This window comes from Ahaetulla prasina, chromosome 3 (genome assembly GCF_028640845.1).
Source record: "Ahaetulla prasina isolate Xishuangbanna chromosome 3, ASM2864084v1, whole genome shotgun sequence".
Classification (NCBI taxonomy): domain Eukaryota; kingdom Metazoa; phylum Chordata; class Lepidosauria; order Squamata; family Colubridae; genus Ahaetulla; species Ahaetulla prasina.
In genome coordinates this window covers 83,121,598-83,265,776 of record NC_080541.1, presented here as the reverse complement: position 1 = coordinate 83,265,776, position 144,179 = coordinate 83,121,598, and the positions used below count along the sequence as shown (strand labels likewise).

General features: G+C 39.5%; 4 protein-coding genes across 9 annotated transcripts; 2 read left to right on the top strand and 2 right to left on the bottom strand.

The window, feature by feature from the left end:
• The first annotated feature begins 35,193 nt into the window (after positions 1–35,193).
• PRPF4B (pre-mRNA processing factor 4B) lies at positions 35,194–61,375 on the top strand. Of its 4 annotated transcripts, XR_009154304.1 has the most exons (19): positions 35,194–35,316; positions 37,675–38,868; positions 45,899–46,069; positions 46,461–46,613; positions 47,843–47,924; positions 49,387–49,597; positions 51,284–51,357; positions 51,948–52,038; positions 52,241–52,388; positions 53,662–53,799; positions 54,610–54,763; positions 55,479–55,593; positions 56,248–56,399; positions 56,807–56,893; positions 57,594–57,689; positions 58,241–58,375; positions 58,925–59,559; positions 60,310–60,355; positions 61,195–61,375. XR_009154304.1 is itself a non-coding variant. In XM_058176194.1 (15 exons), exons 1-15 carry the CDS (start codon positions 35,213–35,215, stop codon positions 57,795–57,797), a joined length of 3,078 nt encoding a protein of 1,025 aa, XP_058032177.1. In that variant the 5' UTR covers positions 35,194–35,212; the 3' UTR covers positions 57,798–59,793. The 4 variants fall into 4 exon arrangements, 1 of the variants encoding a protein (XP_058032177.1); XR_009154303.1 differs by having other exon boundaries at positions 58,241–59,559; XR_009154302.1 differs by having other exon boundaries at positions 57,594–59,559.
• Positions 61,376–64,199: 2,824 nt separating this feature from the next.
• Positions 64,200–73,683, bottom strand: FAM217A (family with sequence similarity 217 member A). Its single transcript, XM_058176599.1, is given in 6 exon segments — positions 64,200–65,070; positions 67,781–67,860; positions 67,978–68,046; positions 70,681–70,706; positions 70,809–70,872; positions 73,678–73,683. Coding segments are annotated over 6 exon segments (1,116 nt in total).
• Positions 73,684–78,609: 4,926 nt separating this feature from the next.
• Positions 78,610–85,757, top strand: LOC131194969 (testis expressed protein 56-like). The gene is made up of 3 exons (XM_058176598.1): positions 78,610–78,880; positions 81,362–81,539; positions 85,517–85,757. Exons 1-3 carry the CDS (start codon positions 78,610–78,612, stop codon positions 85,755–85,757), a joined length of 690 nt encoding a protein of 229 aa, XP_058032581.1.
• On the bottom strand, positions 84,165–111,522 carry ECI2 (enoyl-CoA delta isomerase 2). Of its 3 annotated transcripts, XM_058177712.1 has the most exons (11): positions 111,355–111,522; positions 99,741–99,903; positions 99,322–99,420; positions 97,058–97,240; positions 94,879–94,948; positions 93,484–93,586; positions 92,469–92,589; positions 89,788–89,877; positions 89,193–89,336; positions 85,848–86,033; positions 84,165–85,203 (listed from the first exon to the last, which is right to left on the bottom strand). In XM_058177712.1, the coding sequence occupies exons 1-10, from the start codon at positions 111,426–111,428 to the stop codon at positions 85,878–85,880; spliced, it is 1,203 nt and encodes a 400-aa protein (XP_058033695.1). In that variant the 5' UTR covers positions 111,429–111,522; the 3' UTR covers positions 84,165–85,203; positions 85,848–85,877. The 3 variants fall into 3 exon arrangements, with proteins under 3 accessions (XP_058033695.1, XP_058033694.1, XP_058033696.1); XM_058177711.1 differs by lacking the exon at positions 84,165–85,203 and having other exon boundaries at positions 85,769–86,033; XM_058177713.1 differs by lacking the exons at positions 84,165–85,203; positions 111,355–111,522 and adding an exon at positions 100,377–100,528 and having other exon boundaries at positions 85,769–86,033.
• Positions 111,523–144,179: the final 32,657 nt, after the last annotated feature.

Here is a 144,179-nt window from a genome sequence, read left to right as displayed (position 1 = left end):
CAGAGTCAGGTAAAGTATTCCAAGCACTGATGATTCTGTTACAGAAGTCATATTTTCTGCATATTTTAACATATTTTAAAGATTAAGGTTCAATTGAAACCTTTTATATTTTAGACTAATGGGCAGAAAATTAGAAAAGGGTCGTGGAAATTTATTTTTATATAAGACAAGTGAAGCAAGACTATTATCTGCTAAAAAACAGAAAGCTTCAATATTATCTACAATGGAGGAATGGTTAGCAAAGATGATGGAACTTGAGATGAATAAATGAACTTCCTTGATTAGAAAAAAAGGTAATATTTACTGTCTCCCACTTGGTAATGCCATCTCTACACAATCAAGACACGGTTTAGGATAGTCTAATCTGTAGATAAAGGGAGGCCATAAGAAAGTAAGCAGCAGATGCACCATTAAGATCTGTGCACCATGTTGATCCTCAACCCATTTCATCATACCCTCCTGTTGTTTTGCTGAAGAATACAAGTCTGACTCTAGTGGTAGCCGAAAAGCTGTCATTTGTTTTATGGCGTGACTTAACCTGAGTCTTTGTGTTTTGCAAAGTCATGGCAAAAACCAATTGGGTTGAAGACGGATGTTCTTTATTCTGAGACAGATGCATCTTTCCTTTGTCTACTTTCTTTATAGCCCCCTGGCAGAACTGTGATGGCATCTTTTTCCCTGAGTAGCAGCAGTCTGACATCTGCTGGAGTTGGGAGTTGGGCCTCACCAAAGCTTTAAAGGGCCTCAGATAAGGGAGCGCCACAATCCTTCTGAACAAAATCCAAGAATCACTTGCAGGGTTTTTGTTTGCTGTGCTGGCTGATGTCTTTTTGCGTGTAATAAATCTGCTACTTGAGATAACTGGGGGGGGGGAGGGAGGGGAAGGGGGGGGGAGGGAGGGGAAGGGGGGGAGGAAGAACCCAAGTTATTCACAAACGTTGCAGTTTTGCTGGGAGACGCCCAGATTTAAATATTGCTATGGCTATATCAGAAGAGCTGGAGGGATTTTATTCACTCACGTGCTTTAACTATGTTCTTTAAGTAGGATAAATAGGATTACCTGAAATGTTAACCTTTTAAAAGTAACACATGAAAGTTTAAACAGCTCTTCACTCACGTAAGCATCCCAAATCCCATATGGTTTAAAATCCTATGGGTTCTTATTCCATTATCACTACCAAAAAGAGGTGAGGAAAGCCCTCCATCTCTTGGGTTTCCATAAAGGGATCGAACCTTTGCTCTGCAGCCTTGGTGGTGGTGGGGTTGCACAGGGGACCTTGCAAACATAGGATTGGTTAATCTCTTGACAGCCCCCCCCCATGTCATAATCCAACACTAAATGGCCATCTTAGGATCCCCCCTTTTGATATTTGTCATTATTCTAAATTTTAAAAAAATTAACCTTAATGTAACCACTCTTTGAGGGAGATGAGTTTACACACACACACACACACACACACACACACAAAACATCATCAATCTTTTGATGCACCCAAAAAGGGAAGAAATTGCACCTAAAATGGGAAATGTTTAATAGTGACATGTTTTAAATTAAGACATTCAAATAGAACATTCAAATGGAAGTTATTGAACTGAACTTTAAACTAGGATGACTTAAGTTTAGACATGTAAGTAGAATTCAGTTATAAACAGAATGGTCTCATTGGCACTCAGAAATCGGATTTTAATGGGCTTTTTGTAGGAGAGGGCATTCATTACTATCCAAAGTCCAGGAAATCAAGCAGTTTGTCATCCCATTGATGTGAATAATGCAAACGAAGCCTTTTATTATTATGAAGATGATGATGTACTTTGTGCCATTTACATCATTAGAAATATGAAATAAATTACAACAAAATGTGATCCATTGCTTGGGGAGCCATTATAATGAAGTTCTGAGAACTGAAGTTTCACTGTAGTGTCATCAGGTTATTACAGTTAGGGTTGGCTTACTTATTTCTATACGTGATGCTTCAGTAGAGAAATGAAATATAATCATCTGGTCTGCCCACTTAAGGAAACATTATAAGCAAATCAGATACAGAAGGGCACATTTTGATTTTAAAAAATTGGGACTCCAGAAGCAAATGAATGTTGGATAGAAACACACAATTCCAGAAACCTATGTAAAACAAATGAACAGAATCACAGACAAAATACAGATGTGCATTTTTAGGAGTACAATAATAACACTGGGTACACAAATGCAAATGAGAAAGCTCTAATTCTGGCCTTTTGAAAGAAAAAGTAGCTTCCCAAGGCTGTGGTTTTAAGCAGCAGATGACGAGTGGGATGGATGGTTTTACAAAATGCTCGAACATACTTCACCTCTTGCTCTTTGTGGCATTTGAGGTGCCCATTTACCTCTACAAACTTGTGCTGGGTTTATAATGGGAGGTGAGACCGTTCTGAGTAGAAGAAAAAAAAAACAAGACAGCAAAAAAGTAATTAACTTTCTCTGATCCTTTCTTCATTGCCTGCTGTTCTTCCACTTAAAATGTCAGGTCTTCATTTCATTTCGGTGTCTGATTTAATAGGAAAAATTTAAATATGAAATTGCAGCCGGAAAACTTGGCATGGGAGGATTCCACTGGTATTTTGGTCTATCACTTCATTTACCCCTGTAATAAATAACCTGTATAAACAGATTGTACAGAGAGAGTGGCTTCTCCCCTTGCGCGACAGTGTTCCACGTAGCTGATGAAAATTGGACAAATCCAATTGCTTAAGATCTCCAAGGTCTCCAATCCATTTGCACAATTCCTCCCATACGGATCTGTATGAAAAAAGTTGGAAAGTTTGCCATCTGTTGCTCCTTTTCCTGCACTTCAGTCCAAACCTATATATAGAGGTTGTAATGTTCCATGTTCTATATTGATAATCTGTATAGAAAAAGAAGAAGAAAATGCTAGGCTACTGATCAGGAAGAGATGACAAATGTCCAATGAAAGATAAGGAAGTGCAAATTGTTCCAGGTGAACTTCATCCTTAAACTCTGTCTTAGAGACTGACAACATGTTCCTAATATCTCACGCAATGAAGAATCTTTCTGTTTATTCTTTTAATTAGAGACATAGCAGAAACTGAAACTGCACCTTGTCATGTCCAACATGTGTTGCATCAATTTAGGGAGGTTGCATTAAGAGGTCGGGGATATCTTCACTACAGACAATTGGCATACTTAGTTCCCAGAATTTTTCTTTTAATTAAGTAGAGGTTGCTTTCAATAAATCAATGGGGCTGTAAATTGTTCCTTGCTGGCAAAAAACAGGCCAACTGCAGCAGACTGCAGTCAGAACTTGCTCGGATACTCACAAGTCTGGGGGGGTTTTTTTGCTGGCAAGCGGTAAGATGTGTTTGTGCAGTATCTGAACATGTCCTATGATGCAGACACATAAAGGAAGGGCTTGTGCAGTGGCAACACTATGGGACAGGACTTGCAATATCTTGTTCTACCTTGCTGCAAACGCCTTTAATACAATCCTGTGTATTAAATCCATGTATTATTATTATTATTATTATTATTATTATTATTATTATTATTATTATTATTATTATTATTATTATTATTATTATTATTTATTAGATTTATAGACCGCCCTTCTCCCGAAGGACTCAGGACGGTGTACAGCCAAGATAAAACATAAACCATGTACAATTAAAAATGAATTAAGAAACTTATTATACAGTTGGCCAAAAATTAAAATATTTAAAAATTTAAAACCCCCAGTTTAAAACATAAATAGAATTTAAAATTTTAAAAAATCTAAACAATTTAAAAGAAAAGCCTTAAGCCAGCCCCGCGCGAATGAACAGATGTGTTTTCAATTCGCGGCGAAAGGTCCGAAGGTCAGGTATTTGGCGTAAACCAGGGCGAAGCTCGTTCCAAAGAATAGGAGCCCCCACAGAGAAGGATCTTCCCCTGGGGGCCGCCAGCCGACATTCTTTGGCGGACAGCACCCTGAGAAGTCCCTCTCTGTGTGAGCGTACGGGTCGGTGGGAGGCGTGGGGTAACAGCAGGCGGTCCCGTAAGTATCCAGGCCCCAAGCCATGGAGCGCTTTGAAGGTGGTCACCAAAACCTTGAAATGCACCCGAAAGGCAACAGGTAGCCAGTGCAGTCTGCGCAGGAGAGGTGTTACATGGGAGCTACGTGGAACTCCCTCTATCACCCGCGCAGCTACGTTCTGGACCAACTGAAGCCTCCGAGTGCATCTCAAGGGGAGCCCCATGTAGAGAGCATTGCAATAATCCAGGCGAGAGGTAACGAGAGCATGAGTAACTGTGCATAAGGCATCCCGATCCATATTAAATAGAATGGGAAGAGATGTGTTTGAAACACTAAACAATTGGTTTAGCGACCTATGTATGAAAATGTAGGATAGAAATCAAAATAATACACAAACAAACAAGCAGCATTCTTTTTTTTTTTTTACATTAACATGGCTGGTTGTAATATGGTCACTTGTTCTTCCAGTTTCATAGTTATTGGAATTATACAGGGTAAATTTTGGTAGTTTAGAAATTGCATAGTGGACGTTTGTGAAAGTTCATGACTTCCCCTGAAGCAGGACATCCCTTTTCCCCACCATCACACAGTCTTGTATGACCCCTAAACCCCACCCCCGGGGCAGATTTGGGAAGTGCAGGAAGGAAGTGAGAATCAGTTTGGTTGACATATATTGTTTCTTCGGTAGAATGACTCCACCAGGTCTGATCCCTCATATGTGTTAGAGGAAATGTTGTGTGTGTATGTGTGTGTGTGTCATTTAATGGGTAAACAGATTCAGAAACTGGACAGAATGAATTTACAATTAAATATATGTACATCTGATCATAATTAAATAAAGACTGAACTGAAAATCCCTCAAGCTGAGTATATACCCTTATCTGACCCAAATATAGTGGGAGAGCAGGAATTTAGACATCACCTATTACTAAGGAATTGTATTCAATATTTGAAGTGCCAAAATATATCTGAAAGGTGTGTGTATGTGTGTGTGTGTACACAAAGAGAACAATAAATCATATTTCCAGGTTGTGGGTAGGGCAATTCTATAGTTGAAAATTCCTATGTAAGAGAGAAACAAAGAAAGGGGAAGGGAAAGGGTCTTGTGTGGAAGGGGAAATTCTATAAGTAGAAAGCTAGCCTTCTACTTATGGAATTTCCCCTTCCACAAGACCATTCCCACAGTTTATTTCCACCAGAAAACCTAGGATCATTTATCCGATGATCACATAAGTTACTTTAGTCCCAAATTCTGACTGATTTTTTTTCTTCTTCTACAGAACACAGAATCACAGGTAGGTGTTCCAATTGCTTTCTTGTCACTCAGCTTGGCAAGATGAGATAGACACACACACACACACACACACACATACAGTCCACACACCTACAGACACACGCAACTTTTGAACAAGAAGTGGGAAAGGAAACAAATAAGCTTCTGTCTTCATACTAGGTAAACAACCCATGGGAAATAAAGGCAGAACTGAAAGTAGATCTTTGTTCCATTGTGGACCGATTCAGGCAGGCATTCCAAAGCACAGCAGCTTTCAGTTATGTTACGTAGCCCAACTCCTAAATTAAAGCCCCAGCGTTCTTTGCTCTGTAGCTCGGTTGCCATATAACCTGGTAACTCAAGTGTTTCTTTTTGTTCTGATGCACCCTCTGCACTTTGACTCTACGATCCCAATGGAACATGTAAGTCCAGAGGAGGGAGATGCTGCACCATGTGCTATCAGCTAGGACAGGGATGGCTAACCTTTTCTGGACTGAGTGCCCAACGTGCATGTGCACGCCTGCGTAAGTGCGTGCGCCCCCTTGCACACGCCCCGCCCCCTGCGCATGCACGGCAGAAACCCAAAGACCAGCCGGATGGCAGGAGGCGCGCACGCATGCACAGCAGAGCTGAACTGGGCCGATGGTTCACGTGCCATCAGAGAGGGCGCTGCGTGCCACTTCAGGTACATGTGCCATAGGTTCGCCATCATGGAGCTAGGATGTAGGGCCTAATGAGATGAATGCATATGTTTAACTAGAAACAGTGTTGCAGCTTAGAGTTTTAGGATGGTGGACGTTTAATTCTTTCTCCTCAGTTCTGACTACCGACAATCCAGACAAATTCGCCTGTCTGGTCATATCATTTTCCTTTTTCGTAGAAAGCCTCTATTCGTGTGGATGGATTTCCCTTGAAATGCAAATAGCAGCTTCAGAGAAGCCACTTTTTTTTTTTACATGGTTATATGAAAGAGAGCTTCCAGGGTCACGAGGCAGCTCAGGCAACCCCACAACAGTTATTTTTAGAACAACAACAACAAAAACCTCCACATTATATTTATGCAATTAAGGATTCCTCTGGTTTAGCCATGGCAAGGCTTTGCAACCATCTGGATGCACACTGCCACCTAGTGTTATATTTTTAATGTGCAGCTTTTGAGCACCCCGGGATTGCTAGGAAAAGAGCATTTTTTAAATCTGCGCTGGAAATAACTTGTGAAGGTGTCAGTGGCTGCACATAAGCTGTTCTCTGTAGGTTGGCAGCAATGCAATAGGCAAGATTTGTTTTTATTTTGCAGTCATAAATAAACAAACGATGATATAGTCAAAGCTGTATTAAGAAGGCTTTGGCAATTAATGTACATTTTGTTTTTGTTTTTTTAAAGAATGCCTAAAGAAAGGCACACAATGAAGTGTTCAAACAGGACCTTTGAGTTCAAGTCCACCCTCAGCCAAGAGTATTCAATAAGAGACTTTGGATAAATCACCCTCTCTCAGTCCAGCCTACTTTACTGGGTTATTGTAGGAAGGAATTTGAAAAGGGATTCTTATATTTTGCTCTAAGAGGAAAGGTAGGATGAAAATCTAACATCCAAATATTAACTACATAAATTTAAAAATTATGTATTTTAGCACCATCAAATTGATAGTATTGACACTGAGATTTTAAATAAGGATTTCATTTACGATCATAATCTTTTTCTTATGGAATCAAAATCTATTGATTTATTTACTCAGGCTTATAGCACCGTGCCGCCCCCCCCCCCATCAAATAAAGGCCAAAAGCAACCTTAAGGAACTTCCCTAAAGTTTTTTTTTTTTCATTAAACATATAGGAGCCTGCTTCTGAGTAAGCTGCCTAGGGCTGAATGGAAAGACACAGGTAATAAGGCAATGCAAAGTTTTCAGTTCAGATTGGAAGAGGTGACTTGGAATGTATGGGATGGTGCACCTGGTATTATGAACTTCTGAGGACGGATCTAACAAGGTGCCAATCTCAGGAACTAAGAGGCAATCAACCATCTGAGGCTGACTCAGCAGGTGCAGGAGAAATCGGGTCACAAAGAACACAAAGATACTGGCAAAGTACCATGCCCCAGGACATGTTGGCAGGATCTGACAGCTGAGCAGAGATATCAGCAACCAGAACTGAGACACACTCGCATCTGGGCTAATTTAAGAAGAAGCCACCAGTGACAGGCCCTTTATTAGAAAGGACTCGCCAATCTCAAATCTGTGTCCCTGTATCCATGCTTCCTACTCTGCTCCTTGACTATTCTCCAAATAACCTCAAGGCAGGACAAGAGGCAATAGATGGAAACTAATTAAGGAGACAAGCCACCTAGAACTAAGAAGAAATTTCCTGACAGTGAGAACAATTAGCCAGTGGAACAGAAGTTGCCTTCAGAAGTTGTGGGTACTCCATCATTGGAGGTTTTCAAGAAGAGACTGGACAGCCATTTGTCCAGAATGGTATAGGGCTGTGATGGCAAACCTGTGGCACACAGAGCCATATCTCTGGGCATGTGAGTGTTGCCCTAGCTCAGCTCCAGTGTGCACGCATGTGCCAGTCAGCTGATTTTCGGGCCTTCCAGGCCCACCAGAAGTCAGGAAACGGGCAGTTTCTGGTCTCTGGAGGCCTCTGGGGGATGGGGAAGGCCATTTTTGCCCTCCCCAGGCTCCAGGAAAGTCTCTGGAGCCTGGGGAGAGTGAAAAAACTGGGCCTTCAGGGCCCACCGGAAGTCGGGAAATGGGCTGTTTCCGATCTCCAGAGGGCCTCTGGGGGGTGGGGAGGCAGTTTTCACCCTCCCCAGGCTCCAAGAAAGCCTCTGGAGCCTGGGGAGGGCAAAAACAGCCTTACTGGGCCCACTTGTAACCATTTTGCCGTCATGTGTCAAAACCAGGAGGCACTGAATTATGGGTGTGGTCACACATGCACATGACCCCCCGTGCAACCCCCACTTTTGGAACGCGACAGCAAAAAGGTTAGCCATCACTGGTATAGGGTATCCTGCTTGAGCAGGGGGTTGGACTAGAACAGGGGTCTCCAACCTTGGTCCCTTTAAGACTTGTGGACTTCAACTCCCAGAGTCCCTTAGCCAGCAAAGGTGGCTAAGGAACTCTAGGAGTTGAAGTCCACAAGTCTTAAAGGGACCAAGGTTGGGGACCCCTGGACTAGAAGACCTCTAAGGTCCCTCACAACTCTGTTATTCTGTTACTCTTCTGTTCTGATTCTCGACTCTTCCACATGGACCGACTAAGTAGTCTCTCTGGTATTTGACTCGTAGATTATCATGGACCTTGTTCCCTTTCTGCTGCTGCTGTGACCCATTTTGCTCAACCTGAGCTCTATTTGTATCTTACACCTAGACTCTGAAAGCAGAGTACAGCGGTAAAGTCAAGCTAACTCACCTTCAATGTCTTAAGCAGAGATATCACTCTTTTGTAATGACAGATCTAATCTAATTCTAATCTAGCAAATCCAATCTAGCAAATCCAAATTAAATTATTGCATGAGATTGGAACTCTCTTCCATGCTGCATTTTCCTTGCCCCAAAGCATGACACACAATGTTCTTATTTAAGGGGATTATTCCTGTCTTCAGTTTTTTTGTCTTGTTGGATCAAGTATAAAAATACAGTATATAAATACTGAAACAACCATAGTTGAGTACAGCAAGACATTTGTTTTAAGAATAAAACAATGCTTGTAAGAACTTAAAGTTTCAATATTTGTAATCACTGATACACTTAAAAGTACCATTTATAATAAAATCAGTTGTTTTTCTGCACATATCAGAAGCTTTTACTAGAACAAATTAAAAGGAGCAAGCCAAAACATGCTTGATAATAAATGATTCTGAGTTCATTAATCCTGCCATTTCTCATTACAGATAGGTATGTACATTCTGGAAAAGCCCAGCAGTACTTATGGCCAAATTAACATGACAGCAGACCAAATGCATCATACATATAATTGTCTAATATTTAAAGATTATTATAAGCCTCTCTCTAGGACTGCACAGATGGCTCCTAAAGTCCCACTATTTTCTTAGGAGCCGAAGATGGCTCCTAAAAATCCCACTGATTTCATCCAAATTTAAGCAGCCCAATCATATAAATAGAGTAGCGTAGCGTAGCATAGCATAGCACCCTTGAGATATCAGAACACTGCTATCATATCACTCCTAATCCTTCTTTTCATTAAATTAGACATATCCAATTCCAACAACCATTCCTTTTATGTTTTAGTCTCCAGTTCCCTAAACATCCTTGTTGCTCATTTCTGGAGTCTCAACAACTTTTTTACATTGTAGCAACCAAAACTGGATGCAGGATTCCAATTGTGGCCTCACCAGGGCATTATAAACTAGTATTAACACTTCATGTGATATTGATTCTATCCCCCTGTTAATGCAGCCTAGAACTGTGTTGGCTTTTTTGGCAGCTGTAGCACACTGCTGGCTCATATTTAAGTGATTGTCCACTAGGACTCCAAGATCCCTTTCACAGTTACTACTGTTGAACGAGGTTGTTATGTATCTTTAAATGTTTTGGCGGGAAACAAGCACGTTGCTGATTGGTTGAAGCCGCCGGTTGAACAGTATATAAGGAGAGGTTTTCCCCAGCCAGGCTGCTGGGTTCACCATATATTAAAGAGCTGTTGTCACTACCCTGGTCTCCAGCCTCGTTACTTCCCGACTTAACACTGGCGACGAAGGTGGGATTTCGAGGCTAAGGAGCACCAGAACCGAGCTGAAGCACGGAAGAACCGAACCCAGCAAACTCAGGGCAGAAACGCGGAGATGGCCAGTTACACTCCGCCCGCGCCGTTTGACCCAGCCAGAGAGAAATGGGGAACGTACATGACCCGTTTCGAAAGCTTTCTAGAAGCAAACGAACTGCAAGGAGTTCCAGACAACCGCAAAAGGGCATACTTCTTGAGCCACTGCGGTCCCGAGGTCATCGACATCGCGGAAGCCCTGGCAGAGCCAACGCCGGTACAATCAGTATCGTGGCAAACTCGGCAAACCCTACTAAAAAACCATTTCGCGCCAACGCCGTCCAAATACGTGCGGCGTTTTGAATTTGGAGAGCGCCGACAGCTAGAGGGAGAATCCATCGGCGACTACATGGCCGCCCTGCGGAAAGCCTCCAAAGATTGTGGGTACCGAGACCTGGACGAGGCGCTGCTGGAGCAACTCATCCGTGGGGTCAGAGACATGCGTTTGCGGAGGCGACTGCTATCGAAAAGCAATCTAACGCTGGCAAACGCTCTGGACGAAGCCAGAGCGCAATGAAATGTCCACCCAAGCGGCGGAGACCCTGCAACAGCCACTCACACCGAAGGCGAACACGAAATCAACCCCGGTACACCAAGAAGAGGTCCAAACCGAATCCGACGGTGAGGATGAGGAAGGGGTTTGTCGAACCGAGAAACGCGGAAAAGAAGACCGGGACGAATGCGGAAGTTGCGGAGGTCAACACCAGCGTCAACACTGCAAGTTCAAGGACGCTACATGTCGGCGGTGCGAGAAGAAGGGGCACCTAGCTCAAGTCTGTCGAGCTCCCCAACCTTCCCGCCGAAAATTCAAATCGGCCAATCAGAGCGCGGGATCGGCAAGGCGACCCGTGATTGGCTCAAACAAAAAGGGCGCGAACTCGAACCAAACGACGGTGATCATAGGCCGCGCCACAACCCGGGTGGAGAAGAAGATCTTCACCAAGCCCAAAATAGAAGGAGTACCGTGCCGACTAGAAGTGGACACCGGGTCAGCGATCACCATCATGTCCTGGGACACTTTGGCGAAAGCGTTGCCATCAGTCGCAAAGCGCCACCTGCAAACACAACGGCTACGAGTCCACGACTATCAAGGGAATCGCATCCCTGTTCGAGGGACCACCTCTGTCCGAGTCGAGTACGGACCACACAAGAAGACCCTGCCCATCACGATCGTCGAAGGGACCCTGCCTAGTTTGTTGGGACTAGACTGGTTCCGTGCATTGGGCATGGGAGTGACTGGCATCTACAGAAGTGACTGTAACCTAAAAGACATACTCATGAACGAGTTCGAAGATGTCTTCAAGGACTGCCTGGGCAAGTACAAGGGGACCCCTATTTCCTTCAACTTAGACCCCCAGGTAGCCCCCATTAGGTTAAAGGCAAGGAGAGTCCCTTTTGCCCTGAAACCTAAGATTGACAAGGAGATAGATAAGCTCATAAATCAGGGGATTCTGGTGCCAGTCGATCACGCAAAGTGGGAGACACCAATCGTCACCCCAGTCAAACCAGATGGGTCAGTTAGAATCTGCGCTGACTACAAGGCGACGTTAAACAAAGCCTTACAGAAAAGCGCTTACCCGGTTCCCGTGGTGCAACACTTGCTGCACTCGTTGGGGCAAGGGCAAGTCTTTGCAAAGTTAGACTTGGCTCAAGCCTATCAACAACTACCCATAGACGCCAACACAGCCGAAGCCCAAACGATTGTAACTCACAGAGGTGCTTTCAAGTGTACCAGATTACAATTTGGGGTGAGTGTGGCACCGGGGCTGTTCCAAAATTTAATGGAACGACTTCTGCAAGGGCTCCCAGGGGTAGTTCCCTACTTCGATGATGTATTGATATCAGCCGAAAATTTAGAGGAATTGGGGGAGCATTTGAGAAAAGTTCTGGGCATTTTCCGGTCAGCCGGACTAAAGGTTAAAGTGAACAAATGCCAGATAGGGGTAGAATCCGTCGAGTTCTTGGGCTATCGAATAGACAAGAAAGGAATTCACCCCACTGAGAGCAAGGTCAAGGCAATCAGAAAGGCTCCAGCGCCCAAAAACAAAACAGAGCTACAGGCATTCCTGGGGCTAGTGAATTTTTACGCGGTCTTTTTAAAAAACAAGGCGACCGTTGCTGAGCCGCTGCATAAGCTTCTGGGAAAAATACTGTTTGGTCTTGGGGAAAGTCGGAAGCTAGGGCTTTCAAGCAGTAAAAAACCTACTCTCGAGCGATAGCCTATTGATCCAGTATCATAGCTCATTGCCATTATTACTGGTTTGCGATGCCTCCCCTTACGGGGTGGGGGCTGTGCTCAGCCACAGACTTCCAAACGGCACAGAAGCCCCAATAGCCTTCTACTCCAGAACGATGTCCTCGACAGAGAGGAACTATAGCCAGTTGGATAAGGAAGCGCTAGCAATTGTGTCAGGGTAAAAAGTTTCACGAATCGTTTTGGTAGAGACTTTGAAATTGTTACTGACCATAGACCGCTGTTAGGGATACTGGCTGGCGACCAACGCCTGTGGCACTTTCGCCACGATTGACCCGATGGACTATCTTCTTAGCCGCTTATTCCTACAAGCTGCAGCATCGACCGGAAAAGAAGTGGGGCATGCGGATGCTAAGCAGATGCCCACTACCAGGGCGATCAAGACCCCACTCCGGGACGCCCATCCTGCTAATTGACTCTTTGGACTCTGGCCCAGTCACATCTAAGGAGGTGGCTCGGGCATCATACCGGGACATTATTTTGAGGACTGTACCGGTTGGGTACAAAGAGGGTGGCCGCTGCGCGGGCGGCGTTTAAGGAATTTGTAAAAAAACGTGGGGAAATGTCGGCTCAAGGGGGGTGCCTGCTATGGGGAGATCGAGTGGTGATCCCGGAGAAATTGAGGGAAAAGGTATTGGACCTTCTCCACGAGGGTCACCCAGGGATCGTAAGGATGAAGGGGCTAGCGAGAAGCTATGTGTGGTGGCCCTTAATGGACCCAGAAATTGCTGAAAGGGTAGGGAAATGCCAGGCTTGCCAAGAGTCCAGACCTCTACCCCCAACGGCCCCAGTCAGGGAATGGGAAAAACCCCAAGGGCCCTGGTCGAGAATCCACATTGATTTTGCTGGCCCTTTCCACGGCCAAACCTTCCTAGTGGTAGTCGACGCTTTCTCTAAATGGTTGGAAATCATTCTCATGAGATCCATGACAGCCGAGGCAGTAATCGCAGCACTGCGGCATCTATTTGCAACCCACGGGTTGCCCGACACGCTAGTATCCGATAATGGCCCGCAATTCACGGCAACCCAGTTTGAGGAATACTTGGCAGATGAGGGCATCCGACATGCCCTCTCTGCACCTTTCCACCCTGCGTCGAATGGCCTTGCAGAGCGTTCCGTCCGGAGCGCTAAGGAGGCATTGTCCAGACTCAAGCCAGGCGACTGGCAAACAAAGATAGATTTCTTTCTGGCCGTTCAGCATAGAACCCCCAGCACTGCTACAGGCAGAAGCCCAGCCGAATTATTGATGGGACGGAAGCTCCGGTGCCCACTCGACCGGTTAAATCCCCATTACACACCAGAGGGTTACAAGGGGGAACGGGAAAAAACGAGAGAAATGGGCATAGGCGACCGAGTGTGGGCCCGCAACTATGGAGACGGCCCAAGTTGGCTAGCAGGGCAAATCATAAAAGCAACCGGTCCAAAGTCATACTTGGTTGAGTTAAAAGACAACCGAGTATGGAGGCGCCACATAGATCAAATCAGAAAAAGAATAACCGGACAATCCGAACTCAATGAAACAGACCCTGACCACACATTATTTGACCCCACAGCTGATTTAAACCCGGGAGAGGCGCAAGACTTAGCTGAGTCCCCGGAGGTCCAGCGACGCCATCAGGTTCCCCTTGGAAACAGCAGGGACGACTCTGCAAGTAATCCAAGGCCGGATGGCCTAGAAAAAGAGCCTGCAAGTAATCCAGGGCCGGATGGCCTAGAGAAAGAGCTGGGAGGAGCAAACAGCCCCTCCGACCAGCTCAACCCACTCCCAAGGACTGAACCGCGCAGGTCCGAAAGAATCAGGAGACGCCCAGGTTATTTGCGTGACTACGTCGAAAAATAACATGTAAATAATATGTAAATAATAGGTAAAGTGTTTTCTGGGAGGGGAGGAGTGTTATGTATCTTTAAATGTTTTGGCGGGAAACAAGCACGTTGCTGATTGGTTGAAGCCGCCGGTTGAACAGTATATAAGGAGAGGTTTTCCCCAGCCAGGCTGCTGGGTTCACCATATATTAAAGAGCTGTTGTCACTACCCTGGTCTCCAGCCTCGTTACTTCCCGACTTAACAGAGGTGTCACCTATACTGTACCTGTTTATTTGGTTTTTCTTGCCTGAATGTTGAGCCTTACTTTTTTCACCATTGGATTTCATTTTGTTAGATAGCCCTCAATGTTCAAATCTGTCAAGATCCTTCTGTATCTTGTCTTTTTTTTTTTAAATAATTTTTATTTCCATTTTCCAACATCATATTTATGTACAAACTATTATCCATCATTAATCATTAATTTTTATTTATTACTGATTCAAGCCTGCCCGATTGCCACTTCCTTTCTTCACAACCTCCCTCTCTACCCTCTACTACTTTCACATCCTTCATCTCCTTCACTTTACTACTTCCTCTCCTCCTTCTCCACTCCTCCCTTCTTCCACCCTATCTAACCTTCTTATTCCCCTCCTCCTTCTCTACTCTTTCCTACCTACTTTTTCCCTCCTTCTACTCCTCTCTCCTTTTCTTTCTGAAATGGCAGTCGAGCATCCCCAATATCATTTTAAATTTTAATTTCATATCTTCAAAAATTACTGTACATTAATAATCAATCCATGTATCATTCCCCTTTCCCCTCCTCCCTCCCCTCTGGACTTCCCAGAGCAAATACCGGGTATTATGACCAACAAGCTAAAGTATACAAAATATACATAATCTCCCACCTTTAAAAATTTAAAACTTTAGATCCCCTCACAATAAAAATAAAGAGATAGGAAAGAATAATAAAAAGAAAAAAAGAAAAGAAGCAGTACCAACTTCACATATTACTTCTTCTTACAGTCCATTTTAAAAATTAGTCCATCTTCTAAAATTCAAATTTTTCCCCCCACTTGTATATCCCTTCAAATTTCATAAATCCATTTCTTAAATTACAGTCCATCTTCTTGAACTCAAATTTTCATCATTATATTTTCATTATATATTTCTTCAATTGCCATAACATTTAATGTCCGTTCTTCTTACAGTCCATTTTAAAAATTAGTCCATCTTCTAAAATTCAAATTTTTTCACCCACTTGTATATTCCTTCAAATTTCATAAGTCCATTTCTTAAATTACAATCCAACTTCTCAAATTCAAATTTTCATCACTTATATATTTCTTCAATTGTCATAACATTTAATGTCCAATCTTCCAATACTACTCCATCAATCAAATATCATTTCGAATAAAATCTCTCAAATACAATATTTCCAGCTTAACTTCATAACTTTTACTATCTATAAACATGTCAATTAAAACAAATAATCATTTAAACTACATCCACAATATAACAGTAAACAGTTAAAATCATTACATCCACATTATCTAAATTCATAAATTTTACTTTCCATCCTTCACAATTAAATAATATCATCCCATAGATTTATACCATACAAATAGCAAATAACGAAAATCCTATAATTTATATCCTAAACAAATCAATTCCAAAAATTAACCATAATCATCATATTCACATCTTAAACATTCCTCCCTCTCCATTCTATTTTCCATCATTTCCAAACCAATTAACTTAGCATCTAACAACAAAGGATTCCCACTCTTTAAAACATTAATATAAAATGTCTCGCTTTCATAACTGAATTAAGAAAATACTTTCTGCTTCTAAAATTCACTGACAAACCCATTGGAACTTCCCATCTAAAATATATCTGATGTTTCTTAAACTCATCCACTAAAAAGCAAATTCTCTTCTCTTTCTTAACATTTTAGGAGGAATTTCCTTCATCATTTTATATCTTGTCCCAATATTTGAAATTTATTTTTATAAAAGGCTTGCAAAATTTCATACCTAATCTTTTAGTTGTAAAATAAATAACCACATCCTCGGTACTCTATTTTGTCTTGCCCACCAAGAATTAACACGATAAATTCTTTCAATATTAATCTCAAAGTCTTCTGGCTCCACACCTTTATCTGAGCAAAGGCTTGCGTAAAAATCTCTTTTAAATTTTCCTTCCTACTTTGCTTCAACCCCCTCACCCTTATAGCATATTCCATTAATCTATATTGTAATATTACTCTTTCTTCATCTGCCCTATCTACCTTTGCCTGTATATCTTCCATCTTATTATCTAAGTTCCAATTGTTTTGATTTTTTTGTATTTCCTCTATTTTCCTTTGCAACTCTAAATTAGCTTTATTAATTTCTTCAAGATTATCTTCTATCTGAATACAAGAGCTTAATATTTGCAATTGCATCTTTTACCATTTTCATTTCCTCTTCTGCTCTTCCACCACTTCCTTAAAATCCAACATCTCTTTCTCTATTTCATCAAATTTTGATCTATTTCTAAAAATGATTCTCCAAAACTCCTGTAAAGAATTTCTTAATTCCTTTTGATTTCTTCTTTAATTTTGAATCTGAACTGAAGAAATTTCAAAGTTTTAATGACTTTTGGTACTATTTGCTTAAAAGCCATTTTTAAAAATATAACCTAATAACAGACCAAAAAAATTCAAAAGAAAAATTCAAAAACTTTTCTTCTAAATCACTATAATCCCAAAGAAGAAGAAAAATATAAATCATAAAATTCTCTTTCTTAACATTTTAGGAGGAATTTCCTTCATCATTTTATATCTTGTCCCAATATTTGAAATTTATTTTATAAAAGGCTTGCAAAATTTCATACCTAATCTTTTAGTTGTAAAATAAATAACCACATCCTCGGTACTCTATTTTGTCTTGCCCACCAAGAATTAACACGATAAATTCTTTCAATATTAATCTCAAAGTCTTCTGGCTCCACACCTTTATCTGAGCAAAGGCTTGCGTAAAAATCTCTTTTAAATTTTCCTTCCTACTTTGCTTCAACCCCTCACCCTTATAGCATATTCCATTAATCTATATTGTAATATTACTCTTTCTTCATCTGCCCTATCTACCTTTGCCTGTATATCTTCCATCTTATTATCTAAGTTCCAATTGTTTTGATTCTTTTGAATTTCCTCTATTTTCCTTTGCAACTCTAAATCAGCTTTATTAATTTCTTCAAGATTATCTTCCATCTGAATACAAGAGCTTAATATTTGTGCAATTGCATCCTTTACCATTTTCATTTCCCTCTTTTGCTCTTCCACCACTTCCTTAAAATCCAACATCTCTTTCTCTATTTCATCAAATTTTGATCTATTTCTAAAAATGATTCTCCAAAACTCCTGTAAAGAATTTCTTAATTCCTTTTGATTTCTTCTTTAATTTTGAATCTGAACTGAAGAAATTTCAAAGTTTTAATGACTTTTGGTACTATTTGCTTAAAAGCCATTTTTTAAAAATATAACCTAATAACGGACCCCCAAAAAAAATTCAAAAAGAAAAATTCAAAAAACTTTTCTTCTAAATCACTATAATCCCAAAGAAGAAGAAAAAATATAAATCATAAAATTCTCGTTTCTTCCATTTAGTCAGTATCTTCTTATATATCTTCTAATTCGACACTAGCTGTTAGTAAGCATTTCTTTAACTTTCGTTTCCAGTACACACATTCCACAAAACCGCCATTTGCTTTCTTCTCTCCTATCTTCGCAACAAATATATCCTCAGGGGCTTGCAGTCTTCTTACAAACAAATGCTAGAACTCCAGTTTCTGCTCCGTCCACGTTACAATCCATCATAAATCAATTCCTGCCGTGGAAATTGGATGCTACGTTTTGTCTGCCATAAAAGGCAGATGCCCTCCCCCAGTCTGGAGCTTTTCAGGCTATGGAAGGAGAGCTCCCCGCAAGCCTCAGAAGCTTTTTCTGTGGCTTTATTTGGGTGTCTCAACTTCAGCCTGAATGCTCATCTCTCCCTCTTTGCCCGAGGGAAGAGAATTCCAAGCTGTCGGACCAGATTTATGATGTCCTGACAGCTCTACAGACTAGGGAGTTAGCAGCCTAATCAAGGCTGCTTCTCAACGAAGCGGAGCCATACCGGAAGTCCTGTATCTTAAGTCTTTGTAAGCATCATACCAGTTGCATCTGAATCAATTCCAGACCTATGTAATCACATAATATTAGTTGGCTTTTTTATCTTATGCTAGTTTATTTACATGGCAGCCCAGCTAATGTTCTTTTTGCAATGTTATAACACTGCTAATTTTGTGAGAATTTCATTGTCTCATCAGCAAGAATTCAAGATGAAACCCGAGGATGGAACCTGTTGCCCTCCCACTGGGAATAAAAAACAATGAATACCAATTTCTTCCCCTTTTAAAAAACAATGCAAACTTACTTTTAAAGAATGGATGAAAACTCTTTGTGTATAGGAAAGGATCTGAAGCTTTGCCATCTGGGAAATTTCTCACTTTATGTGGAACTTATTTCTTTATTCCAAAGGAGGCACGGAAGTTATGTACAGTATGTATATTTGTGTACTGTATTTGTGTTTGTGTAGTGATGTGTGTTTATATAATGGAAGACAATCTCAAAGAAACTCTAGAACTAATTGATAGAAAGGCTAAAATATACATTTATTAAAAGTGAACAATTAGAAACAATTGAAATACATTATTTCAGCAGTTAGCTTAAAAATCATGCAGTTACTGTATACTGTATTGTTCCACACTTACATGACCTCAGATCAAATTCCCAGGCTACTTTGCTCCTCTCCATTGCAGTCATATCCCCTATGTCTGTCTGTCTGTCTGTCATCCTGCCTGCCTATCATCAACTATCCTCCCTCCCTTCCTCTCTCTACACTTTGTGAAGAAGCTGCTTGGATCAGTGGTGGGTTTCAAATTTTTTTATTACTGGTTCTGTGGGTGTGGCTTGGTGGGCGTGGCATGGCATGGCATGGCTTGGTGGACGTGGCAGGGGAAGGATACTGTAAAATCTCCATTCCCACCCCACTCCAAGGGAAGGATACTGTAAAATCTTCATTCCCTCTCCACTCCAGGGGAAGGATACTGTAAAATCCCCATTTCCTCCCAATCAGTTGGGACTCGGGAGGCAGAGAATAGATGGGAGCGGGGCCAGTCAGAGGTGGTATTTACCGGTTCTTCGAACTACTCAAAATTTCCACTACCGGTTCTCCAGAACTGGTCAGAACCTGCTGAAACCCACCTCTGGCTTGGACGGATGTGGGTTAAGAAGGAAGTATAAATATATTGTCTTATCCAGGGCTGTCTTTCCTCAAAAGCAGCTCTGCTTTCATCAACTGTGGGGCTGAGGCTTTGAAATACATACTTCAATTACCTGCTGAAACTTGCAAATCCAAGGATGGCTGGGGGGAAAAAAACACCCATTTTCTTAAAAATCTCCAACTTCACGTAAGGACTTGTGGCTCATAAAAAACCTGTTGACTCAAAGCTGGGGGAGCAAATGATGGAACCATCTCTTTTCGCACAACATTCTGCTTGATCTGTCTGAAAATCCAGATGAATTTTTTTAGCACTGAACCATAATGTTTTGGCAAATCATGAGAAAAACAAAACCACTATTATCCATTAAATAGACAGCCCTCCTCCGAGTAAATGGGTGTTGTATCCAAGTGCTTAAGTATGGTGATGGAATCAGCAGAAAGAGGATGGAGACTAATTCTCCATGACCATTTTTTCCCTTGCTGTGAGACTGCTCAGGAGTCTCCACTCTTAACTGCAATTTCAAGAGAATAATAAAATGTGCATTGAAATGTCATTCCCAAGGGTGCTTTTTCAAGAGGCAACTGGACTTTCTGGTTTTTCTTTGAAGACATTTCGCTTCTCATCCAAGAAGCTTCTTCAGCTCTGACTGGATGCTGGAGAATGGAAGGACTTATACTCCTTGCAGACAGCTGGTCAAGGGAACTGTCTACAAAGAGTATAAATGCTTGAACCAGCTGTCTGCAAGGAGTATAAATCCTTCCATTCCCCACCTTCCTGTCAGAGCTGAAGAAGCTTCTTGGATGAGAAATGAAACATCTTCAAAGAAAAACCACAAAGTCCAGTTGCCACTTGAAAAAACATGTTTGGGACAACCATGACCTGGATGACTGAGAATCTCCATAGACATTGAAGTGTCATGATGCAAACAGGACTTTCCACAGTCACATAAAACATTGCACAATGAATTTACAAAAAGGGTATTAGATAACAATGTTGCAATGCAAGTTTTGTCATTTGACCCTTTGTGCCAACAGTATAAGGGTATATATACCCAGAGGGTCAGGCTTTCCTTATCACAGAAAATCCAATTATGAAAAAGCATAGGCATAGAATATTGCTGAATATGGTAATTATGGAATATTTTATCAGAGCTTGCATTGCACTGAATAGAATGGGATGCTTTAGAAGCATTTGGGGGAATAGATACATAAAATTCCCTTCCTTCTATTATGCAACATCTATCTCTCAGGCAATTCTCTCAAATCCTTTGGAACATGATCCATTTTTTAAAAAGAATTATACCCTTTGAACTGAAAAGGAATGTCTGAAATTTTCAAGTAGAATTGTTGTCCAGATGAGAAACCTATTTTGATTTTTATTTTTTTTTGCATCTGTATTTTCAGAGAACATCCTGTGCTGTTGTCCATTCAAAGATGCCACACAACACAGGCTAAACCTTTTGTGGTTTTGCTCCACCTTTCGATGTTTGCTGTGAGTCTATCTTTGCTTACGATTCTCCTTCAGCTGAAGTTCCTGTGCCTCCTTTCCTATCGCAAAACTTCCTAAGCAAATAGCGAAATTTGCGTTTCTTCTTTCTGACATGAAGGGAGCTGATCAGGGAGGACTTTGTATGAACTACATTTTTAAACAAATACATTTGTTTGAGCACAGGAACAGTTACCTTTGGGGTTATTTACTTTATTTAAAAAAAACCTTTGGTGATACAGATTATTGAAGAAAGATTGTTTTAGCTGCATACAAAATATAGTTATTTCAATGGGGAGTTTGTGTGGTGTTACGTTAATTTACATTCTTAAGAAGGAAGTGGGGAGACTGAATATAAGCAAGATTAGACTGAAAACAGAAACATTGATTTAACAGTTCTCTAATTTTCACTATGTAATTTCTTTACCCCCATTCAGAAGGGATATCAGGACAGGAGAAGGAGGAAGGAACAAGAAGACAGTCATAACTGTTTGGTTGAGCCTTTGACCTTTTTGGAAACCTACTCCTCCCACCCTGCAGAATTCTATTTTTGGTACTGTAGGAAGTTAGCACCCAACTCTCTCCTAGAAGAATGAAATATTTTGAGAAATATTAAAAAGGCAGAATATATTTCCCTGGATGAGAAATGGAGAAACATGTTTTAAAGACAAAGCAACTCCCACCTTCCTGCCTCCCCCCCCCCCTTGTCAATGGACCATCATCTGCAACACAAAGAACCCATCTAGCAACAGAAACTCACCACATGACACCTGGGAAGATTACATCAGCCAGCAAGGCTAGCTATAACCTCTGACAGCAACCAATTGGGATACTTTCCCTGTGTCCCAGAAAGTTCAAAGCCAGAGAGAGTATAAAACCCAGGGACTCTCAGCATCTCAGCCCTTTTCCGCTCAGGAACTCAAACCATGTGATCCTGTCCAACATTAAACCACCTTTCCAAGCAGTCTCCATGTTTCCAGTGTCTTTTTCCCACTTGGAACTGAACCCAGAAGGATATTTCTTCCAACAATACAATCCAAAGAGGTTTGTACTTCACGATTGTATTGATTATATCAACTGTTAAATGCAGTGATCACTTTGGCTGTGAAGGAATAAAATGAGGCTTCCATGTAGAAAAGTAAACCACGATTTTACTTCAGAAAAGTAAACCACCATTTTACTTCAGAAAAATCTTGCAACTATTTTAAGAAAGACATGCTAAAAACAGCTCCCGTTACTTGTCCCAGCTTCTGCCAACTGAGCAGTTCTAATGCACGTAAAAAATTCAAGTAGAAAAATAGAGACCACCTTTGGTGGGAAGGTAACAGTGTTCCGTGCACCTTTGACATTTAGTTATGCTGGCCACATGACCACCAAGACGTCTTTGGACAGTGCTGGCTCTTTAGCTTTGAAACGGAGATTAGCACCACCGCCTAGAGTCAGGAACAACTAGCACATATGTGCGAGGGGAACCTTTACCTTTACCTTTTTAAGCATAGGGAAGAGTGAATTGTAGCATTTAGTACCTTGTCAATATGTATGTTAGGTAATCCTTTGCAGTTGTTAGGTTCTGGAAAATTCTGTTAACTTGCCATCTTTCTTCCATGGTATAATCAGACAAAACCCCTTTTTCTTATTTCTTTGTTATTGCTGGCATTATCTGAACTGTAAATAAAATACCGTGGAAAGTACCCTCCAAAAGGATAGTGCCAGGAACCACTAAAGCAGTGCCAAATAGCTAGAAGAGATAAGAATACCATCTTAAATGAACAGTGCAAAGAAATAGAAGAAAACAATAGAATGTGCGGACCGGAGATCTATGAAGGGTACGTTTCATGCAAAGATGGGCATGATAAAGAACCAAAATGGCAGGGACCTAACAGAGGCAGAAGAGATTAGGAAGAGGTGGCAAGAATACACAGAAGAACTACACAAGAATGAGCTTAACGTCCCTGATAACCATAATGGGGTAGTCACTGACCTCGAGCAAGACAGCCTAGAAAGTGAAGTCAATGGGCCTTAGGAAATCTGAGCAACAACAAAGCTAGCGGAGGTGACAGTATTCCAGCTGAACTATTCAAAATCTTAAAAGATGATGCAGTAAAAGTGCTACACTCAATTTGCCAGCAAATTTGGAAAACTCAACTGGCCACAGGATTGGAAAAGGTCAGTTTACATTCCAATTCCAAAGAAAGGTAATGCCAAAGAATGTTCAAACTATCGCACCATTGCACCCATTTCACATGCTAGTAAAGTTATGCTTAAAATCCTACAAGCTAGGCTCCAGCAGTATGTGGCTCAAGAACTACGGGAAGTACAAACAGGATTTCGAAGAGGCAAAGGAACTAGAGATCGAATTGCCAACATATGCTGGATCATGGAGAAAGCTAGGGAGTTCCAGAGAAACATCTAGTTCTGCTTTATTGACTATGCTATAAAGCCTTTGATTGTGTGGATCACAACAAATTGTGGCAAGTTCTTAAAGAGATGGGAGTTCCAGACCATCTTATTTGCCTCTTGAGAAACCTATATGTGGGTGAAGAAGCAACTGTGAGAACTGGACACGGAATCACTGATTGGTTCAAAATTGGGAAAGGAGTTCCGCAAGGCTGTATACTGTCACCCTGTCTATTTAACTTATATGCAGAGCACATTATGAGAAAGGCGGGGCTAAATGACTCAAAAATTGGAATTAAGATTGCCGGGAGAAATGTCAAAGAACTCAGATATGCAGATGATACCACTCTAATGGCACAAAGTGAAGAGGAACTAAAGAGCCTCTTAATGCGGGTAAAGAAGGAAAGTGCAAAAGTTGACTTGAAACTCAACATTAAGAAAACTAAGATCATGGCATCCGGCCTCCTCAATTCCTGGCAAAATAGATGGGGAAGAAATGGAGGTAGTGGCAGATTTTATTTTCCTGGGCTCCATGATCACCACAGATGGGGACTGCAGCCAAGAAATTAAAAGACGCTTGCTCCTGGGGAGGAAAGCTATGGCAAATCTAGATAGCGTACTAAAAAGCAGAGACATCACCCTGCCAACAAAAGTGCGTATAGTCAAGGCTACGGTTTTCCCAGCTGCAATATATGGCTGTGAAAGCTGGACCATGGCTGAGTGCCAAAGAATTGAGGCCTTTGAACTATGGTGCTGGAGAAGACTCCTGCAAGTCCCTTGGACTGCAAGATGATCAAACAGGTCAGTCCTAGAGGAATCAACCCTGACTGCTCTTTAGAAGGCCAAGTCCTGAAGATGAAACTCAAATGCTTTGGCCACCTAATGAGAAGGAAGGACCCACTGGCCTAATGCTGGGAAAGATTGAGGGCAAAAGAAGAATGGGATGACAGAGAACGAGGTGGCTGGATGGAGTCACTGAAGCAGTAGGCATGAGCTTAAATGGACTCCAGAGGATGGTAGAGGACAGGAAGGCCTGGAGGAACGTTGTCCATGGGGTTTATTTTATTTATTTTTATTTATTTATTTATTTTGTCACACAGTATATATAAGCATAAGCATGAAATAACTATACAATATATAAGCATATATATGAGTATGTAATAACTATATTAATTGGATATAACGAAAGGAAACAATAGGACAGGAATGGTAGGCACGTTTGTGCTCTTATGCACACCCCTTACAGACCTCTTAGAAATGGGGTGAGGTCAATAGTAGACAGCTTTTGGTTGAAGCTTTGCGGATTTTGGGAAGAGACCATAGTGTCAGATAGTTTATTCCAAGCATTAACAACTCTGTTACTGAAGTCATATTTTCTGCAATCAAGATTGGAGCGGTTAACATTAAATCTATTGTGTGCTCGTGTATTGTTGCAATTGAAGCTGAAGTAGTCTTCAACAGGAAGGACATTGTAATAGATGATTCTATGAGTTAAACTCAGGTCATGTCGAAGGCGGTGTAGTTCTAAATTTTCTAAACCCAGGATTTCAAGTCTGGTGGCATAAGGTATTTTGTTGTATTCAGAGGAGTGGAGAACTCCTCTTGTAAAATATTTCTGGACATGTTCAATTGTATTGATGTCAGAAATATGGTATGGGTTCCAGACAGTCAAGCTGTATTCAAGAATTGGTCTAGCAAATGTTTTATATGCTCTGGTTAGTAGTGTAGTGTTTTTGGAGAAGAAGCTACGCAAGATTAGGTTTACAACTCTTAAAGCCTTTTTTGCGATGTAGTTGCAGTGGGCTTTGGCACTTAGATCATTTGATATGAAAACTCCAAGGTCTTTGACAGGGTGGGGGTCATCCGTAAGGTAATGTCCATCAAGCTTGTACTTAGTGTTTAGGCTCTTTTTTCCAATATGTAAGACTGAGCAATTGCTGGTTGAGATTTGGAGTTGCCAAGTTTTAGACCATTCAGATACAAAGTCAAGGTCTTTTTGGAGGGTAGTTGTATTGTTGGTGGTGTTAAATAGTTTGACATTGTCAGCAAAGAGAACACAATTACTTGTAATATGGTCACAGAGATCATTAATGTATAACATGAAGAATGTTGGTCCTTGAACACTGCCTTGGGGAATGCCACTTTTGACAGGAACAGGATTTGATAGAGCATTGCCAATTTTGACCACTTGTTGTCTGTGTAGGAATTTAGCACCCACCCCCTCCTAGAAGAATGAAATATTTTAGAAAATATTTAAAAAGGCAAAATATATTTCCCTGGATGAGAAATGGAGAAACATGTTTTAAAGACAAAGCAGCTCCCTGCAACTTCCTGCCACCCCCCACCTTTGTCAATGGGTCAGAGGTAGAAACTCATTCCCCCCACCTTTGTTAATGGGCCATCATCTGCATCATAATAGAACCCATCTAGGAACTGAAACTCACCACATGGTACCTGGGAAGATTACATCAGCCAGCAAGGCTAGCTAAGACTCCCACCCCCTGAGAGTCTGACAACCAATCAGGGTACTCTTCCTGTGCCCCAGAAAGTTCAAAGCTCAGAAAAAGCATAAAACCAGGGAGCACACAGGATCTCAGCCCTTTTCTGTTCAGGAACTCAAGCCATGTGATCCTGACCACCATTAAACCATCATTCCAAGCAGCCTCCATGTTTCCAGTGTCTTTGTCCCCACTTGGAACTGAACCCAGATGGATATTTCTTCCAACAATTGGCACCCACAGATGGGACTCCAAGCTAACCTAACCAATGGACCTGGCCCAGGTAAGCCTCCCTTGCTAGCAGCAGACCCATTGAGTCTGTAGGTAAGTTTTCCTGGACCTTGGCCATTTGGAACCAGGTTTTAAAGGGATTTTGAGTGTTGAGCTCAAAGGCTGCTTGGAAAGAAGGTGAGTACCTCTAAATTTTAATCTTTAAGCATGGAAAAGTATGGGAAATATGTGTATGCCTGCATGTGTGTGAATGAGAAAGCCCTTCTCCCAATCACAGCTGGATTTTGCTTCCTCTGTGCATTTCCTAACCGCAGAAAGACCAAAAGTCTGGAGAGCATGGGGTTTTTGCCAGAGCACAGGACCTTCTGTTAGGGAAGGAGGAAGTGTGTGTTTGGGATTCCACCTGAGGAAACAGTCTGATTCCACCTCTTTGAGCAACCTCTAGCCGCACCTCTACCTACTGCTAGCTCCACCGAGCCGTGACCGGTAGGATAGAGAAAGCAAGGGGGGGAAGCCAAATGTGGAACTTTGTGTTTTCAAGGAACGGAAGCTGAGTGAAAGGAAAAGAAGTGTGAAGGGGGAAAAAGAAATATATAGGAACTATTGGTGTATCTAAAAAGGAAAGCAAAGCCTAAAGTGGTGCATGTGGAGTGAGAGGAGGTGCTCGTACCTGCTGTAGGGGCAGCAAGGTCCTCCGGGATCACTATTTTTTTTTATTGGTGATCTTCAAATAAGAGTTCCCTTAAGGAAGGGGCCCATACTTAGACAGAAGGGAGTCGGAGTCCTTCGCGGATACCTTTTTTTCCCGAAACTGCGGGAGTGCCCGGCTATGACAAAGTGAGCCTCACATTCCGAGGATCATGGGAAGCGTAAGCTCGAGGGTAGAGGGAAATCCCCTGAGAGACATGCTTGGGGCCTGGGACGCCAGGCAGGTGCCAGTGTTGACTGGCATGCGAGAAAAGAAATCGAAGAAATTGTGTAAAAAAATGGGCTTTCCTAAGAGATAACACCAGGAAGACAAATTTGGCTAAATAAAGGTACTTAAAAGAAAAGGGAAATATATAAATAGCAATGTTTGGGTTTTTGTTTTGTTTGTTTGTTTGTTTGTCTCTTTCTCTGTCTTCTATGGAACCACGTGGTCTGTCTGTTAAGATTTGTGCCTTCCCTAATTTAACTGAGATTTATGGCGGGAATGATCAGTGTGTGTGTAAATCTCAGAGTTTTGTTTTCCTCTCTTTGTCCTCCTTGTTTTTTATGTGTGTATGTCTGTCTTTGTGGGCCCTTGAGGTAATTGTAACTGTAAAATGTATCTGATCTCTAGAGACAAGAATTTTAAATTGTTAGGGAAAAACAAAAACAAAAGGTTGAAACAATGAAAATGGGGAAGAGAGAGAAAGAAAGAGCCTTTTTCCTGTCTTTGTCCGGCCAACAAAACAGTAAAAAGGACTTTTCATCCTATTTCTGTTTTTTTTTCTCCTTCTCTCTTTTTATCTTAAAGTAACAACTCAAGTTTATGAGGAAATGTTTTAAGTTCACTTACAAGAGAAAAAAAAATTCAGTCTTGCATTTACTGTGTATTTAAATGATTTTACCTGTACCTCTTCCTGAAGCATGTGAATCCAGTTTTTTTTCTTTCTCATCAGTTATGTCTCCATTTTGTTGAAACTGCATTATCTTTTAGTAACTGCAATATTGATGTGTTGTTTCTTTTCAAACTCTGCCTGCAAGATATCTACCCCCCCCCTTTAATCCTGTTACAATGCCTTTCCTGAGAAGATTACCCACAAAAGTGGGGAGGAGATCCTGTTCTAATGTCTTTCAGTCCTGGAAAGATGACTCTGCAACTGTGGAAGCAGAGCACATGGTTTCAGATGCTGCCCCCAGAGGAGACCTTCCATTTGTTGGAGCCAGGAATTGAGTTTGAATCCAGCCCCCACTGAAAGTCATCACAGCAACCAGAGTGGAGCAGACCTTTCCAAACCTGACTGACCACCAAGCATGCCACCCAAAAGATATGAAAGAAAGGACCCTGAGATGTATAAGTAAAGACCAAAAGACTCTTTTCAATTCCCAGAAGACAACTAGAAAGACTATGGGGGAGGTGGAAAATTCATTGTAAGGTTTTCTGTCTTGTCTCCTTTATATTGTAATCAGTCTAAAGTATTCATGTAAGGATTGTATTTGAGTGGCTACCACAGCAAGTTCTGAACACCTTAGATTTCTGTCTGGTGGGAGGGAAATATGTCCAAAATGTTTGTATTGCCTGTATTGTAAAAGTAGCTGCATACACAGGCACACACAGAGAGACACACCATTCAAAATTAGACTGAAACTATTCCCTTCACTTACCTCCACACAAGACTTCTAGGTTGATTTTTGCTCTGTGGCACTAAAAGCCCAAGGAGTCAGATCTCCCTGCTAATTCCATGGGGGAGGGGCATCCCCCTCAGGCAATTCCTCTCTTGAAGAGATAGCAGAAAAAGTGATATCCAAAACCCAAGCCCTGACTATGACTCACAAATGATGCTGCCCAGTTGCCCAGTAAAGCAAGATATGTTGCACTGGTGGTCTCATGAGTAGAAGTCCCAGGGCTCATTGTGTAATTTATTTTGTTAAGAAAGGAAAAAACCTGGATTGCACACTGATTAACCTCAATTTGGACCAAAAAAAAAAAAAAAGGATAGACTAAATTAAGAGCTAGGGCAGGTTCAGTAACCAACCCTTGGAAATGGGCAGCCTGTAATTTAAAGGAAAACCATGGCTGTGAAAATTTTGGGATGTGTGCTTGCTTGAAACCTGACTGGAAGCTCTCAGAAAGTGATATCTAACAGCTGAAATTAATTGGCATAGAAAATTGGATGCTGTAAAATTCTTACCAGAACTTTTGCCCTGGCTGCTAGACCTTCATGGTTGAAAGCTTTTGGGAGCCACTGAAGGAATCTTTTTTCTGTTGTCTCTATCAATGGCTTCCTTTTTATCAGAAAAATTAAAAGCACCCATCAAGTCTCCCTGATTTGATCAATTTTAATTTTTGCCAAAAGCATGTTTCAAAACTCACGTTTTGGGGAGAAAAAAAAAAGTAGGGATTGTAGGAATTTAGCACCCACCCCCCTCCTAGAAGAATGAAATATTTTAGAAAATATTTAAAAAGGCAGAATATATTTCCCTGGATGAGAAATGGAGAAACATGTTTTAAAGACAAAGCAGCTCCCTGCAACTTCCTGCCACCCCCCACCTTTGTCAATGGGTCAGAGGTAGAAACTCATTCCCCCCACCTTTGTTAATGGGCCATCATCTGCATCATAATAGAACCCATATAGGAACTGAAATTCACCACATGGCACCTGGGAAGATTACATCAGCCAGCAAGGCTAGCTAAGACTCCCACCCCCTGAGAGTCTGACAACCAATCGGGGTACTCTTCCTGTGCCCCAGAAAGTTCAAAGCTCAGAAAAAGCATAAAACCAGGGAGCACACAGGATCTCAGCCCTTTTCTGTTCAGGAACTCAAGCCATGTGATCCTGACCACCATTAAACCATCTTTCCAAGCAGCCTCCATGTTTCCAGTGTCTTTGTCCCCACTTGGAACTGAACCCAGATGGATATTTCTTCCAACATCTGTTTGACAGGAAAGCTGTTGTTGGAAGTAATATCCATCTGGGTTCTGTTCCAAGTGGGGATAAAGACACTGGAAACACGGAGACTGCTTGGAAAGATGGTTTAATGGTGGTCAGGATCACATGGCTTGAGTTCCCGAAAAGAAAAAGGGATGAGATCCTGTGCACTTCTGGTTTTATGCTCTCTCTAAGCTTTGAACTTCCCGGGGCACAGGAAGAGTGTCCTGATTGGTTGTCAGACTCCCAGGGGGTGGGGGTCTTAGCTAGCCTTGCTGGCTGATGCAATCTTCCCAGGTGTCATGTGGTGAGTTTCTGTTGCTAGATGGGTCTTATTGTGTTGCAGATGATGGCCCATTGACAAAGGTGGGGAGAGAGCAGGCAGCTGCTTTGTCTTTAAAACATGTTTCTCCATTTCTCATCCAGGGAAATATATTCTCCCTTTTTTAATATTTTCTAAAATATTTCATTCTTCCAGGAGGGGTGTTAGATTCGGGCAATAACTAGGCAGGAGACCAGATGAGTAACAACAGCTCTTTACTATATGGTGAACCCAGCAACCGCAAACGGTAAAAACCCCTCCTTATATACAGTTCAGCTGGAGGCTATCAGCCAATTAGCAACGTGCTATTTCCCGCTCTATTTTCCCTCCAAAACCCTTAAAGATACATTACACTCCTCCCCTCCCAGAAAACTTTTTACCCCTATTTACATAAAATGAATAATTATTTTTCAACGTAGTCACGTGAGTGCATGGGCGTCTCCTAACTCTTTCGGACCTGCGCAGTTCATTTTCTGGGAGTGAGTCGAGCTGGCCGGAGGGACTGTTCGTTCCTCTCAGCTCCTCCTCCAGGCCATCCGGCCTTGGATTACTTGCAGAGTCGTTCCTGCTTTCCTTCGGAGGGACCGGTTGGTGTCGCTGGAACTCAGATAAGTCCTGCGGTTTGCTCGGTGTTGTTTTGTACCCGTCTGGTGTAGTTCGGGTTTAACCGGTCTAACGGGCATCTAAGCTTTCTCCCCATCAGTAGCTCTGCTGGGCTACGGCCAGTCGCCACACAAGGGGTTCTGTGTTGTACCGCTAAGAAGGTGTCAATTTTTAATTGCCAATCCCCGGGTCTGATTCTGGACAATGCCTCTTTTGCGCTCCGGACGAAACGCTCTGCAAGGCCGTTCGTCGCAGGGTGGAAAGGCGCCGAGAGGACATGTCGGATGCCCTCCTCCGCCAAGTACCCCTCAAAAAGGGTCGCCGTGAACTGTGGCCCGTTGTCTGAAACGAGTGTGTCTGGTAACCCGTGTATTACAAAAAGGTGCCGCAGGACTGAAATTACAGCCTCTGCGGTCATGGATTTCATTAGAATGATTTCCAGCCATTTGGAAAATGCGTCTACCACCACTAAGAATGTTTGGCCGTGGAAGGGCGGCAAAATCGATATGGATTCGGGACCATGGGCCCTGGGGTTTCTCCCACTCTCGGATTGGGGCCGTTGGTGGTAGTGGTCTGGATTCCTGGCATGCTTGGCATTTCCCAACCCTATCGCTAATCTCCATGTCCATCAAGGGCCACCACACATAGCTCCTGGCTAAACCCTTCATTCTCACGATCCCAGGATGGCCTTCGTGCAGAAGTTCCAGAACTTTTTCCGCAATTTCTCTGGGACTACCACCCTATCCCCCCAGAGCAAACACCCTCCTTGCACCGACAATTCCCCGCACTTTTTTACAAATTCCCTAAAACGCTCACCCGGCGCAGCGGGCCATCCTCTTTGCACCCAACCCATTACAGTCCTTAATGTAATGTCCTTGTAAGAAGCCCGAGCCACCTCCTTGGAAGTGACCGGACCAGAGTCCAAAGAGTCAATTAACAAGACGGGTGTGCCCGGAGTGGGGTCTTCGATAGTCGCTGGTAAAGGGCATCTGCTCAAAGCGTCTGCATGCCCTAACTCCTTTCCTGGCCGATGTAGCAGTTTGTACGAATATGCAGCCAGAAAGATAGTCCATCGGGTCAATCTGGGCGAAAGTGCCACGGGCGTTGGGCGGTCGCCCGCCAGCAACCCTAGCAAGGGTCTATGGTCTGTGACGATTTCGAAGTCGCGACCGAAAACATATTCATGAAACTTCTTTACCCCGGAAACTATGGCCAAGGCTTCCCTATCCAACTGACTATAGTTCCTTTCAGCTGAGGACATTGTTCGGGAATAAAACGCTATAGGGGCTTCTGTGCCATTTGGCAGCCTGTGGCTGAGCACAGCCCCCACCCCGTAGGGGGATGCATCACAAACTAGCACCAATGGTAGTGTGCTATTGTATTGTATCAATAGGCTATCGCTAGATAGGAGGTTTTTTATTGCTTCGAATGCTCTAGCTTCCGCCTTTCCCCAAGACCATGCAGCATTTTTTCCCAGTAATTTGTGTAGCGGCTCGGCTATGGTAGCCTTGTTTTTTTAAAAAAACCGCGTAAAAATTTACCAGACCCAAAAACGCCTGCAACTCTGTTTTGTTTTGGGGTGCTGGGGCCTTCTGATTGCCTAACCTTGCTCTCAGTGGGGTGGATCCTCCTGTCTATCCAGTAGCCCAGGAATTCTCGGATCCTACCCCGATCTGGCACTTGTTTAATTTGACTTTTAAACCGGCGGACGGAAAATACTTAAAACTTTTCTCAGTCGCACCCAAGTTCTTCCATATTGTCGGCGGATACCAGTACGTCATCAAAATGCAGTACCACCCCGGGAGCCCCTGCAGAAGCCGCTCCATTAAATTTTGAAATAATCCTGGTGCCACACTGACCCCAAATTGTAACCTGGTGCATTTGAAAGCACCCTGTGCGTTACGATTGTTTGAGCTTGGCCGTGCTGCTATCTACGGGTAACTGCTGATAGGCTTGGGCCAAATCTAGTTTAGCAAAACCTGCCCTGCCCTAACGAGTGTAGCAAGTGTTGTACCACAGGGACGGGGTAAGCGCTTTTTTGCAAAGCTTTGTTAAGCGTCGCCTTGTAATCGGCGCAAATCCTGACTGACCCGTCTGGTTTCACTGGGGTGACTATTGGCGTCTCCCACTTCGCATGATCGACTGGCACTAGTATCCCCTGGCTTACTAGTTTGTCCAGTTCCCGGTCAATCTTGGGCTTCAGGGCGAAAGGAACCCTCCTAGCCTTTAAACGGATAGGGGCAACGAGGTCTAGATTGAAGGAGATAGGGGTCCCCTTGTACTTGCCCAGGCAGTCTTTGAAAACGTCCTCGAACTCCTTCATGAGTTCGTCCTTGAGGTCGACTTCATTTCGGAAGACTCCGGTCACTCCCATGCCCAATGCCCGGAACCAGTCTAGTCCCAACAAACTCGGCAGGGTCCCATCGACGATGGTTATGGGCAGAGTTTTTTCAAACTTTCCATACTTGACGTGGACGGTCGTTGCCCCTCGAACAGGGATCCTGTTCCCTTGATAGTCCTGCACTCGTAGCTTCTGTGGCCGCAGTTTGCGTTTCGCGATAGCCGGCAAGTTTTTTTCTAAGTTGCTCCAGGACATGATCGTAATTGAAGATCCAGTGTCCACTTCCATTCGGCACGGCACTCCTTCGATGAGTGTTTTAACAAAGATTTTTTTTTCTAGGCGTGTTGATGCCTGGCCCACTCTCACGGCTGTCTGATTCAACTTCGCGCCTTTTTTTCCTTGACCAATCCCGGGCCGTTTCACAGTTCCCGCGCTTTGATTGGTCGTTTTGAATTTTTGGCGGGAAGGTTGGGGCGCTCGGCAGGCTTTCGCGATGTGCCCTTTTTTTTCACAACGCCGACACGTGGCATCCCTAAATTTGCAATGTTGCCGTTGGTGTTGGCCCCCGCAACTTGCGCATTCGCCCCGGTCTTCCCTCTCCGGCCTCCCGGTGTGGAAGACTTCTTCCTCTTCCTCCTCTTCCGACTCGGCCTGGACTTCCTCGTTGTGGACCGGGGTTGTTTTCGCTGCCGCCCCTGGCGCGACCGGCTTTTGTAGTGTTTCTGCCGCTTGGGTAGACATCTCGTGAGCCCTTGCCTCGTCCAGGGCGATTGCGAGCGTTAGGTTGCTTCTGGACAGCAGCCGCCGTCGCAAACGGATGTCCCTGACCCCGCAAATTAGTTGGTCGAGCAACGCGTCTTCCAAGTCTCGGTACTCACAATGGTTCGCGGCTTTCCTCAGTGCTGCCATGTACACACTGATGGACTCGCCCTCTTGCTGCATGCGCTGCCTTAATTCGAACCGTTGAACGAACTTGGAAGGCGTTGGTGCATAGTGGGCTTTCAAAACGGTCTGCAGAGTTTGCCACGGTACCGCCTGTACCGGCGTTGGCTCAGAAAGCGATTCCGCGGTGTCGAAAACCTCGGGACCGCAGTGACTCAGGAAGTACGCCCGTTTCCTGTTGTCCGAGACTCCTTGGAGCTCGTTGGCTTCGAGGAAACACTCGAAGCGAGCCATGTATGACCCCCATTTTTCTTTGGCTGGGTCGAATGGCGCTGGCGGTGTATAGCTGGACATCGTTGCTAACCGCCCTTATTTTGCTGGGTTCGTTCCTGGTGCTCTTTTGCCTCGAGATCCCACCTTCGTCGCCAGTGTTAGATTCGGGCAATAACTAGGCAGGAGACCAGATGAGTAACAACAGCTCTTTACTATATGGTGAACCCAGCAACCGCAAACGGTAAAAACCCCTCCTTATATACAGTTCAGCTGGAGGCTATCAGCCAATTAGCAACGTGCTATTTCCCGCTCTATTTTCCCTCCAAAACCCTTAAAGATACATTACAAGGGGGATGGGTGCTAACTTCCTGCACTGTTATCCAATTGTGGAGGGGTCCTGAAATGCCATAGGATTTTAGTTTTAGAAGTTTATCACGTACTACTGAGTCAATCTATGTAGACTGCATCTATTGCTTTGCCCTGATCAAGATTTGTAGTCCATATGTTTTTACAGTGAAGAAGTTGTAAGTTAATTTTTTTCTGAAACCAAATTGTTTATTAGAGTAGGTTGTTTGTTTCTAGGTGGAGGGTAATGGATTGGTTGATGATAGATTCCATTACTTTGCAGGTGATGCAGCATAGAGAGATTGGTCTGTAATTTTCAACTAGGCTGGGGTCTCCTTTTTTGAAGACAGGGCGGACACGACTTCGCAACTAACAAGACGATGACGAGAGCCACTTTTCTGAAATGGTATAGGGTCTCCTACTTGAGCAAGGGGCTGGACTAGAAGACCTCTAAGGCTCCGTCCTGATTCCTACTCCTATTCCTTCCCATCCCTATTCTATTCTACCATATCTGGGGCAAGAACATTCATAATTATATGCGAAATAGAAAAATGCTCATTCTTCTCAAGGTATTTTGTTGCATCGGACATGCCGCGCTTTACTCAGCTCAACAAAGAGCCGGAAGGAGAATCACCCATCTACCCTTAGTCGTCCGAGGATCTCCGATTCCTCGGAAATTATCGTCCTTCTCCAGGCTCGCGATGTTTACCTCATTTCCGGTTTGCTGAAGCAACCAGCCAGTTTTTCCGCCTTCGCCTTGCTGTCGCCTAGGGCTTTTTTTGTGTCCCTTAGTGCGCATGCGCCACTCGCCGGCCCTCAGCAGTGGCGGCGGCGAAGAAGGAGTTTGGGAGTTCAAAATGGCTGCCCCGACGTTGGTGGAGTTGGCAATGCGGGGACACGGGTAAGGCTGGTTTTTTTATTTTATTAATTTAAAGATGATAATTATGCTTGGCCTTGTTAGCTGCGTTTCACTTAACGAGGAAATGGGAGGGAACGGAGGGGGGAGGGGAAAAAGCGAGCGGAGGGCCTAGAACGCGCCATCGACGAGCTGTTATAACGGTCGCTGGGAGGCCTTCGTCGGGCCTGACTCCGGAGTTCTGGCTGCTTCTTCCCCTTCCCCGAGCCGTCATATTTAGTCCTACGGTTCTGACCTTCCTGTCGCTTTATCGCTTTGCCGCTCAATTGGGAGAGGAAGACCTTAACAAATACTTGGAAGCTGGTCCGAGGGTTTGCCTTCGCCTAACGGCTGCTACCTTCTAATGCCCTCCGCACGATCCTCTGATGAAGAAGGGGTGGGGGAATGTTAGGGGGGGAAAAACCCCCGACTCTTTGAAAAGAAAGTCGTCTTTTGTCCTCATTAAATCGTGTGTGGAAGGATTGGTGCATGTGTGGTTTTCCTTTCTAAATATACTCCCAAATAACATGCACAGGAGGAATAATCTTACCAGTGATCGGACTTTTTTTTTATTATGGAGGAACGATATAACAAAATAAATCCAAGTGCAAATTAAGTGATCACGTGCACATTTATTTCAAAATGAATTTAAAAGGATTTTTTTGAGGTAAATGGGACTTGGTAAAATGGGAATGTGAGCCTCCATTTTGGGGGAGGGGTGTTGGCCACTGTTAAGGTTGATACATTGTATCTCTGTATTCTAGATCGTTAATGTTCACTTTTCACTGTTTATTCTAATGTGTTTCAGGTAACTGAGAGATATTGCTCCTTATGAAGGTTTGACACAAATTGTACTCCCCTATAAACTACAGTAACATTACATAGGGTTAGAAGAATTTGATCCTTCTCCTTGACTGATTTAACAACTTGCACTAAGACGCAAGTGTGTTAGAGACCAGTCTGCATTATCCCTCTGACCTTTGGCTATAATGTTGAAGACCAATGGAGGTGGGCTCCAACAGCATAATGAGTTGGCTAGTATTAGATTCTATGATGCTTTGTACACAATGTTATAGAAGAAAATTTGCCGAATTCACTGAAATTGGCTGAGTTTCAATAGCTATAAACAATTTTAGATATAAAAATGACATACTAAATAAATTTTTGACAGTGAGACAGTAAAGTACGGTGCCTGTTAAACTTCTTTAAAGTTCTATTCCATTTGATTAGTCAGTTGCTAAATATAGTGAAACAACTATAATGACTTCAAGCCCCAAATAAAAATGATCAGTTTCTGATCTGTCTGTACAGTTGTTCATTGTGCACATGCCTTGGTGTCTTTCCTTCTTTGCACATATTGCCATTCTTGTTCATTGTCCTTGAATCAATACCCATCTAATGTTTCAAGATGGAGGAGGAAGGGTAGAAGAGACCCTGAGCCAAGCAACATCTCTCTCTCCACCTCCTCAGTGATACAAAGGTGATCTCTTGCTCCTCACCACACTCCTTCAGTTTTTTTTTCCCATTTCTTTGTCTACTCCCCCAGTCCAGCCCATCCTATAGCACTCCATTTCGATTTTTAAAAAAAAATCAAGCTAGCCTGATTTTTGTATTAGACTTAGGCTTGAAAGCCAGCTTGTGACTTTGGGCCAGTCACTTTTTCTCAGCCCTCACAGGATTGTTGTCGTGAAAATAGGAGGAGGAAGGTATGTTAGATATATTCGCTGTCTTTAGTTGTTTATAAAAATAATAAAGGTGAGCTGTAAATTAAATACAAAAACTAAAAATTCTGATGTGGAGAAAAATGTTATAAGAATTTTGTAAACCATGTTTCAGAATCAACAGATTAATAAGCATCTAATAATATGCAGTTGCAAAGTATTTTAAATGTCAGGTTTTTTGGAACAATCACGTGTAAAGCAAGCACCATATATCTTAGTACCAGAGTTTTCTTTAATTGAACATATGGATCCCAGAAAATTTTCCTTTCACATTGGTTAAAGACAAGTCAAAGAGGGAATGTTTTATACTGTCACAAGATGGCAAATCTGATTCCCTGGCATTTCATTTACTCGTTTCTTTGTCATTTCTACTTCTTGTGTGAAATTCTAAATATTACATCTTTATAACTGGAATCAATTTCCACCCATTTTCTAGTTTACCACTTGAATTCTATCATGTGACATTTATTTAAACAGTAGAAGTAAACATATGTACACCCAGCAGATCATTTTGCTATCTCTCTGCCTAAAATGATTTAAATTATTTAAATATCTTAGAATTGTCTGATTGTAAGATATAGCATAAAGAATATTTTGTTGATTTATATTTATTTAGATTCTGCTTTTTGAAATATATTTACAGAATTGAAGAAGCTGATATATCTGAACGAAGTGCAAATGAAGAAAATGGAGATATTTCAGAAGGAGACCAACCACAAATTAAACATAGTCGACATAAAAAGAAGAAACACAAACATCGAGGCAAACATAAGAAACACAAACATTCTTCAGAAGAAGATAAGGACAAAAAGCATAAACATAGGCACAAACATAAGAAACATAAACGAAAGGAGATTGCTGATATCTCTGATAAAGAAGATGGCCCAGCAAAAAGAACTAAAATTGACTTCTTAGCTCCTCTAGAAGATTTAGAGAAACAAAGAGCATTATTAAAAGCTGAACTTGAAAATGAGCTAATGGAAGGAAAGGTTCAATCTGGGATGGGATTAATATTACAAGGATATGAGTCAGGTTCAGAAGAAGAAGGAGAAATCAATGATAAGGCGAGAAATGGAACTAGATCTGCAAATAAATCAAATGTTAAGGGAAAGCTTGAGATTGTAGACAATAAAAGTTCAAAGAAACGCAGTAAGAGCAGATCAAAAGAACGGACTCGACACAAGTCTGATAAAAAGAAAAGCAAGTCAGGAGTTGATGGCATAAAAGAGAAAGCTACTAGAAGTAAATCAAAAGAAAGAAAAAAATCTAAAAGCCCATCTAAAAGAATAAAGTCTCAAGATCAAATAGGAAAGTCAAAATCTCCAACCCTTAAAAGGCGCTCTCAAGAAAAAAATAGGAAGTCACGGTCTCCTCCTGAAGATAAAACTAAAGCAGAAGATAAGATCAAATCAAGAGATCGTAAAAAATCTCCGGTTATTAATGAAAATAAAATTAGAGATCGTAGCAAAAGATCCAAATCTCCAATAGAACAAAGAAGCAAATCCAAAGATAGACAATCAAGATCGAAAGATCGAAAATCCAGGAGATCTGAGACTGAAAAAGAAAAGAAGCTCATCAAATCACCTTCAAAAGATATGTCATCAGGTAAAGAAAACAGGTCTCCTAGTAAAAGACCTGGTCGTAGTCCTAAAGGAAGAAGTTTATCCCCAAAACCACGAGATAAACTAAGACGCAGCAGATCACCCCTGCTTAATGATCGCAGATCTAAACAGAGTAAATCACCATCTCGAAATCGGTCTCCTGGTAGGAGAGCAAAGAGCAGATCAGCAGATAGAAAAAGAAGAGAATCGGAAAGGAGACGTTTTTCTTCTCCCAGGTAATGCTGATGGAAAAAAATAATGATTTTGGTTTAGACATTATTCACAATTGTGAAAATGGGAGTGGGTGGAGGATAGTTTTTGCCAGTATTTGCCAATATCATTGCATGCTCCAAAAATCTGCCTTTGGGATGGTATGTATGATGATGATGATGATATGATATTCATGTCACTTCCTGGCTGTTAGTTATATTGCAAAGCTGTCCTGTTTTAGAAGATGAAGTCTGGGGGGACCTAAAGAATGTGCAATAAAAAATTAAATGTTTAGAGTGCGATAGAATGGGTGAGCATGTGATTTGTTTATTTTTGTAGTGCCAGTCTGTGACTTGTATTATTTATGAATTGACTCATTTTCATTGGTTTCCCCTACAGTGCTATTCTGTTATTTTCAGTAGAAACTACCTGCCTATTGACTACTACAGTACAAAAAATCAACAGACTAAAGATAGTTTTACATAAAAATACATTCTACAGTAATCAAACTCAAAGAGAAGCATATCTATGGCAAGAGTCAGTTTACCTTGAGGGGATTTAGAGCAATGTATATTATTTAACTGCCATCAAGTCTAGCCATGCTTTGGGGGTTTGTTTAAGATATCTCTGTTTTTGGACTCAGTGAATGCAAATGATTATAAAAGAGCCACTCTTTTTGATAATAAGGGCAAGTTGCAGAGGCAGTGCAATTCAGAGATTAATAAGAGAAGTATCAGGTGGAAGCACATGATCTGGTCCTAATTGGCAGATAAATTGCTGGGTTGTATGAGAATCTGAAGTGTGGTTGTATTGTTCAGAACAGAAAAACACATTGAATATAGTAATAAATATGTTTGTATTTTGAGAATTCTAATTTGACAGATCTTTTCTTAACGAAGACGTTAAGCTTGTCCTCTTTATTCTTCTGTACTTGTAGTTTATCAGCAAAACATAAACGGATTAAATAACTAATGTAAATTAAAATATTTTTAGTAAACAATCCTCAATTTCTTAGTATATTGGAATATAATTAGTGTTTGTGTTGTTATAGTTTTATTTTGGGAATCAGTTCAGTGATATCTGTCAATATGCTTAAATTAGTGTGCAGTCATTGAATATAAATATGTCTTGCATTTTAAAATGCAGCATATTTTAAAAGAATTTCAAATTCAGTGGAATTTATTTCTGTATATCTTTAACTGTTATAAGATGAAATTAAATTACATGAAAACTGAAAATCTGTTGAAGCAACACATTCTTAGATTTGACAGTGAATTTTGGTGATGTATGTTTTAGTTTCGTGTAGCTGGCATAGCTATAGAATCAAATCTAAAATACTGACACAAAACTTCCATATTTAACATAGAAACAATATCACTAATGTTTATAATTTAATGTAAGATTTTCATGAGTTTGAATGGATTATAAGTTACCCTAAGAAATGCATTTTTATCAATATTTATTATTTATTTTATTTATTATTCGAATTTATATACCGCCCTATCTCCCAAAGGACTCAGGGCGGTTTACAGGCATATAAAACATCAAAATCAATAAATTAAAATAATCCTTAAAAAACTTATTCTAGCGCCCGAATTATTAAAAATAGAAATATAAATATCAAATATAAATATTAAAATCAATTTAAAACCCCTCTAAATTTAAAAATCTAAGCCAGTCCTGCACAGATGAATAAATGTGTCTTGAGCTCGCGACGGAAGGTTCGAAGGTCAGGAAGTTGACGGAGTCCTGGGGGGAGTTCATTCCAGAGGGTGGGAGCCCCCACAGAGAAGGCCCTTCCCCTGGGCGTCGCCAACCGACACTGCCTAGCTGACGGCACCCTGAGGAGTCCCTCTCTGTGAGAGCGCACGGGTCGGTGAGAGGTATCTGGTCGCAGTAGGCGGTCCCGTAGATAACCCGGCCCTATGCCATGGAGCGCTTTAAAGGTGGTCACCAAAATCTTGAAGCGCACCCGGAAGGCCACAGGTAGCCAGTGCAGCCTGCGCAGGATGGGTGTTATGCGGGAGCCACGAGGGGCTCCCTCTATCACCCGCAGCCGCAGTCTGAACTAACTCCAGCCTCCGGGTGCTCTTCAAGGGAAGCCCCATGTAGAGAGCGTTGCAGTAATCCAGGCGAGACGTCACAAGGGCGTGAGTGACCGTGCAAAGGGCCTCCCGGTCCAGAAAGGGGCGCAACTGGCGCACCAGGCGAACCTGGTAGAACGCTCTCCTGGAGACGGCCGTCAAATGATCTTCTAGGGACAGCCGTTCATCCAGGAGGACGCCTAAGTTGCGCACCCTCTCCATCGGGGCCAATGACTCGCCACCGATGGTCAGCCGCGGATTTAGCTGACTGTACCGGGATGCCGGCATCCACAGCCACTCTGTCTTGGAGGGATTGAGCTTGAGCCTGTTTCTCCCCATCCAGACCCGTACGGCCTCCAGGCACCGGGACAGCACTTCGATAGCTTCGTTGGGGTGGTCCGGTGTGGAAAAGTACAGCTGGGTGTCATCCGCGTACAGCTGGTACCTCACACCGAACCCATTGATGATCTCACCCAGCGGCTTCATGTAGATGTTGAACAGAAGGGGCGAGAGGATCGATCCCTGCGGCACCCCACAAGTGAGGGGCCTCGGGGCCGACCTCTGCCCCCCTGTCAACACCGACTGCGACCGGTCGGAGAGATAGGAGGAGAACCACCGCAAACGGTGCCTCCCACTCCCAATCCTCCAACCGCGCAGCAGGATACCATGGTCGATGGTATCGAAAGCCGCTGAGAGGTCTAATAGGACCAGGGCAGAGGAACAACCCCTATCCCTGGCCCTCCAGAGATCATCCACCAACGCGACCAAAGCCGCCTGCTGTAACCGGGCCGGAAACCGGACTGGAACGGGTCTAGATAGACAGTTTCATCCAGGTGTAAGGAAACTGATATGCCACCATACTCTCAACAACCTTCGCCGCGGCGGGTTGGAGACCGGACGATAATTACCTAAAACAGCCGGGTCCAGGAAGGCTTCTTGAGGAGGGCCTCACCACCGCCTCTTTCAAGGCGGCCGGAAAGACACCTCCACCAAAGACGCGCTCGTAATCGCCTGGAGCCAGCCTCGGGTCACCTCCTGCGTGGCCAGCACCAACCAGGAGGGGCACGGGTCCAGTAAACATGTGGTGGCATTCAGCCTCCCCAACAACCTGTCCATGTCCTCGGAGCAACAGGGTCAAACTCATCCCATAAAATGTCACCAAGACCACCCTCAGCCGTCTCACCCGTATCACGCAATCTTGGTCCAAACCATCCCGAAGCTGAGCGATTTTATCGTATAGATAACCGTTAAACTCCTCAGCACGTCCTGCAGCGGGTCATCCCGCTCCCCTGGTGTAAGAGGGAGCGGGTCACCCAAACAGGGCGGCTGGGCGGTTATCTGCCGATGCAATGAGGAGGCGTAGCTACGCCTCGCTTCCCTCAATGCCACTAGGTAAGTCCTAGTATAGGACTTCACTAGTGTCCGATCAGCTTCCGAACGGCTAGACCTCCAGGAACTCTCTAGGCGTCTTCTCCGGCGCTTCATCCCTCTCAGCTCCTCGGAGAACCAAGGAGCCGGTTGGGACCTGCGCCGGGTCAGAGGCCGCAAAGGCACGACACGGTCTAAGGCCCCCGCCGCGGCCCGTTCCCAGGCCGCAACAAGTTCCTCAACCGAGCCGTGAGCCAGACCCTCAGGAAATGGCCCAAGCTCCGTCCGGAACCCATCCGGGTCCATCAGGCGCCTGGGACGGAACCAACGTATCGGCTCCGTCTCCCTGCGGTGGTGAATGGCGGTCAGAAAGTCCAGGCGAAGAAGAGAGTGATCTGACCATGACAAAGGTTCAATGACTATTTCCTTTAAGTCCAGATCTCTCAACCACTGACCAGAGACAAAAATCAGGTCCAGAGTGCCACCCCCAATGTGAGTAGGGCCATCAACTACTTGGGTCAGGTCCAAGGCCGTCATGGAAGCCATGAACTCCCGAGCTGCCGTCGATGACGAGCCGGAAGATGGCAAGTTAAAGTCCCCCATGACTAAAAGTCTGGGGGTCTCAACTGCCACCCCAGCCAGCACCTCCAGGAGCTCGGGCAGGGCGGCTGTCACGCAGCAAGGAGCCAGGTACGTGACCAGCAAGCCCATCTGACACCTATGACCCCACCTCACAAAGAGGGATTCACACCCGGCAATCTGAGGTACAGCTCAAATATGCTGTTTGTATACTTTTTCTGATAACTTTTAAATGTTATATTTTATTAATTTGTTATTAAATGAATCATTAAACTGGGAAAAACTGTTACGACACTTAAGAATTTACAGAAAGGAGATAAACGAGGGATATGATTGAGGTATACAGAATTATAGGTAGTATGAATAAAATACACAAGGAAAAGCTATTTTTTCTTTTCCAAAATTCTAGAATCAGAACCATGAAATTGAATACTGAAAGTATCAGCACAGAGAAAAGGATTTTTTTTAACCCAATGTATAATTAAACTTTGAAAATCATCAACGTGAGACTTTTACTAGCTGTCAGTTTGGCGAGCTTCAAAAAATAATAATAATAAGACCAATTCATTGAAGTTATAGGAAACAATGGCCTATTAACCTTGATGGCTGTGTGACTGCCTCTGAAGGCCATCTGTTGTGTGGGGTACTATTAAGCATCTTTGCTCAATTGGTTGGCTGCTGTAAGAAAAAACCGCTGGATTAGATGGGTCAATGTATGATTTAGTAGGGCATCTCTGTTCTTGTGTTGAAATCCATTTCACAACTACAAGAAGTCTAGATCCAATGCACCAAGTTTAACTTACTGTAGATCTAAGCTACATTAATGAAAAGAAAAACCTTTTTAGTGATGAGAAGATTTTGAAACTTGGGGAAAACAAAATTTTCAGGTTTTCCTTATGCAGATTTTATACAGTATGATTAAGCTTAAGTATATTGAATGTGAGAAAGCAAACTAATGTCTGTTGAATTAGTTGCATTATTGCTAGAGGCAATAAAATAGTTGAGGATTAAGTGTAGACAGTAGCTAATACTTTGCTGAAACCTAAAACTGCTGTAATATGTTGTATAATATGAAGAAAGTATTATCTGATCAGTAGGTTAATTTTGCTCATGATAATATGCTTTGGTTATTGCAAGAATCTTTTTACTAATTCTGTAAGTAAAGTCACATTATTACATTGTCTAGTGTACTGCTTTTTAAATATATATGCTACTTTGTCCCATTTATGTCTTGAAAAGTAGTGGGTAGAGTTAATACTTTTTTGTTTCTATAAATATGCTTATACTATATCTTCAGTTTTGTAGTCCAAATCATGTATATTGCTGAAATGCAAGGCAGTATATTTTTTTAAAAAAGAATAGAATTCTTTCTGAGGAAAGCAAAAAATGTGATAGTTAAGAAATGTTACTTTTTTGCCTCCCTCAGATGATAACACCCCCCCCTTTAAACTGTACATCGTGATTTATCCACAGCTGCTTCTTTCTTGAGTCATTTTTTCTAGATTAAGCATTTCAGATTTTATCTGCCACACTGTAATCATTTTAAAGCTATCATTACAGAGTCTGGCTTTACTTTCATAGCTTTTTAAAAAAAACCTTATCCTTAATATTTAAAAATATTTTTCTACAACAATTTGGATAACAGTGAAGCCTGTTGTGAATTTTCACTTTATTATTTTCCAGACTAGTTTTACAACTGTAATCTGCAATTAAGTAAACTAATCCCTTCTGTTGCCCATTTTTACCAATAGCCAGCAGGGTAGGAATACAATCACAATTGGACATTTAAAATATACTGTGAGTAGTGATGGAATTAAGCCACCACTTGAGATTTAAAATACATGTTAAATGAAACTTTCTAGTAGATCTTATGCAGCTTAATTACATATACTCGATAATTACATTTTTGCTTAATCTCTGGCTGGTAGAACGGTTTTTCTCTACCTGGATTGTCTCTGCAGGTAGATTCTAGTCCCTAATCTAGGTTTCTGGATTGTACATGCTCCATTTGAGGAGCTACTCTTAAAATAAAACTGCTGACATAGATCCAGCCTCTCCAGTCCATCTCAGGATCAGCCAACATTGCCAGGCTTTCTAGACCCATTTTAGATTGTTAGCCACAAGTGTCTTCTATCAGAGTCCTGTTTCTCTTTACGGAGTTTTGTTTTTTCTTTATCTGTTCAGCAGGCCCTGTTTGGTTTGGGAAGTAACTAACTTCTGTTTTCAGGTTCTACTTATCAGCTCACTAGAATAAAGTGATTGTTTAGTTGTCTTGGCTCTTCATGATAGATTCACAAAAAGACATACCTCCTCTAGGCTATCATGCACATTAATAATTTTAGTATGGTTGGCACCACTGCAAACTTCAAAGAAAAAATCTATACAGTAGTGATATTTATGCTTTATTGCATGTTTTTAAAATATGTCCCTAATAACTACATAAACACAAGTGCAGGAGGTTCAGATTAATGTATATGAAGATACAATTTAAACATTTCATGTAATTTAGATGCTGATAAATTATGTTTCTTTCTTTAGAAATAACACTGTCTTTAGTGTTACTTAAATTTCTGTTTTCTAGATTCTTGGTTTTAGAATGTAAACTAGGAAATAAGTCTTGTTATATTTCATTCCTTGTCAGCAACCTACCTCAAAGATTGTGAAAATCTTTCCAGCCTGATATCCTCTAAAGCAGGGGTGTCAAACTTGCAGCCCGCGGGCTGGATGCTTCATGTGCCCCGCCTGGTTTAGCAAAGGAGGAAAAAGTCCCGATACGTCACGTGACACCACTGAGTTTGACACCCCTGCTCTAAAGCTTCTGAACTACATAGCTCAGATTGCTAATCATCAGAGAAGATGAGATCCTAAGTTTGAGTTAGGTAACAAAACCATCCTTTTGTTTAACATTTTTCTTCTGTTTAAATTTATCTGTTAAATATTCTTTTCTAGTTTAATTTCGGATTGAACTTTTAAAGTGGCTTTCATCGAAGGTTATAATTCCTTTTTCTTTTTTACCTGCTTCAAGAACACGAACTAGAGATGACATCCTCTCAAGAAGGGAGCGATCAAAAGATGCCAGTCCACCTAGATGGTCTCCTTCAAGAAGAAGATCCAGGTCTCCACTTCGACGAAGATCTCGCTCTCCACTTCGACGTAGCCGGTCTCCAAGAAGGAGAAGTAGATCTCCTCGGAGGAGGTAAAAGCTGTATAGTTTGTAAGCAAAATGAACACTGTACAAGTGGCATTGTCCATTAGCATGAGGGGATTGATTTTCTCCATCTTTCCACCTGTCATCAAAATACATCAGTATCCTGAAATCTCTTGTCCCTCTGAAGCAGATTATGAGAATGTGTAATGCTCTGCAATAGGGAAGATTGTGCTATCTTTTGTTACATGATGCAGTGTAATCGTATCTTTATGCTAAAAAATAATGATTCTTTTCAAGGTGAGTTTACTTTTTCCAATTTCATAGCTGAAACTTCATGTCAGATTATATTCCTTTTTGCCAATAAATGTTTGAATAATAGTATCAAACAAAATGAATATGGTTGTTATAAAAGTACATATTTTGTTAAATCCATTTTCAGAGACAGGGGTAGACGTAGTAGATCTCGTTTGAGAAGGCGATCCAGATCACGAGGTGGCCGTAGACGACGGAGCAGGAGCAAAATAGAAGATAAATTTAAGGGAAGCCTTTCGGAAGGAATGAAGATTGAGCAAGAATCTTCATCTGATGAAAAGTAAGTGTTGTATTTCAGTATCTCATATAGTGAGATACCCTGGAATGATAAGAAACCTTAAATTGTGAGCTGAAGCTAGTGAGTAAAGTAAGTTGTAATGGATTTGCTTTTGTTGCATTAGTCATTATGTCGTTCAAGTGCTTTTTTCATTAAGATGGGATAGAAACATGGTAAGGAAAATGATTTTTTTTTCAGTTGTTTTAAAACTCTAGAAACTGGATTGGTATTGAAGTAGTTTAATAATATAACTGAATATTTAAATATTAACTATGAAAAGTCCTGGGAACAGGTGAAGTACTGGATGATTGTTGGATGCTAGATAATCTGTATCAATACTTTGGGAAATCTTTAGAGTAGATCATAAGGAGAATTCTTTGTAAGCACCTTAAAAGCAGTGCAGTGGCCAGCATGGATTTGCCAAGAACAATTCTTGCTAGACTAATCTTATTTTATATTGACCCCCCCCACTAGATTTTTAAAAAAATGATACAAACTAAATTATCTTGATTGTATCAAAAGTTTATCAAAATATTAATAACCACTTAGTTTGCTCAGTGACTGACCCACAAAAAAACCACATAAAATAGGGTTACTTGCTTAACAGCCACCACAATTTACTACTGTAGTTCCAGGGTAAATTACTGTCATAAGATGAAGACTACCTGTACAAGGGAGACTAGTCTTCCCTATACAATAACTGAAATAAACATAATTTGTGTAATACAATATTTATTGTAATTTTTAAAATCCCACCTTCATTATTTTTATAAATAACTTAGGGCAAACATATTCCTTCTTCCATTACCCCAATAACAATCCTATGAGATGAGTTGACTGAGAGTGTGACTACCCAAAGTCACCCAGGCAGCTTCATTTCATTATGAAAAGGGGGAAAGTGTTTCTAGTTCCCTGGAATTCTTTAAAATAAAACAATTCTTGTCCATAAAAGTGTAGAACTTCCTGATAGTGTTGGAGTTGAGAACTATAAAATGGACATGCATCACAACATGGGAGAAAATCCACTTTTCCCTCTAACCAGCTTGCTTCAGGAAGACTTTCTAATTAAGCTTTTAAGATACGGTAAAGAAAACTAGCTGCTGCCTAAGGACACAGATGAAATTTTCTGTGAATTTCAGGCCAAGAACGTTGAATGTTATTTTGGAAATATGTGTTCTTGTATCAGTACATACAGTACTAAGATGTCAAATGGTTAATTTATATAATACTAGCCTTGAAGACTTCGATGTTGAAGAAGAAGATGAGGAAGCTCTAATAGAGCAAAGAAGATTACAGAGGCAAGCAATTGTGCAGGTTTGTTATGTTGCTAATTCTATTCAGACTAGACTAAAATTTTAAGTAGACTGAATTATTGGACGAAATGTCATTTACTTGTAACATCTTGGAGCTGTCCAGAGTTTGCTTTAAAACCGCTAAATAAAAAGTTGTAAATTCCAGATGTCATGTACACAAGGTTGTAATTGTAATTGTCAGGTGTTAAAATAATCCTACTATTCAAAGTTGTAATGGCTCTGAATGACATTTGTTAAAACATTTATAATGTAGGGCCTTTTTTTTAAAGGGGACCTTTATGGGTTGCACAAAAGAAATCTTTGCAATTAATGAAAACTGAGGAATTCTTAAATTTATATAACAATTGTATGTAGAGCTAGATGTCTGCCCATTATGGATAGAAAAGAAGTATGCCTCCATGTTGAATCATTGTTTTGTTCAGTTTATCAAGGCATTAGCTCAAACAGCTGCTGTACATTATTATAACCAGTGGAGTGATATAGCGAGCTTCAAAACATAGTTCATATTCGCTAGTGTGTGTTCAGATATTAAAATGGCCTTGCAGTCCGAACATTTTCTGACATAATTGGTTGCTACTATGTATCTCCCCACATGTGGCAGCTGAAAGAGGAAAGTAGTTAAGAAGAAATAGATTGAAAAAAGGACTTGCATAGTAAATGACAGGCTATTGCAGTTTGGAATGTACAATATGAAATAGATTTCTCAGTCTAGAACTGCCTGAATGCATATTTATTTATTTATAAATCAAATTTAGAGACTGCTCATCTCACAGAGCAACTCTGGGAAGTGTACAATTAAAAACATAAAAATAGTATATTTCAATAAGAGGAGGTAGTTATAAGAAGAATAGAACAAAGTTAAAAGGTGAGGGGGTTGCCTTTAAGGTACTTCAAAATTTCAAGGTTGTGTGCTCTGAGTGAGTTGGCAGAGCCAGGTATTCAAACTCTTCCAGAAGAGTATCTGCCATGTAGACCTTTAAAGCACATAACCAACTCCTTGAATTGGACCTGGAAGCAAACTGGCACCCAGTGCAACTTAGCGTAACAAAACATTACATGCATCGCTCTTGGGGCATCAAAATTTGCTTTTGCAGCCACATTCTATACCAGCTGAAGTTTCCAGATAGTTTTCAAGGGTAAGCCCCATGTAAAGTGAATTGCAATAGTTCAAGTGAGAGATGACCAGGGCATGAGTTGCTGGGAGAAGTGCCTCCATATCCAAGAAGGAACATAACCTGTGCACAATAGGAAGTTGATTTGCTTTTATAGCAGAATCTTAATTCTTGGGAGGTTGCTCTTGGGCTTCAGGAATGCAGCAAAAACATAAGAGATATAAAATGCAGATATATAGTGCAGGAGGTGCAGTGAATAGATTCTTTCATAATGCTGGAGGAAGTATAGATAGCATTTTTATTTATCTCATTATCAAATCCAATATAAATTATGGCTTTTTTCCTTTTTAGAAATACAAGTACTTAACAGAGGATAGTAACATGTCAGTGCCATCTGAACCAAGCAGCCCTCAAAGCAGTACTCGCAGTCGTTCCAACTCACCAGAAGGCATTCTTGAACGGGTAGCAGCTGATGTTAAAGAGTATGAGCGAGAAAATGTGGATACTTTTGAAGCCTCAGTGAAGGCAAAACACAACCTCATGGCAGTTGAACAAAATAATGGTAACAATTACAGAGTTTTTAATACATTCTGAAAAAATAATTACCAAACAATCAACAGCAAGATATTTACATTAGGACAGCTAAGTAAAGCAATTTACGTTCTTAATTTATAACTGAATTTAAACAATATTTTTGTTACTTGTAGCTAAATAGCAAATTAGCCAAATTATGACTGAAGCCACTGATGGACTTGAGACACTGAAGATAAAAATATATTCTTGATAGACTTAATTTATAGACTTTAAAGATTACTGTTCAATCTTTAGCACAATAGGTGAAGTGTACTATATGCTGGGCAGACTTCTATTCCTGCAGTATGATTTTCTCCTTTCATTCCTCTCCCCTTCCTGCAACTTCCTTTTGTCCTCAAAAATGTTCTGCTGGGAACCCTCTGAAGTACATTTTCATGGCAAAAGTTAAGAGAAACTACTACTTGTTTCTCTTTGCAAACATCTTTATAGAACTGAATAAATGAATTTCACCTAGTTTAATGTCACTTAATACAATATATCAGACGGACACAGTGTACATATTTCTAAAAAACACCATGTATTAGCATTTCAAAGTTTATTTAATATGGTAATAAATATAGTATCATGTATTTAATATTAAGATTTCTTACAGTTAAAAGAAAAGTAGAAAATTGAATTAAATGTCCATTTCTCTTAGCTAGTATGAGTATTTCAGCTCACTCTCATCCTTATATTCTCAAAAGCAGAGAAACTGTTCCATATGCAATGATAAATTGATCTACATTACCTAGTTTTACAGTCAGCTATAAAACATCCTTCTAGTTTAAAAATTAAGGTGTACTAGAAAACCCATGCTCTGTTGGGTTTTTGTCATCATTTCAGATATATTTCCTAAGCAGAGAAACCAAATGACCAAAAGCACTGGGAGCAGGGGCAACTTCCAATTTTCTGCTGGCTTGCCCATTGAGTTTTCTTGTGGGAATCTGGCACAGAGTGTTGAAAACCTCCCCTCCCTTTTTCTTCCCAGCAAGCAAGGGAGTAAGTGACTGCTGCTAAGTGGGGGAGGGATTGTGAGACTGGCTGGGAAACTATCATGGAACATTGAAAATGATTATGTGACCACAGCAACAATGCAGCAGCAGTCAGAAACACTTGAAATTGTCACAGCTTTTCCAAGTTTCATTCCCTTAGGAGTCATTTATACTGGATTTTAGACATTCTGTAAGTTAGTCCATTTGAGGTATCTTGGTTCAAAAATTGTTAGCCTTTGATGCACCATTTCGCCCAGTTCAAGATCATGATGAGAGCTTTAGTAGTATATAGGTTGCAGGTTTTAATTTTGGAATCTTTAAAAGTTGAAATGAGTGTATTGTGTAGTTTAAACTAAGTGAAAGCTGTTTGGGAGATTAAGCTCTTAATTCCTATCTTCTCTTGAGTTGAGGTGGCACAGCTTTCTCCATTCAGAATTGTAAAATTAACCATCTTAACTTTAGTGCTAAATGAAAATCTTATTCTTCAGTCATTTCAAGCCCATAGATTTTAATTGACCATCTTGGTAGTGTTTATGGATTGTTGGTTTATTTATGGATTGTAATTGTGTATATGTCATCCAAGATGATGTCAGATTAATTGTACATTCTCTGTGTGTCTTTAAACTTGTTTATCATTTCATTTTCTTTTATTCTAAGTCTAATTATTTAAATATTTGTTTAAGGTTCATCTCAGAAGAAAATCACAGCTCCTGATATGTTTACAGAATCAGATGATATGTTTGCTGCATATTTTGATGTAGGTGCACTTATAGATACATTTTATCATGGTTGTTGAAATACAGCATTTAGTGAAACAAATATATAAAAACCTCTTAAAACTCACTAAATTATTTCAAGAAACAGTTTAAAATATGATTCTTCAACTGTTTTTACAATCTTTGGTTGATTGTGCAATTTCTCAGTGTGATGTAAATGGGTAAATATTAAAATACTTTTAACTTTAGTTAAATATGCACTGGTATCTTACTCTTAGGTTAGTAGATATTTCACGTATAGGTTGCTTAATATTACTTATCGCAGCAATGTATGAATGTATGCTTATGGTTTATATACCGCTTTATAGTGCTTTACAGCTCTCTCTAAGCGGTTTATAGAGTCAGCATATTGCCCCCAACAATCCTCATTTCATCGACCATGGAAGGCTGAGTCAGCCTTGAGCCTGGTGAGATTCAGTCTGTCAAACTGCTGGCAGCCAGTGATCAGCAGAAGTAGCCTGCAGTACTGCACCCTAACCACTGTGCCACCACGGCTCTCTCTCTCTCTCACACACACACACACAATTCAGATATTTAAAATGTGATGAAAAAGCTTAAGTCTTTATTTCAGAGTGCACGTCTTAGAGCCGCTGGCTTTGGAAAAGACTTCAAAGAAAATCCAAATCTCAGGGATAATTGGACTGATGCTGAAGGATATTACCGTGAGTATAGTCGCTAAATTTCTTTCGTGTTATCTGCTGAATAACATTGGTAAATTAATGTTTTTTATTATTAAGGTGTCTTCATTCTGCATAACTAATTTGTATGTAGCAATGCTCTCACTAGTTCTTGTGCTTTGTTTTGAATACCCAGGGCATCATATATGCTTTTCCCCCCCCCCCCATTCTCTCCTCCCTGTTCCAGGTGTTAACATAGGTGAAGTGCTAGATAAACGTTACAATGTGTACGGTTACACTGGCCAAGGAGTTTTCAGTAATGTGGTTAGAGCCAGAGATATGGCGAGAGCAAACCAAGAAGTGGCTGTGAAGATCATTAGAAACAATGAACTTATGTAAGTGAGAAAGTTCAAATGCTTTTGATTGTATTGAGCCATTCAATAATAATAGCAAATAACAAATATAAAAGAAATCCTGATGAGCAGAATTTTGTTATTTATTTAAAGTGTCACATTTATCAATCATATGTATAATTAACTGAAATTAAATTTCAATGGTTAGTTTTATTCACTAGAGAACAGGGTTTTTCATATGCCATATTGCTTAAATCATTAATATATTTAAATCAAATGTTTTACGTAATTTAACAAATAGCATGTGGGAAAATGCAAATTGTTTGGCCTTGTTTAAATATTTCTGGCATTTAACTTATTCATTAAATAGTGACTTAGCCACATGTTATAGAAAAAATTGAAATGTTGTCTATTTCCTTAACTTTAGTTGTTCTTTATAAATTTGTATGACATTTGAAGGGAACCTTTGGCAGCTCTCTTATCTCTCTTAGTATTTAAGCCAGAAACAAGTGATTTTAAAATGCAACAGAAGTAAGATGTTACTACAGGTGTGCACAGAACAAAAATTATATAATGTGCAAGTTTGGCAAATTGAAAATTTGTGGACTTTTAGGGTTATTTTTTCCAGAGCAAGTTGCAGTAGAATCCTAGCTTAACTGTGTACACAACTAGTACACTAGTACACATCTCCCATGCTACCCTCAGCAGCTTCTACCATGACGATCTCACTGATCTGCTTCCTTTACCATCCAGTGTCGTCTTTCTCTGCACTCCCATAGCTATTGCTACCCCTAGTGCTGTCCCCAGTTAAGAGCAGATTCTCAGCATGGCTTTCCTTAACTTTTGCCAATTCCTTCCCTTCTCTGTCTCCCCTCAATTGCAACCAGTGCTCTTAGACTTACTTTTCCCCTCCACTTAATTACATTGCCACCACTACCAGGAACAGCCTGTTCTCAATGACATCCAGAATAAAGCAGTCCTGTTCTGTTTTATGGACCCAAAAATGTGCACTGCATTTTTCCTCTCAAACCTTCCTAAGCTTGGAACACTGTATGCCTAAACAGTTTACATATACCCAGATTTTGCTACATTTAATAGGAAAGGGATACATAAGGAATTTCTCATAGTTCTTAAAAACCCAAGTGCCCAGAATTTGCATTTTTATTAATTGATCTGGTTTTGAATGGATATGTACTTCAAATTCGAACTTTTTGAAATGTTGATCAAAAACTATAACATTAAAAATTATATGATTGAATATAGACAGAAGAGGAGTTTGGTTTTTGGGTTCTGTAATAAAAGTATATTTTTTCAGGCAAAAAACTGGTTTAAAAGAACTGGAATTCTTGAAGAAGCTCAATGATGCAGACCCTGATGACAAATTTCATTGTCTACGTTTGTTTCGACATTTTTACCATAAGCAGCACCTTTGTCTAGTATTTGAACCTCTGAGGTATGTATCAAAAAGTAAATTTAAGCCCCTTTAAAAATAAGTTTTATCATACTGATTTATGAAGTTTTACATTGTTATAGTGCTTCAGAAATAGTTATTCCGCCAGTTTAATGATAATTTTCATATTTAATGAACATATTTGAGAATTAATATAAATCTGTTCATCTATTCACAGTTTAAGGGTACACATGCACTGGTCTCCACTTCCCTGTTCTAGTCAGCAAATTTAAGACTTCTTTCATATGTTAGTAGTTTTTATCTAATAGCTGTAACTGTAACGTATAATTCTTGATTGAATAATAAAATATTAAATTAGTGAATTCTGACAGAGAAGAAACAGTATAAAATCAATAAGTGGAAAACATAAATTTTTTAATGTGTATTTGAAGCACTTAACATAAAATCCTTTAATTTATGTGCAAATATTGAAGCAGTTTGTCATCTTGAAAAGATAATTTGTTTTCTTAGCATCAAATTTCTGTCAGTTTTATTTGAAGTAGACGTTGAAAAATAACACACTGCAGTTGCTAAGAAACATCCATACTATAATTAATGCAAATAAGTTTTCACAATTACCCATCTGTTGCTTAGCTGCTTGGTTTTCATACAAATCTAGTTAATGAACTTAGCACACCTGCTCTTTTCAATAGTCCTTTGCAAGTAATTTGAAGAATAAAAAATACTATGTAAACATTTTAAAAATATATTTATAATGAGTCATTTTTTAAATATTATTCTGCAGATTTTTGTAAAAATGAATTTTGTGTATTAAGTTTTGTTATAGTTTCATTGTATTGGTTCTCAATTTAGTATGAATTTACGAGAAGTTCTAAAGAAATATGGAAAAGATGTTGGTCTCCATATAAAGGCTGTGCGATCCTATAGTCAGCAGTTATTCCTGGCCTTGAAACTTCTGAAAAGATGCAACATTTTACATGCTGATATCAAACCAGATAACATTTTGGTAGGTAATCTCAGTTATAGTTCTATAGCAGTTTCTTTGAAAGAGACAAGAATATTCATCATCTGTAACATTATAGTTGAATTGCCATATCAGTTGCTCTCATTGCCATACTGTCATTACATTGTGTGTGTGTGTGTGTGTGTGTGTGTGTGTGTGTGTGTGTGTGTGGTCCCAACATAATCTAGGATTACCTGGCAGGTAAAGGGGGATTTCTATTGGAAGTGCAAAAACATTGTTCAGATGATATGTAGAAGTTTTTTGCCCATTTTATATCAAAGTGGAAAAATGTGAATGGCTTATGGTTTGGATTATTGTGACTTCATTTTTTTATTGAATTATCAAGTGCATAAATTCCAGTTTTCAACAATGTTGCTACAAACTCCTCTTTAATAGGAAATGTATCACCTTCACAAGTAAGATCAATACATTGCAACATAGTCAACTTCTCAATATTTTGATATTTTTGCTTAAAATGTTGAAAGTTACTATCTGGATTGTAGACTAAGGCATTATTGTGTCCACTATTCTGTTTCTTAATAGCCTTTAGCAGATCATTTAAGTGTAATGATTAGCATGTGTGTGTGCTGTGTGTATAATAAATTACAAAAAAAGGGATTTCTATTGAAAGTGTGTGTGTGTGCGCGCACACACACATGCACATATAGTAGTGGCACTCATTACTTTTATCCATAATTATTATTTTTGCTTCTTTTAGGTGAATGAATCAAAAACCATTTTAAAACTTTGTGACTTTGGATCAGCTTCACATGTTGCTGACAATGATATCACACCGTATCTTGTTAGTCGATTTTACCGTGCTCCTGAAATTAGTAAGTTAATCTACTCTGAATTTAAGTTAAAATTATTAGTAAACATTAATTTAACTAAGTCCTCATTTTTTTCCCTTGTTGAGAACTATGCCACCATTTTTGCCTTTTTCTAGGATCCTTAGTTTGTTCTTCCCAATCTTTTTTTCCTCTTGGTTGATTCTCTCCTCACAACTTGGTTCATCTATCCTTCTTGGTCCTTCCTTCTGTTCACTGGAGAAGCCTCTGCATCATCTGAGTATCTGCCTGACAAATGAAGAATTTAACATGGAATTTTGCACGTGTGTTAACTTATTCTTACTCATCCTGCTTTTTCCAATTGAATGGAACTCAAGAGATGCACATTTGAAACAGTATAATGCGACTCAGACTTTGCTACATCATGCAGTATTATTTTACCGAATCTCTCTTCATGTACCACTTAATATTTTACAGAAGACAGCTAGTATTTCCATCAGTTATTTGTAAATGACAAAATAAGGAAGAAACAAGAGGAAAATTACAGCTAGACACTTATCTGAGTTGGTGACATACAGAACTATTCTAGATGTTATAATTGATTCTCTTTTCTGCCAGGCTGATTTTAGAAAAAGTAATTATATTTATTGCAGTTTAATATGACCAAATAACCTGTAATCTAAAATTATTCTCCTTCAGTTATAGGCAAAATCTATGACTACGGTATAGATATGTGGTCTGTAGGCTGTACATTGTATGAACTTTACACTGGGAAAATATTATTTGCTGGGAAAACCAATAATCATATGTTGAAACTTGCTATGGACCTCAAAGGAAAGATGCCAAACAAGGTAAAGAAATGAAATCCTTATAAAAATTAGCAAAACAAGGTGTCCCCCCCCCCCTTGAAATATCCAATAGCCAGCCAACTGTGTCCTGTGGAAAAAGATATATAAATGTTGTTGGAAATTGCTTATAGATGTAATGCTAATTAATGTTAAATCACAAATAAACAGTATTTTAAGTAAAAAATAAAAATCCAATACTTTGTGGAAGGGTGGTGTACACTTGTTTCAGTTTTCTGGAGTTAAACTTATAGTGTATGACAGAATGATTGAAAGTTTTTTTTTTCATTTTAAGAAAACATACCAAAGTTCATTTTTGCATTCACCCGTCATTGAAATAAATGGGTTTACTGTTTTTAGGATAAACACTAAAAAGCTGCACTTTTAACATTTTTTAATGCTGTTCTTTTTAGATGATCCGAAAAGGAGTGTTCAAAGATCAGCACTTCGATCAAAACCTCAACTTTATGTACATAGAGGTAGATAAAGTAACAGAAAGGGTAAGTAATAGCATAAGCAAGATTGTTTTCTGTGGCATCCTTAATTAAAATTTTGCATGAAGGTGTTATATCTTCCACAAGATATTATTCCACATTTGTTTACAGGAAATTGTGAGATATAGTAAAGAATTCAAAACATACTAGGTGTGTGTATTAGGTATGTATATGTTATGAGGAGGGTAAACCTGAGCTGACCAAAAGACTTGTTTGGTTTGGTTGCATTTATTTATAAAAGATCCTTCTGTCCTCTTCATGCTATTATTCTTAAAGATCTAGGTTTTTTTAACCCAGACATTATGAGAAACAGGTAGCTATCACTCTAGACTACAAGAAACATACTTTATGTTAAATTACAGTTCCATTTCTTACGGTTCCAGTGCTTAGACTCTGAAAACAAAGAGCCAAGAAAAAAAAAGATACATTAAAGCCTTGTAATTTCGAATGGTCACTAAATGAACCGTTGTAAGTTGAGAACTACCTGTAGTTACAATACTGTGGAAGTTTTGTTTTCCCTTTCCTGTTCTTCCAATTGACAACACTAGGGCCATGGTACAGTTATTATTTGGGGAAAGTGTTTTGCTTTCAAAAGCCAAATTTCAATTGTATAATGTGTAATCTCTTAATTGGACTGGTGGTTTCATATTCTTGGTAATTTTACTGTTATCTTGAAAATAAATGCTGGATGCCCTTGTCTTGGTAGGAAAAAGTGACTGTGATGAGCACCATTAATCCAACAAAGGACCTGCTTGCAGATTTAATTGGGTGCCAACGCCTCCCCGAAGATCAGCGCAAAAAGGTTCACCAGTTGAAGGACTTGTTGGACCAGATCCTCATGTTAGACCCAGCTAAACGGATTAGTATCAACCAGGCCCTACAGCATGCCTTCATCCAGGAGAAAATTTAAATCCAGTGAAGATATTCAAAGGGTTTGAATAGTTAATATACAAAGACTGATGAAGTTTCACTGCAATTTATAAATGTACATATAACATATAAATAATTCCCCTGCAAAATTGAGGAAGAATGATATATTTCAATTAACACAAAGGTGGATTATTTCTTTTAGAAATGTTAGAGTAAATCTGTTTGTCTCATGTGAAGATTTTTTCACTGTAGAATTATTTTAATTGCCAAGACTGCACAGGAGTACAGTGCTAAAATATATGGTTGCAGTTCCTCTGAAATAATACATACACACATCCGCACATGGACTATATATATATAAAAAAATCTGTGATGAAATATCAGTAAGACTGGGTGGTTGATTTTGGTTTTTAGCAAATTTGGCTTCATTTTTGTCTCTGAAAAATGGCCAGCATAAATGCTGTTTATATTACATTTTCCTAGGTGTGTGCGTGCAGGCCACAGCAGCATGCCCTTGGTGTAGTCAGTGCCGAAAGGGGTCTGTTCCTTCTTGAGCCTGCCCACAGGGATGGTCTCCTCTTTTAAAGCAGGTTGCGTACAACTTTCAGTACACTGAAGGTAAGCTAAACCATCAACATCACTGGTGTTTAAGATGTTAATTGTACTGGATCAACTGACAAACGAGAATCGGTCACTCTGTAGCAGAATTCCCTGCATGTTTTATAAAGGAGATATACCTATATATAAATATATATATAAATATATATATTATTTTCTGGCATTACAACTGTGGCATAATTCCAGCTTGTGTTTGATCATCACATTCAAAGGAAAAAAGTGGAGGAATGTGCACTTGATGGAGAGAGCGCCTTCAGTGTACTGTTTATATTACTTTTTTAAAAATATCAACTTGCTACATAGACTTTATACCTTTTGTTAAATACAGTTCACGATGGCATAAAACCAGTACTTAAGTCATTTTCATTTACTAACAACAAATGCTAAGCTCTGGTTCCAAAAGTCCTTATCTCCTCTTGGCCAGATAGAAAGCACCACAATTTTTTTTAGCTATTTGTATGTCATTTGAAAATGTACTGCTTTATGCTAAAGGTGTTTTCATTTGTTCATTGTTTTCATTATTTGTGATCATGTTGTCTTTCAATACAGGCATAAACCTTCCACTCTTGAACAAAGCAGCTGCTTTTTAAAAGCGGTAATTGCTTCTTTACCTTTTATTTCTTTTGTAAATGAAACTTTAAGAAATGTGACTTTAAAGTGTTGTCTCTTGCATAAAATAGTTGACATTCACTTATTGTAAAGTGAAGATTGTTCTGCTGCATGTAAAGTGGACCATGCAGATTTCTGTATGTTTTCGGTATGCATCATTAGATAATAAAGTCTTTTGTGAACAAGGCATTGGTAGCCCTTTTTAAAAGATTTTTGTCTCCGGCGTTGCCGACTCAGGTAAACCATAAGAAGAACTTTCCTTTTTAATAGTCCTTTAATTAAAACAATTACTAAAAGATGTGATCCCCTGAAAGATTTTAGACTATTAATAATTGACAATTCAATGTAAATATTGTCCCAAGCCCCCTGCAGATATTGTCTGCTTTCATTGTTAAGAAATTTATTCCTGTAGGTTATTGAATTAGATGCAGGTTTTAACTAATGTTTGTGCTGTTTTTCTTACTTTTCCTTTTTGATGGTGCTGAGAGAGACAAAGGAAAGCAAGTCACAGGCCACTCAACGCCTACTCCAGGGGGTCTGGTTTGCTGAGACACCATCTTCACCTTCCTAACAAGGTTATTTCTGACAGCATGTGTAGATAAACATTTAGCAACAACTTTAAAAATAGTTTGTTCATCATGAAGATACCCAACTGAATCAATTGTTTGCCAGCCCAATCTTTTTTATTAAAAGCAGTTCATACAACAGATGATTCGTGTATGTTGCCTAGCTAAAACTTAGATGCTTTATAATATTCTGAAGTTTATAAGGATTTTTAAAATCCATAAAAGGCATGTACTTAAAACGAAGTCATATTTAGTGCAGCCAAACCAATTGTTTGCTATTGGGATGCTTCCTAGGAGCTGTTCCCTACTATAATGGAATAACAAACTACGACAGTAGTTGATAATATTGTCTATTTTGAATCTCTACGCTGTCTCTCTAATGTTACTTAAGAAGCAGTAAATGTGATTGTCAACTTATTTAAAATGTTTCTTGTTTGTGCAGGAAACAGAAAGCAACTTCACTGAAAGGAAGATATATATTACTTGATAGTCTTTTGCACACACAGTAAAGGGGCATGCTGTTTTGACAGTGCTATCAGCCGCCCTTGCACATCTAGTGGCAATATGACACATGTCATAAAATGTGATGGTCTTCACCATTTGTTCGTGTCCCTGCTTCCAAATAATAAAAGACAGTTGTCATGACAATTCCAGTAGCAGCTACAACCTTTCCCCCCCTCCCCCACTTATGGCTACAAAAATTTTAAATTTTCCTAAGAAAAAACAAAGTTGCTTGTTTACTTATTCTTTGTGTTATAGGTGCCGTTCAAATGAAGATGATGGCAACCAGAAGACATGAACAAAGGTTTCTGTTCTCTAAAAGATATGCAAAACATTCTTATGTCTTTTTTTTTTAAAGAAAAAAATTCTTTTGTTCACAGCTCACAGATATAGACTTCATTTACACTTTCTCATGCCAGCAGTTCTTAGCATAGTACTCTTGTGATGTTTTTTGGTTTTGGTTTTCTTTATAAAAATATTTGTTTCATTTCTGGATAAGATTTTTATTGTAGTAAAACCGAGATAGGCAACTGATTATATTTCAAATCCATTATAGAGCCTCCATGCACGCCTTCATGCTTTATCGGATTGCCAACATAGCTGCTTAAGACTTTATAATGGTATAGTTATAGATGTAATACACATTAAAGTATATTTGGGCTGCCAACTATTAATACTCTGTGACACTCTGTTAAAGTTACATAAATGATTCAGTCGTTTTGCATTGTTTTAAGCAACACAGTATGTGAATCTGGATGTCTGTATTAAAAAAACATCTGGATTCTGGTTTTGTTAAACTATAGAATCTAATCCAATCCATACTGTACTGGTAGTTTAGTTTTTGCCTTATCCAGCAATCCTATTAGATGTTATAAACAAGGTGGTTTCACATGGAGGCCAATCTAAGTTCAACAAAAGATCTTCAAAGGGAGGATATGAAGAAGCATAAGTGATGTTTAAAATTCCTAATTTCTGTAACAGTATTTCAGAGTTAGAAATATATTTTAAGTACTGTATGCTTTATTCTGTTCATTGGTGTCTTGTGCTACTGCGTAGATCGTTATAACAGAAAAAATGTTTAGGAACAATTTTGGTAAATTATATTGAATACTCTGCTAATAATATGTTTCCCTTCCTATATAGGGTAAGTGGAAAATTTGTGACAGGAATTTACATGGCTTGATGTGAAATCAAGAAGCTGAACCAGTCTGAAAATTCAGGATAATAATGTCTTTGCCACTGAAATTGACAAGTTGTAACACAAGAGTTTTGAATCAGCACAAAACAGAAATTTTCTTTAATAAAGCTTCATTTTCTATTTTAATATTGCCTCTGATAAAGCTTATTTTTCAGTTTCTTTGTTTATCCTATATTGTAATAGGTAATAGTTCAGTAACACTATGTGCCAGCAGCCTAGTAATACAAAACCAGTTTATTAATAGATGGTAAACAGAAACAGGTCACATTATTCATTTGTTTCTCTGGTGGTTGCTCCTCCACTTCCCAGGGAGAGAATTGAGATACTTTTTACAAGTTATGTTCCCCAGCTCACTATTTTTTAATCTGTGCTCCTCCAGTATTTATTATATTTGTATTGTATTTTTTAGTCATGAATGCAAGGTGGGGGGGGGGGCATAGGAAATATAGGATACTATACTGCATGGGTTTTCTGACCTATTGGTTGGGAAATTTGGGAGCTGAAATCCAAACACTGGGAAGACTCAAGGCTGTTGTTGTTTATGTAAGGTCTAATAAGTACCTGAAAAAAAATGTGCCTGAAGGCCAATCTTACTTTTAAAAATTACATTTTTATATAGATAGCAAACCTCAGTAGAAACAAAGATGTGACTGTGGTATTTAGTCAGCTCAAAATTTAAAAGAAGCTTGGGAAAGGATGCAAGCATTTTAAGAAGGTGACCTTGGTCTTTCCAAATATCTCTTCTGAATAAATTTTTAAAGCATTGCAGCACTATCTGGTACTGGGTTCTAGTTCATGAAACGTGAACATCACCACAACGTATTAAATGTGCTATAAGCCTCCTTATTTAACGTTTTTCTGATACTCAGTTTGAATAAAAAATATAGAAAAATATTTTACTGCTTATAAATATTTGGGAGGTGTTTTTGGAAGAAATTTGATGAAATGGCTCTTTAGAAATTTCTAAACCATTCTCCACATACCCTACCAATATGGCCAGCAGTTAAGAATGCTGATAGTTGCATCTTGGCAATATCAGAAGCATCAGATATTTTCTACTCCAGGTATAGCAGTGGAAAATGGGATAATCCAATTTCTATTTAATTAGGTTTAAAGGCACAGCACCTATCGTCACTTTCTGTTTTTCAGTCTATTTAAAATAAACTAAAAAGACAGCTCAATCATTTATTTTTCCTTGTGTAGAAATGATTACTGCCTTCCATGAAAACGGAAGTAGTGCAGAAAATTCTGCAGAATTCACACATGAACTGGTATAGCAACTGTTCAAAGTTAAGACAGCACCGAAAGAATGACATTTATGATAGGTTCTCAACCCAGTCACTGTAGCACCTCCACAATCGCGATTGTGATTTGGCAACTGGCTTGCAGTAAAATGGCTGCAGGGTCCTGGGCCGGAATCACCCGATCACCATTTGCAATCTTCCCTGCCAGCTTTCCACAAGCAAGAAGTCTAAAGTGGAAGCCAGCACAGAAGATTGCAAGTTGCTTTTGCCAACTTTTCTCCCAAGGGGACCTGCTATGGATTACAAGATCCCAGGGGTTTTGTGCTCCATAGCAGGGGTCTCCAACTTCGGCAACTTTAAGCCTGGAGGGGAAATCTGGGAATTGAAATCACCCAGGCTTCAAGTTGCCAAGGTTGGAGACTCCTGCAAAGCATTCTGCAACACTCACCGACACACCTGCTGTAGCCTGTCCACAGCCTTTAATCCGTCTGTGCCTCAGCACTAGGTCAAGGCACCCCCATAGCACCCATTCCATCTTCTCCTTACCCACCTGCCTGTGGCATCCCCTGTAGCATCTGCACCCCTCCAGCGCTTCTTGCCTGGAATTCCCACCTCTTCCTGCTTAACAAACAATGCAGTTCTGAGGTTATAACCGCAAACAGTACTGCTGCTGAGATTGCCACCCAAGCAATGCAGTCACGCAAGGTTGCCCTTCACAGCTACGTTGCAAGCAAAGGCGATTGTGGTCCTAGTTGAAATAGCCATATTGTATGGCTGCATGGAGTCCTCGACTTAAGATCACAATTGAGCCCAAAATTTCTGCTGCTAAGTGATACATTTGTTAAGTGAGTTTTGCCCCATTTTACGACCTTTCTTGCCACGGTTGTTAAGTGTTGTTAAGTGAATCATTGCAATTGATTAGTTAGTAACCTGGTTGTTAAGTGAATCTGGCTTCCCCATTGACTGCTTGTTAGGAGGTCACAAAAGGGGAACCACATGACCTTGGGACAAAGCAATGGTCATAAATATGAGCCAGTTGTTAAGTATCTGAATTTTGATCATGAGATCGTTGGGATGCTGCAAAGTTGTAACTGAAAAATGGTCATAAATCACTTCTTTCAGTGTTGTTGTAACTTCACTAAACGAACTGTCGTTGAGCATTTGCAAATGCTTTTTAAGCATTCCTGGGTTCTTTCTGCACTCAAAAGCAGATTTGGGGTCACTTAAGGGTCATACAGATATTAACGCTACTGAGACTCAATAATTTTAAGAGTTAATACACTGGTTGTAAAATGAATCTTAAAAAGGAATGACAATATTTTGTCAGTAAAGCAATAGCACTTTTCCTCAAATATAGCAATTTTCTACTCTTCAACTTAATGTTTATTCTCTTTGAAACAGGATGAGGCGATCACTAAACTGCAATATACACGTTTCAGATGGGTTATGATTCTAGATTCATAGAAGAGTCCAACACAGTAATGTCCATGAAAGCTTTGCCTCTAACAATGTCTATCATTTTATCTGTGCAAACAATTTAATGCCAATTTAAGTTCATCAAAGAACATAATCTTATGGAAGAAACAAGCAACTAAATCTTATTGCTACAAAAATGTTTCTGTTCCATATCCTAGACACCTCATTCCTACTCATCTACCATCATCCTGCGTTTGCTGCAAGTTCCCTTAAAAAGTTTTTTTATACCCTCAGAATCCTGATGCACTTAAAAAGTTATTACATGATGCTTACGAGGACTTTGAGGATGAACGTATAGAGGTTGCAGAATTTTTGTGACCATGACACTGTTGACAAGTGCATTTTATAACGTCTCTTTCTGGCCTAAACAGGCAACACAAGCAGTCAAGTGGCCTTGGCAGTTTTGATTGGTGTAACTCTTTTGTAGAAATCGAACGATTGCTAGCAGCCGAAACTGCAGAAACAGCCTCTCTCTTCTTTTCTCTTAAGATAGTTAAGTGCTGTAACCTTTCCATTTCTACAAGACGCGAGACAATTTTATCAAGTGAGTCATTAAGTGGTGGATTTATAGATGATTTCCAACTGTCAGATTTGGATAAGGACAATTTTTTTAAATCCAAATTATTATAGGGTGAAGGAAGAAAATCAGGGTATGGAAACTTATCATTTTCAAGCAAAGAGAGAGCATCTTCCTGGTCCAAGAAAGGGCCTGTCTGTATGTTAAGATTTAGATTTTTGAAATATTTCAGCAAAGCTATATTTCTTTTCTCACTCTCAGTCACTTCCTTTTCTTCTACTAAATACTTGTTTTCTGCATTAACATTTCTTTTTTTCCATTTCCATTTACTTGCTGAATGTATGTCATCACTGCTACTATCCGTAGCAAGGTAAGAATCTGAAGTGGTAACTTCATTGGTCTTTTTGAGAGAGTCTCCGTCATCTTTTCTGCAGTTTATTTCTAATGCAGTCTTCTTAGTTTCTGGGTAGGAAACAGGGTGATATTTCTTCGTGAAAGAATGTACCACTGGATTAGTAGTGGCCACATTTATAAGACCGTCACTGGAGCCAGATGGCAATTCTGCATCAAGTTTACTGAAGTCTCTGAAGAGAAAATGAAAAGAAGCTGAAACTGCGCTTACACACTGTCCTCTTTATGAAAAGGCATCACAAAATTGTATGAAAAACTACAGTTGCCCCTGAAGTGCCGCAGAGAACACTCTGAAATAAAGAGTTTACACTTATCTATTACTGTTTTTCAGTCACATGTATCAAGTATACATGTGACTGAAAATATATGGCACATTCATCTACTTCAGCGGTTCTCAACCTGTGGGTCGGGACCCCATTGGGGGTCGAATGACGATTTGCCAGGGGTCGCCTAAGACCATAGAAAATATGGGAAGTATACTTGCGAGTTGAAGAATCGCGCTCCAGTGATTGACTTCACAAGCCAGCTGCAGGCTCTTCAAATCGCTAGCCGAATTCGGCTTCAGGCGTGATCAATTAAAAAAGAGAGAAATCTTTGCTCTGATGTCTCCCTCTCAAGCCAGCTGCAATCACTCCCAATCGCTAGCCTAATCTGGCTTCAGGCGCGATAAACTTAATAGGGGAGGAGTCTCCGCTTTAATGCCTCCGTCCTCAAGGCAATCGCAAGCAGTTCAGATCGTTAGCAAATACGGCTTCAGGCGCGATAAATTCAAAACGAAAATAATTTTATGGTTGGGGATCGCCACATCATGGGGAATTGTATTAAAGGGATCGCCACATCATGGGGAATTATATTAAAGGGGTCGCAACACTATAAAGGTTGAGAACCACTGATCTACTTTATCACACTTCACAAATCAGAAGAACTCTCAGATGATAGGGTAGAATGTTGCTCCCAGTCACCACAACAGACCCCCAGCCATAAAAAATCATGACTTGGCAAATCTGAGTGATTCTTATCAGCAAAATGTTGTGCTCATCTGTAAGAACATCCAGGTCGGAGAGCAACTGATTCTTCATTTTTTTTAAAAAATAAGGTCATTGGCCTCTTTAAACAGCATTGCAGGATGACAACCTAACATCTTTTCTACTGCTTCAACTCTTGCATGTCACCAGGAATTGCTACAAGCTTGCCTAGAAATTTCTTAAGGGCCCACAAGAAACCAGCTAGGTACAGAAAGCACCTGGGCTCCATCATCTTAATCAGGCTATATGTACTGTGGAGATTTTGCGTAGCTAGTTTCATCTGGACTAGAAAGTGATCTGCCCTCCACGAATGATATATATAAATGCTCCTCATATTTGACTTACTACACACCTGCTCCAAAGCAAAAGTGATTATGTGAGCCTAAACTCCCAAATTCTGCTTAAACACCCTGAGAGCATGGCAATTTAAATTGCTCAACATATGGACTTTTAAGATTGCTATTAATTATTAACAATTGCTGTTAATAACGTGTTTCTCAGAAAATAAGACCCGGTGTTTTTTTGTTTTTGCTTCCAAATGAGGCATTAAGTCTTATTTGGGGGGGGGGATGTCTTTTCCACTGAGTGACCTCATGACAGCGGCACTGACAGCCCCGCCCAGAAGGAGCCGGTGTGGCTGCTGCTGGCCCACTTCTGCAGGCACTTGCCACTCGCACGTGGTACACCCCCTCCCGGGCATCTGTTTCACTGTCAGAGGCCTTTGGAAAGGCCTTTGCACCTGGTTGCATGAAGTGGGGTGAAGCGCACGGATAAAAATCAAGCTAGGGCGGGGATGTGGGAGGTGGAGCTGCCCTATATGCTCCGCACCTGCTTACTTTAGGACAGTTGCAGCCAGGCCTCCCACACCCCGACACCTGCCTCGCTAGCCCACTTTGGCCGCTTGCGCAGATCGCCTCTAGCCTTCGTTTCGCAATCAGAAGGCCTCAGGAAAGGCCTCTGCAGCTGAGAAATTGGCTCCAATTATTTTTTTTTATTTACATTTATATCCCGCCCTTCTCTGAAGACTCAGGGCGGCTTACAGTGTGTAAGGCAATTGTTGTGTCTTGCCCGCCCTCAGAGCAGCCGGGGCCTTCTTACCTGCTCCCGAACACTGAGGAATGTATGCCTCCCGGCCCAAGTCCTGGCTCCATGCCCACACAAACTGCAGAAGAAGGAGCATCTCCCTGCCCCAGCCCTGACTCCATGCCCAGGCAAACGGAGCAGCTAGACCCCTCCCCCTCCTCCATAGCAGGTGAGCCTGAGGAGGGTTTACTCCCAACAACAGCTGATTGGAGTAATCCTCGCATCAGAAGATTGGAGAGGCGGAGGCAACAGAAGGAAGGGAGGGGCAGGCCTTAATGAGTGCTGAGTCATGGAGCCACACCCCATGGCCTATATAAAGGATCTACTTTCTGGCAGTCTCTGAGTCAGGCAAAAGTCGAACTTATCTTGCTGAAGTCACTTACTGGTCTCCTGCCTTCTCTGAGGACTTTGCTAGGACTTTGGGCAGAGCTGCAGAGGCAAGCCTGATTCGGATTTCCCTGACCCAGCCGTCAGCGGAGGAGTGGGACACGACAGCAATAGTCTCATTCTATTTGTATATTTACAAAGTCAACTTATTGCCCCCCCAACAATCTGGGTCCTCATTTTACCTACCTTATAAAGGATGGAAGGCTGAGTCAACCTTGGGCCTGGTGGGATTCGAGCCTGCAGTAATTGCAGGCAGCTGTGTTTTAATAACAGGCTTCTTACAGCCTGAGCCACACCCTCAATTGACGCATGTGGTGCCCCCTGCCTCCGTTTCACCATCAGAGGCCTTTCCGAAACCTAGTCACCCGGACAATGTATTTTTTTTTACCTGCTGACAGAAGTATTGCCTTGATAAGGTAGATGGCTCCAGGAATGGAATTGCCCTTGTTTGTTGCTATTGGAATTCAGCTGAAAAATATAAAACGGTTTAAACAAAAATACGATTGGTATGCAACTTGGAAAAATTGTTGGAATTTAAGCATAAGTAATTTATATTATGGAAAGAGTTTTGCAAACATATACTACCTGTGTTGTCCTAGAATTTTTCGACGTGTTAAAAGTTGTCAACTGTTCAATTGCAGCTTTATAGTGGTCCTATAAAAGAACAGAGTCACTGTAATATTTATCAAACAAAACATGCATTATAAAATTCAGTGACTATTTTCAGCTACAGTATTGTTCATCCTGAAGATGAAACTTGAATACTTTAGCCACCTAATGTGAAAGAAGGACTCACTGGAGAAGAGCCTAATGCTGGGAAAGATTGAGGAAAAAAGAAGAACGGGACAACAGAGAATGAAGTGGATGGATGGAGTCACTGAAGCAGTAGGCATGAGCTTAAATGGACTCCAGAGGATGGTAGAGGACAGGAAGGCCTGGAGGAACGTTGTCCATGGGGTTGCGATGGGTCGGACATGACTTCGCAACTAACAACAACATGTGTTTCATCTCCAGCCTATACCCAATTCCACATGTTGGGCTGAGAAATTCCACAGATATGCAACTCCTACTTAAATATTGTACAATTACTTGAAAGAAAAATCAAGGCTTCCCAACATTATTTACCTTTAAAAACCAGAAGTCCAGTGAGAAGAAACTAACGATGTTTTTCTGTTTCATTTTCCCTTAGGATAATTTGAGATAATTCAAGCTATCAAGAGGCCGTGATAGCTCAGGCTGTTAGAAGCCTGTTATTAGAACACAGCAGCCTGCAATTACTGCAGGTTCAAGACAGGCCCGAGGTTGACTCAGCCTTCCATCCTTTATAAGGTAGGTAAAATGAGGACCCAGATTGTTGGGGGGGCAATAAGTTGACTTTGTAAATATACAAATAGAATGAGACTATTGCCTTATACACTGTAAGCCGCCCTGAGTCTTGGGAGAAGGGCGGGATATAAATGTAAATTAAAAAAAAATAGTTTTCCTTTTAAGAAAATACAGTATAGATTTTTTCAAATGATTTTATGTGATTCCAGAATTCAATAAAATAATCTGTCTGGAAAGACTTAAGGCAGATGATAGACAAATGGAGACATACATAAGAATCAAAGAGGAAGTATGAATGTCTAGAGATCTCATCCCACTTCCTCTCTAACAGTTTTTCAGAAGGGGATAAAGGCCTTCTGTTTAAGAGGACTTTTTTTTTAAAAAAAATCATTATTTTAAAATCATTATTTTAAGATTTTAGTTATTCAATTGCTTTTTCTCTGCTGTTTTATTGTATAATTATTTTATGATTTCATTTATTTTGTGGGTTGCTGGAAATCTCTAAAGAACGGGGTCAACCTTGACAGAGCCTGGTTTATATGCTGAATGGGTAAGAATCACGGTTGATATCACAGCAATGTTTATGTGCGGGAGACATGATATAAATAGAGGTGGGACAAAGATACTCCATCTGTTCTCCCAGTTTTGGGTGAAAGGTTTTCAGACATTCTTTAAAAAAAAAAAAAGCCACATTAAACCTATTTTTAAGGTTTATACTAGTTGTACTCTGTGTTTCTTGAGTCAGAATAGCATGAAACTGCCATTAATTTTCAACAGTGGTAGTCAGAAAAAGCTCCAGTGGCTACAAAATGGGCTTCGGCCTAGTATTAAGGTTTTAAGTTCCCCACCTCTCCTAGGCAGACAAGTTGGAGATACATATTTAAGGTAAAGATGAACAAATAAAATGTTCCTTATTTGTTTGTTTGATCAATCTGCGCAGCTGCCCATCTCAACAAGTGACTCAGGAGTTGAACAATATTACAATAGGTTAAAAACAATTCCAACTACGAATGCAAAAACTAAAATATACAGAAGCCAAGGAAGGTATCACAATCAACAAGGTTCCTTCACACAGCATAGGCCCAGAACCAGATCTTTTCAGCCTTATGAAAGCTCAGCAAGGTCACAGCCCTCCAAAAATTACAGTTATCAGTAAGTCTAAGAAAAATACTCAGTGAAAAGTCCTAAGTATTCTTTGGGTGGAATTCAGAGACCAGTTTAATGATGGTTAAAGCTGTGCTGTATTTCAATAAAAGAAAGCATAAATGAAGAAACAAGAAAATATTTGTGTGGGTTCAGCATAACAATTGTTGCTGAAATTGTTGGACTTACATGCAAACTACAATGATTACCTATTTTCTGTTGAAACAGCTTAACATAACCTTACTACCAATACTAAAAAAATTCTATCTCTAAAGCAGAAGGTTCCAACCACAGAATGTTTTAATTTATATGATTCCTTGCCAGCTGGCTAGAAATTATGACGAAAATAAGTTTGAGTCTTTAATCTTTACTTTGCTTTAAATTTCAAACAGGATTGGGGGGAGGGGCACAGAAAGGCTTAAATATATATTAAACTCTTAAGTGTCTACTGTCTGTCTCCATCCTCACCCTATCTCTTTGGAATTTTTCAGACTTTAAAAGAGTTGGGCTCAAAAACACAAAAGGAGCAATGAAATATTAGTTTCACTGAAAGGGAGAATTGACATATGGCTCTTGGGATCCAATAAGAGGAAGCAGCCTCAGAACAAACATGCACGGGACTACAATATTGTGGATAACTGAAAGTCTAATACGTTTTGTGGATGGACTGGAAAACCAAGATTTAAATGGTTCAGAGAATACGGAAGTCAACTCATACCTGAATAATGTATGCAATACTTCCTTTGAAATAAACATGCTGTCAATTTAGCATAGGTTGCTATAACATTATTAAAGAAGTTTAATAATTTTTGCCCGTACCTTGTAAAATGTGCTTGTAGGAGTACCTGCAAAAGAGCAAAAGTTACCTTTATTTATATAAATTGTTTTTTTAATTTCTTTACATAAAGAATATCTGCGCTTGAACGCACCTCCTGTGGCAAGCTTACCTTCTGGTGAATGAAATTTCTTTTCAGCAGAACAGTCAGTTTCCAGACCATAGACATATGATTCCTGTAATTAAACTCATGTTTAGTTTTGCTAACTGCATATAAATGAACCATACATTTTTACTTGTATTATTTTGGCAATAATTTTATTACCCTATGCCATCCAAAGTTATTCTTGAGTTTGTTACTCTTATAAATTAAACACTGCTACAATAGCTATGATGCAGTCTGAAAAGCATTAAACAGTCAATTTGAGACCGCATTTTAGGAAAGTAAAATAACTACATTATTTTAGAACGTGGAGCTAGCCCTACCTAATTATATCATCTCCCTCAAATTGAGTTTGACTCAATATGCAGACAAGTCCTTTGGGCAGGGGCAAGAATATGAAAATGGTTTGCCATGGCTCTATTCTGGATTTTCTTTTATTTTTTGATTTCACAGTCTAATTACATATAGATGATTCTCTAAATGGGAGTGATCAAGTATGTGATAATACAGGTGCATGTAATCGAAAGTCACATGAAATACAGCATGTAAATGAATTTGACTTATTCTTAGGAATTTGATTTATTCTTATGAATGTGACAAAATATTTTTTTCACTCTTCATTTTCATTTTACATATTTTTCTTATTTATAACTTCTTTTGCTATAAAATATTCAACATATGACACATGTACCTCTGAAAAAAGGTTTTCTTTAAAAACAATGCCCAAACCTTCAAAATTAAACCAATGTGCTTGGTTGTATTCAGCATAGTATTACAGTGTCTGCACTATAGAAAAGTATTGAGTTGTGACTGCTTTTGTTCAATTGTGATTGATATTAATACAGTAGTCCCCACCTTTTGCAGCTTGGTGGCCCGCCAGAAGGGGCGAGACGAGAACTGGTCTGGGTTAGTGGTCGGCCAGCGTGCACATGCATGCTTGCGACTTGCGCCCCCCCCCCCTTGTACGGTCTGGTTGTGAATAAGCCACGGCCCAGTAGTGGGCCGCTGCCCAGGGATTGGGGACCCCTGTATTAGTATGTATCAAAATAACAGGCTTCGTTGTTTATTCAATATTTGACTGGTCTTTCTTTGCATAATGTTCTGACTTGAGATGTGGGTATATTTTGCTTCTTCAAAAAGATAATGAAGTACATTTATAAGGCCATACACCACATTGAATTTGGCTTTAGGAAAGATGCTCCAGCAAATTTAGCAGTACAGATGTAGCACTTGCCTGCAAGTATTTAAAGCAGCCACATCTTTTCCTGGGATCGTATGGCAGTTCTGGTGGGTAGATGCATGGCCCAAAGAAAAGGTACAATCGCTTTGAGGGCTTGCAGATAGCAGGTGATATGTTCCTGCTCCCATGTGCTCTGAAACCTTTTTTTATAGCTCTAATTATATGACAAACCATCCATTTATTATTAAACAGCAGATATGGTATAGAATGGGTTCTGCATACAAGAATAGATTCATTTAATAAGAGATTGATGTACCTGGTGAGAGAAGTTGCTGATTGGCAGAGGTGTCCCATAAATACCAGGAATGGCTTCTTTTTTTTCCTTCAAATTGGCAGGTTTGTCAACCTGGCTTTTTTCACCCAGCCTGTATGTAGATGAGAATTAGGAAAGACACAGAAATATGCACATCAGGATGAACAAGTAATGAAAATAATAATAAATTGTTAATATAGGACAGTGCCAAATTATATTTTACAAGGTTCTGCTTGCAAAGTTAAATTTAAAAAGCCCTCTGGAGTAGTGAGAGGATGTAGAGAAATTATGGTCAGGAATGACAGGCTGCAAAGCAACACTAAGAGTGGTTGTTAAAATAAGATTAAAGAAAAGAAAAGGCAAAATTGAAGGTTTTGGGTTTTTCCTCCTAAAACAAAATATTCCTTATTTTAGCCCTCTGAGACATAAATCACATTTCTTCATGAAGCATACAAAACCTGGCAGGTTCTTGGGTTTCAGCACGGCAAAGGAGAGTCAAGTTTGAAGAAGTAAAAGGGCATTTCTAAAGGATTATCAACGTCTCGAAGTTATTTTGGAGAAAAAAAGAAGCATAGCTCTAAGTGTCTGTTCTTAAAGGCAATAGTGTATTTAGGTGGTGTGAGCACTCAGGCTGTAAGAAACTTAAATGAAGCAAATAAATCATAATCTTAAAAATGATTCCGAAATAGTAGAAGGATACATGCTGTCCAAAATGGAACATTTGATAATTGTTTTCCATATAATACAAATAGTCACATTGGACATTATGGTAAGAATTCAACGAACATTAAAAAGTATATTAAAGGATCGGGAAAATTGTAATGCTGCAACAAAATGACTTCTGCAAACATAGGCTTTCTCCTGAAACTGCTGAAAATAGATCGTATATTTGCTTAGGAACGAATTGGTAATAAAAGACAAGATATTGTATGTATGGTAGAAAAAAGAAGTAAATTAGATGTGATAAAAGTACAAACCCTACTTGACTTTCTTGGCTGCCTGAAAGGGTGAGAAAAAGATTACTGTATTTAGGAATGAATTAATTCAGAAAATTAGACTGCAGTGGTCATATTGACCGGCAGAGCTAGAAAAGAAAGGACAATATGGCATGATACTGTAAGTACCAGGATAATAAACCAGCAGCCCCAGATGTTTGGGATTATAATCCTTTAATATTTGCATGCTTGTTGGAAATGAGACTAGCTATATTTCTAAGTATGCAGAAAGCATTAGGTTACTTATCAGATGGAAAGTAAACCTTTAATTTTATAATATCTCTGTGACTATTTTTTAAAACACAAATTATGAAATAGCAGTAGATTAGGATTAAATATACTTTCTCACCAAAATACTTTTTACATTCTCATTTATGTTTGACTATATACCTGCATCTTAAACATTTTACATGCATGCCACATGTAAAAACCTGAAAGTGGGCAGTATAGTATGGAGGAGCTGAGAATAAACCTGTTCCTCCTTACACCTGTGGTTGACTGTGCAATGTTTGAAGCAAGTGGTCCTTAGACATATAACAATGAAATGTCAGTTGTGTCAAAGCAGTGGTTGAACTCTTCTTTCAATTATCAATTCCCACAGGTTGCCCTCTTCCAAGCCAGAGTTGCTAGCAGGGCTTCCTAAAAAAACCCAAGATTTCATGCTCAGATAAACCTGGATTCTACACATAAAAGACAATAAAGAAATCACTATATATTATAAACTAACTTATTTTTACCTATTTAATCATGCTCAAATAAACCTAGACACTGAACAAAAAAACTCAAGATAAGAAAAAAAACCCACATTTTTTTGTTACCTGGGTTTTTAATTACATTTTTACCTGTTTAATGAGCTTTCACACTCAAATAAACCCAGATTCGACAGAAAAAAACCTCCTAAATAATAAAAACACAACTCAGGTTTAAACTAACTAATAATATCGTACCACTATATTACTAATATTATACTACCTAATAATATCATGTGACGTATAGAAAAACATTAAATTTGAAAATGTAAAAAAATGAATAAATCTAGAGACCTAGGAAGAGGCAAGCGCCAAGCCAAGGGCGGCCCGACCTGGCCATGAGGCAGGCAGGAGCACCTCTCTTTGGGGAGCGCGGATCGCTCGAAGGGCACTTTTTGGGGGCGAGGTCGGGGATTCCCACCCGGCCTTCCGCCTGCGTTCCCTACCCTGGGAAGTTTGTGAAACTTCGCTGCGTTTCTTTCTTAGGAGGAGAAGCGGAGCGGCCGCTCGCTGGGTACATGCTGGGGCAGGACGCGGCGGAGCGGAATTTGGGCTTCGCGCCTTGCGCCTCCGTCTCGGCCTTCAGGGTGCGTGGCGGGCCGCTACTCGCCATAGAAATAGCCCAGTCCCCGCCGCACCCTTGCCAGGACCTTGGAGTTTCTCAAGGGCGAGGCGTCGGCCTCTTTCTTTCCCCCGGCGTCGCTTTCCCCGCGTCCCCTGGGATCCTTTCTGGCCGCTCGCTCCCTTCCTAATCCTGATGGGGCACATCCAGTTGGCCTCTCGGGAGGAAAGAGCAACGGGAAAAGGTAGACTCCTGGGTCGAGGCAGCCCTGCTCTAGTGGTGTGAGATGCTCCCTTCGCTTGGTTAGCTGGGTCATAATGAAGGCAAGTGTAGTGGTTGTCCCTGACGCGGTGTGGGGATTGTGCGGTGGAGGGATATAATGCATTGCGTGGTTTTTATAGGCGCCTTCAGCTCTGGGGAGCCTGTTTGCATTTGGCGGGGAAGACTTGACTCTACTTAAAATCTGTGCCATAATCTTTGGAGATTGTGGGACGACAATGTTTCCTTGTTTTTTCCTAGAACAGATTAGCTCATGCTAGTTTTTCTGAAGCTATGCGGCGTTTTTTTTTCTCCTGCCAACCCCTTCTTTTTAAAAACCAAAATGAAGAGTTTGCGGAACGTTTTATGAATCTGCGATTTAGCAGAGGTGACTTTTTGAAATTCTAACTTTTGTTACAGTAAGTCAGAGTTGGAAACGTATTAAGGCTTGTGTGCTTGATTCTGTTTGTAGATGCTTTGTGCTACTGCATAGATCGTTATAATGCGATAATGCAAGTTTGTTAAGTGATATCAAATACTACTACTAATATATTTCCCTTCTTATATAGGGCAAGTGGAAAATCTTGGGCAGAAATTTATAAGGCTTGATGTGAAGACTGAACCAGACAATGAAAATCCAAAATGATGTCTTTGCCACTGCAGTTGATAAGCTGTAACACAGAGCTGTGAATCAGTGTGAAAGAGAAATGTTCTTTAATAGTTTTTTTTATTTTTAATATTGTCTCTGATAAAGCTTACTTTTCAGTTTATGTATTTATTCTATATTCTAATAGTTAGTAGTTCAGTGACAGGATATGTGTCAGTAGCTTGTTTATAATGTTAATTTTTCTGTCTCAGGGATATAAGTGAGGAATGGGATAATCTATTTTAATTGGAAGCCACATCTATTATCACTTCCTGTTTTTCTGTCTACTTAAAATTAACTAAAAGGAACCCTGCTCAATCATTTTTTTCCAGGTGTAGAAATTATTATGATTGCCTTCCTGTGAAAATAATGTAGATGGGCTACTGAATTCATACAAGAACTTGCATGCAGGTTAAAAAAAGGTAAAGGTTCCCCTCGGACATACGTGCTAGTCGTTCCCGACTCTAGGAGGCGGTGCTCATCTCCGTTTCAAAGCCGCAGAGCCAGCGCTGTCCAAAGACGTCTCCGTGGTCATGTGGCTGGCATGTCTAAACGCCAAAGGCACATGGAATGCTGTTACCTTCCCACCAAAGGTGGTCCCTATTCTTCTACTTGCATTTTTACGTGCTTTCGAATTGCTAGGTTGGCAGAAGCTGGGACAAGTAACGGGAGCTCACTCCATTACGCGGCACTAGGGATTTGAACCGCTGAACAGCCGACCTTCTGATCAACAAGCTCAGCGTCTTAGCCATTGAGCCACCGCATCCACATTACATACATACATACATACATACATAATACATACATACATACATATGCATGTATATATACATTCACATACAGGTAGTAACTGTTTAAAGTTATAGTAGCACTGAATGAGTGACATTTATGCCGATCCTCAAAATTCCAAATGTTGCAGCACCCCCCACAGTCATGCGATCATAATTCTGCTGCTTGGCAACCACGTCACACTTAAGATGGTTGCAGTGGCTGTTTCACCTGCCTCTCCTATATAGGGACATGTTTTCTTGGTCACTCCTGCCCATTTAATTGTATAGCCTTTAGCAATTTTTAATGGGTTTTTTTCCTCTTAAATTCAACATATATTGTTATGGATAGACAAATGTAAAGGCAAAGATACAGTTACAGGAGTTTTTGTGGACCTGAATATGGGAAAAAAATTTAAAAAAATGTCACTAGCCTGGACTCTCCCTTTACCAAGTCAGCTAAATGAACAATGATAGAAGAACACTTTGCACAAAAAGGATTTGTAGGTAAAATAAATGCTCCTTTTATTTCAAACAAATTTGATGTGTTAGAATTGGGCCTTCAAAGAGAATTAGAAAAAACAACTGCTGTCAGTTTGTCAGTTTAGTTATTAGTTAGGGCAGGATTGTCAAACTCCTGGCCCATGGGCCAGATGCGTCACACACTGGCCACACCCGGTTTAGCGAAGGGGGAAAAAGTCCTGATATGTCACGTGACACCACTGTGGCAACATGAGTTTGACACCCCTGAGTTAGGGAAAAACTAAATAGGAGTCATTATACCTTCATTTGGGTATCTTTATTACAACTAATTAGTCCATCTATCAGCCTCTGGGGAATTAAAAACAAGCTTAAAGGCAAAACCAAAATCGGAAGGAGAGGCTTCTCTGGAAATACTCAACAGACCATTTATTTACTTTTTATTTATTTGTTTTTGTATTAAATTTATATGCTACCGTTCTCACTGTTGAGCAACTCTGGGGAGCTTGCATTGACAAAACAATGCCAGTTTACAGGATTAATATATCATCAATCACCAGGATTTTATGACTCGAACTACAAAATGTAGATGCAGTCTGAGCAAAGCAAAGTGAAATTAGCAATTTTTGTGACTTGAAAACTATGTTGTTATTACTGTATGTTTATCAATTATACTCAATTTTAACTACATGGTAATATTTAGATAGTAATATTTAGTGCTGTAAAACACCAATCATTGCATTATTAAGAAAATACATGCTAATTTTGTGACTTTATTTCACTAACAAGAAACTCAAATAATTCCTTAAATAAGACTGTTTCTTTCAGCCAAAAAGAAATAAAATCCTTCCCCTCATGGAAACGATGTCATCTAACAACAGGAAAACAAAATTTCTGCATGGAGTTCCATCTATGAAGTAAGAACTCTATAGATCCTGGATGTTGATCATGGCCATATTTATTTTTATTTCAACAACTTTTACATGTTCTTCAATTTTGCCAAAATAAGCACCAAATGGAGGCAGGGTGTGTGTGGGGGGTTAAAGCATTTGCCAGGAATTGGAGTGAGGAAGCAGCCCCCTCTCCTTCATTCCTCTTGACTACATGATCAAGATGCAAACCTACCTCGGTACACAAAATTGGAAACTTGCTGCAGTACTTAGACCAATCCTGCGCTCCCTCAGGCCTCAGATTTGAGGAGATGAATCACCTTTCACCTATATCTTGCATCTTTTATGAGCACTCTTGGTACCTATTGCCGTGGTTGAGAAATTGTGCATTTAAACCCAATTTTTAGAAGTCTTTTTGCAAAGGGAACTACTAAAATATTTTAAAAGAACCAGCATAAATCGATTTTCTGGAAAACCAGCTAGAAAAACATTTCAGTATTGTGAAACTGCATAAAAGCTTCTTCCAAAAATTATTCATCTGCTTTTTGTTGTTAGGCATGAGCTTAAATGGACTACAGAGATGGTAGAGGACAGGAAGGCCTGGAGGAACGTTTTCCATGGGGGTCTGGGGGTAAAGCTTATCCTCTCCGAATTAATAGGCTTATTCATTTGATCTGACTTACTCATTGAAACGTCATGCTAATTCTTGGAAATCCAATTAATCATATCAAGTCAGCAGTGCCATTAAATATATTTTGATAGTATAGTTTCTGTCTTGTCATTATTGCCTGTGACATCACATTGCTGTTAATGACACTTGGGTTACATAATGGTAGGGGGCAGAGAAAATGGCTTTTCACCACCAATATACAGAGTTCGATAGGTAGAGAAAGTCAGAAGGCCATTGTGTTCTGTATTGATAACAACTCCTTTCCTTAAAAAACTTCAAAAAAAACCAGTACTTTTCAGAATGTTTTTTGGGAAAAGATCATGTCTTCACTTCCCACGACCAGCCACAAATCAGCAAACAGTAAAGAAAGGAAATTTGCTTTCAAGGATCAGGCCTGTGACAAAATCTAGTCTGAACTTACCATCTCTGGTCAAGTCTCAGAAGCTGAAATGCTGTGATAAAATGGATGAGATAAATGAAGTATTCCTAAAACTCTCTATGCTTTACAACAATTTGCCTGATCCACTGAGAGATATATTGCTTCAATGTGCATGTGAAGATCAACAAAAGTGTAAGTTGTTATCACATATATAGCCATCTTAGAGAATATTTCTACATGAAAATATGGTTGCCGATATTTTTACAGATTGCAATTTCTCAATTTTAATGAAACTGACCATCTGTGAACATACTTGCTTCTTGGAATGGGGAATGGGTGAGGTAGAAAATCTAGCAGGTACAAAGTTTATTTTTTTAAATTTTATTTAATGGAATCTAAAACCTGCTCCAAACCTGGAGGACTCTGTGTGATGCAACAGCAGTGAATAAAAACAGAAAACATCACAAAACAGAAAAAACACAAAATCAAAGTTAAACTGAAGATAAGCATGCCACAACCAATCAAATGGATCCAAATTCTCCTTAAAACTGCTTTGTTTCCAAAATATCTGCAAAGTGGTAGCTCAGCCTCAGCTCAAGATTAACTCAGCCTTCCATCCTTCCGAGGTGGGTAAAATGAGGACCCAGATTGTTGGGGGCAATAGGCTGATTCTGTAAACCTCTTAGAAAGGGCTGTAAAGCACTGTGAAGCAGTATGTAAGTCTATCGCTATTTATATATTGGAGGGGTAGGATGGAAATGTAATTCAATGGAATGGAAAATACCATAAGGGAACTATCTCTCCCATATTCCCGTGTGCCTTGAATGTGAAGCAATAGGGAGAGTTTCAAAAGGATTTCTCTGGATGACTGGACTAGACTGGACCAACTAGCTCTGGTGTAAATATTGCCTGATATACCCTCCCAATACTGAACCACTTATGACTAAAGATACAGCAGGATTTTCAGTTGGGTTCAGAAGCCTATTATGTCCCAATGCAACAGTTTTAATAGAGGCACAATTCTACACTGGCATCTCCAGGAATATGTGTACTCCTTATGTGTTGCAGTTTCAGAAGCAATTCAAAATTCTGCTCTAAGAAACTCTGGACCTCGCTTGACTGGTTGTGAGATGCCTATCTTGAGGTAACTTTTGCCTTTAGTTGATGTTGGTTATGATGTGACTTGTAGCTTAGCTTCTGGATCATCTCCAAAGGCAGCACCATGTAAAGTACATTGTAGTAGCCTAATTGGACATTCATAGAGGTGTGAGATAATGGAACATGAAGATTGGTACTATTGCATTAATTTGGGATAAGGCAGATGCAGTTGTTAGTATGGAGTTCATACCTACTGTAATTGGCTTAAAGCAGGGCTCTCCAACCTTGGCAACTTTAAGACTTGTGGACTTCAATTCCCAGAATTCCTCAGCCAGTTTCAACTCTGGGAGTTGAAGTCTACAAGTCTTAAAGTTGCCAAGGTTGGAGATCCTTGACTTAAAACAAAACAATACTATTTCAAAATTGCATTGGAGCTTTTATTTGGCTGACCTGGATTCTGATAGTGACTGCCTTGAGTTTATTTGACTCCTAACTTCTTAATAACTGCAATCTGAAAAGTTGTACCTATATTTAAAAAGCTAATGTGCAGAAGAAAAATAATGTCTGAAGTGGGATAAAGAAAGGATTATATTTCAGTAAAATTAATCTTCTCTTGCAAGGAGAGCTTTTAATAGTGCCCAACTGGAAAATCCAATTCAGTGCTTTGGAAGAAAAGATCATTAAGAGATTTTTTTTTAAAAAAAAGATTTAATAGCAGAATAAGAAAGAAACTTTGAAATTAGACTGAAAAAGGAAATGGGAAAACCAACAGCAAAAAACATTGAGTTATTTATTTTTTATTGAAGAATCCACATTACAACAATCCTTTCCTGGTTTTGAATATGATTTATACATTATAAATTTAAGTTTGTTAATTGCAGGTTAAAATATGGATCTGTTTCCCGTTCATCCTTAGTAGTATAATACTGTTTAGTATAATAAAAAGCTATCATACAATTAAATGTAAGGGCACATTCCTTCCTCCCTTCCTTTCTGCCACCTACTCCGAGCAGTCAATACCATATCAGCCAATTAACATTCAATACAATAAAAATCCTGTTCTTTTAAAGAGTCAAAACACCCGTTTTCAGTTTGAGCCAAAGGCACAATGGCACAATTTTTAAAAAAATAAACTTATTTTCAAAAGACTAGAAATGTAGGTGCTATACTTCTAGAGGGTGATAATTCCATAAATTAGGGGGCTATTGTTGGGAGGACTTGCTCTCTTGCTCACACCTGATGCACCTCCAAAGTAGAGTCGTGCTTTAAATTGAACTTGGAAGCTGACTGTTAAGCAATACAGCAATTTCAGAATAGAAATTATCCTGTGTTGGTGGGGTTGATCTGCCAGCACTTTAGTCAGCTAAACTTCCTGGGTTGTGCCAGCAGTAGCTTTCGGATTGCTTCCAAGGGCAGCTCCATGTAGAACATGTTACCGTATCCAGCCAAATGGTGACCCAGCTGTTCTGGACATGACCAACAAAGGCATAGTTTCAAGGCCAGTAATAAGCAGGGGAAACCCTACCAAACCACCAATACATTTTAAATTGCAGACAATTCTCCCCTTCTCTTCAGGTTATAAGGTTTCCTACTTCGGCAATTTCTCGAATTTGATACCTAAAGAGGCATATTGTTCACCACCACCAAGTCATATGCCTCTAACAAAAAGAAGGGTTTCTAACTACATTGCCAATCAGCCTAGACCTTTAGGAGTCTATAGACAAGATATGCCACTAGCAACTATCATTGCAAGGTGAGATACAGATAATTCTTTTTAATCATTAAATCTCCTACATTCCATTCAGTCTCTATGGTTCTTTTTCTCTAAGTTTCATTTGTCACCGGTTGCTCCCAAATCTCTATTATTTTGCTATGTAGACAATTCCTTTTCTAATACCAAGCAATATTAGAGAAACAGAATTTACTAACCTCTACAAAATATAGAGTGAAAAAAGTACAGAATATTGATGTATAGCTGTGTTGAACTGTGTTTGTGGTATTTCTCTGAGTTTCACTGTTTTCATGCAGCCTTTCGTTATCAGCTAAATAACACTACCAGTTCATAAAATAGTAGTTTGCTGCTTGTTTACATGTAGTGGCTTGCCCTGCCAGCCATGGCTGGAGTCAGGGGTGAAATGCTCCCGGTTCAGAACGGATCGTGCGATCCGGTAGCGATGGGAGCCGATAGTTCGGAGAACCGGTAGCAAAAATCCCTGCCCTCCCCACTGCCCACGCCTCGCTGTTCCTCTTCTGTCCCTGAAGCGCTCGGTGGTGATATAGTTGCAACCGGCCTTAAATGACTGCCGCGGCACTTCAAAGCTGATCAGCGCTGTAGGCAGCTAGTAGACCGGTTCCTCTATTTTTAAAGAAGGTAGACCGGTGCCTGCTAAAAAAAGGCACATGGTAGACCGGTGCCTCTCAGTAAAAGGCAATTGGTAGACTGGGGCCTCTATTTTTAAAGAAGGTAGACCGGTGCCTTCCAAGTTTTGTATACTTTATTATTTTTATTATTTATTATTGACCATGCCCATTCAGTCACCTGACCACCAAGCCACACCCACCAATTAAGCCACACCCACAGAACCAGTAGGGAAAATTTTTAGATTTCACCCCTGGTTGGAGTATAGATTCTTCCTTGAAATTTCCTTGATTAGAGCATTGTTTCTAGTTTTATTGTTTATCTGGGATATTTTTTGTTTAATTGGGTACTGGTTGTTAAGGACAATGGACTTTTTAAAAAATTTTGGTTTTATCTTTTAAATTGTGTTTATGTCATATTTAGCTTTATTTGTCTGTTGATAATTGATTTATCAGAATGCCTAAGTCCCAAGAATTCCTAACATTTTTGGATTTGACTGGATCTAAATGTCAAGTTTCCCAGTTGAAATTGTGGTTGAATTCATTCATTCATTCATTCATCCAATTTCTATAAATGCCCATTAACATTTGTCACTTTGGGCAACTCATAGTTTAAAACAATTCAGTAACACAACTAATAAACAAAACATGGGAAAACAGCAAAAACAGAATAACTCCTTAAAACCACATGAAAAATTAGAAGCAAAATGAAAACCCCAAAAAATACAAAAGCAGGCAATGCAAGTTATGGATAAATTTAGCTAACTTGAGTTTTAAAGCTGTTGCTCTTAGCTGTAATGTCTCAGATGTTGGATTCAGAGGTAGTAGCTCTAAGGCATAGAATTAAACTTCATTTTTTAAAAAAACTATGAAAAAGTGTGGAAAGAACTTAGCAATAAATAAATAAATAAATAAATAAATAAATAAATAAATAAATAAATAAATAAATAAATAAATAAATAAATAAATAAATAAATAAATAAATAGGCACTATTAATTCTAGCATAGGCTGTGTGCTGATTCATAGGGTCAAATATAACTAGCAGAGTATATACTCTGCTTGTATACCTAAGACCGTGTCTGATGTTATTGATGACAAAATGAAAAAGAAATTGGCAGAGAGCCCGTAATGTGAAGGATAGAAACACTGATGTTGGATTCCTTTGAGTCTTGACGAATATTCACAGGCTGATGATGTAATAAAAGTTTTGAACATGATCCAATATCCTGTCAACCTTTTTACTGAATAATTGATTTTCTATGGGAGATCTATGGAAGAGGCAAGCCATGGTAATGAAGGCCATCAGAACCTGACACTGTTTCTGCAGCAGGATCCTCGGAGTAAAGTCTGCTTATTTAATGCTCTGCAATTCAGCTAGCTTCAGCATGGAAAATGACAGGTAGTCCTCGACTTACAGCCATGATTGAGACTGGAACTTTCATTGCTAAGCAATGTGGTCATTAAACAAGTTATGTCCAATTTTATATCCTTTTTGCTATATTCATTAAGTGAATCTGCCTTCCACCTTGACTTTGCTTGTTGGAAGCCTGCTGAGAAGGTTGCAAATGGTGATCTTATGACCCCAGGATGCTGCGACAATTGTGTATGAATCAGTTGTAAGTCATTTTTTAAAGCACCATCATAATTTCAAGTTACTAAATGAATGGTTGTTAAGTCAAGGACTACTTGTAATGATGAGTTGCTTGTCATCATCTTGGATGGAGACTATTGTTTCCCCCCCTCCCAATTCTGATATTTGGCATGATAAGTTTAGCATTAGTTTCTGAGCAAAAGAGCACCACATCTAACAAGGAAACACAACCATCTTCCTACATATGGTACGGATTTTCAGGTGTTTGGTAGGTTGGTAGACAATTGTGGAATGAGAATACAGGGATCCTTATCCATATTTAGTTATGTTAGTATTCCTAGAAACTTGAGTTTTGCAATAATTTAAAAACTGTGTACCAAGCCATATGTTTTGACTCACCCCGAAGATCAAGAGATTGCATTACTATATTAGCTCAATATAGAATTTAATGTCCTCAGAATAGTTTGCTCTCCAACGTTTGCATTCAGAGTACATAAAAACATGTGAATCTATGAATTAACAGTTGTACATATGTAAGAGAACTACAACCACATTAACAGTTTTAAAACCATATGGACCAAATGAGTGATATAGATGTTTCAAATCCTTCCTAAGTTCACAGTTAATATAGTAGTATAGTGACTGATGGTATCTTGAGAAGATATGCCTATATTAACATCAAGGTCTAATCTAAGAAAGATGAACAAGTGGTTAATGGATAAAACTAAAAAAATAATTTCATTTCTTTGCAGGATGAATAGGTTGGGGAATTGGTATGATGACAATAGTAGTAGGAATGTGGAATGGATGAATATTTTGGATAATAACATTACTAAAACAAACAGGTCAAAAACAAAAACAGTCACATACCATTGTTTATTTTAATGGGCCATTTTAATAAAAGACTCTTATTAAATATATAATCATTCCCCTCCCCAAGTAGTTAGTATAACAGATTTGTATGTCAGAACTTTGCAATTATGCTAGCTATTAAAAAAGGAAGTTGTCCAATAGTCTCCATCCTTCCCACAGAACCAATCTGTCTTGGAATCTCAAAGACTCAGCTCTCCAAGTCATTTCCTGCGGCTCATAACAATACTTTGTAGGTTTTGGGGGAAGAAAGGCTGTGCACTCCAGGAAGAAACATGCCTGGTAGTCGTCCCTTTAATGCTTACCTTACTACTAACTTGGTGGGTCTATCAGCAATAATATGGCCTGTTAGGTTGAGCTGCCTCTTGTTCCAAGCAGCACTATCTTCCAGAAACTTGAGTTAAGGCATTAATATGAGTAAGGCAAACAATAACAGGATAAGTGAGATTTTTCACCAGGAAAATACTGCATATAGAAAGAGTCCTTCCTTCCTTCTTTTCTGCATGTGATCTCAGTCTTGATCATGCATCCATACTTGTTCTTAGCCAATCACAACCTTGTTCACACCTTTTCTTCTTACATCATCTTCAGCTTTTACTGTTGAAGAGACCACCGAGGAAAAACCCCTTCAGGATTCTCTGAACATTTTAGGGGAGACATTTTCCTGACTCTGAATGCCATTATGTGTCAGTGATAGTTTTTTAAACACTGTTTAAAAACAATGTCTTTTAAACATTTACTCAAAATGGCATATTTACAGTCGCTAAAAACTGTGCAAAATACATCAGAGAATAATGAAGTGGTAAAGTATTCATCCTTATCATTGGAATTTGAAAACATATATTCGATCATCCTTTTCTAATACAGGTAGTGCCATTATTTTGTTTGTTTTTTCCTTTCTCCACAATAGATGGATACCAAAGACCATGTCATTGCAATATGACCAGCAATCAGCTATTCAAGAACTTGCAAATTTTGGTGACATTGAATCCCTCATCCCTTGTGGAAGACAAACAATAATTGTCACATTCAAAGAAATTCGCTCTGCATGCAAAGCAGTGAGTGCTTTCCCGCCTAATGGCCCCAACAGGCATCTCCAGTGCTATTGGCATCATAAATTCATGTCACAATACAACATTCTAAAAGACTAGACTAGCCAGAATGAAGGGACCATCTGGATATGTATCCAAGGTATTCCATTTAATGACAGTTTTTGTAGTAAGGGAACAGAAACAACTTACAGCAATTTATTTTGCATGATTGGCTAGAGACTAGAGCTTTGATTTCTTCTGCATGAAGCTCATTATGGCATTCATGCATTCCTCAGATAGCCATCTTTCCATGAGACATTCACATTCCTGAGAATTAACTTCGTATAGCTTTTCTTTTTCCATGTTTCGTATTAGCTGCTTGGAGACTGCCAAAGTCTGGAGAGGTAAAAGAAATAAGCAACATCTGGTTAATATGGACCACAGCAAGTCCATCTGCCTGGTATTGTTAACCAAGGCTCAAGGAGAGAATTTATGTAGAGCACAAAATCAGGGCCTTCCCTCTGCTTAATCATTTTCCCTTCAGCTGACTTCTAAACCCAAAACAATCCCAGGGGAATAATTAGATTCTTATCTCCCAAATGTCTATGCTATATTATTTCTTGGGCAAGAATAGGACTAGATCACAAATTTACTCAAAATTATATGCGCTATACAACAACAAAAAACCTGGGTGTTGTTTCATAAATGAAGTGGATTACATAACAGATTTCATTTTGATGTTACTGAAGAACTTATAATGGAAATTGTTTTTCTGTTTATAGACGGTCAACAGCTATCCCTCTACATCACAAGTGAAAAGCAGGAAGAAGGTAATTAGGACAAATAAAATTGGTAGTTCCATATCTTTCTGTCTCTAATACTCATTTCTCTCAGTATATGTTAAAATCATCCACAATACAAAAAAAGAGTATCAATTTGAATTAGTTTACTGCATTTGTTTAATGTCAAAAACTGCCGTAAAAGCCTTTTTTATGAGATCTATATTCTTTAACATAAAGAGTCAGGCAGATATAACTATGATTTGAATTCAACAGATTTTTAATTGCAATTCTCTTCATCTCCACATACATGCAGTCTTTCTCTATAAATATGTATTCAGAAATAAGTTGTAATTGGTTGTAACAGATTTAAAACCAGATAGGGATATGTAGAACTATGGCATGGATATAATCCATGGTTTCGTTGTTTCCAGGGTAAGATAGATAAGCCATGATTACGTCTGAAAAAATGTTGACAGACATAGAGACTTGTTAAATGGATAGTTTCAAGCTGTCACTATTATCTATATTATAGAGTTCCACAACAGAGAGAACACAAGTAGGATTTGAAACAAAATAAATGTGTAATATTTTTATTATATTTCTTTGTTGTCCTTCCACAACCATTTTTCAATATTCTATGGGTACCAAGCTAGTTCAGATTCACTGAGATATTTTGAAATAACCCTTACATTCCTCTCCTTTTTTCTTTTCTTTTTCTAGTTCATTTGTTGTCTTGCAACCACCTTCTGGGCTTCCTTATACTTTCCCTCCTGTGAATTGATGATGGCATTAGGAACGTACAAAATATTGCAGTCTTACAACACTCCAAAGGAAACACATATAGCTCCAAGAACAAACATTTGCTTCAAGTGGTGTCATTTCAAGTACACAATTTGTTCTGAAGTTCTTACAGGTAGTCCTTGACGTACAAGCATAATTAAGTCTGGAATTACAGCCATAGTTTGTTGCAGTTGTAAGTTGAGGCATCTTGTTACTGGATTTGAAGTTACAACTGTTTTTTACAATGGTCATTAAATGGAGGCCACACTTGATAAACAAATCTATCCCCCTCAATGGGCATCTTGTGTCAGAAAGCAGAAGTAATAGCCAGAAACCAGCAAAAAACACTGCAAATTGTGATTGTGGGCCACTGCAAATGGCCATAAAAGTGAGCCAATTGTCAAGTGTCTAAAATGCAATTGTGACCATGGGGGGATTGTTTCCATCACAGCTATGAAAACAGGTCATAGGTAGCTCTGGAGAAGTTCGTTGTAACTCTGAACATTTTTAAGTGTCTGGTTGTAAGTTGAGGACTACTTGTAATTTGCCCTTTTGTGATTGGAGACTTTTACTCTTTCCAGTTCAGCCAGTACTGTAACAGGGACTTGTCTTGTTCTTGCTGCTTTTGGTTTACCTTGAATGGAATGATATGGGATTGGAACACTAAGAGAAAAATAGACCTTCAGCATAAAAAAGTTTGCTTGCAGCTCCATCCAGGTGTGCCTGGTTAAGGTTATAGCTGTTGATATTTTATAAACTATTTGCTCTGGGAAGCTAGGGTTGTGTAGATAGGTAGGTTGCAATTAAGAGTAAGCTTTGTATATATATTTTGAGTTGTGCCTTATTTTGCAAGCAAATACCGCAAAGTACCATCTTTAAAGCGCTCCATGGCATAGGGCCGGGCTATTTACGGGACCGCCTACTGCTACCGAATACCTCTCACCGACCCGTGCGCTCTCACAGAGAGGGACTCCTCAGGGTGCCGTCAGCTAGGCAGTGCCGTCTGGCGACACCCAGGGGAAGGGCCTTCTCTGTGGGGGCTCCCACCCTTTGGAACGAACTCCCCCCAGGACTTCGTCAACTTCCGGACCTCCGAACCTTCCGTCGCGAGCTCAAAACACATTTATTCATCTGCGCAGGACTGGATTAGATTTTAAATTTATATGGGATTTTAATGGGTTTTATTATTTATTATTTATATTGCTTTTTAATAATCTGGCTATGTAGAATAAGTTTTTTAATTGTTATTTTAATCTGTATTTATATGTATTTTTACTTGCCTGTGAACCGCCCTGAGTCCCTAGGGAGATAGGGCGGTATATAAATGTGATAAAATAAATAAATAAATAAATAAATAAGTTCTGTAGCTGCGTACAGTGCTGTGACCAATACTCATAGAAATAGCAGTTAGACTTATATACAGCCTGATATTGAGTTACAGCACTCTCTGTGCATTTACAACATAAACATATTGCCCCCCCCACCCCCGCCAACAATCTGGATTCTCATTTTACTGATCTCGGTAGAATGGAAAGCTGAGTCAATGTTGAGCCCTGTCAGGACTGAACTCCAGGTTGTGGGCAGAATTTGCCTGCAATACTGTATTCTAACCACTGTGCCACCAGGGCGCCTACTGATAAGGCTAAATAGAAGTAGAAACTAATAAAATTTTGGTTGATTACTTTTTAGCTTTGGTATGCAGATGCACTTTGTGCAAGCTCATACTCTCGCTACTCTTCCTTTTAATTTCTAGAATGCATTTAAAAATTAAAAAATGGTTTGGGATTGTTATTAACCTCTTGTCCTCTCTTGGTGAGGTTCTCTTCTGTTAAAGTGTTACCCACTTGGGCTGCGTAGGTATTTATGTTCTTGCCCTATTATTATTTACTACTATTTTAAAATACATTCTGCTGGTTTCTTGCAAATCGTATTTTTAACTTATGCTTTAAATTTTAATTCAATTTATTAGGTAAGCAATTTTGCTAACACTAACCTTTTTAGGAAGATTGGCATAAGCCTTCAGCCTTGCCCACACTTCTTTTTGGAATGTGCTGTCAGGAAAAACCTCAGTCACAAGCCCCTGCGAACAGGCTTCTGCGGCAGTTAGCTTCTTGTTGAAAAGCAGCATTTCAGTGGCCTGATTAAATGAGAAAAGAAACAACGTCTCATTTTGAGTTTCCACCAATTCTAGTGTATTTGTTATATATATAATGGATAGAAGAACACTTCAGTGTATCATTCATAAACTATCTTAAGGTTCAGTCATTGATATCTACCCACGACTTTGATAGGCAGTGTAGGAGTAGGTCATTTGAACAGGACTGATCAAGAAGCAATTTTGACATGTGACAAGGCAGTTCCCTATGATATTATTACAGCAATAGTATATTTTGGCCAGCTAACTGCTCTAAATATTAAAATGTTATTAAAATATAGACCTGACCATACCCCATATGGCACATAAGTGCCCATAATTACATAAATTGGCCCTGTTCTTCATTTCTAACATGTATTCCTTCTTGAACAAAATCTAAAAGCATATTTTTTTCCAAATCAACCATCAAGCAGATAAAATGTTCACGTGCTACCTTAGTTAACCCCATAATTTTGGGAAATGTGTATGAAGAACATCCTTCTGGACTTTGACCCAGGTTGCTAAAAGGAGTATGAAAGGTAGCCTGTGGGGGAAAGAAATATTGTCAACACAGAGACTCTATTTTTCCTTAGAAGAAAGAATATAGCCATGTCATTTTCAAATGATATGATTAAAAACACTTGTCATACTAATAGCTCGAACTATGAACTTCTCTGATCCAGTTACAGTAGAATTGTTATCTACAGCAAGAGTAACTTTAACATGCACTGGATAGTCCTGTATTTACAGGGTTTTTTTTTTGTACAAGTGGCAAGACTCTGATGCTGAGATGTGTAAAATTCAGTGATTCATGGATGGAATATTCTATGTCAAATCTCCTCTGAGCCATGCTATCCCAGATGGAAACTGGCAGTTTTTCAAAGAAAATTCCCTAAATCTGGTTTAAACCAGATTCCCTAAATCTGGTTCATATTTACACTATGAAGTAAATAGGGTATTTACTCCAGTAGGGTATTGGAGTAAATACCCTACTCAGATGTAATTATAGTATGTTCTTTAAACCAGAATTATCCACAATATTGATGTTTTTTTTTATTGAAAAAGTTTCACAACAATTAAATTTTTTCCCCTCCCCCCTCCCTCCAAAACGCCCCTCCACCCCCGACTTCCCGGAGCAAACACAAGGTATAGTTCAATAAACAAACAATCATACATTAAATTTTTAAAATCTAACACAATTATAATCCTTCTCTCTCACATAACCTGACTTCTTCCATTAAAATCAAAAACAACATCCTTCATTCAAAAGCAATCCGAAATTTCTTAATCTGATATCTATTTTGAATATAATCAATTCAGTTCTTCCATTCATTTAAATATTTTTCTTGAGTACTGTCTTTCAAGAAGGCTGAGATTTTAGCCATCTCAGCCAAATTGGAAACTTTCAATATCCATTCTTCTATTGTGGCTAATTCTTTTTTCTTCCAATATTGTCCAATCAACAGTCTTGCTGCTGTTATTAAGTTCAAAATCAACTTAGTCTCAATCACTGTACAGTCCGTTGTTACTCCCAAAAGGAAAAATTGTGGTAGGAACTTTATCTTCTTCTTCAGAACATTTTGCATAATCCACCAAATTCTTATCCAGAAAGACTTAATTTTCTTACAAGTCCACCATACATGAAAATATGTAGCATCATCACAATTACATCTCCAACATTTCGCTTGCATATCTGGATAAATACATGATAATTTCTTAGGATCTAAATGCCATCTATAAAACATCTTATAAAAATTTTCCATTAAATTCTGCGCTTGCGTAAATTTAACATTTCTAACCCAATTTTTTTTCCCATGTTTCCAACATTATTGGTTCTTGAATATTCTGTGCCCATTTTATCATACAATCCTTTATTAAATCTCTTTCAGAATCTATTTCTATCAACACAGTATACAATCTCTTTATATGCCCCTGGATTTGATTTCTAATTTGTTTAACCAAATTTTCTTCATTTTGAATAATACCAATTTTCTGATCTTCTTTCCATCTAGCCTTTAACTGTCCATATTTATGCAGTCTCATAAAACATCAATATTGCAGAATTATCCACAATATTGATGTTTTATGAGACTGCTTAAATGAAAAAGGAATAGTGTGATGGTCATTACGTCTCTGTTCGTATTTGATGGTGATGCTCCCTCGTGTTATATGTCATATGTTTCATAAACATATGAAAACTGGAATTTTCTTTGTATGAGTGTAGCCTTCCATATTAAAGAATCTTATTTCTGAGAGAGCTGATGCTGGAGGCAAAGAAATTGACATATAGGTGGGGTGGGGGGTGGGGAGAATCCCTAAATACTCTGCAAGCTGGCAATGTAAGAGATGAGGTACATAAGACAAGGAGTAAGAAAACCAAAAACAGTGTTGCATGGAGATGGGAGGAGGGAAGGTCTTTCAGGTTCTGCCAGAGATGCTGCCCGGGAGAGAGGCAACTGGATGAGCAGGAAGTTTAGACAATCCACAACTGATCAGCAGGAAGGATCAGAGGACCTCTGCAACAGACGAAGAAGAACTAAAACAGTACTGAAAAGGCACCCTTGGAAAAATAGCAATGCAGTGCAAGACCCAGGAGGTTCAGATGCAGGAGTTAAGAGTTTGAGTAAAAGGGACTCTTATCCCTTTACATTCATTTTTTTGGAGGAACCAGAGTAACCAAGTTACTGAAGGAAAGTGATTCGTATCCCAAGGCAAACATTTACGTAAGCAGTGGGGGAAGGTGGAAGAGGTTATCTTTTATTTTACAAGCTAAGAATTATTAAGGTTTTCTTTAGGACTTTATTTTTGCACTTAAATTTACATTTTTTTGGTATTTTTGGAGTTATAAATGAATGAGCCAGCTTACAGGTGCTTCTAGACATTTTTCTTTTTTAATTCTATGCCTATATGCTTATATCTCTACATTCCAGTATGAGAATTTTCAGTAAAAAATATAATTCAATTTTAGGAAGAAAATTCCAGTTCTCATACGTAGCATCTCACTCTGCCATACCTTGATTCTCACAGTAGGAAAAAAGGAACTTTATATCTTGAAAAAATAAACATTATTCCAACAAAAGTCTATGTCCACGATAATCTAATGGTAGTGACAGGAATCAAAGAGAGAAAACTTACCTGGTCCGTAGCATATACGATGTCAAACAGCCCAAGCAGAGTTACAGAGATCCCAACAGCTGGCCCATTTACCACAGCAATTAATGGCTTTGGAAAATCAATAAAATGTTGAACAAACTTTCTGCAAATAGAAAGGAACAGGAATCGATTTACAAATAAGATAATATTTTGGAGTGTCACAACACGAGAACATTTCTTCTGTTAGGGAAAAAAAACCCCTAACAATTTATTACATATTCCTGCAGCTGAATTTCCCTGAGAATTTACATCTTTCTGGAGTTTTAAATATACAATATATACCTTGAAATCGTTCTGTGAGGCATAAAGTGCCTTTTGTTTTCCTACTATATTATTCCAGTACTGAATTGGTGAAAAATGCATCAGAAGATTTTGTTTAAAACAATTTTTTTTAGTAATGATTTATTTCTCGATTGAGATGCACAAAGAATTTGACAGATCTTTCTGCACTATGCAAAAAAAAGGAACTAAGATGTACATTTTGAATAGTGGAAACTGGCTTCTTTAAAACCTATTATTTAATTAATTGTTTGTAGAGTTATTTAAAAATAATTTGAGATAACATCTTTTCTTCCAAATCTTCCAAATCTTCTTGGGCAGAAATATTTCTTAATTATTATTTATTAAATTTGTTTGCCACCCATCTTGCCACAAGGCAGCTTACAACATCAAAAAACCACACCCACACCCACCTTAATACAATAAAAATAAAAGTATAACTAAAGGATGGTGAGGAAGGGAGCAGGATGTAACTGACAATAGGGAAAAATGGGGGAAAAATACAAGACAGGAATTTATTGAAGCAGAGGCTTCTGGTGAAAACTCAACAAAAGAGGAAATGCTTTCCAGTTTTGATTCCCATGCTACACTCTGTGCAGTAATTTTTCTATATTAACTTTACGTGCTTCTGTTATAGAACTGCATAGGACCTTTTTCTGCTTATCATCCATTGTGCATATTCATTATACATTTTAACAAAAATAAAAACAAGTCATACTTGAGCATCTCTGCACTATTCCTTGCAGACTCTTCCATTCCACCAGGTGAAACCTGGGTAAAGTTGTTCAGGTCATTTCCACTACAGTAATAGTCCCCATTGCCTATATAGAAGCAAATTTTTAAAAAGAATGAAATAAATACAAGTAGTCCTAACTTAATGACTACAATTTGAATCAGCAACAATCAGACCACACCCAACTCATCTAAGTTCCTCTGTGGTCATTAAGCAAATCACTCATGAGTGTTAAACAAAAAGTCATATGACTACAACTTGAGACATACAGATAGTCTCAACCAAGACAGATTTACAACCAAAATTGAATCCAAAATATCCATTGCAATAGCTGCAATAGCTATAAATTCTAGGATTGCTCATAAATCTGCTTTTTCAGTCTCTTTGTAAATTCAAACAGTTGCTGAACAAAGAGGTTACTAACAGAGCATCTGTATTAGTATTAGATTCAAAAAGAGCACTCTAGGCAGAACTAATCAATTTATTTTGAACAGGGTTCAACATTAGTTGAAGATTATTACAGCACATTGATTTTGATGGATTATTAATCTTATTTATTTTTAATCCCATCTTTATTACTTTATAAATAACTCAATGTGACAAATATACATGATGCCATTTCCTTGTCCTATTTGCTCCACAACAACCCCGGTGGAGGTGTGTTGACTGAGACAGGGACTAGCCCAAAGTCACCCAGCTGGCTTTCATGCTTAGTTCTTTCCAGAAATCAGTAGCTAAATGGGAGCAATAATTTTGGCAGCAGTATGAAAACTAGCATTCTGAAGAATCCTAGATGCTGTTACTGCATGTGAATGCAACTACTACATCTAGAAACCATATTCTTCTCCGGGCTAACTCAAACTTGATTGAACAAGATAGCCTTTTTAGTTGCTTTTAGCTCCTCCAAAGACATCCCAGCAATATCCCTGCCATCCAGCCACCCATCCATCATTTCTGCTTTCTCCAGCCTTGTCAAGCAGAGTCAGATTCGTTGTCCAACACCCACTTGCATCACATGCCCAAAATATATGTTTCTGATTCCTAATGCTTGTTTTAATGGTACAGTCAGTTTTTGTATATTCTCAAACCACCTTAGCTCTTCCTGCTGACTTGCTTTCACTCTTCTGATATTTGTTATCACTGAAATACCTCCACTCATGATTTTACCTGTTTCTTATAGCCCCCTTTTTAGTATTCTCCTTGATTTTTCAGCATGCTGCCCATCTGAAATCAGTTTTTAACCAACTATCCAACACCTTCACTTCTTTATTGTCAACTGTAAATTCACTATGCACACAGGTTGACACCATCTTGTGTGTTGCTGTTTTGTTAATATTTAACATTAGCACAGATTTTCACTTTCATAGTAAAAGCTAATACCTGTAAGAACTGTTATAGCAGAATCATCTTTTGTGGCTTCCTCAAGCGCTTTCATAATTTCATTGTACATCTGCACAAGAGAATTACAAATGAAAATAAATTCCCATTCTATAATTCAGAAAGTTAGATAAAAAACATTGGTAGAACCGCTGAATCCTTACATTATTAATATCATCCAAAGAATGGCAACCCTTTTTTAAAGAACTACTACACAGAATGTTTCCAACAAATAAAATTGAGAATAATGAAACATACAGAATATTAATTCCTTTGTGTTTCAGAATATGTAAGTAACTTTTTTCTTATATGACAGAAATGGAAAGGCAAAACATTATGATCTTTGTAATGAACATATGCAGTCTTTAGACTATAACATGATGCAAGCTTCTGGTATTTAGATGACCACAGAAGTGAAGCACTCACAACTTCCCCAAATGTCCCTAAATTTTATTCCCTTAAGACTGATGAATCACGGCATTCTGTAAGTTATCCCATTTGTGGTACCTTGGTTGAAAAAAAAATACCCTATGATGCACGGTTTCACCCAGTTAAAGAGTACAGATACAAAAAGTTTAGTAGTATGTAAATATTATTAGCTGCCTAGAGCCATGATGGTGAACCTATGGTACACATGCCAAAGGTGGCATGAAGCACCCTCTCTGTGGGCACGTGAGCCATTGCCTCAGCTATGTTGCACATGTGCATGCGCTTCCCGCCAGCCAGCTGGTCTTTGGGTCTCTTCTGTGCATGCGCAGGGGTGGGACACATGCAGGGGTGCGTGCACATATGCGGGGTGGGGCACATGTGGGCCCCCCATGTGCATATGCAGGGAGCATGCATGGGGCCACACTCGGATGCCCGGAGCACAAGGTGGGAGCATACAGGGGGCTCTGCATGCATCAGTGGGGGTGGGGCGCATGCATGGGGGCTGTGCATGCATTGCATTTTGGGGTTCGGGCGCATGCATGTGCATTTGCACACACACGAACGTGCTTTGGGCACTCGGTCCGGAAAGGTTAGCCATTACTAGCCTAGAGCTTACAGGAATGAGCAACATAAGCAAAAGAAAAACAAACAAGCCCAATTATTTTGAGCATTTTGAGTTCTAAGAACATTTGAGTGGTTGTGTTAAATGGCTGCTGAGAGAATACTTGACAATAATATAGGTGACTGATTATATCAATCTATGATTTCAATAACCGATCCCCCAGAATACTGCTTGCTACTCCTGTTAGCTTCTTCTACCTGAAAAATATTGCCTAGCGCACATACAAATATTTTTTCTTGTTACTGACAGAAAGATACACTTCCAAACAAAGCACTGGACTGGGTCTGTTCATTGTTTTTTGTTTTCTAAAAAAAAAGCTTCTGGACTTATTTGGATCTTCAGACCTCTTTGCGGTTGGCAGTTTTCCATTTTTAAAATTAAAATAATCGTTTAAATGTAAAAAAAAAAAAAGAGGGATAAGTACAGGGGTGAAATGTTCCTGGTTCGGACCAGATCGCCCGATCTGGTAGCGATGGCGGCGGGTGGTTTGGAGAACTGGTAGCAAAATCTGTCCCACTCCATGCCCAGCTGAGCCGAGTGATCATCAGAGGGTTTGGTTTTTTTTTTTAAAAAAGCATTTTTTCTTCAGCTGAAGAAATAATAATATTTTTTCTACAACCTCTTCGGCTGAAGAGGTTGTAGAAAAAATGTTTTTAAAAGGCTCCTCTGGCGATCCCAGCTGAATTGCCTGATCATCAGAGGCTTTTAAGAGCATTTTTTACAACCTCTTCGGCCAAAGAGGTTGTAGAAAAAATGCTTTTAAAAGTAAAAAAAAAGTTAGCTACACCCACCCAGACTCATTACCCCCCCCACCAAGCCACGCCCACAGAACCGGTAGTAACAAATTTTACATTTTACCTCTGGATAAGCTGTATCGTAATGAATATGTGTAGCATTCCTGGTGAAATTTTGTGGATGCCAGGGTGACTACAAAGCAAATCCATGTGTACCTATGTTTGAAAAATGGCAAGGAGGAAAACAACAAACCCAAAACAGATGAGGAAAAGAGAAGACAGGGAAGAACCCCTAACAGTGCACTGGGACAACTTTTCCTCAGATGTCTGTGTTTTGAAAAAGTGCTTCCTTCTCTTCTTTTATTTGCTCCCAAACTACAAAATCTACAAGCTTTACCTTGATACTGATAGCATTTTTCCTCTTTGGCCGGTTTAACATGATCTTTGTGATGTTGTCTTTAGTAGTAACCTCAAGTGACTCATAGATGGATTTGCTACCAGGGGGAATTTCATTAACTGGAGAAGTTTCTGCAGGAACCAAACTCGATACTAGTTCAATGTAGCTCTGTCTGGCATTGTCCTGTAATGAGAAGTCAGTATTAAAATAGAATATATAGAATATATAAATGATATCAAGATAGAAAATGTAAATCTATAACTTGGCTTTGCTATCAGTTGATTACTCATCACGACTGCTGTTTACACTTATTTATTTTGTGGATGTTTTTATTCTTTTCATGTTCTTTAAGTTGTTTAAACTGTTTTATAATTTTTGAATTGTAAGCCATCAGAGTCACTTGAGTGACACGGTTATAAAAAGTGAAGGATTCAAAATTAGAAATACTGTATTTTATCTTCAACATTTTAAATGACAATAGGACAAATCTACTTGCTATGTTTTTAATTTTTTTATTAATTTGTATCTTTGGAAAATCCTTTATTGGTATACGTTAAATGCTATTATTTCTATGGCTTTCTCAGACGTAGAATACAAATAGTTTGAACTATTTTAAAATGTTTGCAATTTTCTTATTAAAAATACAATTTGCCCTGCAGATCATAATGAAACAACCAAAACAGGCATTTGACATGGTATAGCAAAATTAAACATTTTGACATCACATTAATTCCAGTGGCACATTTCTACATTATTTCTTCTCTATAATATTATAAATTCCTAGTAGTTGTGACGCTACTAAATGGAATTATTTACTCTCAATATGTGCCAGGGGATTGAGCTTTTATTTATTATTTATTACTTTTTTAATTTGACCCTGAGATGAGTACTTTTTTACTATTAGTTCTGCACAGTAGTATATATTCCTGAAGAAAGGGCATATTACTCATAGATGTTGCAGTGGAAAGTGGGGGAGACTATTCTGATGGCATATGAAGACATAAAGTTTCTTGCTACCTCTTTGCAGCATAATTATAACACAGTCTTAGGATACATCAAAGTACCATGTACTAGTACTTGAGACAGCAGAAAAATACGCTGGCAATGCCTGGCATAGAATTTGCTGCCTTGTTTGTCATTATTTATTTACTTGACATTTATCCTGACTGTTTTACTTCATAAGTAATTCAAAGTAGTGAAGATATCTAATATTCCTTCTTCCTCCTATTTTCTCCACAACAACCCTGTGAGGTAAGTTGGGTTGAGAGAGAGTGACTGGCTCAAAGTCATCCAACCAGGTCTCACGCCCAAGGTGGAACTAGAACTCATGGTCTCCTGCTTTCTAGGTCAGCATCTTAACCCTATTTTATCACATCAATGACTTCTCAAGTGTTGCTCTCCTTATATTTTTAATATTGGAAAAGTTAAATTGGTGGATTCCTCTTATTTTGTTGTCTCTGCCATCAAATATCATCTATAGTAGAAAAAACAATCAACAAATGTTCCTGAAGTGGAGAGCACTTGCACCTCATGAGTGCACTACTCTAATGTACTCTATACTGAATTCCCCTTGAAGACCACTTGGAAATTACCAAAAAACTGAACACTGTCTTTTGATGTGCAATACAGAATCCTTCATCAAGAAGCACTCTAAATTAATTTTGTTTCTAATTTAATAAAACGCATTCATTTTAGATCAGTTAGGAATCTCCCGTTACTTATTAAAGGTTTTACAATGCAGCCTTATGTAAAACAAGAAGATCCTTTTCCCCCCTCTGGTGGTGACAACTTTATTAAAGTCGCCATAGAAATTAACGTTTTCCTTTTGTTTTCTGTGATTTTGCATATTTTGATAAGAATCAAAATGTGTGTTCCACGGTCATTTTCATATAAAATAAATGAAATAATGTAGATGGTACTATTTATATTATTTTACATTTTCAAAGATTAAACAAAATATTTAAAATGGGATCTCTCCACAACTTTTAATATCAAGTAAAAAAACTTGTACTAGAGAAAGTTATTTTAAAATTTAAGACTAAAATCCTGAAGCCACATACATAACAATTCATCATTTGCATAATTAAGTAACTAATGTAGCTATATCATCTGCATCTATTTATACTATTTGCAATGATGTAGATTACATAACTCAAATTAGGTAAATTACATTATTATATTAATATGGATATAATGGATATTTTGTTTTAAAGGACTCTGTCCACCCAAAATATTAAACCTAAGGTTTTTGAGAGTATACTTACCTGTGTCATACTTCCAAGTGAGTTCCAAGCATCCCATTTGGCTTTGTTGACAAAATCCAACATACTTGGTTTTGGAATATTACATGAGCCCACAGTAGCCTGTGTTAAATCAAATTAAGTTTAAACTAATTAGATAATGATCAAATGAAACTAAAACTGCTACTAGATTGCAAAGTGTAAATTAATCATTTAAATTCAAATTATGTCTATTCCAAAAGTATAGGAGCAATTATGAAAAGTATAAAAACGTGTGTGTGTAAAGTCTTTTTTCCAGTGAGACTAGTCTATCAGGGCAAACTGGTCTACCCAATTATGGGATGGAGCTTCCATGTGTGTGGGGGTCTAGGTGAGAGAGAGAGAGATTCCAAAGATATTTTTCAAAAATATTACATATTTAAGAAGGTAAATGGTTGGAATACCTGTTTATACAATGCATAAAGCTTCAACTTGATGTCATCGCTTGGCTCATCCTGCAAAAGGTTCACTTTTTCTTTGGCCTTCTCAAAATCTTCCTGACTGAATTGCATGGTAGAATTAGTTGTGTGTAATTGCAGCACAGGGAAATGAACACTATGCACTTTACTGTGAAAAGAAAAAGGAGAAAAATAAGACCAAATAAAATAAAATAAAATAAAAAACTCAGATGAACTTGTCATGTGCTCAATATCATTCACAAGTCCCAAAGATCAATTTTCTACAAAGAAGAGCTAGTGCTGTTTGTAGTATAATTAACCTTTGCATAAAATGGTTCTTATTCTCATTCTTCTGTTAAACATTATGTTGTGAACTTCTTTCCGATGCTGCCAAAAAGGCATCTGGATGGTGTAAAGGTTTAACAATCAACCACAAACAGAACACAACTTGGCTGGCTTTAGAAAGCAAAAGGCAAGACAATTCCTTCTCCTATTTAATGATACATAAATATGCCTATCAACGCATACCTACCTATTGCTAGTTATTCACATACACATGCATACACACACACTTCTCTCTCTCTCTCTCTCTCTATATATATATATATATATATATGCTCACATATGAATACTGTGTATTACCTGAAGGTGAGATTCTTTCTCCAAGTTGGAAAGGCTTATTAGAGCAAGGCCTGTGCTACAAAAATGAAGAACCGTTTTTAATTTTTGGTGCATGAGGCCTCAAAAATATGGCTGCGGAGCCATAGGGTAACAGACTAAGGTGCTGGCAATGGCATCTCTCTGTGTCATTACAGCATTCCCAGATCCCACACCCCATCCCTGGGCAAAGTTTAACCCAGGAACCTCAAACTTAAATAGTCACGAGTGTTGCATAATCACTAGTTATACAGAAGGCAGCAATGCTTAACCCTTTCCACACATTGGCAGAAAAGTCTCTAGAGTCAAAAATAATGTAAGAGTATCATAAGTTTGTCATTAAACAACTATGTTTGATAATTTAATAAACAACAAAGAAACAGTGGAGCAAAACAATGTTAGCTGAGAAACAGAATGATTTTGGCTGCTTAGGTAGCAGTGTTTCTCATTAACCAGAATACCAGTATTTAGTTATATTGCTGTACTAAGCTGTAATGTTTCTTTAAGGTCATATCTAGGATAATGTACTCTAAGAAATCATTCCAAAGCTACCTCAGGCCTACTTTCTTTTTCTTTTCTGATGAGCAGAAATTTTACTTTTATTCAGTCCAGAGCAGTTGACTGGACAGAATGATGAATGCATACAGCTAGTCCTTGATTTATGATCACAATTGAGCCCAAAATTTCTGTTGCTAAGCAAGATAGTTTCTGAGTGAGTTTTGCCCATTTTACGTCCTTTCTTTTCACACTTGTTAAGTGAATCACTGAAGTTGTTAAGTTAGTGACATGGTTATTAAGTGAATTTGGCTTCCCCATTGACTTTGCTTGTCAGAAGATTGAAAAAAATGATTACAGGACCTCAAGACTCTGCAACCATGATAAATACATGCCAGTTGCCAAGCATCCAATTTTGATCATGTGATCATGGCAATGCTGCAACAGTCCTAAATGTGAAAAATGGCCATAAGTCACTTTTTCAGTGCCTTTATAACTTCAAACAGTCATTAAATGAATGGCTGTAAGTCAAGGACTACCTGTGTACAAAAGGGGAAAGGAAAAAGAGGTTTACAACACAAACTTGTGTCGATAACTGCTATACAATTGTCATTACCTTGACGTTGCCAGTCAGTGTCCCAAATGCTTACACATTCAGGCATTATAAAATGGGTTGAAATTATTAAGGCAAAGAAGAGAGTTGAGCCTTGCCTCTAAGTCAGCCCTGCCTCAGGTCATCAGTGATGCTCAGCTGATGAATTTTTACTCTTGAAATACATTTTTGTCATGCACACATGCATAGGATTTCTCTCCTTTGCTTTCAGCCATAGTTGGGTTACCTTTTCCCTTCACTTCATGTTCTTCCAGTTTTCTCTCCTTTCTTTACCCGAACTATTTCTACCCCAGACGCCATCTACAAACCACTTCCTCCACTTTTTCTTCTACTAGTTTTGCTGGGCGATGCAAATGAAAATGCAAAACTACAGTGTGACCTGCATCTTTCTTTGGTTAGTGCTCAGACATGTGCAATCTGTTGTGACCCAGGTTCCTGGACCCGGACTCCTGGACTCGGATGATTCAGAAAGTGAGGGAGAAGATCTGGCAAGGCATGCTTCTCTTGGGCCCTCTCCCTCCCTGGCACCCACTCAAAGGGAGGAGGAGGGGCCGGCAAGGCCTGATTCCCCCGAGCCTTCTTCTGATTTGGCAACGCCCCAAGAACAGTTTTGGAGTGATGCAAGACTGCGCAGACGTGACCGGCGCGCGCAGCAGAGGAAGCATTGGGACAAAGCCAAGGAATGATGGTCACGCAGTGACATCTGCAGAGACTATAAATAGGAGGTGGGACTTCCTGGTTTTTTGTCTTGGACAAAGCAATGAATTTGCGCGGGCAAACTGTATCAATGGAGGGAAGAATATATTTGTGAGTAATTCTGGCCTTATCTATAATTTCCTCGTTATCTCCAGAGACTTGGCAGGCTCGTGGGTAGACGTGGCCAGGACATTTATCTATGTAAATAAAGTAGAAGAGAAGGCCTTTGACTGACTCTTTGTTGGGAGTATTGGGGGAGGGAAACAGAACAAACTGTTTAAATTGCCAGAAACATAAAGGGGCAAAGGTTAACCGCTCAGAGGATTCCACCAACAACCACTATGAAATATTTTATAAATATACAAATGAACTTTCCCCAGATGCTATACTGGACATGTTTTCTAAATGGATTGAAACATAGTCATAGGAAAGTTAATGTTACTACTATAGTAAAAAACCTATTGAGAGATTTGCTTTATGTCTTTCGTACACCATTGTCTATAAATTCTATATAAAGCTGCTTGTATAGGACAAAATAGTAAACCTTAAAAGAAAGTATTGGAAAGACACCAATATAAATGACTAACAAATACAATTCATCCTTTTTTTAAATAAAGCCATGGATTATTTTAGATTTATGGAAACTATGCTTTAGATCAGTGGTTCTCAACCTTTATAGTGTTGCGACCCCTTTAATACAATTCCCCATGATGTGGCGACCCCTTTAATACAATTCCCCACGATGTGGCGACCCCAACCATAAAATTATTTTTGTTTTGAATTTATTGCACCTGAAGCTGTATTGGCTAGCGATCTGAACTACTTGCGATTGCCTTGAGGACTGAGGCATTAAAGCGGAGACTCCTCCCCTATTAAGTTTATAGCGCCTGAAGCCAGATTAGGCTAGTGATTGGGAGTGATTGCAGCTTGAGAGGGAGACATCAGAGCAAAGATTTCTCTCTTTTTTAATTCATCGCGCCCGAAGCCGAATTCAGCTAGCGATTTGAAGAGCCTGCAGCTGGCTTGTGGAGTCAACCATTGGAGCGCGATTCTTCGACTCGCAAGTATACTTCTCATATTTCCGATGGTCTTAGGCGACCCCTGGCAAATCGTCATTCGACCCCCAACGGGGTCCCGATGGGGTCCCACAGGTTGAGAACCACTGCTTTAGATGTTTATTTTATTTTTGATTGTTTTCAGATTGTTTTGGAGTTTTTAACTGTTGTTGTATGCTGCAAAGGGTCACGTTGTGAGATGAAAGGGAATAAATCAATCCTACTTACGTGGACAGGGACTGGCATAAGCAATTTATTACTAAACTATCCTTTCACAATGATTCCCAATCTGCTATCAGAACTGGAAGAAGTGTAAAAAAAGAATTCTACTATTAAACAAAATGGCAGGTTTCCATCGTTTACATGAGTCTTCCTCCTATGGAGGAGAATGGCAGAATTTGAAAAAAAAATGCAAATCCTATTGTGACTATTGAGGATACCTTCAATTTATGCAGTTCAAAGTCACCGCATCATTAACAATATGCATGAAATTTCTAAGCAATTCTAAATCTTCCACCAGGTTGGAAACATAGAAGACAGGAATTTAAAGGAGGGAGGGGGCCATTTTCCTGATTGGGATCTTCAGCAAAACACGTTTATGCATTTAGACTGGTTTTACAGTACAAATTAAAATTGTCTTTTCCTTGATAATTGCTTCTCAGAGAATGTTAAGTTTTACAAACTAATAATAAATATATAACCTACAGAGATTAAAGCAATGATAGCTGAAGCAGATTTTGCTTGAACAGCAGCATGCATGACCAACTGGCTGCAAGAATACATGAAATGCATGTCCACTTTCTATGCAGGCAGCTGCTGGTATGATGACATACCAGCAGCTGCCTGCATGGCTGGAGGACTATTAAGTACTTGGCTTGTTGACTCATTATATACTGTTAAATTCCACAATTCCTCTGAGTGGGTCATTTGACCCCAAGGTTCTGCACCAACCCTGCCGGTTTTATCTGGAGGACTCTTTTAAAATGTAAGTCTGGTATCTTTGGGGGGAGCTGGCACAGAGGGTGTAGGAAGAAGACACTGAAATTGGCTCTCAGTTTTTCCTTGTTAGAAAAATTAGAGTCAGATAAAGAGATGCTGATAGATCCACCATCCTCCCAAACCTTGAGGCTCATCCTTCGGGATGCCAAGGAATTAACCCAGACTGTGATACCGATGGTCACTATTAGTCCCAGCTTATCAGAAGCTTTATTGGAAACATTGGTACCAAGGGCTGCACCAGAAGTAGGGGTACCAGGGCCTCTCTCGCAGTCACTGGCACCTGCAATCCAGGTGGCTCCTCAGATTTCTTTGGCCTCTATTTATTTATTTATTTATTTATTTATTTATTTGATTTTTATACCGCCCTTCTCCCGAAGGACTCAGGGTGGTGTACAGGCAAAAGTAAAAAACAGACAATACAATATACAATTTAAAATGCAAGTTAAAAAACTTTTGCTGTTGCTTGCTTGAGTATTCCTATGATCCTATGCCATAGGGGGTTTTAGTATTGGAACCACCTTCACTACAACTACTATTACTTCTATCTCCACTACTTCTACCTCTACTCCTATTGTTAACCTGTCAATAGCACCTACAATAGAAAGAGATTCTGGCACTACCAATTCTAATTAACCATCCTCAACTGCACTTTTACATTTTGTGTGTGTGTGTGCGCGTGCGTGCGTGTGTGCATCTGAAGGGGATCCAAAATCTTGCAGTCAGTGGAAACTACATGTTTAACTGTGAGCCAAGCTGTATTATAAGATTGCAGAGAGTGACAATAGCACTATTGAAGAAATTGGCTAAAATTGTTTGGACTTACACAATACTGAAGTTCCATGCAAGTTCCTACTCTGTTTTAACATCCAATTTGAAATTTATAATGTGACAGTCAGAACCATGTTACAGCTGTTTTCATTTACATGAGATTGTCAAAAGCAAAATGAGTTAAAACAAAAGAAGGCAAGAGCTCTTTAAAAAAATTGCAAAGCAGATAAAAATTGCTATTGCTGAAAAATTGCTGAAAATCCATTTTTTAAAATGAGATGATTATTTCCTTAACAACTGCATTGCATGTAAAGTATAATTGCATATAAATTAAGAAACACACATATAAAGCAATTCAGGAACTAGCTACAACCAAGTAAGCTACAATCCTTGGCAAATGGTGTTTCCAGTTGCTTGTAGCCAAAGCATGCAGGTTTCTCCTTGTTCATCATTGTGCAAAGAATCAACCCTTTTAGGAACAATCTTCAAATCTATAATTCAAAAGTGCAGCTTTTTCACTTACACCTTATTATTGTAAATATAACTACTTTAACTTAAGCTTTGTTTGCACTAAAATGTTATTCTTCATTATTTTGCCTGTCCTAGTCTTCTTCCCTCGGATTAATCACTTCCAGTATACTATTGATATAATCAATGAATCCTTTGTCTCTGAAAATAAAAGTATCTATTCTAACGTCTTCACTTCTTATTGACTGAGTTTATTAAAAATGTTAATTTATATTAGCTTTGACTTCACTTTCCATTTTTATTTTCCTAGTGAATTCTTTTCTGTATTCTCTACTTTCCGCTAACAGAATTGTATAATTGGTCTGTATTTAAATTGGTCTGTATTTCAACCTCCAGTTTTGATTCTAGCTATCAATGCTTCTAAACTTTCATTCTTACATTTAACTTAACAAATTGTGCTTCTTAAAATGATGTTCCTTTTAGATGGATTGCTACACTCCAAATGTATATGGAAGTCATTACAGTAGTTCAATCTCCCATTTGTTTATTTATTCTCCAAGGATTTCAATATTACAAAATAACTATTGCCCTTACAGGAAAAACCTGCAGTTAGCTCGGTCAGTGAAAGTATATATTCATGATGAGATCAATGGTTTCATGCCTCTTGATGCTTAGATTCTAGATATTTGATAGGGGATTATAAAATACCTTTTAAAACATTGTTATAATTAGATGAATGAAATAGTTACTTGTAAAAGGAAATTTCTCCGAGAGTACATTTGAACTGAACAGTCTTGAATCAATTTTAGAATTTAGAGCCAAATTATATATTACCTGTAAATCCATACAGTGGTAATCTGATTTTCCTATTATTGGAAAAGGTACTTAAAGAAGGGATTATTTCAATTTCACAACTGACTATTTCAGTCGATTGCAAACCGACAGAATTTATACAGGATAGTGTTCTACTTAGTCTCTGTAATAAACTATGTATGAAGGCTGTTGTTTAGAAACAACCTCCTTTTTTTTTGGCAGGAAAGTGAGATTGAACTAAAGACCCCTTTCCTTTGTGTTAAACATTAAAAAATAAATTATATGTTAAATCCTGGTTTTTTCACTGTGATTTGGAATACACATCCTACAATTACTTGTTTTCTAAAATATCTGTAGTCTTTTTGCCATAATTATGCTCTGAACTGTTTGCTTAAAATAATCTTGGAATTAGTCAAAAGATTACAGTATTACTTTGTTTTTAAAAGACAGTACTAAATCAGAGTGCTAGTACAATTGTCACAGGATTACAAAAATGCATACAAACTTAATGTACTCCAAAATGCACTATTCTTATTAGAGATTTCACCCTTTTTATATCAGATATATATAATTATAGTTACTTATGGTTATGGTTATAGTTATAGTTACTTATTTAGCCACAACACCAGAGAAATTGACTTTCTCCACTATGTCCAAGAAGTTGTGATGGAAAGTGAACTACATTCCCTAACCATATATGCTTGTGCAACGAATATTTCAGTTCCATATTTCTCATGAAACTGCCAATTTATTTAATGGTTGAGTTGCCGCGGTAGGTGGGCCTCACCATTACTGCATGAAGACATCACCTCTGTGACCACATATAAGCCATTATTAGGAACACCAAGACTCCATTTTCTCTTTGCCTCACAATGTACACATGTATAAACTGAGGCAAAGAAAAAAATGGAGTCTTCTATTTTTATTTCTGATATTTCTATGCCACTCTATTCTAAAACAAGTTTGATCAGTGTACAACTGCATTATATAATCAGCAGAAGTTGGTCACAAATAAAAACATAACATTCCCCAAATGCTGTTTTCAAGAATTAAAATGTCATTTATTTTTGTAACTTAGTAAAGAGGAGATCTGGTTCTTGTATGTGTGGGTAAGCTATGTTATAAGAGAAGTACCATATTTGAGAAAACCCTGCTACAGAGTCCCTGTATATGGAACTCCTTTGGAGATGGGATCCTCCACAAAATTCCCCTTTCTGCAGCCCCATGCAGAATATCGTGCAGTAGACCAGTTGAGAATTATAAAAAGCCTGAGTGACTATCCATAATACCTCCTGGCCCAGGAAAGGTTGCAATTGGTATATGCAAGTTAATTATGCAAAGGATATTCAGGCTATGATCTCTACTTGCTCTTCAAGCAGGAGCTATGAGTTCTAAAGAACTGCCAAATTATGAGTCTATTCACCCCAAGGGAACATGAACCCCCTCAGAACTAAAGAAGCTATATCTCTGGTCAAAAGGTATCTATTCACAGCCATTCTGTCTTGTTAGGATTTCCTGTTCCTCCTCATCCAAACCCTAACAGCCTCTGGGCACCAAGTCAGGTATCTCAATTATAAGATATCTTGAACCTGAGTGAAGAGATTTTAGGTGCACATTGATACGGTATTTACCTAGCAACTCCATGTAGACACTGAAAAGTAGGGGTAGAAAGGATTGAACCCTGTTGTAGTCATAAAAGAGCGAAGTGGACTTGTTTTCTCTTCACCCAATATCTCAGACTGTTATCAGCTGCTTAGGAAGGGGGTAAACCAGTGATACATGATGATCCCTACTCCAAATCTTTGTATACAGAAGGTTATCACGGTCAGCATAACTGAAGATCAGGACAATGACTCTTCCATCCTAGTTTTGCCAAAGATCACCTGAGTTCCCTGCCATACTGTTGAATGTGGTAAGTTTCTCTTATATTAAATTACTTTTATTTACCTGTTTTTGCTAGCTTTTTGCTTGTGCCACATCTGTAAAATTTTTGTATAAGCTGCACATCTTTTGACACTGTGCCAAAGCTATGGCAGGGGGAAGAATTCAGGCTGAGAAAAATGCTGTTCAGTGAAAGCCAGGAGTAGCAATTCTGAATTGCAAAAAAATCTGAACCATTTTAAGAAGGCAGCCAATTTTGCAGCCCAAGAGGCTCATTCTGAGTTCCCCTTATTGTCACAACACCAGAAATGGTTAGGTTTTGTTTCAACAAAACAATAAAAGGGCAAATGTTTTTTATTTTGTCAAGCTGCAGCCAATTAAACTGAACTTTCGGGATGCATTTTTTTTTCATTGCAAAACAAAACAGATACCCAATTTGTAGCCCTCAGATTCATATCCATCAGGAAATTCTGGTTACAGCTGTCTTGGCTGACTGTTCATGGGAACAGTATGAAAAGAACACATCATACTATATATGTTTATGCCTTCATCAGAGTGAATATAAAATTATGTATATGTATATACCTATACCTCATTGCACAAGAACCAATTTACATCTAGTGCATAGCTTGCACAAGAACTTAGTACAGTATTACATGGCTGCATAGGAACTGGCTCAGGAACCAGTTCACATATATGTTCTATAAAATCTATGCTAGCTGCAATCTGTATATTAATATAGATTCTATGCAGACATGCATCATTCAATGATTGAATGGACAGCCCTATCCTGTTTCCCGCAAAATAAGACATCCCCTGATAATCTCAATTGGGCTTTTGAACGCATGGCAATAAGGCCAAGCTCTTATTTCAGGGTTCAAAAAAATATAAGACAGGGTCTTATTTTGGGGGAAACTTAGTACATATGTCTAGGTCAGTATACTCCAAGTTTATGAGACTTCAAGCACTTACAATTATACACAGCATAACCAGTCCATAGTCCAACAATAGTGTAAAACTTGAAACACTGTCCCTGGAATATACACTATGCATAGATGGAACAAAGATAAGAAATTACTTCATGCTTCACATTTAGCATAGTACTCCCACCAGCAACATAATTCTAACAAAATGGCCATCTAAAGTACGTTGTGTTGTTATTGTTGACGTGCATTTCCTTTCTTACTGTTTCATAGCAAGATGAAATTTATTTATCTGGCTACATACTGTCTAGAAAGCGACATTACTGTGTGCTGTTTCTAGTGATAGATGCAGAGACAATAGGGCACCTCAGCCTAAAGTGGACAAATATAGCTATATGGGCTAAGAATCAGGCTCTGAGCGACTTAAATAATTAGGAGCATAGCTAAGATCAAATTTTGAAATATGTACTGTGAAATATGTAAGAGAGATAATATTTGATCCCAGGATGTATTTGTAGATTCATCACAATCTACATCAGCCAAAAACTAATGGGAGAAAAAAAGGACATTTTAAAGTAAAGAATGAACATATTCCCACGGCTCATCTTCCTAATTATTACCTCTATTGCTTCGACAGAGCTAAACTGGCCTAGGGTAACAATATTATCAAATGTATTTATTTACTGCATAAAAATAAGCTGTTTTAAAACCAGGATTCCCCCAAAAATGTGGATTATTAAAGGGATCTTCCTTATATCTATTATTCAACTGTTCCACTATACAAGAGGGAGGGAGATACACAAACACATACAGAAATACATAAACCATTGTTTTGAGCATAGTTTTGAAACCCATCACAAATAATAATTTCAATACCATACAAAGTTATCATACAAAGTTTTAGCGTGATGAAATACTAACAGTTGAGTAGAGTCCAAGAGGATCTGGATTCTACAATTCCTGAATCTAAAACACATATTTAGTACATATATGTAGGAAAGTTTTTCCAGCAGGCAACCACATTTTAAAACAGTGAAAATCACAAAATTTCACGTTATATCTTTGGAATATGCAGAAGCCCTGCAACTGTCAGCACTGTTTCTGCTTTCCTTACTTCCCAATACAAACTTAAGAAACTCGATCGTGTTAGTTACTCTTAAAAACACCCTTCTAGCATCCAGCAAATACTTCTTTTCCCTTTATTCCATGTTGGGGGGGGGGGAGACAGCGTCTGCTTTAACCCCGGGCATCTCTGCAAAGAGAAATCCTTATTTTCAGGCAGTGCTGAAATCTAACATTTTTTAAAATAGACGGGACTACCATCTGTCAGAAATGGTGTAGGGTCTCCTGCTTGGGTGGGTGGCTGGGGTTGGACTAGATGACCTACAAGGTCCCTTCCAACTCTGTTAATCTGTATCTCAGGGTGCCGTCGGCCAGGCAGTGCCGACTGGCGACGCCCAGGGGAAGGGCCTTTTCTGTGGGGGCTCCCACCCTCTGGAACGAGCTTCCCCCAGGACTTCGTCAACTTCCTGACCTTCGGACCTTCCGCCGCGAGCTTAAGACACATCTATTTATCTGCGCAGGACTGGACTAGATTTTTAAATTTTAAATGTCTAAATTTTAGATTTGGTTTTAAATCGGGTTTTATTATTTATATGGCTATTTTAAACATTTGGCCTATTTAATAAGTTTTTTAGATTAATGTTTTACTTTGTATATTTATGTGTTTTTTATATGGCTGTACACCGCCCTGAGTCCCTAGGGAGATAGGACGGTATAAAAGTATGAATAAATAAATAAATAAATAAAATCTGCTGAAAATCAACCCAGCATTGTAAATCCGATATATTTAGAAAGCACCGATTCGGGGAAATCGGTTGGCCATGCAAGGCACCAGAATCGTAACAGGGAAAGAAGCAACGGCGCTTTAGCCCAGAGGTCTCCAACCTGGGCAACTTTCAGCCTGGCGAACTTCAACTCCCAGAATCCCCCAGCCAGCTTTGCTGGCTGGGGAATTCTGGGAGTTGAAGTCCGCCAGGCTGAAAGTTGCCCAGGTTGGAGACCTCTGCTTTAGCCGGCAGGTGCGGAAAAAGCTCTCTCTCTCTCTCTCTCTCGGGAAGAAAATAGAAATCCTCGGGCTGGAAATTCTTCTGCCGGGTCCAACTTCTCCGCATGAGACCCCTTTCTCCCTCCTCCCTCTTCCCCATTTAAGGAGAGCTCTTCTGCTCCCCACCCCAGACAGCCGCTCTCACCTGATCCCCCAAAGCGGGCTGCAAAAACGCAGCGGCTTCGGCCTCAGGAACTTCAGGAGGGTAGCGGAGAACATGCCCCCAGAAAGTCAGCCAAAGAGACTCCGCCTCCGCTCGCCCCAGAAAGCCAAGCTGAGGCTCGCGTGTTTTAAGAGAAGCGGCGGAGGCCGCGAGGGGGCGTCGTCGTCGCTCCTCCCACCGCTTGGGGTGGGGGTGGAGCTGGGGGAAGAGAAGGGCGGGGCCTCTTCCGGGGAGTCCATGGCGGTTCTCTCGGATTAACGCGGGACAATTGCGCGAGCGCCCTCTTGAGGGGAAACGGCGCGGAACAAGGGGCGGGAAACGGCGGCGGCAGGGAAATGAGCGCGTGGCTCTATGTTAATCTGGACACATGTGACGTGGTTCGCTTCTTCCTAAAGGTTTCGTGTTTATTTATTTCGTGTTCGGATGTCCTGACTTCATCTACTCCTGTCCACGCGTAACATTCATCTGCCCGCTTGAGAGAAGCGTGCATAAGTGAACCTGCGTGCCTACCATCTGCCCTAATATTCCTTTTTACTTACTCTTTTCGTGTATCCAAATTACGTTTATACTTCGATTTGTTATTTTATATATGATTGACAAATAATTTTTTTTAAAAAGCGCTCCAGAAATGTGGAGTCCTTGCTGCTCTCTAAAGCTTGGTTGTTGCTGGAACGCGTTTCATTATCCAACTAGGTAAAGGTCATCAATACTAGCTGGGTAAATGAAACGTCTGTAAATAAACAGCCAGGTGCAAGGGAGCACCAAGGACTCTGCTGCTCAGTCCAGAGTTACACATATTCTCTTCCATGGACTCCTTAGAAGAAGTCTTGAGGAATTGCATATCCTTTTTGGAAAAGCTTTTGGGGAAAAAGGCGTTTTTGAAAAAGCTTCTTTTCCAAAAACACTACACTACTAACCAGAGCATATAAAACATTTGCTAGGCCAATCCTAGCAATACAGCTCGCCTGTCTGGAACCCATACCACATTTCTGACATCAATACAATTGAACCTGTCCAGAAATATTTTACAAGAAGAGTTCTCCACTCCTCTGAAAACAACAAAATACCTTATCCCACCAGACTTGAAATCCTAAATTTAGAAAACTTAGAACTCCGTTGCCTTCGACAAGACCTAAGTTTAACTCATAGAATCATCTATTGTAATGTCCTTCCTGTTAAAGACTACTTCAGCTTCAATTACAATAATACAAGAGCAACCAATAGATTTAAACTTAATGTTAACCGCTTCAATCTAGATTGCAGAAAATACGACTTCTGTAACAGAGTTATCAGTGCTTGGAACAGTTATCAGTGCTTGGAACCTGACTGTGGTCTCTTCTCATAATCCCAAAAGCTTTAACCAAAAACGTTCTACTATTGACCTCACCCCATTCCTAAAAGGACTATAAGGGGCATGCATAAGAGCACAAACGTGCTTACCGTTCCTGTCCTATTGTTTTTTATTCTTATACATATATGCTTATACTTCCTCATATTTCCTCATATATAAGTTTATATACTATATAACCATTTTGTGTGATGCTTATGTATATTGTGACAAAAATAAATAAATAAAAATAAAAAAATCCTCACAGACTACAGATAGTCCTTGATTGTGTTTGCTTAGTATAGAATGACAGTTTGCTTAGTATAGAATAACAAAGGTGGAAGGGACCTTAAAGGTCTTCTAGCAGGGGTGAAATCCAGCAGGGGTGAAATCCAGCAGGTTCTGACAGGTTCTGGAGAACTGGTAGTGGAAATTTTGACCAGTTCAGAGAACTGGTAGTGGAAATTTTGAGTAGTTCGGAGAACCTGCAAACACCACCTCTGGCTGGCCCCAGAGTGGGGTGGGAATGGAGATTTTGCAATATCCTCCCCCCACGAGTGGGCAGGGAATGGGGATTTTGCAGTAACCTTCCCTGGAGTGAGGTGGGAATGGAGATTTTGCAGTATCCTTCCCCTGCAATGCCCACCAAGAACCAGTAGTAAAAAAATTTGGATTTCACCACTGTCTTCTAGTTCAACCCCTTGCTTAGGCAGGAAACCCTACACCACTTCAGACTAAAACTAAAAAATTGGGCAGGAACTGATTTTAGCTACAGAGCTCAATGTCTTTGTGTCCATCCCATTAGAAAAAATCAAGTGCTATTTTTAATGTCATAGCTTTTTCAAAAGGATTTCAATTTTAATCATAAATAAATAAAATAACAAGACTAGCCTTAGTTGAGGGAGATTCTATGCTTCTTTGGCTATCCATTTCTCAAACTCTTTGGCCATCGAGGTTCCAAACTCTGAAGGTCAGAACCAGCATTTTGAATTGTTTTCTTTTCACTATACTTCTAAGTGGGTCAATGGGTTTATGTGTTGTGGGAACACCAAATAGGGTTCAATTAACCCAATCAAGCCATCTCTGGGAGGTTAAATGTAATGCCAAAGCTATTCGATTGAACTGATTCCACATAGCATGCTGTGATATGGGATCACCTAGTCTGAGTTTTCATAATAAGTTTTCAGACAAAGGAGCTAGAAAGAAACACCAGCCGAAAAGAAAAACCAGTTCAATTATAGAACTTATTTCCAAGATTTAATAGCACTGGATACAGTTTCCAACATAATTGACTGTTGTAGCTAAACCTCATTTTGTCCTGCTTGTCTGGAACAGGCAAGAGATATCAGCAAACTTTGTCAATATAGCTGCAGGAGCTCATGCAGTTCTAAGCATTTTGCAGAGAAAATTGGGGGAGGTGTCAGTCTGTATTGTCAAAATGGTGGGTTTTGAACAGGAGTGAAATGCTCCCTGTTTGGACCAGATCACCCAATCCAGTAGCGATGGTGGCGGGTGGTTCGGAGAACCAGTAGTAAAAATCCCTGCCCCCGCCCACCCCAGCTGAGCCATGTGATCATCAGAGGTTTTTTTTTTAACTTTTAAAAACATTTTTTTCTTCAGCCGAAAAAATGCTTTTAAAAGTAAAAAAAAAAAAGCTCTGATCGCGCAGCTCAGCTGGGATCGTCTTTTAAAAGCATTTTTTCTACAACCTCTTCGGCCAAAGAGGTTGTAAAAAAATGCTTTTAAAAGGCTCTGGTGATCCCAGCTGAGTTGCCTGATCATCAGAGACTTTTTTTTTCTTTTAAAGGCAAAAAAAATGCTTTTAAAAGAAAAGAAAAGCCTCTGATGATTAGGCAACTCAGCTGGGATCATCAGAGCCTTTTAAAAGCATTTTTTAAAAATAACCTCTTTTTTACAACCTCTTTGGCCGAAGAGGTTGTAGAAAAAAATGCTTTTAAAAGTAAAAAAAAAAGTTGGCACACCCACCCAGTCACATTGCCCACCACCACCAAGCCACGTTCACAGAAACGGAGTAACAAATTTTACATTTCACCTCTGCTTTTGACCATCAATATCATTATCTGCTGCAAGAATATGCAATATATATCTGTAGTTAAATGAATTAAGCTTGTGGTGGGAACAGGGAAATCCAGAAAGCAATACTCAAATCCTGCTCAGGGATTAGAAAAGACACCTAGGTGAACAATGTGCGCTCTTCATATCTCTTCTATGATGTGAATTAGTGACCCATGCAGGTATAAATTGCTGAAGTGAAATAGAGTGTTACCTACGAGTTAGAACATGGGGGTTTGCAGCAACTATCAGTTTCATCAGAATAATAAACTACATCTTGATGAAAATATGAAATGGATAGAGTTTGTCCCTTGTCCGTCCGTCCCCCCCAAACTCATATCTTGGGGAATCTTAGTGTCAGCTATAGTTGGGTGTAGTGGTGGGTTGCTCCCGGTTCAGTCCGATTCTTGCGAACCGGTAGTAATGATGGCGGGAGGCTCCTCCCACCTGCCCCAACATCATCACTGACGATCTGCGCATGCGCAGAAGCATGTGCACATGCACAGAAGCGCATGTGCAGAAGCGCTCGTGTTGCGAACCGGTAGTAAAGGTAAGTGTAACCCACCCCTGGTTGGGTGGTGAGTTGTTTAGAATTCCCCTCCGATGGCAGGTGGGAGAAATCCAGCAAGAGAAAATTTAGAGAATATTTGTAGCTGAGGATTAAACTATAGGGTCCTTGGTGCTCTCTGAGCTTGATTGTTTTATTGCAGACATCTTATTATCAAACTAGGTAACATCATCAGAGCATTGATGAAAGAAAGAGAGGCATGGGCTTGTGACAATGTTTTATCTCATCAAACAATCCACAAAGACCTAATTAGTTCTTAGCATTACCTTGCTTCTTCCTGTAAAGTTAACACACTTCAAAAAGGAGCACAGTTTTATTCACAATTCAGTTAAACTCTCTAGAGTTTAATCATGACAAAAATATGAGTTAATATATGTGTTTTTGTACTGCAGAAATGTGTGATAATCATTTTTTTCATCCATTGCTGGAAATGTTGAAACAGTGAATTGTTGTTCTTTTATAAAAAAGTAACAATCAGGAATGACCTTATTAAATAGAGAGAGAAGAAAAGCCTATATAACTACAGAAAAAATATCACTTTAAACAGGTTAATAGTTAAGTATAATTTTTTATAATTTCTCAACATCTAGTAATTCATAACATTTTGCAAACCTTTTTTAATATTTATTTCATTTATACCCTACTTTTCTGACTGTACCAGATGGCTCATAAAACAGTAACATTTCTTACGCTTAGGAAGTAGAATGTTAGCTTATTAAGGCTATAGTCTTAAATAAAATTTATAATAATGGAATTGCTCTGAACATGGTAGCAGTATGGAACTGCTGTTTGTTTGCAACTTTCTATGAGCCATCTGGTGATATCTTTTTACATTTACTACCAATTTCTCCCACCTTTCTAAAACTTGAAATAATCTGCCTTATTTTATAATTAAGACTGGATGCTGAAAGTTTGGGTAAATTTTGAATGCTGGTTGTTTAATTGTTCAAGACATACAGCTTGTATACCTTGCTGCAAGCAAACTAATCTTGGCAGAAAAAATGGTTATAATATCTGAACTTTCATGGTAGAAACAAAATAAGTGTAAAAACAAGACAATGCAACAATAAAATAACTAAAAATACCTCAGAAAAAATATTATTTTTGTGGTATGATAAGATGTGAATGCTCATATGAGTTACTGGAGGCTACTCTGGAATTAATGCTCTCTAATACTAGAATGTTTGAGATCCAAATTCTGAGTAGGTGAAAACACACTTTGAAAATACCTGTACTAAGTGTCAAAGAAGATTGAATTAATATTGTTACCTTGTTTTGTGTTAAGCTAAGTGTTAGCTGAACTTCTCTCTCATAGGAGAAGAACTCATTGGTGGAAAGTGCCTTCTTTTAGGTTTGCATTATCTGGGTTTTAACCAAGCACATTCTTTACTGAACCATGGTTTAGATATCCTAATTGAATGGCCCCCAACGTTTTGGGCACCAGGAACTGGTTCCGTGGAGACAGGTATTTCCACAGAAATGTTAATGTCAATAAATATAGTCTCCAACCTACAGTGATAATGACAGTATTATTTGTTTTACTTCTGTGAGATCTCCCCATAATATGAAGACTATGGGGCATCAAATTGTTGTAATAAAGCCTTATCATTTGGTCCCATTCTGGCATTAAAATCACAAATCATAGAAAAGTAAAATTGGGGTGCTGCACTATTGGGTCACTAAGCCGAATTTCAAAACAGCCTCAACAATTAGTAGTTTGAGCAATTCGGGATTTAAGAAAAATAGTAATCTGTCAAAAGAAATGTAACTAAATTAATTAGTATAGAGACATTTGTCCCTAGATGGTCACATCTGCAGATACACACTACTTAAATGAACCAGGTAATAAGATACTGATACCCCTAACAACTGGCCTCTCTTCAGACTTGTATGGAATGATAATAGATGATATGAGAAACCTCTAAGTCAGTGATGGCTAATCTTTTCCGAACCGAGTGCCCAAAGCACATGTGTGCATGCGCAAATGCACATGCATGCGCCCAAACCCCAAAATGCAATACATGCACACACCCACGCATGCGCCCCGCCCCCACTCATGTGCGCGCAGCCCCCTGTATGCTCACCACGCCGCGTGCCCCGGGCATCAGAGTGCGGCCCCCTGCATGCTCCCTGCAAATGCACGCTTGGCCCCAACATGTGCCCCACTCCCGCATATTTGCACGCACCCCTGCATGTGCCCTACCCCCACGCATGCGCGGAAGGGCCCCCGAAGACTAGCTGGCCAGCAGGAAGCGCACGCATATAGCAGAGCAGAGCTGAGCTGGAGCAACAGCTCATGTGCCCACCGAGAGAGCTCTGCCTGCCACCTCTAACATGCGTGCCATAGGTTCGCCATGACAGCTCTGAGTTGTAAGGATTTAGTATCCCATGTTTGCTGTAGGAATATAGTTGAAATTTGATTTATAAATTCTTCAAAACCCAAGCTAGAGTACTTGACATGCTATCCAGCAATGTTCTAGCACAGGGGTCTCCAACCTTGGCAACTTTAAGACTTGTGGACTTCAACTCCCAGATTCTGGGAGTTGAAGTCCACAAGTCTTAAAGTTGCCAAGGTTGGAGACCCCTGTTCTAGGAGATTATACATGTGAGAGAGTTTGAAGAAGATGTTAAAAGATGGAAAGTCATTCTTAAAGTCCACCATAGAGGCATTGGCCAGAGACTGGGCATATGGACTACAGTGGCCCTGTAAATTAGAGTCGACCAAATAATTCTGTGCAGCTTTGGGGCCCATACTCTGTATGAATCATCTACCTAGGAGAGAGAGGTACAAGATTTCAGTGAAGTGTTCTTCCTGACTTATACACTTGGCTCTGCATTATATTCTTCATTAAGGAGCTTAAAAGAATACTCGTCATTAGAGCAGAGAAGCACATTTGAGTGGGATACGTGGCACCATTGTGACATGACTGGTAATAGAATGAGATCAATCAAGAATTGATATGAAAGGTAGTCTTCTATTTACATCAGTTCATGTTGAAAGTTACGTCAGCACTGAAAAAAGTGACTTATGGCCGTTTTTCACACTTACAACAGTTGCAGTAATCCCCGTGGTCACATGATCAAAATTCAGATGCTTGGCAACTGGTTCATATTTATGACGGTTGCACTCTCCCAAGGTCATGTGATCACCTTTTGTGACTTCTGACAAGCAAGTTCAATGGGGAAGCCAGATTCACTTAACAACTCTGTCACTAATTTAACAGCTGCAGTGATTCACTGAACAACTGTGACAGGAAAGGTTGTAAAATGAAGCAAAGCTCACTTAACAAATGTTTCACTTAATAGAAATCTTGGCCCAATTGTGGTCGTAAGTCGAGGACTTAGTGCAGGTAGATCAGGGGTCAACAACCTTTCGGACCTCAGGGACCACTAAATTTGTAATTTTAAATCCCGCGGACCACTAATATGATCTGCCTAATGACCGGTTTGGTGGGTGTGGCTAGGTGGTCATGTGACTGGGTGGGTGTGGCCAACTCGGTGTCACTCACGCCAAGGGGTGTCTCACCGGCCTCTACTCACCCCTCACTCCCAGCCACTCCTCGCCTCCCCGCCCAGGTTCCTTAGAACCCCAACAGGAAGCAGTTGCTGCAGCTAAGCAGCCATTAGGAAAAAGAATTGGCAAAACAGCTGCTCAGTTCAAATTGGATCTGACCGAGAAGGAGGCTCAACAGAAGCACCTCACTGAGGACTATGAGCATAAGCTTCCCAAGCAGAAGGAAGATCTGCAAGAGGGCAAGGCCAGGTACTGGCGCCTGGAGGCTCAGAGAGCTGAGATGGTCAGCCAGTTCCAGTCCATGATGCTGTCCCACTGGAACAAGGCCCTCCAGCTCTTTGCCACCAGCAGTGCTTCCCTCCAGCCTTTGCCCAAAGCCCCACACCAGGAGGCTGAAGCAGACCCCGTCAGAATTTCTGCCCCCCTCCAACCCACACAAGAAGACCCCAAAGAGGGAGACTCTCTGCAAAAACACAACCGTTCATTGCACGTATCCAGCCCAGGGACTGTAGTTTGAAGACCCCTGATATAGTGCAATATAAAAAATGCAAATAATTTTTCTGCGGACCACCAAAATTTTCTCACGGACACCAGTGGTGCACAGATAGCCAGTTGGTGACCGCTCAGCTAGATCAGGATGTGCTTTGCATCTATTAGGGATCTCAGCAGAAACAGCAGTATCATGTCCACTGCTGAGTAAAGTAGCAAGATCTTTTGGCTCCTCCAGTCGCTAAAGAACAGTGACTTGTTTATTCTCAGACAGAAAGGCAGAAGAATCCACGATATCAGTTTCTTCCATTAAAACTGAAGAAAGTGAAGGGTTAAGCCATTCACAAAAGCAGTCTGCTCTCAGCTGTCCAAGAGTATCATCTCCAGGCAGAAAGGCCAACTCTTACCCAAGTTTTGTTTTACAAGATTACAGTTGGCAGCATGCCCAGACTTGGAAAGATTCTGCTGAGGTGTTATTAGTATGTCTGAGAAACTTGATTGGGAAAAAATGAAATAAAGTTAAATAATTTCTCATTTTAAGTATCATGGATTGAATTGTGCATATATTAAATGAAAGCCAGCTGATTGACCTTGGGCCAGTTACTCTCTTTCAGACCAACAGGGTAGTGGTGAGGAAAACAGGAGGAGGAGGAAGATGTGTTAGATATGTTTGCTGCCATGAATTATTTGTAAAAATAATAAAGACTGGCTATAAATAAATAACACGTAAGTAAAACTGCACTCAATCCATGGTTTTCAAGTTCACCTGAGAGAGAAATATACAACAATAAGCTGAGGGAAAGGATTATTTTTCTGTCGGTATCCCATTTATCAGCATTCAGTTTACGATTACAAACGATGAAGTAATTTGAGATGGTGGAGAAAATATTCAAGACCTCTTGAATTGTTTGTAACAGTATGTTTGATGTTTGTTAGTCATTGTGCGGTTACTTTTGCATGGCTGTAGTAGACCTAGAGTCCAGTTTATCATTAATTACATTCAATTCCTTATAAATTAAATGGACGGTATCTGCTGTTACCATACATTGCCTACCCGGTAATCAGGCAGTTGATAGAGAAGGACTTTCCTATCCTGATTTTTAATACAAGGTTTTAATACGACAGGAGATGTTGAATCATTCTCACTTTCTGTGTTCTTTCCCTCCCTCTCCAGTACTAACTCATCTTGTAAAATGACCAGGCAGACATAATAATTCCTTAATGTGAATGAATCAGTGGCATCTACAGCCCTACTGCTTTGTCCCTGGACCAAATCATCAATCTTCAGCTTCTTCAGACTTTTGCTGGTGCTTGTGTTCAACCACAGTCTCTTCTTTCTCTTCTCCTCCTGTTATGAAAACCAATATTCAGGAAATTATAAATTTCCTTTCCAGTGCTCACTGAGAATTTGGTTAATTTATTTAGTCTAAAATACAGAGACTTATAGTCTTTTGAGCAACTTTATACTTCTTATTTGAGCTTATGTAGACTTTAATGCAAGAGTGGATGCTTCACTCTGAGCAGAATTTCAACACTGAATACATTTCTTAAAGGGCATAATGCACATTATAGTTTCTCTTCAGATCATACAAATCTTTCACTTTGTATTAAAGACCTCGAAAATAAGATCAAGAAGATCAAGAAAAGCACATTCTCCTTCTCCAGATCTTGATAGAAATCATCACTGAGAGTGATCTATGTCATCTCCATCCCCTATCAAGGCATGAACCCTGACTGAAAAGGGTTCAGACAATCTACTTCAGGAGTCTCAAATTTAAGCCTGGTAGGCCGGATCCAGCCTGCAGGGTGCTTAAATCTGGCACACGGTGCCTCTGCTGCCCAAAACGGGCCACGGGGGTGCTGGGTATTCATCAGGAAGTGATATATTATTGCGGGAAAAATTCCCTCACCTAAAGAGATGTTGACATTGTCCCAGTTCCACATTACCAGTCTGAGCCAGGAGAGGCATGGATCAAGCCTGCTACTGGCAGATGATAATCTAGAAAGCACCCTGTCTGCTTCCTCAGAGATCAAAGCCAGAAGGAGTCTCAGGAATGTAACAAGAAGAACCCAGTAATCACTAAATTTTCTGCCCATGAGGAATCAAGATTCTGCTGAATCGGAGTGATTTTTGCAAAATGCTGTGCAAATTGAGCAGAATGGCCCGGCAAGAAATCTTGGTATTGATTTTTCCCTAACAGAACATTAGTTACTTCAAACAAGACTGCTGCAGGATAGATAGATACCTTGTTGATTTCTATATTTTTACACAGTGCATATATCCTGTGTGTTTTCATTTATACTGGCCACCAAGAGGCAATGTATGATTGGTTATTGGAAATCATCAGACCTATATGTCTTATTTATGGCTTACAGACTGTCCTAATGAAATGTTTTTCCTCTTTAAAAAAATATCTAAACTCACAAAATGAAGGTTTAAAATAAAGCATGTAAACCTTAACATTACAGTGCCAATTTTTAAAAAATGCCTTTAATCCTGTTTCTGGTCACTGCTTTCTAGCAACATATTTTGATAGTCTAATTAAATGCTTCCAGACTAAAATGTTTAATAACTTTATTGATCTGACATTTTAAAAGCTATCATGACAATCACAATGAAATTAATAAGCATTTGGTATAATTAAATAATTAGGGTTATGTTCAGACTTATTTTTTCTCTGCTCAAGGTAATGAACATTTTAAAGCACACATCCATACATACATACAGACTAACAAGGCAGTATCTAATGGTGTAGAAAATGAATTATACATCCACTACATCACTTACAGCGGAGCAAATGGCTACTATTGCTGACTAGGCATGTATGATTCAGCATGTATACTACTATACTGCTAAAACTTTCTTTTCTCTAAACTCTAACTGGGTGAAATGGTGCATTACAGGGCAAAACTTTTTCAATCAAGTTACCTCAAATGGGTTAATTTAGAGAATGCATCCATAATCCAAGACCCATGACTCCTGTGGAATTTAATTTTTTGGCAAATTTTATAAAATATTTTATAACAGAACAAATTGTTATAAAACACATTACGACATAACATAAACAATTCCTGTGGCCAATTATTGATGTTTGATGTGCTATACACTTCAACACGGGCTACTTTCAAGGCAGATATATCTCTGAATAATGATCATCATCATCATTCTAGCCATTGTCTGTCCGCTGCAGAATGACGGCTTTTTCCACGCTATACAGTCTTGAGCTTTCTTTTGCCAATTGGGTCCTCAATACTTGCTGATCTTGTCGATCCATCTTGTTTTAGGTCTCTCTTGTGGATGATTTTTTTATCAAGTGGGATCCATTCTATGACTGCCTTGGTCCACCTACCATCCTTGCTATGTGACCAGCCGATTTCCATTTCAATGGAAATATCTCTGAATATCTCTCCCTGAATATTTAATAACTTTTCCAATACATTAGAACAGGGGTGTCAAACTTGCGACCCGCCGACTGGATGCGTCATGCGCTGGCCACCCCCACCCCCATTTTAGCGAAGGGGGAAAAGAGTTGCGATACATCATGTGACAATGTGACGAAGCAAGTTTGATACCCCTGCATTAGATATTGAGCAATCTGGTAAGGAAGTATCTGAAATTATGACTCAGTGGTCATCCCCCACCACACACACATGTGCTATCTTTCCTGATGCTGCCCACCCACATGCCCTTCCCAATCCATATGGCATCTCTTGTGCAAACGCATGCACCCTTTTCATCCAGTGTGGTACCTCTTGCTCAACCCTATGTACCATTCACAACCTGCACCTCCACATACTCCATCATTCACTCCCACAAACAACAACAGACATTCACCTGCCTGCTGGCCTTGGACCTATGATTTCCTGTTGGCTACTCCACCATCTTTCTCTCTGCAAGCTTCTCACAAGCAAAGTAAATAGCTGGCATATATGAACAGAGATTCTATCTTGGATGATGTTTTTCCATACAGCTTCACGTAAAGGAGGTGGACTAGCCTGGCAGATGTTTTTGATGTTTGACAGCCATGGCCTGGTTTGTTCAATATTGTTTGTTTTTTTTACAAGTTTTTTATTTTTTATTTTTGTTTTACAACATATCAATGTGTGAACAGTGTGACACCAGGGTGTCATACATTCTAATACAAATAAAACTAGTAGAATTAATCATAGTTATTACATTCAATCAATTTATATATTTCTAATAATTTATGTTATACTAACATTTATATTAAGTTGCAGTCTGTCATTATTCAATTATTCGATGTTTTCTCTTGTTACTGCTTTTATTTTATTATATAAAAGTGTATACACTAATATTCCCCCTTCTCTTATTTCTATCTCTTATTCTAACTTTTAATCATGTCACTCTTTATTAAAAAAATACTTTATTAACAACAATACTCGTTCAGTATTGTTGAAGAATCAGTGCAACAATGAACAGTAGTCATGAGACTGAGTCTCCTTGAAAGAGTCTTCTCTTGATACGGTAGTAGCCTCTCCCAGTCTACCACCATTGACCAGCAACTGGGTCTTCTATTATGCACTTGATTTTCCCACAAGGCTTCTGATGCTTCTACAGACTTCTGTTATTCCTAGGCATTTAATCACGGGTGTCAAACTCGATCACATCACGTGACGCATCATGACATATCGTGACTTTTTTTGCCTTTGCGGAGCTGGAGTGGGCGTGGCCTGCACGTGATGCATTCAGCCTGTGGGCCGCCAGTTTGACAGACCTGCATTTGGTTATCCGATCATGGGACAAGGAGTCAAATGCTTTCTTGCAATGAATCCAAGTTAAGGTCAAGTTGGTTTTCCTTCTCTTGCAGTTTTGCGGAATCATCTTGCCAATTAGAAGTTGATCTTTTGTTCCCTGCTGTTCGGGCAGTCTCCTTTCTATTCAGGTGGAAAGAGTATTATTATTATTATTACGGTTCGTTGCACAGTCAGCCAGATGTTCAAACTGGATGTGGCCTGCTTGTAATCAGTTTAGGCTACGTTCAAGTTGGTCTTCCTTTTCTTGCAGTTTTCCAAAATCACCTTCCCAGTTAGGAGTTGATCTTTTGCTCTTCTGCTGTTTAGGCAATCTCCTTTCTGGTGGAAAGAGCTTGTTTTCAACTAAATGCTGTTGGACTGCATCAGCTACTATACCCGTTACCAATTTGAAAGTTGCTGGTTACTAGGTAATTGGCAACCCAACAAGAAAAACACAGACTTCAGAGGATAATTAGAACTGCAGAAAAAACAATTGCTACCAACCTGCCTTCCATTAAGGACCTGTATACTGCACGAATCAAGAAGAAGGCCGTGAAAATATTTGCAGATCACTCGCATCCTGGACATAAACTATTTCAATCCCTACCCTCAAAACGACGCTATAGAGCACTGCACACCAGAACAACTAGACACAAGAACAGTTTTTTCCCGAAGGCCATCACTCTGCTAAACAAATAATTCCATCAACACTGTCAGACTATTTACTGAATCTGCACTACTATTAATCGTTTCATAGTTCCCATCACCAATCTCTTTCCACTTATGACTGTATGACTATAATTTGTTGCTGGCAATCCTTATGATTTATATTGATATATTGACCATCAATTGTGTTGTAAATGTCGTACCTTGATGAACGTATCTTTTCTTTTATGTACACTGAGAGCATATGCACCAAGACAAATTCCTTGTGTGTCCAATCACACTTGGCCAATAAAATTCTATTCTATTCTATTCTATTCTAATTGCCTGGTGCTGCCCCTTTTGCTGGATCTTTCATTATCAGGTAGTTTTTGCCAGATGTTAGCCACTCTTCAATTTCACCTCCTTGCAGTTTCTTGTTAAACTGCTTGGTAACAAATAGGTGTAGACCAGTCAGATTTTATTATTATTATTTCTTCTTCCTCTTCCTCCTTAGCGCTTACAACATAATAAAATATCCATGATAAAATTAACCCACAGCCTCAACACGTTAAACAATATAAAATTCATAAAGAATTTTTTAAAAATCCCAATATATGACAGTTATAATACACAGTACAACAATTACAGTTATAATATGCAACATTACTCATCCGTTTTAAAGATTCAACTAGCAATTTTAAGAGAATATTTTTCTTCAATCATTATCCATAAAAACTGACAATGACATCTGACAAGGTGATTGTCATATACTTTGTAACATAGCGTTCTTTTCTGTGAATTATGCTAATTGAAGAAGGTTAATGTTACCATTAATTTTCCTATGCTGGAACAGCTCCAAAATATTTGCTTGGAAGTAGCACTCTAGAAATTAACTTGCTACTCCAAAGTTATTTTCCTTTTCAAAGGCACATATTCCTGGAATAAAACATGACTCTACTACCTCTGTCTCATTGCAGCATACTAATGTTGCAAAAGTGTCATACAGATAGCCCCCTCTTGGTGACCACTCATTCAGCAACCATTTAAAGTTATGACAGCACTGAATGAGACATCCAGTCCTCAAAGTGGCACTTGCAATCCTCCAGTCACATGATCGCGCTTTGTGTAGTTGGCAGTCAGTGCACACTTATGACAATTGCAATGTCCCATAATCACATGATCACCATGTGACATTCACAGCTGGCTTCTGACAAGGAAAATCAGTGGGGAAGCTGGCAAGAAGCCATAAGACACGTTCATGTGGAGTTACACTCAACAGCCACACATGATTTGCTTAACAACTGCAACTGGCGACTGCCAGAAATGCCCTTGTAAGTTGGTGCAGTTATGTGATTTTTGTTTTTGTTTTGTTTACAGCCACCTTACTTAGCAACACAGTTGCTGGTCCCAATTACAATCATTAACTGGGGACAACCTATAAATAAATTTTAAAAAGCTATTTTTTTCTATTCCATAGTCATCAGTACTAGTCTATATAGTTATAGACTGTCAAATACTCAAACATTATCTCCATAAACAAGAACAACAACACAAAAGTTACTAAATAAAAAAAGCTAATAAGGAAATTATAAATTTTAGGTGTGACATGTATAGCATCAAATGCTATGTACTGTGGGCTATATTTAGAAAAGGCAATGTTTGTCTTTTAAGCTATGTCATTTTAAAGAAAGGTCTTAATTGCCACTGTAAGACCATCTCATGATTATGCTTGGAAGAGAAATATATCACATGTTATTTATTTCTATTTATTTGCTTTAGAAATAAATACATTTGCTTTAGAGATGACAAAAACGTACTAAAACACAAGGAAAAATGAAGAAAAAAGATCATGATTCAAAAACCAGGCATATAAAAATAGCTCAGTTCTGAGCACAGCACTAAACCTTGACCATGCAGAATATTATTGATCAGTCTTTTCATTTCTTCGGTAGAGAGTCAGTTCATAAGCTGAGAGCAAACACATATGATCAATCTAAGTCTGTCTTATTGTAAAAAAAGTAATTGCTCTTTGCTCAATAAATCTATACTTCTTTGCATAAAGATAAATTCCAAATGTTTGATATATTATTCAGAATCATGCTCATCTCTTTAAAACAGATTATTCTCCAAAGTGGCCTTTGAAAAGCTGCTAGTGGAAAGAGCTTTTTTAAAGAATATTTTTGAGGATGGAAGGTAAGTGCAAACTGAGCTATTGTAACTTTAAATTTGATTTTTAATGCAATACTTTTATTGTAAGACAGCAGGATTGGGACAAAATAAACCCATACTGTATAGGAATATTTAAAAACTGAAATTGAATAAATAGAGTACTTTTGCTATAAAATATATGAAAATTAGCACGCATTCAACAAATCCCAATATTTAAAGTTTTCCAAATGCAAGAATTAAATTTAGCTGGAACAATATTGTATTAGATGTCCAAAAGATGCATGCAGGACAACAAGGATCTGGATGGCTGAGAATCTCCATAGACATTTACTGCATTAGATCTATCAAAGGTTCTAAAATTGATTGTGTCACACACACACACACACACACACACACACACACACACACACACCCTTAGTTAAAAACTGTTCAAAATGTTTTATGTAAAACCTCTGGAAGATCTTTAGTTGAATCATAGTACAACTCTCTTCTGAGAACTGTGTGGCAGTTTTTTCTGTTACAATCATATAATAAAATATTCCTAAAACAGTCCATGCAGTTTAAAAAAAGCGTTCAACCAGTAGTGGGTTTCTACTAGTTCACCCCTGTTCGGGTGAACCGGTAGCTGCAGTGGCGGGAAGCTCCGCCCACCTGCCCATACATCATCATAGGCGCTCTGCGCATGCGCAGAAGCGGCGAGTGAAGCACGTGCTAGTGTGCGATCACAGTTCCAAACCAGTAGTGAAAGGTAAGTGAAACCCACTACTGCACTCAATGTTTTATATAAATGAAACATACATATGGGCACTGGAATATATTTTGGGGAGGAGGGAGATTGAGATCATAAATTTGATTCTTTTTCAGGGAGAAACTTTAATGCCTTTTATCTACTCATCCAATATTATTATTCTTCAAACTGGTCACACTGTGGTAAATTGATTGTATGCAGGATTTCTTTTTCCACACTATTTGGACAACAGAAAAGACTGGTTAGAAATAAAATAGAAAAATGTATTTAAAAAAAAAACACACTATTTAATGTGTTGGAAGAAATGTCCATCTCTGTTCAGTTCCAAGTGGGGAGAAAGACACTGGAAACATGGAGGCTGATTGGAAAGATGGTTTAATGTTGAAGCAGAACCACCAAGCATGTGTGATTCTGGGTAGCTGACCACATGGAACGGAGAGTGAGAGATATTTATATCCTCTCTTGGGCTTTGAACTTGAGCTTCCTGTTCCTGTACCAAGAGCATGTATTCTATTGGTTGCTGTCAGACTCCTATGGGGTATTTGGGGTCATGTTTGTCTTGAAATCAAGTTTGGTTGAACCTTAGTCTGATGTAATATAGGGGCTTGGTTGTGCCATGTGGTGAGCTCTGCTAATAGATAATCCTATTATGTCCTGGAGGGTCATGTCTTAATCCCATCACCCTAGAGCTGGAGGCCTTTTGTCTTGTAGATAGGCTGGCCTAGTGTTTCTCAATGGGCACCAAATATCTGCTGGGGGCAGGGAGCTGCTCTTTGTTTTTAAGAACATGTTTCTCTTTTTCTCATCCAGGGAAATATAATATTCTGCCTTTTTAAATATTCTTCAAAATATTTTATTCTTCTAGGAGGTGGAGGTGCTAACTTTCTACAAATGTATACATATTTTAGTCAGTAATAACAAAAAAGCAAAACCCACTATATATTTTGCTGGAAAGTATTTCAGAGAAAACATTATTAAAATAAATGGAAACTGCAAGAATTTGATGCACTGTGCACAAAACAACGACTTCCCACAGCATCTGACTCTTCAACAAAATTGTTCACAGGATGACATTCTGCATTTTGTATTTATTTGTTTTATTCATTTAGTATTCAACTGAGAGCAAAGTTTTGTTTTGTTTTTATTACAAGTTTAATTAGTCAATATAGTGAAGACTGTTTAAACCTCAGCGAAGATGCTTATTTTGTATACATTGTTGTAAAAGGTACTTGTATAAAACCTGTTAAGTTCGGGCAATGAAGAGGCAGGAGACGATACAAGTGACAACGGTTTCTCCCAATCCCTTATAGAATAGAATAGAATAGAATTTTATTGGCCAAGTGTGATTGGACACACAAGGAATTTGTCTTGGTGCATATGCTCTCAGTGTACATAAAAGAAAAGATACGTTCATCAAGGTACAACATTTACAACACAATTGATGATCAATATATCAATATAAATCATAAGGATTGCCAGCAACAAGTTATAGTCATACAGTCATAAGTGGAAAGAGATTGGTGATGGGAACTATGAAACGATTAATAGTAGTGCAGATTCAGTAAATAGTCTGACAGTGTTGAGGGAATTATTTGTTTAGCAGAGTGATGGCCTTCGGGAAAAAACTGTTCTTGTGTCTAGTTGTTCTGGTGTGCAGTGCTCTATAGCGTCGTTTTGAGGTAGGAGTTGAAACAGTTTATGTCCAGGATGCGAGGGATCTGCAAATATTTTCACGGCTCTCTTCTTGATTCGTGCAGTATACAGGTCCTCAATGGAAGGCAAGTTGGTAGCAATTATTTTTCTGCAGTTCTAATTATCCTCTGAAGTCTGTGTTTTCTTGTTGGGTTGCAGAACCGAACCAGACAGTTATAGAGGTGCAAATGACAGACTCAATAATTCCTCTGTAGAACTGGATCAGCAGCTCCTTGGGCAGTTTGAGCTTACTGAGTTGGCGCAGAAAGAACATTCTTTGTTGTCCTTTTTAATGATGTTTTGATGTTAGCTGTCCATTTGAGATCTTGCGATATGATAGCACCCAGCAATTTGAAGGTTTCTACTGTTGATACTGTGTTGTCAAGTATTGTGAGAGGTGGAAGTATGGAAGGGTTTTCCCTAAAATCTACCACCATTTCTACGGTTTTGAGTGTGTTCAGTTCCAGATTGTTTTGGTTGCACCACAAGGCTAGTCGTTCGACCTCTCGTCTATATGCGGATTCGTCATTGTCTCGAATGAGACCAATCACTGTTGTGTCATCTGCGAACTTCAGTAGCTTAACAAATGGATCATTGGAGATGCAGTCATTGGTATACAGAGAGAAGAGAAGTGGGGAGAGCACACAGCCTTGGGGGGGGCCCTGTGCTAATTGTACAGGTATTTGATGTGATCTTGCTTAGCTTCACCTGCTGCTTCCTGTTTGTTAGGAAGCTTGTGATCCACTTACAAGTCTGTTCCGGTACCTGTAGCTGGTTTAGCTTAGTTAGAAGAATGTCTGGAATGATGGTATTGAATGCTGAACTAAAGTCTACAAAAGGACCCTTGCATAGGTCTTTGGAGACTCAAGATGTTGTAGGATGTAGTGCAGAGCCATATTAACAGCATCATCTGTTGATCTATTTGCTCGGTATGCAAATTGCAAGGGGTCTAAAAGCGGATTCGTGATGGTTTTCAGGTAGGAAAGCACTAGCCTTTCAAAGGTTTTCATGACTACAGATGTTAGAGCAACTGGTCTGTAGTCATTCAGTTCCTTGATGGTGGGCTTCTTGGCACTGGGATGATGGTAGAGCGTTTGAAGCAAGAAGGAACATAGCACATCTCTAGTGATTTATTGAAAATATGGGTGAAGATGGGGGCCAATTGGTCAGCACAGACTTTTAAGCAAGAAGGAGTTATCTTGTCTGGGCCTGGAGCTTTTCCTGGCTTTTGTCTGTGAAATAGGTCCTGCACTTCCTTTTCTGTGATCACTAGGGGTTGTGAACCCAATGAAATGGGGTCAGTTGTAGGAGGCTTGGCTGTTGTTGGTGTGTCTGAGATGGGGGTTGTGGAGACAGGTGGCTGTAGTTTCCTTTCAAACCTGCAGTAAAACTCATTCAGGTCATCTGCCAGTTGTTGATTACCTTCAGCCTGGGAAGGAGGTTTGCCATAGCCGGTGATATTTTAAGAGTTTTCCACATGTTTGCTGGTTCATTTGCTAAAAATTGATTCTTTAACTTTTCAGAGTAGCTTCTTTTTGCTGCTCTTATCTTCCTTGTTAGTGCATTTCTGGCCTGATTGTACAGCATTTTATCACCTTTTCTGTAGGCTTCCTCTTTGGAATGTCGTAGCTGCTTAAGTTTAGGTGTAAACCAAGGTTTGTTATTACTGTGTATTCTCAAGTTCCTTGTAGGTACACATAGGTCTTCACAGAAGCTGACATATGATGTTACAGTATCTGTGAGTTCATCCAGGTCTGCAGAGGTATCTTTAAAAATATTCCAATCAGTGCAGTCAAAACATGCCTGTAGCTTTAATTCTGATTCCTCCGTCCAGGTTTTCACTGATTTAATTATTGGTTTTATGGCTTTAAGTCTTTGCCTGTAAGCAGGTACAAGGTGAATCATGCAATGATCAGAGTGTCCTACAGCTGCACGTGGTAAAGACCGATAGGCATCTTTTAGTGTTGTGTAGCAGTGGTCTAGAGTATTCTTGCCTCTGGTGGGACAATTGACATGCTGAAAGTATTTTGGTAGTTCTTTCCTTAAGTTTGCCTTGTTTAGATCTCCCAAAACAATGGCCAGTGAATCAGGGTGTTTGGCTTCAGCCTCCATGATTTGGTCAGCTAGAGTTCGTAATGCCTCGTTTACACAGGCTTGTGGTGGGACATAAACAGCAATTAGAAGAAATGAGGAAAATTCACGAGGCGAATAGTAAGGTTTGCAGTTGATAATTAGAGTCTCTAAATTGTTGTCACAGAATTTGTAAATTATGTTAAAATCTTGACACCAGGTTGAATTAATATATAGGCATAAGCCTCCTCCTTTCTTTTTACCAGATGTTTCTAGAACCCTGTCTGATCGTTCAATTTAAAATCCTGGAATGTTCAGGCTGCTATTTTCAATTGATTCATTTAACCAGGTTTCAGAGAAGCATAGGACTGCTGAATTGCGAAAATCAGAATAGTATTTGTTTAAGAGGAGTATTTCATCCATCTTATTTGCAAGTGAGCGTATATTTGTTAGGAAAATTGAAGGCAGAGGAGTTTTAGTGCGAGTTCTTAGCTTGATTAAGATCCCAGATCGTTTACCTCGTTTCCTTCGTTTCCGTCGTTTGGTTTTTTTAGTAATCCATGGCTCCGTGGGAATTGCCTCCTCCTGTGTTAGATTCTCCTCCGTGTTTGTAAAGACAGGCGGGGGTGAGATTAAAGAAAGCTGCTCCTTAAAGAAATGTTCCTTAATTTTTAGCAGATGGTCTCGTGAGTAGGAAATCCGTAGTGAGTCACAGAGAACAATTAGAAATAAAGAAACAATTAGAGAGCATTTCACCGAGGCAGCCTTCGTCGGCGCCATCTTAGGTGGAAAAACCTTATGGGGGCTATTGGGGGTAGTGGCCTTGATTCTTGACATGCTTGGCATTTCCCTACCCGGTCGCTAATGTCTTTATCCATTTATGGCCACCACACGTAACTTCTCGCTAGGCTCTTCATCCTCACAATCCCCAGGTGGCCCACATGCAATAGTTCCAACACATGCCCTCGTAATTTTTCCGGAATAACCATTCTATCCCCCCATAACAGACAACCCCCTTGTACCGACAGTTCCGAATGCTTTTTTGTAAATTCTTTGAAACGATCCCCCAGTGCAGTGGGCCATCCCCTCTGCACCCAACCGATCACAGTTCTTACAACAATGTCTTTGTAAGATGCCCTAGTCACTTCCGTAGATGTGACTGGGCCAGAGTCCAAAAAGTCAATTAACAAGACGGGGGGGTCTTCAATATTCTCTGGCAACGGGCATCTACTTAAAGCGTCCGCATGTCCCAAATCCTTGCCCGGTTGGTGAGACAGTTTGTACGAATATGCTGCCAGGAAAATAGTCCAACGGGTCAGCCTGGGTGATAATGCAACCGGTGTTGGAAGGTCCCCCGCCAAGGGTCCCAATAAAGGTCTGTGGTCTGTGACTATTTCAAATTGCCGCCCAAACAGGTACTCGTGGAATTTTTTAACCCCAGAAACTATAGCCAGGGCTTCCCGGTCTAGTTGGCTATAGTTCCTTTCCGCTGCGGACATCGTGCGGGAAAAATATGCGATAGGGGCTTCTGAACCGTTCGCTAACCTGTGGCTGAGGACAGCCCCTACCTCGTAGGGTGATGCATCACAAACTAGTACTAGTGGCAACGTCCCATTGTACTGAATTAGAAGGCTATCGCTGGACAAGAGATTCTTAACGCCTTCAAATTTATTTATTTATTTATTTATTTTATTTTATTAAATTTTTATACCGCCCTTCTCCCGAAGGACTCAGGGCGGTGTACAGCCAGAAATAAAATACAAGATATATACAATTAAAAGGAATTAAAATATAGCAATTACTAAACGGCTGATAGTTAAAAATGAATTTAAAATTTAAAATATTAATAAAACCCCAATATAAAATCAAACTATTATTCCAGTCCCGCTTGAGTAAATAAATATGTTTTTAGCTCACGACGGAAGGTCCGAAGATCAGGCACTTGACGTAGGCCAGGGGAGTTCATTCCAGAGTGATGCCCCCAAAGAGAAGGCCCTACCCGTGGCGCCCGCCAGCCGACATTGTTTGGCGGACGGCACCCTGAGGAGACCCTCTCTGTGAGAGCGTACGGGTCGGTGAGAGGCATACGGTAACAGCAGGCGGTCTCGTAAGTACCCGGGTCCTAAGCCATGGAGCGCTTTAAAGGTGGTAACCAGAATCTTGAAGCGCACCCGAAAGACCACAGGAAGCCAGTGCAGACTACGGAGCAGTGGTGTTACGTGGGAGCCTCGAGCGGCTCCCATTACTACTCGCGCAGCTGCATTCTGGACTAACTGCAGCCTCCGGGTGCACCTCAAGGGCAGCCCCATGTAGAGAGCATTGCAGTAATCCAGCCGAGACGTAACCAGAGCATGAGTGACTGTGCATAGGGCATCCCGGTCAAGGAAGGGACGCAACTGGCGGACCAAGCGAACTTGGTAAAAGGCCCTCCTGGAGACGGCCGCCAGATGTTCATCAAAGGACAGCCGTCCATCCAGGAGGACACCCAAGTTGCGAACCACCTCCTTTGGGGCCACTAACTCGCCCCCAACAGTCAGCTGCGGGTGCAGCTGACTGTACCGGGGTGCCGGCATCCACAGCCACTCCGTCTTGGAGGGATTGAGCTTGAGTCTGTTTCTCCCCATCCAGACCCGTACAGCTTCCAGGCACCGGGACAGCACTTCGACCGCTTCGTTGGGGTGGTCCGGGGTGGAAAAGTACAGCTGAGTATCATCAGCGTACAGATGATAACTCACCCCGAAACCACTGATGACCTCACCCAGCGGCTTCATATAGATGTTGAACAGGGTAGGCGAGAGAATCGACCCCTGAGGTACTCCACAAGTGAGGCACCTCGTGGCCCACCTCTGCCCCCCTGGCAACACCGTCTGCGACCGGTCGGAGAGATAGGAGAGAACCACCGATAGCGGTGCCTCCACTCCCAATCCTCCAACCGGCGCAGCAGGATACCATGGTCGATGGTATCAAAAGCCGCTGAGAGATCTAATAGGACCAAGGCAGAGGAGCAACCCCTGTCCCTGGCCCTCCAGAGGTCATCCACCAACGCGACCAAAGCAGTCTCCGTGCTGTAGCCGGGTCGGAAGCCGGACCGGAACGGGTCTAGATAGATGCCTTAGCCTCAACCCTGCCCCAAGTCCAAACAGATTTTTTCGCTAGCAGTTTATGTAGCGGTTCGGCTACCGTTGCCTTATTTTTTAAAAATACCGCATAGAAGTTTACAAGCCCCAAAAATGCTTGTAATTCTGTTTTGTTTTTTGGGGTTGGAGCCTTTCTAATGGCCTGCACTTTGCTCTCAGTTGGGTGGATGCCTTCCTTATCTATCCGGTAACCCAAGAATTCTACAGATTCAACTCCTATCTGGCATTTGTTGAGTTTAACCTTAAGCCCCGCAGACCTGAAAATGCCCAAAACCTTTCGCAATTTGACCCCTAATTCTTCCAAGTTTTCTGCTGATACCAGTACATCGTCGAAATATGGAACTACTCCCGGTAGGCCTTGTAGGAGTCGTTCCATTAGGTTTTGGAATAACCCGGGGGCTACACTAACTCCGAACTGAAGTCGAGTGCATTTAAAAGCGCCTCGATGTGTGACAATCGTCTGCGCTTCAGCCGTTTCATTGTCAACTGGTAATTGTTGGTAGGCTTGAGCCAGATCGAGTTTGGCAAAAACCTGTCCCTGTCCTGACGAGTGCAACAAATGTTGCACTACGGGAACAGGGTAAGCACTCTTTTGCAATGCTTTGTTAAGCGTTGCCTTATAATCAGCGCAAATACGGACTGATCCGTCCGGCTTGACTGGGGTCACTATTGGTGTCTCCCATTTTGCATGGTCGACGGGGACTAGTATTCCCTGGCTTACTAATTTGTCTAGTTCCCTGTCAATCTTGGGTTTGAGCTGACGGACCCTCCTAGCTTTTAATCTAATGGGAGCCACCTGGGGGTCCAAACTGAATGAAATGGGGGTCCCCACGTACTTGCCCAGGCAGTCTTGGAAAATGTCCTCGAATTCTCTCAACAATTCGTCCTTCAGGTTGACTCCGCTTCTGTGAACCCTAGTTACTTCCATGCCCAAGACTCTGAACCAGTCCAGACCTAGCAAACTGGGCAGGTTTCCATCTACGATGGTGATCGGCAGGGTTTTCTTGAATTGTCCATATTTCACTCTGACGGACGTGACTCCTCGAACAGGGATTCGGTTCCCCTGGTAGTCTTGCACTCTCAGCTTTTGGGGTTGCAGCTGGCGTTTCACGACGTTTGGCAGGTCCCTTACGATTGTGTCCCAAGACATAATCGTGATTGATGAGCCGGTATCCACCTCCATTTTACACTGCACTCCTTCGATGTATGTCTTGGTGAATATTTTCTTTTCTAGCCGTGTCGATGTGTGGCGCACAGTGGTCAACTTCGTGCCTTTTTTGAATTGACCAATCCCTAGCTGCTTCGCGGATCCGGCGCCCTGTTGATTGGCCGGTTTGAATTTTTGGCGGGAAGGTTGAGAAAGTATGTGTCCTTTCTTCTCACACCGCCGACAAATTGCGTCTTTGAACCTGCAATTCTGTCGTTGGTGTTGGCCTCTGCAACTCATGCACTCGTCCCGGTCGCCTCTCTCCGGCCTCCCGGTGTGGAAAACCTCTTCCTCTTCTTCACCGTCCAATTCGGCCTGGATTTCTTCGCTGTGGACTGGCATTGCTTTCGCTGCGGCATTTGGCGTGTTCGGCTTTTGTAAGGTTTCCGCCGCTTTGGTGGACATCTCGTGTGCCCTGGCCTCATCCAGGGCTATCGCCAGGGTTAGGTTGCTTTTCGACAGCAGCCGCCTCTGTAGTCGGATGTCCCTGACCCCACAAATGAGTTGTTCTAATAAAGAGTCCTCCAAGTCTCTATACTCACAGTGGTTTGCGGCTTTCCTTAATGCGGCCATGTACACGCTTATCGATTCGCCCTCTCGCTGAACTCTTTGCCTCAACTCGAACCGTTGTACAAACTTCGATGGCACCGGCGCGTAGTGTGCTCGTAGCGTCGTCTGTAGCGTTTGCCATGGCACCGACTGTACCGGCGTTGGTTCCGACAGCGATTCGGCGGTATCGAAGACTTCTGGCCCACAGTGGCTCAGGAAGTAAGCGCGCTTCCGATTATCCGATACTCCTTGCAGTTCGTTAGCTTCGAGGAAACACTCGAAACGAGCCATGTACGACCCCCATTTCTCCTTGGCTGGGTCGAATGGCGCTGGCGGCGTATAGCTCGACATCGCTATGTATCCGCTCTGGATGACTGGCTGGGTTTGAAATTAAGTGCTCCTTCATCTCTTTCCTAGTCTCACTGCCTTCAAAATCCCACCTTCGTCGCCAATGTTAAGTTCGGGCAATGAAGAGGCAGGAGACGATACAAGTGACAACAGCTCTTTGGTTTATTGTGATCCCAGCAAAAACCAACAGGCAAAACCCCTCTTTAAATAGTATTTTGGCTGAGGCATCAGCCAATCAGCAACGTGCATTTTCCCGCCCAAATTTCCCTCCTAAAATTCAAATACATTACAAAACCAAAATAGTAAGCTGGAGTTATTTTATTCTTTAACAAGAACAACTAAAAACTTAATTTTAAACATGCTTAAAACTCAGTTCCTTGTGCTGTTTTTAGAAACCAGGATGGTTGCTAATTCTTGAATTCTTTATTGCTGCAACTCAAAATTCTAATTGGAATCTATAACACCCTATTTCCCCTGCAACAATTGTTGAAATGTTTATTGCCTGTAAAGCTGGTGATAATTGCTACTACCGTAGTTACAATGGTTATATAGTGTCATTCACAACTTTCTTCCTCTTACAGCTGTCCAAGTTGGGCTGATGACTACCTTTCATAATTACAGTCTCTCCCGCCCACACACACACACCACCATTACATGATCAGGAGAAGGAGAAGTTCTCTTCTGGCAGCTGCTGCTTTAACAAATGTGTTGCATCTTCCTAAGGTTGCCTAGAGACAGTGTTTAATGGTCAGGGATGACTTCGATATGGCCTGCTTTCTAAAGATTCCAAAATAGAAATACTTCATTCGACATGTTCACAGGAAACATGAACTATAGTATAGATGAATTTGTTTTGGGTTGTTTTCTGTCAAAATAGTTTAGTGCTATTGAATTAGAGGAGAAACGCCTTCTTGGGTTTAACAATTCTATTTAATTATTTAAAATAAATAAAAATTATATTAATTTTTGCCATTCACATTTCATTCCGTCCTTTTGCATCTTTTCTTTAATGATTCTATCCCACCATTTCTTTGATATTAGTATAAGTCTTGTCCTGCAGTGGGTTGGCCATGGTGAGTTGGCCACAGGGAGTTGTCCATGGGGAATTATTATAAACCCACTGGAAGTGCCATTTCTATAGCCGCATGGTCATATGACATGTTTTACAACTACATCATTTAGTGACAGAAATTAGGTCCCAACACCATTGTTAAGTGAGAAGGTAATTAAGTTCTACATAATAATAAAGTTTCAAGAAGAGAAAGATTCACTGTATATGTGATACCATTTTATTAATCCTTACTTTAGGGAAACAAAACAGCAACAACAAATGAATGAATTCTATTAGCTCCCATGGGTTTAAAAGTGCATGAAAGTGACAGTTGTGAAAAATAACTGACACGTTCTCATGTCAGCCTTATTTTTAAAAATCAAGCAGAGTTACGTTTGGCTTGGGTATCTACTTTGCCCAGATTTTTAATCAGTACTCTGGCGTGCCTAACAGACCCTAAGAAACAGTGACAATCTTGGCGAGTTACGGAGGAGACAATACTGGAGTACAAAATTGCAGAGAGAAAGCAGAGAGGGACAATTTTTATTCCTCTCTTTTAGAGCCATCATCAAATGAAGCTAAGCTGTCAGTGATCCACACAGGGTATAATTAAACTATGAAATATACTGCCGCACTTGTTCGGAAGGTCACCGATTTTTGTCGTTTTAAAAGAGATTAGACAAATCAATACTGTATGAAACCGTTAGTGGCTTCTAATCATCCGAACAGTAACCTTCAGACTTCAGAAACAGCACATTTCTCTGTATAAGTGAATGGGAGGGCAGTTGTAATAACAATCTTGTCAGGGCCTTGCTGGCTACCAAGGAACAGAATGCTGCCGGATTCCTTAATAGGGCTATACCTGTTTCAAAAATGACTAAGAAGAGCTGCTTTGGAAGATGCAGAAGAGCAAGCGTGGCAACTTTTTAAAGAGGATGAAACTTTTTTGGGGGGCTTGTGTACCACTTGGTTTTATTTAACATCTCCATTTGTAAAAGCAGCTACATCTTTAATGTGATCCTTAATCACAAAAGTAGCTGCATTTTTTTTTTGAAGCTCATCAGGAAGTCTGCGAAAACACACACACACCACCATTACATGATCAGGAGAAGGAGAAGTTCTCTTCTGGCAGCTGCTGCTTTAACAAATGTGTTGCATCTTCCTAAGGTTGCCTAGAGACAGTGTTTAATGGTCAGGGATGACTTCGATATGGCCTGCTTTCTAAAGATTCCAAAATAGAAATACTTCATTCGACATGTTCACAGGAAACATGAACTATAGTATAGATGAATTTGTTTTGGGTTGTTTTCTGTCAAAATAGTTTAGTGCTATTGAATTAGAGGAGAAACGCCTTCTTGGGTTTAACAATTCTATTTAATTATTTAAAATAAATAAAAATTATATTAATTTTTGCCATTCACATTTCATTCCGTCCTTTTGCATCTTTTCTTTAATGATTCTATCCCACCATTTCTTTGATATTAGTATAAGTCTTGTCCTGCAGTGGGTTGGCCATGGTGAGTTGGCCACAGGGAGTTGTCCATGGGGAATTATTATAAACCCACTGGAAGTGCCATTTCTATAGCCGCATGGTCATATGACATGTTTTACAACTACATCATTTAGTGACAGAAATTAGGTCCCAACACCATTGTTAAGTGAGAAGGTAATTAAGTTCTACATAATAATAAAGTTTCAAGAAGAGAAAGATTCACTGTATATGTGATACCATTTTATTAATCCTTACTTTAGGGAAACAAAACAGCAACAACAAATGAATGAATTCTATTAGCTCCCATGGGTTTAAAAGTGCATGAAAGTGACAGTTGTGAAAAATAACTGACACGTTCTCATGTCAGCCTTATTTTTAAAAATCAAGCAGAGTTATGGCTTGGGATCACTTTTCTTTAATGATTCTATCCCACCATTTCTTTGATATTAGTATAAGTCTTGTCCTGCAGTGGGTTGGCCATGGTGAGTTGGCCACAGGGAGTTGTCCATGGGGAATTATTATAAACCCACTGGAAGTGCCATTTCTATAGCCGCATGGTCATATGACATGTTTTACAACTACATCATTTAGTGACAGAAATTAGGTCCCAACACCATTGTTAAGTGAGAAGGTAATTAAGTTCTACATAATAATAAAGTTTCAAGAAGAGAAAGATTCACTGTATATGTGATACCATTTTATTAATCCTTACTTTAGGGAAACAAAACAGCAACAACAAATGAATGAATTCTATTAGCTCCCATGGGTTTAAAAGTGCATGAAAGTGACAGTTGTGAAAAATAACTGACACGTTCTCATGTCAGCCTTATTTTTAAAAATCAAGCAGAGTTACGTTTGGCTTGGGTATCTACTTTGCCCAGATTTTTAATCAGTACTCTGGCGTGCCTAACAGACCCTAAGAAACAGTGACAATCTTGGCGAGTTACGGAGGAGACAATACTGGAGTACAAAATTGCAGAGAGAAAGCAGAGAGGACAATTTTTATTCCTCTCTTTTAGAGCCATCATCAAATGAAGCTAAGCTGTCAGTGATCCACACAGGGTATAATTAAACTATGAAATATACTGCCGCACTTGTTCGGAAGGTCACCGATTTTTGTCGTTTTAAAAGAGATTAGACAAATCAATACTGTATGAAACCGTTAGTGGCTTCTAATCATCCGAACAGTAACCTTCAGACTTCAGAAACAGCACATTTCTCTGTATAAGTGAATGGGAGGGCAGTTGTAATAACAATCTTGTCAGGGCCTTGCTGGCTACCAAGGAACAGAATGCTGCCGGATTCCTTAATAGGGCTATACCTGTTTCAAAAATGACTAAGAAGAGCTGCTTTGGAAGATGCAGAAGAGCAAGCGTGGCAACTTTTTAAAGAGGATGAAACTTTTTTGAGGGGCTTGTGTACCACTTGGTTTTATTTAACATCTCCATTTGTAAAAGCAGCTACATCTTTAATGTGATCCTTAATCACAAAAGTAGCTGCATTTTTTTTTTGAAGCTCATCAGGAAGTCTGCGAAAACACACACACACACACACACACACCACACCACTTTTGGGAGCTCCTCTTCTCAGTTGTTTCTGAAAGACTCGTAGCTTTATTAGTGAGTAGATCCTTATAAAATATGCTCAAGATGTTTGCAACATGTTTGCATGAATACCCCTTCTTGAGGGTTGAGAAAGCTACATCCTTTGGACGGATAATTTCACATGCTTGCCCAAACTATATATACAGACACAGACAGACAGACAGACAGACAGACAGACAGACAGAGAAATACAAAAAATATAAAAAAGTTAGGTGGACCTACTAGCAAAGCAAAGTAGCATAAATGGATCTCACATAGATACAACATGAGAATCTTCAAAGGAGCTTCATCAATCTCTGAGAATGTGCCTCCTCAGTGCTTTGATGCCACTGCCATAGCCCCGTCGGAAAACCCTACAATTTTGCAGTATTCTCATTGATCTGTCTACATGGTTCTTACTATTGTGTAGTTACATTCTAAAATCAAGATATTTTTAATTGAAGAAACCAACTGCATAATTTTAATTTTTTGAGAGAAAGAGATGGTATTTCAGTCCTGGGTTAGGTAGGCAGGGATTAGGTGGGTCAGGTAGATAAGCAAAAAGAGATGACAAAAAGTTGCTTCTATCCAAGCAGCTGGTCAAATAGGAGAGAGGCAGCTGAGAAATGCAAACATTATGTTCTGGCATCTCTACACTTCCCCAGTATACAATTTGTATAGTCTCTGAAATTCACAGTTCCTACTTGGAATACATATAGACTTCGTGACTCAGAAGGTTGTTGTACACATACATCCTGTCTGCCAATTTCACCAGGTAGGAACACCCAACTGACGGTCATTCATTCCATACCTCCTTCTTGTCTGGATTTTTGCAGTGCTCTCCACTTGAAATGTCCCAGAGAGCCACTCTAAAGTGACATTTGGTCCAGAATGCAATACCATGGCTAATTAGGGACATACTACAGTACACACATGTAACATTTCATGACCTGCATTGGTTGTCAATGGTCTTCCAGGTACAACAAATACAACACAAATAATGCCATCCTAATATGCATTGCCATGGTAAATTGATTGACAGGAATGCTGATGTTTTTAAATGTATCAAACTGGTTTTCTCCAAATAACAAGAACTTGGGTGAATTTTGGTTTTGTGAATTTCCAGTGTCTCTTGTATATATTCACAACAATGTTTTTTTTATTTTTGTCACAACAGTATATATAAGCATAAACATGAAACAACCATACAACATATAAGCGTATATATAAAGAAAGGAAACAATAGAACAGGAACGGTAGGCACTTTTGTGCTCTTATGCACACCCCTTATAGTCCTCTTAGGAATGGGGTGAGGTCAATGGTAGATAGTTTTTGATTAAAGCTTTTGGGAGTTTGAGAAGAGACCACAGAGTCAGGTAGTGTGTTCCAAACGTTAACAACTCTGTTACAAAAGTCATATTTTCTGCAATCAAGATTGAAGCAGTTAATATTAAGTTTGAATTTATTGTTTGCTCTTGTATTATTGCGATTGAAGCTGAAGTAGACTTTAACAGGAAGGACATTGCAATAGATGATTCTCTGTATTAAACACAGGTCTTGTCGGAGTCGGCGGAGTTCTAAGTTTTCTAATCCCAGGATTTCAAGTCTGGTGGTATAAGGTATTTTGTTGTTTTCAGAGGAGCAGAGAACTCTTCTTGTAAAATATTTCTGGACGCATTCAATTGTATTAAGTCAGAGATGTGGTATGGGTTCCAGACAGTTGAGCTGTATTCAAGAATAGGTCTAGCAAATGTTTTGTACGCTCTGGTTAATAGTGTAGAGTTTTTGGAAAAGAAGCTATGCAAAATTAGGTTTACAACTCTTAGAGCCTTTTTTGCTATGTAATTGCAGTGGGCTTTGGCACTTAGATCATTGGATATGAAAACTCCAAGGTCTTTAACAGGGTGGGGGTCATCTGTAAGCTAATGTCCATCAAGCTTGTACTTAGTGTTTGGGTTCTTTTTTCCAATATGTAAGACTGAGCATTTGCTGGTTGAGATTTGGAGTTGCCAAGTTTTAGACCAATCGGATACAAAGTCAAGGTCTTTTTGAAGGGTAGTAGTATTGTTGGTGGTGTTTGACATTGTCAGCAAAGAGAACACAATAACTTGAGATATGGTCACAGAGATCATTTATGTATAGTATGAAGAGTGTTGGTCCAAGAACCCTGTCTTGAGGAACGCCACTTTTGACAGGAACATTTGATAGAGCATTGCCAATTTTGACCAATTGTTGTCTGTTTGACAGGAAAGCAGTTATCCAATTGTGAAGAGATCCTGAAATGCCGTAGGATTTTAGTTTTAGGAGACGTTTATCATGTACTACTGAGTCAAAAGCTTTGCAGAAGTCTATGTAGATTGCATCTATTGCTTTGCCTTGATCAAGATTAGTAATTCATATGTTTTTGCAGTGGAGAAGTTGTAAATTATATGATAATTTTTTTCTGAAACAAAATTGTTTATTAGAGAGTAGGTTGTTTGTTTCTAGGTGGAGGGTAATGGATTGGTTGATGATAGATTCCATTACTTTTCAGGTGACACAGCATAGAGGGATTGGTCTGTAATTTTCAACTAGGCTGGGATCTCCTTTTTTGAAGATAGGGATGACTGTGGCTAGAGACCAAGTTTGGGAAGGGAACCAGTCGTGAAAGCTTTATCAAAGATTATGCTTAGGGGTTCTGCTATATTAGTGGAAAGTTTTTTTAAGAAGTATGCACATAGTTCATCAGGCCCAATAGATAAAGATGGTTTCAGTTTGCAAAGAGCTTTTTCAACATTATCTTCTGTCTATATGTGTTAAGTCGTTGTACTCATTGTTGGTACGATTGGGGAATGTCGGATATGTGCCATCACTGTTAACAAAGACTGAGCCAGAATGGGTTAAAGAGGTTTGCTTTAACTGTTTCATCGTTACATTCTTTGCCGTTAGATTCTTTTAGTGGTGGGATGGATCTTGATTCTTTAAGTTTATTGTTCACAAAATTATAGAAAGCACGATTGGAATTTGTGCGCAGAAGGTCTTCTTCTTGCTTGGCGTGGTAAATGGTGCATTCAGTTTTTATTTGGTTGCAAATATTTCTGTAGCGGTTTTGAAGTTTGCTACATAGCCCTTTTGTTTCTTCTCCAGAGGATTTTTTTGGATTGAAGCTTTTTATTGATATGGATAATTTTTTCTGAAAACAAATTGTTTTTTAGAGAGTAGGTTGTTTGTTTCTAGGTGGAGGGTAATGGATTGGTTGATGATAGATTCCATTACTTTGCAGGTGACATAGCATAGAGAGATTGGTCTGTAATTTTCAACTAGGCTGGGATCTCCTTTTTTGAAGATAGGGATGACTGTGGCTAGAGAACAAGTTTGGGAAGGGAACCAGTCGTGAAAGCTTTATCAAAG

What these genes read in the sequence shown, in the direction of transcription:
- PRPF4B (XM_058176194.1), top strand. Translation starts at nt 35,213, where the DNA reads ATGCGCCACTCGCCGGCCCTCAGCAGTGGCGGCGGCGAAGAAGGAGTT. An exon ending in AGTAGATCTCCTCGGAGGAG is followed by an intron (nt 46,070 to 46,460) that starts GTAAAAGCTGTA and finishes ATCCATTTTCAG; the next exon opens with AGACAGGGGTAGACGTAGTA. An exon ending in TCAAACCAGATAACATTTTG is followed by an intron (nt 54,764 to 55,478) that starts GTAGGTAATCTC and finishes TGCTTCTTTTAG; the next exon opens with GTGAATGAATCAAAAACCAT.
- LOC131194969 (XM_058176598.1), top strand. Translation starts at nt 78,610, where the DNA reads ATGTTTTTTGGGAAAAGATCATGTCTTCACTTCCCACGACCAGCCACA. An exon ending in ATGTGAAGATCAACAAAAGT is followed by an intron (nt 78,881 to 81,361) that starts GTAAGTTGTTAT and finishes CCTTCTCTTCAG; the next exon opens with GTTATAAGGTTTCCTACTTC. An exon ending in CTAGCAACTATCATTGCAAG is followed by an intron (nt 81,540 to 85,516) that starts GTGAGATACAGA and finishes TCTCCACAATAG; the next exon opens with ATGGATACCAAAGACCATGT.
- ECI2 (XM_058177712.1), bottom strand. Translation starts at nt 111,428, where the DNA reads ATGTTCTCCGCTACCCTCCTGAAGTTCCTGAGGCCGAAGCCGCTGCGT. An exon ending in CACTTGGAAGTATGACACAG is followed by an intron (nt 97,241 to 99,321) that starts GTAAGTATACTC and finishes TTCTCATTACAG; the next exon opens with GACAATGCCAGACAGAGCTA. An exon ending in TCGTATATGCTACGGACCAG is followed by an intron (nt 89,878 to 92,468) that starts GTAAGTTTTCTC and finishes TTTCCCCCACAG; the next exon opens with GCTACCTTTCATACTCCTTT.